Consider the following 140,241-nt stretch of genomic DNA (forward strand, 5'->3'; position numbering starts at 1 on the left):
ACCCCCACCCAGGAATCAGACATCCCCTGGCCTTGCTTTCAGATCTGTGAATCTAAAGTGATCAAAGTCTCACCCTGGGGGTCCTTGAGAGAGAATGTGCCCTTGGCTGGTTGCCTTGGCTCTGCTCTACTGGCCAGTGGACTGAGGCACATCCCTCTCCCTCTGAGTCTGGCACCATTGCCCTGCCCTATGAAACCAGAGCTGACTCAGAGGTTCCCAAGCCTAGGAGCTCAGGGTTAGCCCAGCTCTCCACCCCCAGGAAGGCCAGGCCAGGGGCGGGCCCTGCTGTGCCAGGTGGTAAATACTCCATCAATACCTCCCTGGGCTTCTCTTCTCATCCCCATCTTCCTGGTAGAGGACTGGCCGCCATCAGCCATGGTAAGTCTGTCTGGACCATGGCAGTCCCCCCTGTGAGTGCCGTTCCATGGTGACTGGGGAAAAATTCCCTGTGTCATAACCTCTCATTATGCGTTTCTCCCTCCTCCCCTGCCACCAGACGACCTACAGCAACAAAGGACCAAAGGTAAGCCGGAGAAGAAATGCAGGGCTCTTGGTTTAGGAGCGAGACAAGGTGTCAACAGAGGGAAAACATCGGTGGGTGTGCGACATCTATGCCTCCAACTGACTGAACTGGACTCAATCTTGGCTTCCCAAGGAAGCCTTTTTCTAAATACCTGCCGGTCACTCACAAACCTGGTCAGACTCTTCCTCTGCTCTTACACCTATGCTGTTCCCATGTAAGCTTTATTTCCTTCTGCGAACCCCAGATAGGCCTCTTGTGTGGATTTCCCAATTCCGGACCCTCGAGGAGCGCAAATCCTATAACGAGAAATGTCTTAGGAGGCTAGCCAAAGATAGGGGTGGGTGGGTAACATTGCCCTAGGTTCTGGGGGGTGGGGGTGGGGTTGAGGTGGCAAGGTAACCTACTTCCAAGGATTCAATCTCATCCCTCTTCCCTCCTGCAGCCTGAGAGAGGCCGGTTCCTCCACTTCCACTCTGTGACCTTCTGGGTTGGCAATGCCAAGCAGGTAGAAAGGCTGGAGGGGGCAGAGGACAAACCAGAGGGCCACCTTAAGGGGCCTGGTCCCAACCGGAGCTGGGATTGGCTACTGGGAGGGGAGGATCCAGGCCAGGCCAGGCCAGGGCCCTTTGGATCCCTGTTACACAACCAGGGCCACAGACCCCAGCAGGGACTTCGCAGAGGGCGGGGAGAGCTGCCTTTCTTCCTAGGAGGGTCTCTGAATGAGGACCAAGAGGGCAGATGGAAGATGGGGGGTGGTGTCCCTTCTAGGGATCTCCAGGTTGGTCCACACCCCGCCCTGAGCCCCTTGCCACTGTGTCACCCAGGCTGCCTCTTTCTACTGCAATAAGATGGGCTTCGAACCGCTGGCCTACAGGGGCCTGGAGACGGGCTCCCGGGAGGTGGTCAGCCACGTCATCAAGCAAGGGAAAGTGAGTATACACCCAAGTGTCTTGGTGGTTGGCGAAGGCTCCAGCGTGGCCTGGCTTGGGTTGGCTATTGTTTCAGGCTGGCTCCATAAGCTGTGTGGCTAAGCTGCCACAGACATGCCCCAGGCAATAGAGACCCTTCCTGGTTTCATGCCCTCCTCAAACTGGCCCAGCACTGGACCCACAGCAATCTAGAAACCTAGGCTGCTGAAGAAGGGAGTCTATGTGGTCTTTGGTCCATGGCGTAGCGGGGGTCCTACAGGCACTGACCACTGAGCACCTAGTGCATGCCTATCACAGGGGAAAGCCCCAGCTCTGAAGACCAGGAGTGGAAACTGAGGCAGAAAAGGAGCTGAAACACATGGTCCAGGGCTCGAACACATGGAGCCTTGTGTCCCACCAGGGGTGCCGTAGAGTAGGCAGGGAAGATGGAGGGTGTGCAATTTCCCATCCCTCTCCTGGCCACCAATCTCGCACCACCACTCCCCCCCATCCCATCCCACTTTTTAGATTGTGTTTGTCCTCTGTTCTGCTCTCAACCCCTGGAACAAAGGTGAGGGGCATCACAGAGTGGGGTGGGGGCGGCATGGCTCTGACGGGTGGGTTGGGGCAAAGGTGAGGCTGGCCCCCCCCACACACCCCCGGGACGTAGGGACTGGGAACTCCATAGCTTGCCTTCTCCCGCCGGCCGCAGAGATGGGCGACCACTTGGTGAAGCACGGTGATGGGGTGAAGGACATCGCCTTCGAGGTGGAAGACTGCGAGCACATTGTGCAGGTGAGAGGCGGCGCCTGGACCAACACAGTGCTGCTGCTTCTGCCACTAGGACCCCACCAGTCTAGGCTGGGTGCCGGTGGGACACACCCCTGAGATCCCAGTCACACGCGCCCCCAACCCTTTTCCTTGTGTCTGCTCTCTGAGCCCTTTGCCCACATCTCCAAAATTATCAGCCTCGCTGAAAGGTTGGAAAGGGAACGGATTGAAACTATCACACGCGGAGCACGAGGTCTAGCGCCTGGAGTCTCGAGGGGGGAAGATCAGGAGTTCAAAGCCAGCCTCAGCTACCGAGAGAGTTCAAGGCTAGCCTAAGCTACATGAGACCCTTACTTGAAAAAGCAGCGTTTCCTTGGTTTGGGGTTGGGCTCAGTGTTAGAGCAGGTACCTAATGTACATGCCTTGCAATTCATCAGAGAAAACAAAAGGGAAGCTCAGAGGTTCAGTGAGCGGCTGCGTGATTTTGAGCACATGGCTTTTCCATGTTTATTTCCTTGCCTATGTACTGGAGATGACAAAGCCACCTCTGTGTAATGTTGCTGTCAGGACTGGAGAGAGTAACCCCTAGGCTAGTGCCTGGCCTGTGATATGAGCACTTCCTGGAGAGAAGGGAGCCCCCCCGCTAAGAAAATGTGTGACCCCGGTGTTCAGATCACTCAGCACAGGGTCTGGCACACTAGGTGTTCAATTAATGGTGCTCAATTTTCCCGTGTGACCACTCCTTTCCTAGGAAGGGAAACTGAGGACTGGAGAGATGGGTGGTTCAAAAAGTTCAGGTAACACATGGTGGTTTGTCTCCTATAAGCACAGCTCTGAGCCTGGACCTGTTACATGGTTCCGAAGGACCCAGCTGAAGTCTTGTGTGTGTCAGGCTTACACCAAAGCCCACAGCAGGAGCAGTATGCATTGTGTCTAGGAGGCTCTAGCCTCACCATTCTCCCAACTTGGTCTCTCATGCAGAAAGCCCGGGAACGGGGTGCCAAAATTGTGAGGGAACCCTGGGTGGAGCAAGACAAGTTTGGGAAGGTGAAGTTCGCTGTGCTGCAGACGGTGAGTGAACTCGGGTGCCCCACCCCGACTGTTGGAGGAACCCACCTGGAGACACCAGGACCAACTCGCCCATTACATCACCCTACCCATGTGTCTCAGAGTGTGGCCTTCCTCGCGTCTGACTTCTGATAATGCTTGGCCTAAGAAGCTGCTGGGAGTTACCAGGCATCCTCCCCAGTGGAGGATATAAACTTCAATGGGGGCGGGGTCTTTAAAAGGGAGGGAAAGGCGGCATCTGAGGAAGCATACCCCACACTAGCTTAGTGTCTCTGAGCAAACCTTCTTCTCTGTGGCAATGAGCAAGAAGTGAGTGGGGCCTCCCAGGTGACCTGGCTACATACTGAGTCTCCCTGTGCCTCTGTCTCTTCTACTACGACCCCTCTTATATCTGGGAAGCATCTAGGAGGACACTGTCAACACAAGGATGGCAAGTCCGTGCAGCACCCATGTTACCTGGAAACTGAGAGAGCCACAAGTCCCACTTCCCTCAAAGTTATATTAAGTTGAAAGGTTGCTAAAACTGACCTGGTGAGGAAGGCCTACAATCTCAGCACCCAGGAGGCTGAGGCAGGAAGATCACAAGTGCAAGGTGCCTAGGCTCAAGAAGTCTAGCCTGAACAGCTCGGTGAGACTCTGTCTCAAAATCTAGAAAGTAAAAAGAGGGCGGGGGAGGAGGCAGCCCAGTGGGTAAGGTGCTCACTGTGCAAATGTGAGGACTTGAGGTCAGACCCCTGGTCCACATGGAAAAAGCCAGGTATGACAATGTATACCTGTTACCCCAACATTTGGGGCTAGGGGGGCAGACACAGGAAAAGCCCTGGAACTTAGAATCAACAGGCTGCAGGTTCAGGGAGAGACCCCACCTCAAAAATAATGAGGTGGAAAGAGATTAGGAAACACCAAGTGTTGACCTCTGGCCTCTACATGCAGGTGCACACACACACACACACACACACACACACACACACACACACACACACACCACACATTTACACATCCACATACAAATACATTTTTTTTTTGAGACAGGGTTTCTCTGTGTAGCATTGGCTGTCTTGGATTCCCTTTATAGACCAGGCTGGCATGGAATTCACAGAGAACCAACCACCTGCCTCTGCCTTCCCACGTGCTGCGATTACAGGCTACAGACGTGTGCTACCACGCCTGGCTACAAATAAATTTTTTTAAAAAGATAAAATGTTATTAAGAAATCAAAAGAGGGCTGTGGATACAAGTCAGTGGTAGAGGACTGGCCTAGCTCAATAGAAAAAAGAAAAAAGATTGAAAGAGCCTTCCACATCCAGTATAATTTAATCTAATGCCTTTACCTAGTTAGTTTTACTGGGCACTTACTATGTGCTGGGCACTGTGATAGATGCTAAGGATACCATGGAAAGCAAAAGCCAGGGGGGATAGACTACGCCTGCAAGCTCAGCACTTGGGAAGCTGAGGCAGGAGGAGCTCCATGAGTTCTAGACCATCTTCGGCTACACAGATTCAGCCTCAAACAGAAGTAAAGCCGTGGAGATGAAAACAGCACCCCTGCATCACAGTCTCTGGTCCTACAGGTAGACTGGCAAAGACACTCCCGAACAAAGGGCAGATAGTCGTGTATTCCAGAAAGGACTGTGCACAGAGTGAGGGTCATGTTCTGGGTGGAACTCAGGCCTGTGCTGGTGCTGAGAAAACAGTGGGACCTCGGTAGGGTGGGTAGGGTCAGTACGGTGAGGACCTCTCCCTGATCCCAGCTGCTTTCCAATCCCCAGTATGGAGATACCACCCACACCCTGGTGGAGAAGATCAACTACACTGGCCGTTTCTTGCCTGGATTCGAGGCCCCAACATACAAGGATACCCTACTTCCAAAACTGTGAGTGTCCCTTGGCGTGGGAGGGGTAGGAAGCCACGTCCCCTTTCCACTCTGTGGAATGGGCTTCTCTGGTGGGCCAGAACATCTGGAGGCATCTACTGGGGAACTTTTGAAGGTGGGACAGGCACCAAGATGAGGCAGAGAAGATGAAGGCCTAGGCCCTTGGTCAGACTGCCTGGGATCACAAGCCAGCGCTATCATTTCCAAACCATTTGACCTCAGGCAGGTGGCTCCACCCCTGCCTCAGTTTCTTCATCAAAAGACAGGGATGGTACCTAGGTGGTGGTTGTGGCGCACACCTCTAGTCCCAGGACTTGGAAGGCAGAGGCAGGCCGATCTCTGTGAGTTGGGGGCCAGCCTGGTCTACATAGTGAAACCCTGTCTTAAATTTAAAAGAAAAAACAACCAAGCAAACCAAACAAAAAAAAGACTGGGATGTTCGAGGCCAGCCTGGTCTACAGAGCAAGTTCCAGGACAGTCAGAGCTGTTAAACGGAGAAACCCTGTCTCGAAAAACAAAAACAAAAACAAAAAGACTAGGATGCTAACAACAGCTGTTCTGTTTGTGTTGTTGTTGTTTGGGTTTTGTTTTGTTTTTTCAAGATAGGGTTTCTCTGTGTAGACTTGGCTGTCCTGGACTCACTTTGTAGACCAGTCTGGCTTCGATGAACTCACAGCTGTCCACCTGCCTCTGCCTCCCAAGTGCTGGGATTAAAGGTGTACACCACCACACCCGGCAACAGCTGTTCTGTTAACTACACTGGCAGCACTGCAGGGCCCCACTACTACACCTGAGCGCCTCACCTTCCGGCCCCTCCTTCTTCTAGACCCAGCTGCAACCTCGAGATCATTGACCATATTGTAGGCAACCAACCGGACCAGGAAATGGAATCTGCCTCAGAATGGTGAGTCCCTGGCCACCCCCCCACTACTACTCCGCCCCCTCCAACCACACACACACCCCATAGCACATCCCATAGCACAGGTGTGGAGGCCAGAGAACAATTGGTAAGTGTGGGTTCTGTGTGTCTCCCACACAGGTCCTGGGGAGGAACCCAGGTCGTCAGGCTTGGTGGCAAACACCTTTAGCCACCTAACACTCTCACGAGGCCCCACCTCCCTAGTTCTTGAGCTAAAGTGGAAAATAGGTACCTTGTGGTGGGAGAGTACACTGAGATTACAGACTCATGCATTCACAGTGAAACTTACCTTCTTCAAGGAGTGCTGCACCTACCTGAATAAACAGATCTATGTGTGAGAAAGATACAGCCAAACACTTCTGTCTGTGTCTGTGTGTTTATGTGTCTGTCTGTCTGTCTCTGTGTAGCCCTGGCTGTCCTGGAACTCACTATGTAGACCTGACTGTCCTGGAACTCACTATGTAGACCTGGCTGTCCTGGAGTGCTGGGACTTGTGTGTGCCACCAAATAAGGTTTTATAGCAAACCCACTCCCATGAGAACAAACCTACTCCCCAAGAAGACTCTCTGGGAGTTATTCAACTATTGAGAACTAACCGCTTCCACATACCAAAGCCCACCTCTTGCATAATAGCGACCTAATTAATCTGGGATGTTAAATTGGCACAGCTGAGCCAGCTACAAAAGTTCTCTACTGGGGCCGGGCGTGGTGGTGCACGCCTTTAATCTCAGCACTCAGGAGGCAGAGGCAGGTGGATCGCTGTGAGCTCGAGGCCAGCCTGGTCTCGAAAAACCAAAATAAATAAATAAATACATAAATAAACCTAAAAATAAAAAACCAACAAAAACTCTCTACTACTGAGCTACATCCTAGCCCTAGCCCTTTAAAGCCTTTAATCCCAGTACTCGGAAAAACAAAAACAAGCTAGGCTGTGGTGGCACATGCCTTTAATCCTAGCACTCGGGAGGCAGAGGCAGGAGGATCTCTGTGCGTTTGAGGCCAGCCTGGTCTACAAAGTGAGTCCAGGACAGCCAGGGCTACACAGAGAAACCCTGTCTCGAAACAAAACAAAAACAAGAAACATCACAGTGGCATTTAAATGAGTTGGGGAGCTCACTGGAGCCGTAGGATTGCACCCACATCACCCTCATCTGAATCAGAAGCGCCTGACGCTCGGACGGGGCACTGGCTTCCTGTCTGTATTTGATACAAGGACGCTTTCCCTCTAAAAGAACATTGTCAAGAGTACAAATCTATGATGTGCGTGACGTTGCTTCTTGGGGATCCTGCTTAGCTCCACCCTGGGTCTCCTCAGGCACTCAGAGATGTGTCCCCTGGCCACTCGGCAGGTACCTGAAAAACCTGCAGTTCCACCGGTTCTGGTCAGTGGATGACACACAGGTGCACACGGAGTACAGCTCTCTGCGCTCCATCGTGGTAGCCAACTATGAGGAATCCATCAAGATGCCCATTAACGAGCCAGCACCAGGCAGGAAGAAGTCTCAGATCCAGGTGCGTAGGAAACAACAAGGAAGGAGGGTTTGAGGGCTCTTAGGAGGCGGAGAGGGGCGGGGTCTGATCTCCTTCCTTATTTCTCACCCCTAGGAATACGTGGACTACAATGGGGGTGCTGGGGTCCAGCACATCGCTCTCAAGACAGAAGACATCATCACAACGGTTAGAAGCCTGTTTCTGGCCCAAGCGCCTTCTGCATCGACTGCTGGGACAGTCTCACCCAAGTAGAGTAGGAGGGGGTGGTGGCAGTCTCCCTGGAAAGGTGACAGGGCTTCCCACGCGGCTACCTCCACCATGCTTGAGGAGAAGTCCCTTCTGCAGAACAACTCAGTCCCGAGTGTAAGCAAGCCCAGGCTCTCTTGGCCAGGCTCTGTGGGTACGACACTTTGTGCCCCAGTAGAGTCAGTGCCTTCTCCGGGCTTCAGTGTGCCTCACTCTAGAAGTAAGAATATTAGACTACAAGATGACGTATGTCCTTTTAGCTTTGCCTATGGATACAGTTCAAGGAGGCTAATTCAGTCCCGGTCCAAAGGACAGGTTGCGGGGGGGGGGGGGGGGGGGGGGGGGGGGGCAGGGGTAAGAGCTGTAGGGAGAGAGAGAGGGTGGAAGACCAGCTATGGCGCATCTAAACAGGGTAATCAAGGAGAGTGTCTCAGTCAGAGAAACCCTGTAAGAAAGGCAAGCACATAGTGCACATTCTAATTATTATTATTATTATTATTATTATTATTATTATTATTATTATTATTACTACGACTACTACTACTATTGGTTTTTCAAGACAGGGTTTCTCTGTGTAGCCTTGGCTGTCCTGAACTCACTTTGTAGACCAAGCTGGCCTCGAACTCATGTCAACTCATCCACCTCCGCCTCCTGAGTGCCAGGGTTAAAGGCGTGGGCCACGATGCCCAGCTTAGTGCACATTCTATCCATGAGAGCCATCACTGCCGTCCTGTGGAGCTTAGAGACAAATAGGGAGGTCACATGGCATCTGACACAGGAGCTTGAACAGGGACCCCCAGTTACCTCCTGCCCCCGGCAGCTCTTTCTGGCTATGGTAATTGAACAAACAGGCTGACCTTGGCCCTGCTCTGTGACAGATCCGACACTTGAGGGAGCGAGGCATGGAGTTCTTGGCTGTCCCGTCTTCTTACTACAAAATGCTTCGGGAGAATCTCAAGACAGCCAAGATCCGGGTCAAAGAGAGCATGGACATACTGGAGGTGAGGCCCTGCCCAGTGCTCAGCTGTAAGAACACGAACCCTCAGTCCACTGGGCCACGCATACAGTGAAAACCCAGACCAGACCCCAGCCAGCATGGGAGTTGTGTACTGGGGTTATGGGATCGCGGGGTGTGTGTGGGGGGGGAGCTGTCAGACACAAGCGACACAGTTGACACCACACAGCCACTTGAGGCTGCTTTGCTAAGTATAACTGAGGGAGACCTCTCTGACTTGGCGTCTTTAATTGAAACCTACCTCAGAAGGTCCTGGCCACGTAAGGGCTGGTTCGAAGAGCAGTCATAGCAAAGAGAACAGCACATGCGAAAGTCCTGAGTCCAAGTGTGCGAGGGACAGAAAGAAATCTGAAAGGCATTTGAAGTGTGAAGGGGGGCCAGTTGTTCGTACAGCTATTTATGATTTGGGGTTTTTCTCTTCTTTTACTAGAAACCATGGGAGGCTTCTTCATTTCTCCTCCTCCTCCTCCTTCTGGTCTTTTGAGACAGGGTTTCTCTGTATAATAGTCCTGGCTGTCCTGGACTTGCTTTGTAGACCAGGCTGGCCTCAAACTCACAGAGATCTGCCTGCCTCTGGCCAGAGAACACCTCCAACGCAGAGCGCATGGATGTGATCTCTGCAAGGGTTCCCAATCAAACCCAGAGCTCACTGATGTGACTAGTCTCTGCTTTCTTTTTCTTTCTGTTTGTTCTTTCGTCCCTGCATGTGGGTGTTTGCACATGTGTGAAGATGGCCATAGAGTCAGAGGCATCAGAGGATCAGAGTTAGAATTACAGGTGATTGTAAACTGCCTGATTTAGGTGTTGGGAACAGAATTTAGGACCTCTGGAAGAGCTACCAAGTGGGTTTCTCTTGTTGTTTGTTTGTTTTGTTTTGTTTTTCAAGACAGGGTTTCTCTGTGTAGCCTTGTCTGTCCTGGACTTGCTTTGTAGACCAGGCTGGCCTTGAACACACAGAGATTCACCTGCCTTTGCCTCCTGAGTGCTGGGATTAAAGGCGTGCGCCACCACACCCAGCTTGCCAAGTGTTCTTAACTTCTGGTCCATCTCTCCAGTGCCTCCCACTCCCACCCCATCTCTGCTTTCTGAGGCTAGAATCACAGGCAGGTCACCACCCCCACCTCACATTTACATGGGGTTCAGAACTCTGGTCCTCACACCTGCCCAGCAGTTGCTTCAACCTCTGAGCCATCTCCCAGACCCGGTTTTGTTTTTAACAGCTTTACTAGCATATAGAAGCCACATGAAATACATCAACTTTTTAATTTTTGAGACTGTGTAGCCCTGGCTGGCCAGGAATCACTTTGTAGACCAGGCTAGCCTGTGTAGGTATGCACCAGTGTGTGTCTCTCTGTGTGTGTATATATGTCATGTGCTTGAGGAGGCCAGAGGCGGGTACTGAATCCCTCCCAACTAGAGTAACAAATGGTTGTGAGCTGACGGGCGTGGGTGCTGGGGACCCGTATTCAAGCCCTCTGCAAGAGCAGCCAAGTGGGAGCCACTTCTGGGGCGGAAGATGCACGTCCAGCCTTCTGAGAAACTCCCAGGTCCTTTTTCTAAAGTAGATGCAGCACGTTTACGTTCTCCTCAACGACACAGAAGAGAGTCCCAGTTTCCACCTAATGATATCTGATAGGGGCTATGGGAGAGTGGAGAGAAAGGAGGCCAGACCCCCAAGCTGGAGTGGTCATGGTGGTGGCTTAGGCAGGGTAGGATGGAGACATATTCGGAGGAAGCTGGAACTCCTGGAGAAAGGCAACTTGGTGGTTGAGGGACTTTCGCGGGCCTTCCTTTAACGGAGCCTACTGTCTCTCCCCTAGGAGCTGAAAATCCTGGTAGACTACGACGAGAAAGGCTACCTCCTACAGATCTTCACCAAGCCCATGCAGGACCGACCCACACTCTTCCTAGAAGTCATCCAGCGCCACAACCACCAGGTAGACTTGCGCCCCCGCGGACGGCGCCGGCGGCTTGCTAGGTCCCCATCTCATACGTGCCTTTTATTGCCACAGGGCTTTGGAGCTGGCAACTTCAACTCTCTGTTCAAGGCTTTCGAGGAGGAGCAAGCCCTACGGGGTAACCTCACTGACCTGGAGACCAACGGAGTCAGGTCTGGAATGTAGGCCCCGCCCACACCCAGAGTGCTGGGCGCATCGACCATCTGGTGCGAGGCTCATCAACCATCTCCAGCTGACTGAGGGACAGACAATCCCAAGGCTCCACCCACATTATGGCCACGCCCCCTTTATTGCAAGGGTCCCTATTCACCTGCACCCTCCCGCCACAGAGTAAAGCAACCCTCCCAAGGTGCAAGACTGTTTTTCTTGTGTTTGCTCCCTCCCCAACCCCGGTGAGCAGTGACATCACTTCGCCGCCAGGGGGAGGCCAAGACCATTGCACGAAGACTCTATGTGGGTGTCTACAAGACCTTAGTGGGACCCAGCTGGTAGGACCAATTTATAGAACTAGGAACAAGGCACGTACATTATATATAACATTATAGAGACAAAGGAAAAAAATACCGTTTCAAAGAGCGGTAGACACCACTAAGACAATACATGGATCGTGGGTTTGAGTCGCAGTGAACATTTGATCCACAAGAGGAAAGAACAGACAAGGTCCTGAGGTGGGATGGAATGTGACTGCATTTTACCTGATGGCTTTAAAACCTTTAAAGATGGCCAGGTGGTGCTCCCAGCAGTAGGGAGGCAGAGGCAGGCGGGTATCTGCACTGGAGGACATCCTGGTCTACAAAGTGAGTCCAGGACAGCCAAGGCTACATGAGAAACCCTGTCCCGAAAAAAAAAAAAAAAATCAAACCAAAACAAAACCTTTAAGGATGAGCCCTCCTTTGTGTCGTCATTAGAACACACGGGGCAGATCAGGGCACTTCAGAGGCGGTGTCCTTCCTCAGCAACCGCAGGATACCTTTCCCGGTCCAAGGTTCTGAACCTTTCAGCTCCTGCCTTGCACCCTGATTGTGGCAGTCACTAGTGTCCCAAAACCCAGTGCAACTGCATTTTTTCTCATACGCACATACTCATGTGATACAATGAGGTGCCTGGGAGAAGAGCTAGGGGTCCAACAGCTGTTGGATTTTGTCCTAACCCTGGAGGTACAGCTCAACCACAGAGCACAGCCTACCTACCACACAGGGATGGACTTGGGAGTCTTTTCCTTTGCTTTAGTCTAACACTCTTTTCTTGAGCACCAATTGACTTAAAATTGGCTTCATTTTATTTTGAGAATGGGGGTCAGGGGTGTGTCTTACTATGTAGCCCAGGTTGACCTGGAACTTGCTATGTAGACCAGGCTGGCCTGTACTCAAGGTTGGCTTGCCTCTACACAGACTCTTATCTCCCAAAGGGCTGGAAATCAAAGGCGTGTGACACCATGACAAAACTAGGCACACTTTGATCTAAGGAAAAAAACAAAAGCTGGGCATGGTGGTGCATGCCCTTAATCACAGCACTCAGGAGGCAGAGGCAGGTGGATCGCTGTGAGTTCAAGGCCAGCCTGGTCTACAAAGTGAGTCCAGGACAGCCAAGGATACACAGAGAAACTATCTCCAAAAAGGAAGAAGAAGAAGAAGAAGAAGAAGAAGAAGAAGAAGAAGAAGAAGAAGAAGAGGAAGAGGAAGAGGAAGAGGAAGAGGAAGAGGAAGAGGAAGCAGCAGCAGCAGCAGCTATTGGTATCATGAGGGTAGAACTGGACTGAATGAATGTCTTCTATTTTGTTTTGTTTTTTCCAAACGGAGGAAAAATCAGGGCTTCTAAGATCAGGAACTAAGAAAAGGGAAGAATGAATAGGTGTGGCAGTACACACTTGTAATGCCAGCACTCCAGAGGATGAGGCAGGAGGATCAGACCTTTGAGGATAGTCTCCATGATGCACCGAGACTCACAAAACAAAAACAAAGAACTCGGGAGATGAGGATCAGGCTGCAGCCAATGCAAAAACCCTCCCTCCCTGTTTCCATGGCTCATGCAAAAGAGAAATCCTCCACCCCAGAAGGCCACAAGCCTGCAGCTTGTGGGCCACATCTGGACGCATTTTGTCCATGTGACTTCCAATGGCCGAGTATTTTTGTTGTTGTTTTGAGACAGTGGTGCAGCCCTGGTTGCCCTGGGAACTCTCTGCTGTAGACCAGGCTGCTCTGCTAACTCCCAGGATCCAGCTGGGTCTGCCTTGAAGATGCTGGGATTAAATGCATTTGCCACCCTGCCCTATTTGAGGCAACATTTTAGAAAGCTAGGCCATTTCACACACACATTTGGGGGTCCTGGTTCTTACAACAGATACCGTCGTCTTTGGCCTTGCCTTGATACTAAGCCACGGGCACCTTCACATACCTAGCACCCCTCAGACGTCTGGGACTGCCAAGGTCACATCCCACGTTACATGCTCACTAGAAAACCCTGGTCATACTGTTCACCTCTCAGCACGCTTATCTCCTAGCAGGGTCTTAGTTTGGAGCCCAGGTTGGCCGTGGACACAAAAATCCTCCTGGCTCCTCAGGTGCTAGGATCACAGGCAGGTCACCTTGCTTGGATTTATGCTCTGGCTTGTTTTGGTTTTTAATTGTTTTGTGTGTGACCTGCGCATTTGAGTGTAAGAAGGCACAACCGTAGCACCTATGAAGTCAAGAGGGAGCCTCTCAGGAGCCAGCTCTCCCCTTCCACTGTGGGCTCTGAGGAATGAGGCCAGGCTTACCTCCTGAGCTATCATCCGGCTAGCCCTGTTGGCCTAGAACTCTTGGCCATCCCTCTGCCTGCCTCCCAAGCGCAGGGATTACTGGGCATATGTGCCACTGTGCCCAGGCTTGTTCCGGGTTTGAGTCCTCTCAAAAACACCCCGGAGGCTCATCCCATTACCCAGAGCAAACCACAGCATGGGTGCGACACACACACACACACACACACACACACACACACACACACACACACACAGCGGAGGACAATTTGCAGGAGTCGGTTCTCTCCTTCTACCATGTCTGGGGAATCAAACTCAAGCCATCAGATTTGGCAGCAAGCCCCTTTGACTACTGAGCCATCTTGCCAACCTCTCAGCCCTTTTTTATACTGCTTTATCTTAAAGCAGGTTCTCACTAAGTTGTCTAAGCTGGGCTTGAACTTACTCCATAGCCCATGCTTTAAACCTGTGATCCCCTGCCTCAGCTTCTGAAGTAATGGAATGAAATGACTAGGGCATTGATTTTTGCTTAATTACAGATCATTAGCTACTCTAGATACCCAAAGGCTTAAAAAGAAAAAAAAAAAAGTAAACCAGGCATAGTGAGGCACACCTTTAATCCCAGCACTCGGTGGGAGAGGCAGGTGAATTGCTATGAGTTCGAGGCCAGCCTGGTCTACAAACCCTGTCTTGAAAAACGTTTAAAAAAAAAAAAAAAAAAAAAGGGAAGGTCAACAGGCTCAGAATTGACAACCAATCTCTATCCCTGAGCCTTAGCACTAAAATCAAGCAAAGAACACACGGGCAACCTGGCATGGCAGCTCCTGATTACAAGCCAGCATTTCAGGGGTCTTAAGCCAGCTGGAAATTCTAGACTAGCCTGGGCTACAGAGTCAAACAGTCTGAACCCACAGTGTTCAGAGTGGTCTATCACACCCTCCCACAGTTGCTGGGCTTGCCCGACCCACCCTCCTTGTGAACAGAATGCACTTTCAATGGGGAGAAAAGAGAAGGGGGAAGGGGTGGGAGAGCAAGAGAGACGGCGTATCTGTAAGAAAAGTCAGTATATTTATGGTTTGCTTTATAAAAGTTACTATAATACAATGGTACATAGTATTGAATTCACAAAAATATGAACAATTATTTACAGCAAGACACACCCACAACAGAAACACTTCTCCTCAAAAACAAGTTACATACGGATGACAGAGTCTATATGCACAGACAACCCTAAAATTTATTGGTTCTCTTCTTTGCAGGGGCAGAGAGAGGAAAAAAAAAAAAAAAAAAAAAATCAGAAACCCCTGACCCTTCAAAAGCAGAGATCTATTCAATGGTAACGAAAGCTTTCCAAAAAAAAAAAAAAAAAAAAAAAAACGGACCCAAGTATCAGGATTATTGCAAACCATTCCTGGGGGTGAGCCAGGGGTTTGGGGAGGGGGCAGCCTCAAAATCTCACCCTTCATCAAAGTCAGCCAAGGTTAGTGTAGATCCCATAATGGGGCTCAATGAGACAGAACCAGGGCGGGACCCAGCATCTCTTCCCTGGCTTCCGGGCATCTTCATCCTTACCCTTGTGTGGTGGGTGGAAGCAGGTAAGGTAAAGACAACCCCCAGTGGGATGGGCTGCACAAGTAACTCAAATTAGCCATCTCTACACACTGCACATTTCTTCATGTGAAAAATAAATATCTTTCTCATTTGCACAATTATGCAAAAACAAAAACAAAAAAAAAAAACCACAAATGGGAAGAGAAGGTTGTCGCTGTGCCCAGGTACCCCCTGTGTCTTAAAGCCACTGATCATCTTGACCTTCAGACCCGTGGGCACACACTCTCAAACACAGAGGGCCTGTGGAGGATTAAAAAGAAAGAAAACCACAACAAAACCACCAATGACTGAGAGAGAGAGAGAGAGAGAGAGAGAGAGAGAGAGAGAGAGAGAGAGAACAATTCTTTGTACAGAATTTACATGATAAGGAAGCTTGACACAAGCTGAGATACCAAGAGGCTCCGGGCCTGGTCCACGGGTGGGGTCAGCCCCACCCGGAGCACTTTCATCTTGGTGAGGACTCCGGGTCACAACAGTCACGGTCCAGAAGTATTTACATGCCTGCTCTGCTTTCCGGGGATGTGGGGATGGGGGGGAAATGGGACTGAACAGGATGGGACTTGCTGTTTGTGTGTGTCTTTTTGCTGTTGTTGGCTGATTTACTTTTTTTGGAAATACAGAGAAATAAGGGAAAGGGTGTGAGTCTTCCCATGAGTTTCCACAAGAAACAAAGTTCCCGAGGGGGAAAAAAAATCCGTTATGGCAGTTACAGGCTTGGTACTGAACACCAAAATAATCAACTTCCCTTCCTTTTGATTTTTTACATAGGCAAAAAAATTCATAGGAATTAACCCTGAAGAGGGATGGAGGCTACTAGGGGTGGGGTGGGGGCAGGAACCTGTCCAAAACTTAAGTTTTAAAATGACTTCCAAGACGACTTTCTTTTCTCTGGGAGAAATAACCTGCTCACTATGGAAATAAATACGCTCTGGCCTCCCAGGTGGGAGCCACCAGCAGGGTGATATGGGTGTGGGTTAGGGTAAAGGGGCAAAGCTTATCAACAACAAAAATGTCACATGCATACGGTCAGACAACCCGTAATCGCAGGGCTGGGGGGCCCTGAGGGCCCTGGCACCCCCTACACCCAGGCAAAGCCGAGGCAGCAGAGAGTGGAGACACCCTTTCCGGTGCCCCCACCGCACTGGGGACACCCTAGGTGGCTCCATCGTTGCTGGCATCCGAATGAAAAAGTAAACATTGAACCCAAGGATTTGAGGGTGGTAGGCAGCTGGGAGCACTCGGAGAGGAAGTTCCTGTCTGGGACCAGCTTGGCTCCCCCAGGGTCTACCTCAGGGGAAGGGACAGACTGGGAAACAACAGGTCAGGGGAAACTGTGGGGTCTGCTCACTGCATCCACAGGCAGAGAGGGGCCTTTCAGGTATGTAGTGTTCCGAGGTTGAGGCCGCTGGAGCCCCCTCCTCCTGCAGCACCTGGCCCAGAGCCAGCCTGGACCCTGGACCCACACACAGTTTCACTGGGCCTCCAGGCCCCCACAGGGTCCCTCCTCTGATTCTGCCTTCACATTTTCAGCGGTTAAAATGTCTTTTCTTAAGATAAGGAAGAAAATAAAGAGAAGACAACACGACAGAGCAGCATTCACGGGAAAAGACCGAGGCTGAAGACAGCGAGAGAAGACCAGGGGGAGGGAAAGCTGGACACAGAAGGACAGAAAGCCCGCAGGAGCATCTTTACAACAGAAAGACACGGGTGGAGAGAGACAGAGAAGCCCTTTCCCGCTGCGGGGCTGGGGCTGCAGGTGGGTCCTGGGGTAGTGTTGGGGGGCGCCAGGCCCTAGCGTGGCTGCTGGGGAACAGGGACAGCACCTGAAATGGGTGGGAGGCGGAGCCCGGCCCAGGGCAAGGGTCCTCCCGGGCTACAGCTGCCATCCTTGGCCTGCGGCGGCACCCGGGGACTAGTTGAGGGTCCCCCGGCAGTTCTCGGAGCCACAGAGGCAGGGAATCTTCACGTCCTCAATGGGGAACTTATAGTCATACGTGATCTCCTCGTTGACGTTGATGTGCTGCTTGGAGTAGATGACGATCTTCTTCTGTGACTCCACCGTGATCACCTTGGCGTAGCAGTTGGGCTGCAGGCAAGGTGGGGATGTGGTCAGCCAGGCACCCTACCCAGTCCTCACCCCACACCCAGATGAGCCTGACTCGAGGTCGCCCGCTCCAGGCTCAGCTCTCCAGTTAGCTTCTCCCATGCCTGATTATTAAATCAGAACGATGAGCAGTTAAGGCTTCTTTCTTTCGTTCTCTTTCTTTCTTTAATGTGCACTGTTGTGTGAGTGTCAGATCCCTTGGAACTAGAGTTACAGTTTGTGAGCTGCCATGTGGGTCCTTCTAAGCAGTTGTTACTTCTGAGCCCCAAATAAGGAGGTCTATAAACTACAGGCCCTCGTTGCCTACTTTTTAAATAAAGTTTTACTGACGCCATCTTGCCCCCTTTCATTTGTATATCACTTGGGGCTGCTTTTGTTTGGAGACCAAGCTAAATACTTACTACAGAAGCCATCAAGTTCACTGGGAGCCTGAAGCCAAAACTGTTTGCACCCTCCTCCCCAAGCCCTCTCTATCAGTGCTGGCTATAGTTCCTACCATTCCTGTCCCTACCTCTGAAGCTACCAGGCATGGTCAAGCCCTGTCATCACTCACCTGGGTAGCAGCAGTGCTACAACAGCGCCTCACTGGTCTGGGGCTCATCAAATTAGCTAGGCTGGCTGGCCAGTAAGCTCAGGGAATTCTCCTGTCTCCACCTCCCCCTACCCGCCTTTTTGGGTAGGTTCTGGGGACTGAACTCAGGTCTCTGTGCTTGCAAGGCAACCAATTTACCAACCAAAGAGACAAGGTCTTACTTGTGTAATCCTGGCTGGCCCAGAACTTACTATGTAGACCAGGCTACCCTCTTCACAGAAATTCACCTGCCTCTGCCTCCCGAATGCTAGGTTTAATATACAGTACCACATCTGGCCCCAGGCCACCTCTTGAGAACCTTCTGTCTTTTATATGAGTGCAGAATTCCCACTACATCCATTGTACAGGCTTCTTAGGCCCCTCCCCAACACCCCCCCACCGAGCACCTCTGGTCAAGGAGCCCGAGAAGGAGACAGAACATGACTGAGGAGCCTGGGTCCCTAGTACAGAGGTGGAGCCTGCTGGGCACTTACATTGCAGCTGTGGTTAATGAAGCGTGCAAAGTTGCCGCACTTGGTGGCGTCGATGATGGTGTCATGGTCTACCCTGAACATGTAGCTGCTACCGATGCCTTCATCCTCATACCGTTTCTCCCTCATGTCCGCAATCACCTGGTGGCAAAAAAAGTCTTAAGTCTGGGCCGGCACCATGCCCCCCACTACCCCCATTACAGGTCCCCCAGGCAGCACCTACCTGGCGGATGTTCTGGCCCACGTACTCAATGACCATCTCGTCAGCAGCAATGGGCTCCATGGCAAACAGGCCCCAGTCGTGAATGTGGCTCTTACAGAATTTGAGCTTCTTCTTCCGAAACTAGGGGAGGAAAGGCAGTGATGGGTGAGTGAGTCCTCTCAAGCCCCAAGGCTGCCCTGGCTGCCAGGGAGGAGGTCTGGCCTCACCTTGAGCTGGTTGAACTTGAGCAGGTCACTGTCACAGCTGCCGGTGAAGGACGACAGCAGGCGCCGCTGCTCAGACCGCCGCTCTGAGCCTGCCCGAGTAGAGGCGTGTGGCTGGGCAGGGATGCTCATACCCTGCTGGCACGATGGGATGACAGGTCAGAAAGTGACAGATGTGGCGCCCTGTCACAACCTCCCCAGCTCAGTCCCCACGGCCTCTCTTTTTGCTAGTGTTGGTTTTTCGAGGCAGGGTTTCCCTGTGTAGCCCTGGCTGTCCTGGAGCTCACTTTGTAGACCAGGCTGGCCTCGAACTCTCAGCAATCTGCCTGTCTCTGCCTCCTGAGTGCTGGGATTACAGGCCTGCACCACCACCCCGGGCTCATATCAGCATATTGAAATGCTTTTTCTTTCTCTCACAACTGAGCCTCTCCCTGCCTTTTCAAAATACTTTTTTCTATTCTCAGTAGTTTCTCTCTGTGGGTTTATGTGGCTTTCTCCCTCCTCACTCAGACACAACGTGACCTTCTCTGACCCCCTTGGACCTGCCAACCTTCCTCTTATCCACAGCATTTGCTCCTGATTGTCCGCTGGCTTGAATGTTCACCCCACACCATGAGGGAATAATTCTGTCTTATTCATTAATGCCTAGTACACCAAAGGTGTATACTGACTAGAGAAAGGTGGGGGAGGCCAACTTTTTGGAAATGCATTTACATCCAAGGTTAAAACCATTTGGGCCTCTCTGCTACCCATAGAATAAAAAGCAATACTTTTTCTTTTCTTTCTCAATTCTAAGACATTCTACCTACACAGCCCAGACTCTCTAGAGCTCATGTGCTTCAACCTCCCCCGCCCCCAGCTGCGCCTTCCACCTCCTCCTGCCTGGAGCCTCCTCAGGGCATGCTCACACTGGCTGTGCTCACGGTACCTGGGTGTCCATGGGTGGCTCATCGGTGCTGGCGCGGCTGCTGTTGAGGTATCTCAGCTTGTCCTTCTTGTCGATAGTGTAGAAGCCCTCGCTGCGGGCACAGCCTGTCACGTGCTCACGGATGCCGTCGTCCCGTTTCTTTTTCTTGGCCGAGGAGAGGCTGGTGGGTGGGTGTGGGTCAAGGGCAACGTGGACAACCTCAGAGACCACCACCATCCCCCCACCTCTTGGCCCCTCCGCGGGGTCTCCCCAGCCGCAGACCCGTGTGGAGGGATATGGACACTCGGGTCCACCACCCACTTTGAAGCCACTTCTGCTGATGGTCTGTACCTAGGTGAGTGACGCTGAGTGTGCAGATCACTACTTTCTGCCTGTCTCTGGCCTGAAAATAGGATTAACGATTACTCTAAGAAGAGTCAAATACAGAGTACTGTGGCGGAGCTCCTGAGACGGTAAATGCTCAGGGACAAGCTAATGCCATCCTTACAGCAGCACAGTACCAAACAGGCTAGCTTCAGGAGAGCATGACAGAAAGGAGGGGAAAAAAAAAAAAAGTTGGATTCTCGAGCAGCCTTTGTCTTCATACCCCAGGCCTGCCACTTGGTAGCTGTGTGACGTAGGGAAGATCACTTAGTTCTTGTTGTTTTGGTTTTTCAAGACAGGGTCTGTGTAGCCTTGGCTGTCCTAGACTTTGTAGACCAGGCTGGCCTCAAACTCACAGCGATTTCACCTGCCTCTGCCTCCCAAGTGCTGGGATTATAGGCTTGCGCCACCATGCCTGGCCCTATGTAGCCACTTTGTGTAGCCTTGGCTGTCCTAGACTCACTTCGTAGACCAGGCTGGCCTTGAACACAGAGATCTGCCTGCCTCTGCCTCCCGAGTGCTGGGATTACATAGCCACTGTGAACACCAGTTTCTGTCTGTGTAAAAATGACACAACTAACTATCCCGTATGTCACTGGGCCACTGGGGATTCAATTTAGCCAGGCAGAGCCTTGCTGAGGGAGCCTAGCTCAGTCTCCTCCACTGTTGGGAAGTTCTGCACGCCTAATCCTCATGTTTGGACCTGCGACCAGCTCGGCTACCTCTGGGAGTGAGACAGGCCTGGCGTCGTGACCACCAGTTGATGGGTGACAATGACTGTGCTATTGCTTCCCTGGCATTGTGATCGCTACAAGGCAAGGCGATATGCCTAGGGAGACTTCCTGCTCCTGAAGGATGTGGACACAGTCCGGCAGGATATAAGGATGATAGACCCAGAGTGTGTCGTTCAGCCAGTCCATGCCGTTGTCCTGCTGCAACAGGCGCTCGTAGGTGACACACAGGAAGCGGATGTCCTCCTCGTCAATGCCACCGTTCCAGATGTCATACAGGATGGTCATCTCCTCAAACTCTGAGCGGGGCCGGAAGAGAGGCTGGGGTGGTGAGGGTTCAGGTGAAGCCAATGGGGCCGCCAGGTCTTCATGGCGCTTCTTAGGTGGCCGCCGCCATGGTCCCCGCGCCTTGGCCAGGTCTATGTACTCCTCAGTGACGTCATCGCGGCGAGGTCCTGGGGGGATGGCCTCAGAGGGCCACTGGTTGTCCAGCTCCTTGAAGGGCAGCTTGGTGGGTTCGACAGGTGGTGGAGGTGGGGGTGGAGGGGGCTGGGGCGGGAGAGGCGGTGGGGGTGCTGGGATCCCTGCGTTCCGGAAGTCCAAGGTCACTGCTCGAGGGTCATGTGCACTGGGAAAAATGGGAGCCTGTGGCTGGCCTGGCAGGAGCAAAAGGTCCCTCCCAAGGGCAGGCCCTGGTGGTGGCCGGACCAAAGGCCCATCCAAGGACAGCATAGATGGTGGGGATCGCCGGGGCCGGCCTGGCTTCCTCTTGATGGGGGTTGGGCAAGGAGCTAGGGAAGCAGGCAGGAGGGGAGGCAGCTGGGTAGGTGGCCGAGGCTGGGCCCTCAGGACAGGGACAGGCAACGCCAGTGGCAAGGGCAGGGGCAGGGGGAGTGGGAGAGGCAGTCCGGTCTCCAGGAGCACAGGGGAAGCCAGGGGGCCAGAGCGCTCATCTCGTCGACCAGTTGGGAGGGGACAGACGGGCAGAAGCAAGGGTCCACTGGGCTCAGGGAAGGTGGGTGTGAAGGTGAAGTCCCGACCAGGTGTCCGTGGAAGACCCCCACTGCTCAAGCCCGGGGACGGAGAAGGGTAGGAGAAGGGGCTGCCAGGCACCTGTGGGGAGCTCAGTGACAAGCCACTGCTGCCCCCTGACAGCGGGGGCTCCCCGCCTGGGGTGGCTGGCACTGTCTCTGTGCTCTGTGACTTTCCCAGACTGCCACAGAGGCCTGGAGTACGTGGAGGCTGGTCTTCAGGGGGAGGCTCCAGAGGGACAGGAGGTTTGGGGGGCTCAGGGGTCTCGGGCTCAGGCGGTGGGCTGGGTGGCCGGGGTAGTCGAGGGGGCGGCAATGGTGGCTGCAAGGGCAGGGAGAGCATCGGTGGGGGCTCTGGCTCCACTTCCAGGTCTTCCTCTGTGGAGAGGTAGGCAAAAGGCAGGGCACTGTTATTTAATCAAACACCCCTCAGATACTATAGTCTCACTGGTCTGCTGTGCATTCAACATACAGACACCATTCAGTCAAGCCGTGCAAGGCTTTTCACTAACCAGCCCAGTGTCGGGCACCTAGAAGGGGCTTCGGGAGTGTCTGCGGCGTCCGGGTGCGGTACATCCTGGCAAGTGCAAGGTCCTGTGTCTGAACCACAGCACCGCGGAGAACAAACCACAGCTTGTTCCCCTGGTCCGAGAAGACCTGCTCCATGGTGGAGCAAGACTCAAGTCTCATCTTTGCAGTACTTGTCAGGCTTCATCAGCTTCTCCTGGCATCTATCTCTGCTCTCTTGGGACCTAATTTTTCTAGTGTGTTTGTTGTAGCCTGTCACTCTGACCTAGAGCATGTGCTTCCTGAGGACAGGTATCTTCCTCCATTTGATCTACTGTTGTACTGACAATGCCTAGAACAGTCCTGCAGACCACAGTTCACAGCTGAGTCCCTATTCAGAGGCCTGTGGTTTGTACTCAGAGAAACGAGCTACATTAAACAAAATCTACAGTTTGCCTTCCTTGGATTTCATAAAGGTACATATGAGCCTAGGCATCCAGGACCATGTTAAGTACTCCGTAATGTTAAAATGGATTATAATTAAGGAATAGTACCGATTTCCCCAGGGGAGGAGCTCAGTAGCAACACTGTGTCTGCCACCTGCAGGCATGCCCATCCAAGGTCCCAGCAATGAGCCTGTCACTTGCTTTGCCCTACTCGGTCAAGGTGGTGCAGAATGAAGAACCCACTGACCTGGCACTACACTGACTATGGGTTCCCCACTGAGTGTGTATATGGGGGCACCTCAGGGACTTCCTGAGATCCTGGCTGGCTCTGACAGCTCTCTGTACCATGCCGTACCCGCGTCCCACCCAGGAGGTAGCAGGATTACCTGAACCACGTTCAGGGGGAGACGGGGGCTGGGCCTCTGGCTCCCTGGCAGGGGGCTCTGGAGAGAGCAACATGTCCTCTTGTGTGTTTGGGCTTGGCTCTCCTGGGGGCTCTTTGCTCTCTTCCAGCTCCTGAGCTCCTGCAGGAAATGGAAGCTCCTCCAACACCGGAGCCTGCATCTCAGGGGCTTCGTCCTCAGCCTCAATGTCCACTTCCTCTTCTGTGCCCAGGGACTCCCCCACGAGGGTTCCCGGACCCAGAGGCACTTCTGCCCTGTCCTGCTCAAAGTCTCGGCCACTGGCCGGAGGCATGCTCTCATCGGCCATTGCCACCACCGTTGCTGTGGCCATTGCTGTTTCCTTCTCTTCCTCTTCCTCCTCCTCTTCCTCCCCAGGTACAGTCATCTCCTCTTCGTCCTCTGAGGATGAAGATGAGGATGAGGACTCAGAGCTGGATTCATACTCAGAAGATTCAGAACTCTCACTGGACGACGATGACTCAGCTGGGGCCTTTGAGGTGGCGATGCTCTCTGTCTCCTCTGGGTGGGGGACACAAGTTGGGGAAGGTTTATTTCATGGCCCATGGTGCTCCTGCCTAATGCTAGATATTTCCCCAAAGGCCTTGAACAGGATGCCCTCTGAACATACCCCTCAGACACTGAAGGGGAGGAAACGAGCCCTCAATATAAAAAGAGCAAGGGGAAATTAATGTAAGACTATTCCTTATTTATTTATTTGTTTGTTTTCAAGACAGGGTCTCTCTGTGTAGCCTTGGCTGTCCTGGACTCGCTTTGTAGACCAAGCTGGCCTCGAGCTCATGGCTATCCACCTGCCTCTGCCTCCTGACTGCTGGGATTACAGGCGTGCACGACCACGCCTGGTTTAGACTATTCCTTTTCAAGTGAACAGTTACTGTTTGGGTTCCCAATGTGGCGACCATTCCGTTCACTTAGTTCCTAAGCACTTCCATCAACACAGAAGGCACCCCATCAGTACTCCTCCCAGCACCTCCACCCCACCCTAAGTACCAGCTTAAGTATTTTCTGCGTCTATGGACTCACCCATTCTGCCTTCTGGTATAGCTACAATCACAGCACATGAGATATGTGCTTTAGTGAGCAAACCTCTCAAAAGCACCAATACTGGTCCCAAAATATCAGTGACTGACGCCCTACCTCTGCCCTGAGAGCACAGAGCAGGAGCAAAGCCAGGCTGCCCACCTCCTTGCTTACCTTCCTCAGAATATACACTGTTCTTTTCACTCGCCTCTGACAGGGCTATGTCTTGATCATCGTTGTCAGAATCAGTCTGGTCATCACTGTCATCAGCATCATTATTATCCTGGCAGGACAGTGACAGAGGGACACAGGTAAGCTGAAGGCCCACGTCCCACAACCCAGCACCCACAGCTTCTCTGACCCAGACCTTATCAGAGGTGGACGAGGATGAGGGTGAGGCTATGTGGCTTCTGGGGCCTTCTTCCTCCTCTTCCTCCTCCTCTGCTTCCTCTTCTTCCTCCTCAGTGCTCTCTCGGTCCTCCTCCTCCTCCTCCTTGTCCGAGGCTGAGGACGAGGGTGAGCTGGTAGAAGATCCAGAGGAGGACGCTGATGAAGACGAGGACACAGACATGGATTCTTTCTCATCCTCCTCCCCGCCACTGTCCAGCTCCAGTGGCCGCGCTGGCCGGCGCCGCACACCCACACTTTTGGGGTCCCGCTTGGCAAGTTCGCAGGGGGCATCGGTCATGTCCCGGTCTCGCTCCCGTTCTGACTCTGTGGGAACAGCAGGAGGCAGAGCTGGGAAGCAGAGCTGGGAAGCGGGGGAAAAAACAGCCAGCCAGCAAGCCGAGAGCAAGTGCAAACCTTCATCTTCCTCATCCACAGATGTTGAGGGCCGCAGCCGCTTCTGGTCACCAGAGGAGGCTGTGTCCGGTGGCTCCTTCCTCTTGACCTTGAAGGAGGGCAGGCGAATGGCACCACGAAGTCCAATGCCCAGGCCTAGGCCCTCATAGCCCAGGCCTTCACCCTTGCCCCATGACTCCAGCAGACATGAGGCGATCCGGTCTTTGGGCTTTGGCCTGTCCTCATCCTTGTGCTCACCAGACTTCACGGGGGTCAGTGAGGCCTAAGATGGGAGAGAAGGGGACAGTGACTACAGTGAGACGCATTGCTGCTAACCCCTGCAGGCAGCCTCGGGTAATGGCACACTTTCTTCCCACACACCTGGTGGCCACACCACACTCCCTTTTCTGGGGTCCTACAGCCCTGCACTGCCCCTCCATCATGTCCTCCTCACCAACAATACACCAGGACAGTCACAGTTCTTAGAGCAGTCGCCTCCTCTCATGTGGGAGGTGGAAACGAGAGCCTTGTGCTGTAAAGACATGTCTGCATCATTACCTTAGCACAGGGACCAAGGTCCTCACTCAGTCTATTTACAACACCTTATTTCCCAGCGCCCTGGGGTTCAGGTGTGTTACAAGCAGTCCATGGTAGCTACACAGCTGATTCAAAATACCCATAAGAGAAAGGGCAGGGCTTAAGGGGTTCTTGTTTCAGAAATTAACTGAAACCACGTTTACTACTTGAGCTAATGTTTTACAAAGAAAGAAAAAGAAAGAAAACAAACAAACAAACAAACAAACAAAACCAAAACAAAAAAACAAAATGGAAACAAAACAAAATCAAAACAAATTTTTAAAAGAAGAGTTGAGGGTGCTGGAGAGACGGCTCAGTGGTTAAGAGCTCTGGCTGCCTTTGCAGAGGACCTGGGTTACATTCCCAGCACCCACATGACAGCTCACAACCATCGGCAACTCGTTTTAGGGCTTCCGATGGCCTGTCCCTGCCTCTGTGGACCCCAGGCAAGCACTCATGCACTCACCCATACACATAAGAAACACCACCAAGCAAACAACAGCAACAGGAGAGGAAGGCTGTTGTCACATGCTTGTAATCCTTACGCTTGGGAGATGGGAGCACTTAAGGTCAACTTTGTTTGGGTTACATAGCAAGTTTGAGGCTCACTTGGGTTACATAAGACTATCTCCAACTAAAATAGATCAAGCCCAAGTGGGTGGCCTTTTGAAATTTGCTATGTAAGTTCTTTTAAAGTTTTTTTGTTGCTGTTTTGTTTGTTTGTTTGTTTGTTTGTTTTTGAAGACAGGGTCTTTCTTGTGCTAGCCTTGGCTGTCTTGGACTTGCTTTGTAGACCAGGCTGGCCTCAAACTCACAGCGATTCACCTGCCTCTGCCTCTCGAGTGCTGGGATTAAAGGCATGTGCCACGACACAGGGCCCCTTAAAGTTTATTTTTATTTTATGTGCATATGTGCTTTGTCTTCATGTATGTCTGGTGGCTATGGATGCCAGAAGAAAGAGGTGGGTGCCCTGGAACTGGATTTATGGATAGTTTTTAACGTGCCAAGTAGGTGTTGGCAACCAATCCTGGGTCCTCTACAAGAGCAGCCAGTTCTTCTAACTGCTGAGACATCTCTCTAAGCCATTTCTATTATGGGATAGCATGGAACTGCATAGCTGAGGCTCGCCTTAGACTCCTGATACTCTTGACCTCACCACCCACGTGCTGGGTGGGGTTACAGCTGTGCTTCACATCTGGCCCAGGCACTGCCTGCAGCTTTAAGGATGTATTCAGAGCTAGGGGTACAGCGGGGCTGGAAAAGTGCTTGCCTAGCAACCAGGAACCCTTGGGTCTCATTCCAGCATCTCCAAACTGGGTGTGATGTAGCACACTGGGACACACCTTGGGATCCCAAAACATGACAGGTGGAGCAGGGAAATTCTAAGTTCAAAAGCATTCTCTGTTACAAAGAGAATTCGAGGTTAGCCTGAGTTGGATTTTGTTTTCTGAGACAGGGTTTCTCTACTTAGCCCAACCTGTTCTGTAATTTGCTATATAGACCAGGCTGGCCTTGAACTCACAGAAATCAGCCTTCTTCTGCCTCTGGAGTGCTGGGATTAAAGGCGTGTGCCACCTGGCTTCAATAAGTATTTTATTTAAACCTAAGCTAGATTTAGCTTCAATAAAAACAAGACTCTACAATTTGTGTGATGGCCAGCTAAGGTATTACATGCCTTTAATCCCTGTACTCAGGGAGGCAGAGGCAGGTACATCTCTGTGAGTTTGAGCTCAGCCTGGTCTGCAAAGCAAGTCCAGGGCAGCCAGGGCTATATCACAGAGAAAGCCTGTCTTGAAAAACAAACAAACAAACAAACAAATGAAGAACAAAAGCCAGCCTGGTCTCAGGGGGCAGAGGCAAGCAGATCTCCAATGGGCTACATAGCAAGTACTAGAGAGCCAGGGCACAACATAATGAAATCTTGTCTCAAAAACAACAACCCTGAAAAAACAAACAAACAAAAAACCCCAACAAACAACAACCCTGTTTTTCAAGACTGAGTTTCTCTGGGTTAACAGAGCCCTGGCTGTTCTGGACTAGCTCTGTAGACCAGGCTGGCCTGACAGAGTTCCATCTGCCTCTGCCTCCTGAGTGCTGGGATTAAAGGTATGTGCCACCATGTCCTGCTGAAAAGTCCTTTCTTAAGCAGAGAAAAGGAAATTAGGGATCCTTTATGAAGGTCTGGATAGACAAAACCTCGGGGGCGGGGGGTGGGGGGGGAGAGGAGGAAAAATAGTCCTCACAAGGCCAGACTTCATGCCAACTCTATCAGAAGAGAAAAATGTCCCAGAAGTTTTGGCTGTGGGACCACATGGGATGGCAGCCACTGGTCAGGAAGCCACGGAGTGCCTCAAACTCAGTGTGGGCTCATGAGGAACTGCATTTCACCTGTACCTTTCCTTTCATCTTCTCTTATTTAAAGGGAAAGAACCATACACAGTGCTAGTGGCCATGGCACCAGCCTGTTCAGTTAGCTTCACCTTTTTGTTTGTTTGGGGGCTCTTTTTGGTTTTAGTCTTCGAGACAGGGTTTCTCTGTGTAGCCTTGGCTGTCCTGGACTCGCTTTATAGACCAGGCTGGCTTTGAACGCACAGTGATCCGCCCGCCTCTGCCTCCAGAGTGTTGGGATTAAAGGCGTGCGCTGCTATGCCCAGCTTCACTTTTTATTTTTATTTCTCTATTTTCCTATTTATTTACTTAGGCTTTTCAAGACAGGGGTTCTCTGTGTAGCCCGGGCTGGCCTTGAACTCAGAGATCCGCTTGCCTCTGCCTCCCAAGCGCTGGGATTAAAAGCGTGCACCACCACCATGTGATTTAGTGACAGACATCTTTGAAGAAAGGTACACCTGGTTCTTGCCCTGTCCTCTTGTCACCCTGGGATGCTTCCTGCGCATACCTTCAAGCTACATACCTTGGCCATCCGCTCCTTCTTGTCCCACCATTCGTCGAAGGCCCGGAAGGCCACCACCTCCACCATCTTGCGGTTGAGATCTCGTTTCATGATGGCCTTGAGCTCCTTGAGCACTACAAGGAGGACCCCGTCCACCGTGGCCTTGTGTGGGTCCTCCTGACGTGGCACATAGCCTGGTGGTGGCACGGAGGGGTCGAACTTGGGCAGGGGTGGCCAATGCTGCCCACGGCCTGGGCCGCTATTGCTCAGGGAGAACGGGCTCCGGTAGGGGGGAAGGTTGACAAACTGCAGCCCAGCTGAGGCAGCGGCAGCTGCAGCAGCCATGAAGGGGGGATAGGGACAAGCACCCTGGCCTGTCATGAGCCGGCTTAACATCTGTGTTTGCATCTGGAAGGACATGGGCATGCCACCCCACTGGCCACCCAGCACGTGGCTCATGTCCACCTGCATCACAGGAAACAGTCCCGGTGGGAAGGGTGGCAGCGGTGGCAGGATGGGTGGGGGTGGGACGCCAGGTGGCGCTGGCAAGGGTGGTGGGGGCACTGTCACTGCAGGGTGGGCTGGCGGTGGTGGCGGTGGCGGTGGGGGTAAAGGTGGGGGCATAGGGAACCCAGGCTGGGGTGGGGGTGGGGGTGGAGGTGGAGGTAACGGAGGGAATCCAGGGGGTGGGGGCAGGGGCAGGTTTGGAGCCAGCACATTGGGGGCTGCCACAGCCCCTGCCCCTGGGGTCACCACCATGGGCTTGGGGCAGTCAGCGCTGGTGATGGGGGCTGAGGGCATCTCATCATCTGAGATTTCCATGTCCTCTCCTGAGGACTGCTGGCCCTGGAAGAGAGCAGCGAGGGAAAGAGAAGAGCTCATAAGCAGCTTCCAAGTACCAAGAAGCTAGAGACTTGGGACCAGTGTTGGAGACTCCCAGTGACTCCCAGTGAGACGAAGCTCATGCAAATCAACCAACCATCCCAAATCATACTTTCCCTTTCGGTACAAGAGGCATCATGACAGCCATTCGCTCAACACCTGTGTGCTGGGTGCCGCTCTAGACGTTGAAATATGAAAGTGACAAAGACAGACAGACGCAAATCTTGCTCTGTAAGAAGCTGAACTTGTAAACCGTGGAGCTGAAGTGTAAGAGTGGCACAGAGGCAAACAGATCATGAGAAGAGCAGAAGGGTAGGAAGGGGAGGCCAACAGGGGAAGGGACCTTCAGCCTGAGAGTCCCCTGAGGTCACAGGAAAGAGTTAACAACTGCATGGCAGGGGGTGGGGGGTGGGGGGCACGTGTCAGGCACATTTACAAACATTAGCTAGTTCTCAGAACAGCTCTGCAAAGTCAGCTTTGTTATCTCCACTTTTGCTAATGAGGAAATTGGGAGGGAGGGGGAGGTTTAAGTAACTTCCGGGAGACCACACAACCAATAAGAGACACAGTCGGGATTTGAAACAGGAAGTGGCTCCCCAACCTGGGCTCCGACAGTGTGTGGACCTCACTGAGGCCAGGAGGGACTTGTGCAAAGGGCATGGGAGCAAGTGCTAGCTGGGGGGGGGGGGGGGGTTGGGGTGAGTGGGTGTGTGGGTTCGGAGGGGGAGTGTAGCAGCATCAAGGACTCAAACAAGAGGTGACTTTTACGTGTTTGTCTTTGAAATAAATGCTAGGGGCTGAGCCTAGGCCCTTTGAGCATCATAAGCGGTGGGCAAACGTTCTTTCACTGAACCCTTTTAATCTTTTCCCATCTCTCTTTTCACTTAAGTCCTCTTGGCTTTTGGAAGGGGCTGGCAAGGCTGAGAACTACAGACAAGTGTGGTTTTGCCCCTTCACTGCAGGGGCACACCATAAAGTGAGGTTCCATGTGGGTCCCTCTTGATTGATGAGGGAGGGAACCAGAGAGTCAGAACTGACAGTGAGAACTGGCGCGGGGACACATGCTCTGGACACCTGCCCCACAGAGAGCTGTTGTTAGAGAGAGCACAAGGAAACGGAGGGGACGGAGTCAAGGATAACTTGGGACAAAAATTAAAAAATAAAAACTAAAAAAATAAATTGACAGGGGAGGGCTCTTTCCTTTGAGAAGTGTGTCTTTGGGAATCAGACCCTGGGAACTGGAGGAAAAGATGAGAAAAGATGAGGTCCACTCCCACACCAGCCTCCTTTGCGGGTTGGACCCCATCCTGGGTGAATATGTGAAGAAAACAAGGCTTGACAGACAGCAGGTGCTTTCAAAGGCTGGGGGGGGGGCGCTTATGGGGTCACAGGTCATACCACCTGGTGAGGAGGGCCTCAGAAGGGAAGGACTATCTCCCCTGTACACAGCACACATCTACACACTCTGGCTCTCTCTCAAAGCTGGGCAGGAACAGAAAGAAAAGTTCTAACTTCAATCAGCTCTGGACAGCACCTAGCACTGTGTAGCAGCGCACAGAGGGTTAACCCCGCCCACTACAGTCAGCCAATCACGGGTGCACCAGGCAAGCTCTGGCTCTGCCCCCTCCCTCCCTGGGCACAGTGGGTGGGAACCAGCTGGCTGTGGGTCCAGTAGGTCTAGGTGAATGACTCCTGGGCTTCCCAGACACCACGTTTCCATGAAGATGGTGAGGCAGGACTCTCACTGACCCACTCAACAGATGATGAAACTGAGACTAGAGAGGGGAAATGCCTTCCTCTAGGTCACACAGCCCGTGTGACCAGACAGCTAAGGCTCTGGATCTGACGCTTGTTTTATTTTTAGTCGCCAGCCTCTTCCTATCCAGTCCCTCAACACCAGTCTCTTCTATACCGCTGCTCCCTCTCTACCTCAGCTTTGTGTGGGCAGAGCTCTTTATTTTACCGACAACACACAAGACAAGACACAGAACCTAGGTACAGCTCTCCTGGCCGCCAGCAGGGGGCACCCGAGGGCCGACCAGACTCTCAATTCTACTCGGAAGCATCCCTGGGCTTCTGTCTTGGGGCGTCCCAAGACTCCAGCCCGCCCTCCCAGCATTAGTTTCCTCATCGTTTCTTACATTTACAGGGAGCGAATGCTTGTGAGAACGGCCCATGCCCTCCAGCGTCTTAAACCTGGACCAGGTGGCTGGCATGATAAACATCCGCCAAACCTAGGCTGCTTAAAAGGGATGGGGGAGGGGCCTCCAGCCTCGTTAGTTGACACCTGTCAACTCCCTCCGCCTTGACCCTCGAAACCACTTCCCCAGGGCTGCTGCAGGCTCCCAGGAGCCTCAACCACCTGTGGCCCCCACCGCCTCTCCCAAAGCTCTCTGTTCCTTTCCAGGCAGGCAGAGGGGCTTAATCGAAGGGCTAGGGGAGGACACAGGAGCAGGGGCTGTATCTGAGCTTCTATTTGTTCATGCTGTTGGGCCCAGGGATGCCAGGCCCAGGATGAGGACTGAGCAGAGCCCAGGAGGACGCCATAACCCTCCCTCTGCCCAAAGAATGGAACCTGCACAGTGGGACCCTCACCTCCTCAGGTTTAGGAAATGAGATGGAGTGAGGAGAGCAGTGGGTAGGGGGCAGACAAGACACCTTTGCCTGATTTACGCTATTACGCTATGTTCCCTTCCAAAGCTAACCCGAAGACTGACTGCCCACTTGCCCACCTCCGCAGTGTACCAGACTCTGGGAGACACCACTTGGGAGTGAGTCCTTCCTGAGTCAGCCCCACACAGCACACCCTGGCCAATATGCCTGAGCAGCGACAGGCGAATCACTCATTTCCAAGCCACTCAGAGGACCTGGACCCATCTGCACAGGCCATACTCCTGGGGGTCTGCCAATTCCACTAGAGCTCCAAATCAGGACTTATCCAAAGTTGAAAAGTCTAGACTTTTCCAGGGAGGACAGGCGTCCTATTGCTCCTGTGCCTTAGCTAGTGAAATGTATCAAGGGGGAAGGAGTGGAACACAGACAGAGAATCAATCCCAGACAGACAGACAGACAGACATAGTGGTACCTCATCCATCCTCTCTGAGGTCGGAGTCCTGTCTCCTGTCAGGTCCAAAGCCGCCTCAGTTGTCTGGCCTAGCAGACCCATAGGGTCTGGGGGGCCCGGCTCAGGTGGGGGACGAGGCCCCAGACACAGGCCAAGGTCATCATCCTCATCAGAATCAGGCAGTGGCGTTGGGCTGATGTCCTCTAGGCCTGTGCTGGAGGGGCGCGAGGAGGGTGGCGAGGGACCACGGAAGCCAGGCTGTGAGTTAGTGCCAAAGTGGGTGAGTGGGGAGAGCTGGGAGGAGGAGGAGGAGATGGGGCTGCCCTCCATCTGGAGCTCAGTGTCCGAGTCCTGCTCACGCAGGAAGGGCAGCTTGGTGCGCTGTTCCTTCAGCAGCATCTCAATGCGGGAGTCCAGGCTGTCATGGGGTTTCTCTGGGCCTGCAGGAGATGACTCCAAAGTGGGTGTGCCAGGGCTGTCACAGGGTTCAGGACTCCAGCCGAAGGTAGGCCTACCACCCAGTTCCATGCTGTTGTTGTCAGGTGGAGGGGGACCGGGAGGTGTGCCTGGCTTCTCCTTGGCTGGAGGTTCAGAGGGTGGCAGAGGTGGGGGTGCAGGTGCCCTCCGGAACTCCCCACTGTCACGGCTCCCAAAGGCTGCTGTGGCGGTGGGCTCCTCAGGGGGTGGGGGAAATGGGGGTGCCGGAGTCTGGTATGGAGAGAAAGCTGACTTGAATCCAGAAACAGGGGCTGCTTGGGCAGGAGGTGGAGTATGGGCAAATGAAGTGGAATCCTGTGACTGGGTCTTGAAGGGAGGGCCACTGCTGCCAACTGTCCCAAAGGAGAGGTCTGAGGAACCTCGGAAAGCAGCTGTGGCTCCAGCCGCAGCAGCTGCTGCCACCACGGCCGAGCTATGGACATAATGGTGCTCGTGACGGCGATTGTAGGCATCTGTAAACTTGCTCTCATGCCGCCGAGCCTTGAAAGTGGCTGTGGGGTCCTGGCTGAAGAGGTAGGAGGGTGTGGGCTGACGACTGGAGTAGCTGGAATCCTGGGAGAAAGGGGTACCCAGGCGAGGCGTGAGCGGGGTGCCTTGTCCATAGGAGTTGGGTGTGTCTAGACGGCAGCTGGAGTAAGCTGTGTCCTGGGAGAAGGGGGTCCCACCACTATTGGGGGTAACAGAGGAGGAGCCAGAGCCACAGCCTGCAGACAGGCTGCCATCCTTGAGGCGTTTGAGAGCATCTGACAGCTAGAAAGAGACAGGGAAAAAGTCATGGAACCCTGTGCGGCGGCACACGCTGTAATCCTAGCACTCGGGAGGCAGAGGCAGGTGGATCTCTGTGAGTCTGATGCCAGCCTGGTCTACAAAGTGAATCCAGGACAGCCAGTGCTACACAGAGAGACCCTGTCTCGAAAAGCCAGAAAGAAATCATGGGAGCAGAGGGAGGACATATTTCTGCAACAGATCTTTGTTTCTCACTCGATCTCTGGTTGCTGGGGAGCAAGGAGCCCACAACTTCCCAGAGCAAGGAAAGAAGTGGAGTGTCAGGAAGTTCTCAGTTTTTTTTTTCCTACCCCTAGGTATAGGTGAATACCCTCTGGACACCCAGAGGACTTTCCCTAATCCCAGAGGCAGAAAGAGAAGCCCCTGACATCCCGGTATAGGCTGACATTTCCTTCCCGCCTCAGGCTATCTGACATTGAAGGGTGTAACACAGAGATGTGACCAACAAAATGTGGTCTTGGGTTTGATGGGCTGTCCTTACAAATTCTAGACATTTAAACAGTGTGACAAGAGCCTTCTTATCATCAGGTAAACAGATTTTAACTTTCTGAGGTGGTGTGTGTATGTGTGTGTGTGTGTGTGTGTGTGTGTGTGTGTAGAAGCAGTGTGTGGGTGGAAGCCCAGGTTGGAACTGTGGCTGAGAGGAATTGGCCAGATAAGTGTCCTGGTAGACATGGGCTGAGGAGCCAGTCTGTTCCTGAAGAGGGTCTGAACTCTGCATTCTGGAGACAGGAGTCCAGGGGTGCCCAGACACCAGACACTATGACGCCAATGTTTTGACATTCATATGGAAAAGCAGCCCCAGGTCCATGGGAATCCCAGCCTGGATGCGAGAGGGTAGGAATGGGAGGAGTGACTCCAGCTGGACTAAAGAGACAGGGAGCAGGACCAATCCCAAGGTAGACCTGCTGTAGCAGATTTTGGGGAGGCAAAGCTTTATAGTCCAACTCTGATTCTACAGCAGGTGTGGTCAGGGCTCAGGTGCTGAGGCAGAGGATTGACAGTGATAAACCTACCTGCAGAGTCTCACTCACAATCGGAGAAATAGCATCCAGCTCACCCACTGGGAGGGTCTGTGGGGTGTAACGGCCGGTGACCAACAGTTCATAAAAGCGCATGCGCGTTTCCCCTGTAACAGGCAAGGGAAAAGGTTATCATGGAGGCTCCGGCGTGAGGCACCCCCTGCCCCCCACCATGGGGATTCCAACTTGGTTATTAGCATCTTCGTGGATCCCTTGTGGCTGCGACCACAAGCCTGGGGACACTGCGAGTCCCCAACTAGGTTCCTACTGACCCTCTCTTGTACGCATTCAAGATTCTTGTTTGTCCAACAAAGCTACAACTTCTCTTGATGTTTCTGATGCTGCCTTTGTGGGGGCAGAGACTCCTCAAGACCCAAAAAGTGCCACCCTTAGTGCAAACTTCCCAAAGTTCTCGGAGCATGGTTCCCAAAGAGCAAGCTGCTACCACTCCCGTGCCCCCACAGCTTGTAGCAAAGACAGAGGAAGTCTGGTGACACAAACTTGTTAACTACCTGAGGCTAAAGGACCGGCAAAATTTGTCAAATATACGTTACTATGAAGCAACTGCGAGGTGCTTTCCACTAGGCTTAAGCCCCAAGAGGGCCCCACGGTCTGCCTGGGGACTACCTGGGGCCCACAGAGTGCCGTGAGCCCCATGCCTAACTCTATACCCATCGGAGATTTTTTTTTTTTTTTTCACCAACCAGGCCCCAGATTGTTGGTATATTTATAGAGCTTCAGAGGCGGCTGCTTACATATGCAAAGGAGGTGCATTCCTTGAGCTACCTTTACACTTTGCTGGTCTCTTTCTCTCTCGAAATACAATTTCAAACATAGGTGGTAGTATTTTTTTCTTCTTCTTTCTTTTTTTCAGAAATGAAATTGTGGTGAGACTTAGCTGCTTCGTAAGATGTGGGCAGGTGATGGGGGAGGGGGACTGCATGCTTCAGTCTTGAGGGAAATCAGACTTCAGCTTAGTGTAAGAACAGGTAGTAGATTTAAAAGTCTCTTTACACAGAGAGGGAGGGAGGGAGAAAAGGAGAGGGGAGGAGAGGGGGAGACAGAGGAGAGGAGGGGGGGAAAGAGGGGGAGGGAGAGGAGAAAGCGAGCAATCGTCCAAGAGCAAGCGTGCACTTTACTAGAGATTGAGGAGCTAGGGAAAAGAGGAGCAGGAGAAGTCTAGACTGGACAGAAACGACAAGCTTATCTCCCAAAGAGACACATGACTAGGCCCAGGCTCTGCAAGTGGGCTACCCAAATCCACTCAGAATTACCAAAACCCTCTGCGACACCCAACATGGTCTTATGATACCGTCAACTTGTACCCATCATTACAAGCAAAACAAAAATAGGCTTTCCTCTCTTGCCTTTGGGGGGCTCACAACACCCCTGGAGTTGCACAGGGGGGTTCTCTAGGGGAGGGCTCACCAGTGCCACCCAAATCTGGACCACACTGGACAGCCTGATCCCAGAGTGCCCTGCACTTTCCTTCCAACTGGCAGCTATTTTTTAGAAAAGTCACAGGTAAACTTAGGGGAAATCTTGTCAGGCCTCTCCACCTGAGTCTTAAGCCAGAACTCAGGGGAAAGAGTCAGCAGCCCTGGACTTGGGAGGTGTGGCTCCCCAAGCCCGACTGAGCAAACAAAGGTGCTGCTGTCTCTTTAAGAGAGAGGAGGGAAGACAAGTGTCAACCCTTGAGCACCCAGAGCAGCCCGCCCCCAAGATCCACTATCAGTGCTATCAGAACATTATCAATGAAACACTCTGGGGTTCAGATTGATTCAGGGAAGGGGCACCTGTAGCAGTGGGGGACGGGACAGCACCCTAGATCCTTAAGGAATGACTTTTATGAATTTAAAATCACACGGTTCTGCCTCTGCCCCCTACAAACAAACAAACTCTCCCTTCTCCCCTAACACAGGCAGCGACACTAGGGACTATCTAAACACAGGCTCAGAGAGAGGGGCCCACAGGGGTGTCATCGGCGGGGAAGCCTTTGGGTGGTCCCTAAGGGTGCAGTGGCCAAGGACTGGCACATTTGGTAAATTATAGCCTGTCTCCTAGCAACAGACAACACATTTGGCTCCATGTGACTCTGCCCTCCGGAGGGGACAAAAATAAATAAATAAACAGATAAATAAGGGAGGGGGGGATCCCCAAGGAAGAGGCTACAGTAGAGGGGTTCTCCTAACTCTGAAGGGAGGAGGGAAAGGGGTCGGACTGACAGGTGGCCCTCAAGCTCCTCCCTCTGGAGGAGGCCCCGAGGACTCCACTAACCTTTGGTGTCCAGTTCCACGTGGATGATGTTGCCCATCACAGAAGTACTATGCAAGTGTTGGACTGCCTCCTTGGCGCCCCTGACCGTGGCAAAGACCACCTTGGCAATGCCCAGGTGTTTCTTGGTCTTCGGGTTATACAAAATCTCCACCTCCTCCACCTCCCCATACTTTTTGCACATGTCCCTTAGGAAGTTTTCACGGATGTTGTCATTCAGCTTGGCAAATGTCACCTGCTTTGGAGGCACAGGGCCCACGTAGAACTCATCGATCTGGCAGGGGCCGCGGGGGGGGGGGGGGAGGGAGTTTGGAAAACATTAAAACCAAAGAGAAAACACAACACTCCTCACTTGCCCAGCAGTTAAAAACAATAAATGATGAGGTGGTTTTGTTGTTGGTTTTTTTTTTTTTTAATGTTTTGAAAAAGAAAAAACAAAACAAAAAGCATGCGGGCGGGCTTGGGAAGCAGAGGATTAAATCGGTTGGAACCTGGAAGTCCTCTGGGTTCGAAAGGAAAGGGGAAAAAGAAACAGTTTCTCTTTCCCCACCCCCTATTCTGGCCTCCGGTCTTTGCTGCTGGTTCCGGAACGACCCCCTGGTCTAGGAAGTTGTCCCCTTTAAAGCCAAAGGGCTGAAAAGGGGGGCGGGTCTCTGAGCCGAGCCCCTGGGTGCCCAGGACTCAGGTGGGGACCCGGAGCCCCTAGCTCCGCCCGCAGGACGCTGTATCAATGTCATCGGTACAGTTTCTCCGGGTGTTATTTTGTTTACAGTGGCCGGGAGGGGACACCCCTCTGTCCCTCCCCGCCAAAACTTCCCAGCCCTGCACGGCGGGAACTCAGAATCCGGCAGGGCTTGGTCAGGACTGGCGTTATTTTCGAACTCGGGGAAGCGGGGGGAGGGACCATAAAACAGAGAGGAGGGGTCCTACCTTGAATTTGGGCACCGACAGCTCCAGCTCCTTGTTTTTGGTCCAGATTCCGACCACCCGGGGATCTTCCACAATTTCCACCGGGCGGTTGCTGGACATCTGTGGGCAGGGATAGGAGGCTCTGTATGGAAGGGCTGGCAGCCTCCCCAGGGGCAGGGACAGATCCCCCCGTCTCCAGGCACCAGTCTTCAGGCTGAGAGAGGAGCCCTGGCTGACAGTTGGCCAGGTGGCTGGAAGAGGGTCCCCCTCCGTTCTCCTCTGTCTGGGGGCTCCACTGGGGGTTGGTGGGGGTGGCGGGAAGACGCGCCGGCTACTCACCGCCAGACTGAAATGCTGTCCATCGTAGCGGTACAGTTTATGGTGCCCCTTTTTCAAAGCCGGGTCAATCATCAACTTGTAACTTCTCCAATGGTGGTTCCTCCTCTCGCCCGAAGGGCCGGGCTGCGGCGGGGGCTGCTGGTGGTGGTGGTGGGGGTGACTGTTCTCCATGCCGTTAACCCAACCTGAAAACCAGCAAGTTGTTGTCCTCTCCGCCGCTTCTACACATTGACCAAAGAATCCAATCGGCTGGCCCCCCCCCCCTCCCACCTTACCAGCGCGCCCCGAAAGCTTGTCTCGCTGTCTCCCCCCCCCCCGAAAAAAATAAGAATGGAGCGAGAGAATAAACCCTTTCCGGAGGCTTTAAGCGCCCGCCCGCTCGGCCACCGTCTCTGGCTGGCAGTGAGGGGCTGCCCGGGGCCCCCACTGCGGGCTGGCGCGGTCCCGGGCGCACGGAGGACGCGGGCTCCGGCCCATGGTGCCGCCGGCCGCCCGGCGTGGCGCTCGGCCCGGCTCGGGCGCGGGGCGCGCGGCAGGCCTGGCGTCGCCCGCCGGGGCGGGGGCCGGGGGCTCGGGCCGTTCGGCTGTTCTGGCCTCGGCCTCTCTCCCTCCCCAGCCGCGCTTACATCCCCGCCGGGCGCCGGCCTCCCTGCGCCGCCAGCCAGTACATGGTGTCCCCCGCGGGAGCCGAGGCCGGGGCGGCCGGACCGGGGGCCGGGGTGGGGAGGACGCCGCCTTAGCGGCTGCCGGGCCCCGGGCTGCCGCTGCCCTTGCTGCTGCTGCCGCTGCTGCTGCTCCTGCTGCTGCCCGGGAGGCGGCTGGCGGCGGAGGCTCGGCTCCCAGTAGCCGCACATCCCACAATACACCGCTAAGGAGCCCGACCCGAGCGCTCACCCTCCTCCTCTTCCTCCTCCTCCTCCTCTTCCTCCTCCCCTCGCCTTCCTCGCCGCTTCCCCAGGCACTCTCCCGGCGGCGGCAGCTGCGCCGCCAAAGCCCCGGGCCCCAGCGGCCCCCCACCCCTCACTCGCGCGCTCCCACACTGCCTCTCCCCCCTCCCCGGGGGGAAGGCCTTTTAATTTATTTATTCTGCTGGGACTGAGGTGGGGGGCTTGACTGGCGGGGGAGAAGGGGTCTCCTCGGCTTCTACCTCCCGCGGTTGGGGCTACCCTTCCAGCTACGGAGCACTCCATGGCGAGCGCCCCCGGGGCCTCTCAAACTGTTTCCAAACTGCCCAGACCGGAGGTGGGCGCGTGGAGACTCGGCGAAAGGGCTGGGTTTCGAGTGGGGTGATTGTGTGTTTGAATACTAGGAGCGGGGCGGGGGGGGGGGGAGGCAGACGTCGACCCCAAACGAGTTGCAATCGAGGTATCTCGGCTCCTGCTTCCTCTTCGGCCCTCACACCCCCTCCCTCCCTGGAGCTGTACTGGGGAGGGGAAACCAAGATTTGGAACCACATTAGCCTTCACATTCCTGGGAGGATACAGCCCTCGCCTGGATATGGAAGATAGCTTTTTTTTCCCCTTTCTGTTTTTATTTTTGGAGGGGAGCGCCCAGTAATTGTCCTGAACACATGCTTCTTCCTCCCTCCTTCTCCAGCCACCAGCGACAGAGTCCCCTTTTTTGCATTTATCATTTTCCTTCCCCTTTCTTTATTAAAGGTCCGGGAGTGGCGGCGGCCAATCAGCGCTCGGCTTCCATTTTGTGAGTTCAACTCTGAGGCTTCCCCGGCTGTCGCGTGGATATGTTTGCAGACCCTTCGGTCTCTCTTCTCGGGCTGCCGAGGCGAAGAAGCCGCCTCGCTGGGGCTTCGTGGTGGTGTATTTCATATTGGGGCTCTTTTCGGGGTTTGTAATTTGGCCGTGGGTAGGTAATTGGCTGGAGCAGGGCGGCAGGGCGCGGCAGCCAATCAGCACGCGGCTTCTATAGGGCTTGAGTTATTAGACGCTGATCTCAAAACATCCTTCATCAGACTCCAAGGAGAGGCCAACAGATGAGGGGAGCCATTTTTCTGCAATGGAATTAAATGGCCAAGTGGGTTTTTCCTTTGTTGCAAATGGGGAATGCTTTTCCTTTGCCTCCACCATCCAGTTCAGGACGCCTGAATGTGTTTAACATTTGCCAAAGGACTCACACTTGGAAGAATGAAGAAGACCTTTTAAAAAGATCTGGATTTTTCCTTATGACTTGGAATCCATCTTTGTCTTGTATAACTAGGTCATAGCACACTATTAATGTCAGCAGTTAACAGTTTTGAATTCAAAAAACCTAAGTAAATGACATATTTATTTTTTTTCCTCTTTTTCTTGGGTGGGTGTGGGGGGGAGAGCTTGGCGCTGTCTTAAATCTGTATTCTCTTGATTGAACAATAAATTTTTAAATATAGTTTCCTCTATTAAACACTTAAGCCTGGCCATCTTATTAACTTTTTAATAAGGTAATGTTTTTAATGTATAGTTGTAAGAGTAGCGAAAGAGCAGCAACAACAACCAAAAAATGTGAGCTGTTGTTACTGTTAAATTTTCTAAAAACCTTTTACATTGTAAGTACCCAATCCATTCTGTCCTTACTGCACTGCAGTTTTCATGTTACTGTCGCCTGAGATGTCCTGACTTTTCGGAGCCTTGATCTGCATGTATGTCTTTGTCTCTGTCTGATGTAAGTCAGTTACAATGCTTTTAGACGGTTGCTTTTATAAAGCTACGGTTTTTTAGCTTCAAGCTTTTTGGAAATGTTTACAGCAATAGATGCTATTCAGATTTCTTCCCAATAACTCGTACACTTTGAGAAAAATCGATCAATTTGAAGAAAAACAGCTGTTTTTCTCGACTCGGGTGGGGGGGGGTTGAGAAAGGAAGACCTTTGTATAAAAAAAAGACTAAAAGCCGTCACTGAAAACGAGATTAAAACTGGAAAACAAGTCCTAGCTGGTTCAAGCCAAACACCTACGTTAACTCGGTGGTATTTTCTATGGTGGTTGGGATGGCTGGTGAGCTGTTTTTGCCTTTTGTTTGACTTGACTGTGTTTTCGCCTTTTGTTTCTTAATGACGATCACACCATTGCTAAATCCAGAGCAGTAAACAGCCCTCAGCGAAGCCGCCTTTTTGCCAGCCCAACCCTGGAAAGTTTGCAGTCGTGGAAGGAGCAGAAAATACCATGAGTGTAACTTACAAAAAGGTAACAACAAAAGAACACCATTACCCCAGATTTTTCCCCCAACTAAACAAAACAACAAAACCTGTTATTTCTATAACACCTCCAAAAACACCGCCCAGCTTTTTCTCCTAGACTCCATGGCACCGGGCTGAGCCGGTAAGTAAAAAACTAAAATAAAATTTAAAAAAAAAAATTTTTTTTTAAAGTGCCTTTTGCCCCCTTCGAGGAACTCTTGATTGAGCAGGGCCATGGACTGTAGGTGATTGGGAGCTGATGTTTCTGGAGCTTGAGTTTGGCAGTCGATTGCAGTGGGTGGGTGAGGGGACAAGGGCTCTCCAGACCCCTTTGCTTCTTCTGCTCCAAAGGCGAAGAGAGATCTTCCCCGTACCCTGGGCATCCATGGAGCTGCGTGCGCTAGATCTTTTGGCTCGCCTCAGGTCTGAACCTTGATGGCAGAGGAGAAATTGACGTGCTTTGGCGATGGAGGGGCTAAAAAAGCGAGGAAACCTTCCCTCCCATGCTAAGGTCTCGTTCCCATTTGATTGTGGGGTTTCTGCACCCCGAAACTGGCTTTTCGGGGCTCCGGGGCTCGTCTGCTTTTCCAAAGAGAAAAAGGACAAAAGGCCGGCGTCCATGTTGGCACCATGACGCAGCATCTCTCCCGCCTGCAGCCCGGCGCTGCCTGTCCTCCCGGCCGCGCTCGCTCCTCCCTCCCAAACACGAATTTTATTTTCAGGGCTTTGAGCCGGGCTTCGGGCTGGGCCGGGTTGGGGCCAAGGTTGGGGCCACCCGGCCGTTCAATACTGCGATGGTTAATGGCGGCCGGCTTTCCTCCTTCCTTCTGCCATTCTTCTTTGTCCCGGTTGTCGCTGAGAGCCGGGAGGCAGTCCCGCCCCTCTTAAGAGCCTGCAAGAAACGGCACCCGCGATCCGGGTGACCGGTCTCCCGGGCCCTTAGGCCTCCGGTGGGGGGCGTCGCAGACCTTAATACCGGCACTCGCCTTCCCCACCCCCACCCCGGGGTGCGGCTGGGGCAGTGGCGGTCGCAGGGAGGGGGGAGCGGAGGCCGGGCAGGGCGAGGCGCTGGAGGAAGACGGGTTGAAGACCCTGATCTCCGCAGCAGCCCCATACTCCCGAGGCCCACGGGGGCACGAGGCCTCGCTCTCTGGCTCCAGTGCCTGCCGTTCTGCCTCCGAACAGGAGCCAGTAGCCAAGGGCTAAGAGGCAGTCCAAACCTTCCTTCACTGCCCACTGGGCTACCAGGAGACCCACCACTGCCTCCCCCAGTCGTCCTTTGATAGCGGAGCCGGAGGGGCGGGTCTCCCCTTTTGTCCCACTTTGGGTTTGAGGCCTTCGCAGTGACTGGTCCCTTCACTTGGGATGCCAGAGGCACGGCCTCCAGGGGTTGGAGGTGTGTGCTGGAAAGGAGGGGGCTTGGGGCCTGGGAAAGCCGATTGGGGCCTCCCTCTCGGGATCCCCCCCCCAACCCCCGCCGCGATAGTGCCCGAGGGTAAAGTCTTAGATCTCAGCCTTCCTGGGGGAGGGGATGCGGACAGGGCGGGCCTTTGGAAATGCAGATGAGCTGTCTCCTGCTGCTTGTCGCCCGGGCTGAACTTTAGTGACTCAGCCACCCCCACCCCACCCCCACCCATTCCAGAGTGAGGGCCGCCTTGTCAGCTGGGAAAGGGGGGCAGCATTTCTGAGGCTCCCTTTCTATCTAGTAGACCCTGTTGGTTTGCTTTTTGGCCAATGCGTTCTCTGACCTACACACTATGGAACTGCCTTAACAGATCCTCCGAATTTACAGGTCTTGACCGGAGCAATGTCTGGGTTATCCCCACGGTAGACAATCCTTGCTTCCTCTGGACATTTGGAGCAGGCCTAGATTGGCTGACAGTCTTCCCACCAAAGTAGGTAAGACCCCTTTCCCAAGTTGAGAAAACTTGTTTCAGGGGGCTTCGGCCTGCGGCCTTCGAAGGGCGGCTTGGGATCCCCAAACCCGCTGGGCTGGTTCTGCAGCCCTTCCCCCACGCTGATGTGGCGTGTGTGTGTGTGTGTGTGTGTGTGTGTGTGTGTGAGAGAGAGAGAGAGAGAGAGAGAGAGAGAGAGAGAGAGAGAGAGAGAGAGAGAGAGAGATGGGCGGCCTGCTGGGTCCAGTGCAGCCCCGCCTGCCAGCCTCTGTTGGGCGTTTTGGGGCGGGCGGTTCTCTGCCGAATTTAGCAGCTTACTAGAGGACAGCTACGAAGTATTTCCCAGTGGTGTGCTTTATGGTGGGTAGGAGGGCCCTCTGGAAGCTTCTGAAGACACTGACTGCTGCCAGACTTGCCCGCGGTGCTTCAGCCATTCCTCTTGAGTCCCATTGGGGTGACCAAATGAGCCAGTGATGTCTGGCTTGCTGGGTAGACAAAGAACCAAAAGACCTGAGCGTTAGCCAACTTTCCGAGAGAAAAGGTTTTCTTGACTTCTTTTCCTGGTTTCTCACAGCGTCCTCCTGGCTCCTAGCAAGGCCAGGAGTGGTCAGCCTGGTTTCTAGGCCCTGATGAAGCCGGACATAAAAGTAGGCTGGCCCTTTACCTGTGGTGACCTTGCATAACCGACAAGTTCTGCCTTGTAGTCTCTACTCAGTCTCTCCATCTGCACAGGAATCAGAAGTTGAGAGGGGGAGAACCTACTAAGCCCGACTGTGCCTGTCTCTTGACTGTCTCATTAAGAAGTGCATCTAAGAATTTGCCCTTCTAACCGCCACTTTGCCGGACTCTCCCTGGTAGGTGACACCTGGCATATCCCCCAGTTTGGTGGCTAGCAGTTGGAATGCTCTCCTCCCAGGTGGGAAGTTTCACTGCTGAAGGTAGTGTGGCCCTTGATCTGACGGACCACTGCCTCCCTACCCCCAAGTGTGTTTCTAGTTGTTACTTTGATAAGCCATTTGGCCGCAGGTGCCAAGGACCATGCTGGCTGCTTCTCCTATTGGGGGTCTGAGCTTCCAGCAGCCTCCGGTCTTCCCTTTTCTCCTCACCCCTACAGCCAGTGCTGAAGTGTGGGTTAGGAAGCCTGGAAGGGCTCGCCCTGCTGTGGTTGGAGACACACTGTTGCCTAATCAAGGATGTTTCGTGTTTGGCTGCTGTGGGTTAGCTATGGCCGGCGCTAGTGACCTTGGACCAGTGCTTACCCCCCCCCCCCCCCCCCCATGTAAAATGATCCGATACCTGCTGAAAAAGGTTGGTGGGTGTGGATTAGGTGAGATTAAGAGGGCCTGACTCCCGGCTCTGACCTCACAACCAGTTGGCCTCCATTGTGATAGGTTTTGTTGCTGGGAGTGGCTGCAGGGGTGGGGGCTGGGCCGCCTCCTGGGCTCCTCCCTGCCAGCCCACTTCCTGAAGCACGTGCTGGAGCCTCCAGGCAAAGGAGAAAGAAAACTGGCCCTGCTTGGGAAGGCAGCCAGCCCTGTTTTTCTTCCCGTATAGTTTTGAGTCCAGGCTGTGTTCCCCGCTCCGCGGTGGGGGTCATGATTTAAGGGTCACCCACCAATGGCCCCAAGAGAAATGTTTCACCCAAGGTTATGAGGCCACCATGGGCAGAGCCTGGACAGGCTTCCAGGTGTCTTGATTTTCAGCCCAGAGCCTGGGCCCATGACACCCCCTTGCCCAGCTGTCTGGGTTATTTTAGGCTCCCTCCCGTGCCAGCTGTCTGGGAGCAAGGAGCCACAATGGTCCTGTGGCTCCTGCTGGTGCAGAGGGGCCAGGCGGCCAGGCATGGTTGAGCTATCTTTGTGCTGGGAGGATTGAACTCACTCCCAAAATGAGAAAAGCCCAGGAAAAGCGCTTTCCGAAGTTGATTTTCTCCATATTCTAGATACCCTATAAGGCTTTGAACCCAGTTGATTTTACCTAAGGGCGCTCTCTGCTTCTGGTTAGAGTCCCGTCCTTGGGTGTGTGGTCCTTATCTTCTCCAGCCTCAGACTAATTGATTGAAGTCGTGCTGTGTCAGCTGTACCCTGGAGGGCTACAGGCTTCAAGGGGCAATTAGGCGCTAAACTGTGGTATGGTGCTTGAAAGGGAAAGATGGAAGTGACAGGGCCAGCTTGTGACTGTCTCCACTTAAAGCTTTTTCGCCTCCCTTTCTCCTTTCTTTGGCCCCCTTTATCACCTCCTCGGGCAGCAGGGTGGGGCAGTTTGTCCCACTGTTGTTCCTGGCCCTGAGGGGGTGCCCCGCCCACTGGTCACCCACTGAGCTGGGGGCGGGGCTGCTTTGGCCTGCTGAGAGAGGGCCACGCCAGCGGAAGGCCTGCCTGAGCTGGGAGGTGACTAGACTAGCTTTACTACACAGATTCCAGTGTCCCCGCCCCTTCCGGCTCCTCCACCTGGCCAGGAGCCCAATACTAGAATATGACCTTTCAGACGCTGGGGTGGGAAACAGCAGCCAAGATGGGTCGGAGTACCCAGCCATCACCGCTACCCCGACCCTCGTGTCTTCTCCGATTTTCCCGTGCCCTCAGGCAAAATCTTCCCAATGGGAGCCAGGAGGGGAAAGTTGAACAGAAACCTTTTGTACTATTTATAAACTTTTGGTTTGCGAGAGGAAGGTCTTGCCATGTCCAGGCTAGTCCTTTTGACAAGCTGGGACCGTAAGTACACTCCTTAGCACCTAACATTGGCTGTTTTGTTTTGTTTTGGGTTTTTTGTTTCTTTGTTTCCTTTTCAGCCAGGCTTCCAGAAGTAACGTACCCATCCTCCACTTCTTGAGCTGTTAGGAAGGGAGACTAACTACCTAGCCAGGTCCATAAGATAGCCCAGCACCCCAGGCAGCCTGGCTGCACCCCCTCCCTCTCCCTTGCTTTATCTGTGGAGTCTCTAGCTGGAGTCTTTATCTCCCATCTGCATTTGGATAGCTAAATTACTGATTTATGGCACCTCTTAAGTAGGGGAGTGGAGCCCTCCGCCTCCCCCACCCAAACTTGTACTTAGGCCTGAAAGATTGAAGTTTAGCCTCTGCTCTCCTGGGCTCACCCATTGGCCTCTCTGTGTCCCAGTCTTCCCAGTGACCACCTGGCAGCTCCCTGAGGGGTTTTGATAGGCGAACCAACCAAGGCCTTTCTCGTTCTCCAGGAATTCCTAGAGAACCAGAGCGTGACCCTGCCCCCACCCCCACTCCCACCCCAGAACATCTTGCAGGTGAAGGAGTGAGCCGCCCATGGTGGCTGAGTGTGTGTGTGTGTGTGTCTCCCTTCCGCTGGGCCTAACCCCTGAGGAGGCTCTAAACAGCAGCTGGCTGGATTCCTGGATATTTTTAGCTACAGATCCAGCCCCACCATCACCATGAGAGGTGGGTCCTAATCCAACTCTCCGGGCCTAGTAGCTCTGGGGCTTACTGCCAGCCTCCTGTTGAGGAGTTGGTGAGGAGGCAGGCCGGAACCGGTGGCCGGCTCTCTGTGCTGCCCGGAAACACACCCAAGTCAGAGCTGTTCTTCGCTTTGGAGCCTCTCCTTTCTGCAGTTTCCTGCAGACTTGCTCTGGTCACCTAGGATGGAGACTCCCAACCCAGGTTTGGGGAAGTTTGTAGAAAGTCAAGAACCTTCTTTTGGTTATATGTAGTAGAACAAGTTCTTTCTCTTTTAAGTGAGTTCTCCCGTGGCACATGCAACCAGCCAGCCTCCTGGGTCAGGCACCAAGCCCTAAGGAGTGGGAGAAGAAACCTCAAGTCCTTGCAAAGGTGAGTGCGTCCCAGCTCACTGGAAACTTCCCTTTTGTGTAGTCTACGCCACTCTGGAGAGAGGCCTGCTCTACGCCTCTGAGGAATCTGTCTTCTAGCGTTCTTGTACATTGTCCCTCCTTTTTTACCATCCTCAGGGAGCCACTGAGAGTCCTAGCCCCCCCCTTGTTGGTCTTTTGGGGCCACCCCCTTCTCTTTCAACCAGCAGAAAGGCCTTCCCTGATGTAGCACGTTGCCTTGACAACCCCTTGGGCCTGTCTTCCTCCCCACCACTGTGAACCTAGAGGTTTTCCAGCCACAGTACATTTACCCAAGGTAGGTGCCCCTCCTGCTTACATGAGCTCAACCCTCTGCCCAACTGTACCCAATACAGCAAACACAACCTTCCTTGGTCCCTCAGTTGCACTCTCAAAATGGATCTCGCTGGCGCTGGACACCGGCAGGAACACGGCTGCTTCTCAATAAACAAGTTGCAAAAAAGGAATGAACGCGTTGCTGACCATTTGTCTCAGGGGCCCTTGATCCAGGGCAGGGATAAGACAGGATTTCTCCCTAACCCCTGGAGGTTGGTTCCAGGTTTTATTTTGAGTTTCCACGGGCGGTCGCTGCTGCCCTCTGGTGGTACAGCTTTGCATTGCGTCTCCTGGAGGAACGGGGAGGGGGCGGGGAAACAAGAACCAACCTAGCATTTATGGAACTCCCGGTTGGTAGTATCTTCCACAAAGTGAAATCTTGATGTTTGCTGACAACCCGAAAATCGGGAATCTTCAGGGTGGAGCCCAGGTCAAGAAGATCTCTGAGCTTTGCCAACTCTACCTTACTAGGAGGATACTTTAGCTAGGAGGATCATATTCGTACTAATTCTCAGGTTCCGCCTACTTCTGGCAGACTGTAGGGGTCCTACTACTTGACCACTGGCCTGGTTTTGGAAATGGACCCTCAGCTCATAATAACAGGAAAAGGATGGGTCACAGTGACATCAGCCAGCTAAACTTGCTTGTATTACACTCTTAGCCAAGAGCTATTTGAATGGTCATGGGAGTGGAATTCCTGAGATGAAAGACAGGGCCGGAGGACACCAGAACACTTTTTAGTAAGGGGGGTTATCAGTCTCAACTAGGTCTCTCGACCTGTCGCCCTCGCGACATGTCATGCTTCGGTTCACCCCTCTGAGCCTGGCTCAAATACTGCCCACGTATTTTGAGACAACTCTGGAAACTGGCTATTCCTCTGAAGTCAGTGCGGAAGGCATTCCCCGGCAGGGGGCGCCGTGGCTCCACTGTGTGGGTCAACAACGGGTCCGGAGGGTGGGTGAGCAGAATTCCTGCATTCGAACCCTGACGAGGGCCAGCGTCACCTATGTGGACACACACGACCCACGTTCTGGTGTCTTCCGTGGGACGACCGCGGCTACAACTTGAAAGAAAATAGGCCGCATCAGCCCAGTAGCAGCGAGGGCAGGATGCGAACCCAGGCTGCTGCGGTACAACCCGCCAATCAAGGAGTCTCTATGGGGGTGGGGCCGGCCAATCAAAGGGTCCTCGCCAGAAGGCGGAACCTGCCAATCAAGGGCTGTCCGCGTGAAGTCGCAGAAACCACGAATCTAACGAGCCGGGGGTGTGCAGGGACGTGCGGTGATGGGGATGCGCTGCGCTTGCTCTTCAGCATCCGGTTCCTCAAAGTTGCTTCATTTCCCCTGGGACTGAAAGATAAACCCCAGGTGTTTGTGGGACCATAGCAGAGGGGAATTGAGGCACGGAGGTGAGTCCGGGAGGCTGCCTGGCAGAAGTGGCGCCAGCCGCCCGAAGGTGGAGCCTTGTAGTCCCGCCCTGCAGCCCCGCCTCCACCCTGTCGCTCAACTGGGCTCTGGGCAGCGTACAGCATCCAGCGCTGCGGGCTCCGGGCTATGGACGCCCCGGGTGCTCCGGCCCCAGCTGCCGCCCCCAGCTCGGCGAGGAGGGAGCTGAAGATAGTAATTGTGGGTGACGGCGGCTGCGGCAAGACATCGCTGCTCATGGTGTACTGCCAAGGCTCATTTCCCGAGGTGAGGCCCACTAGGTGATTGGAGGGGTGAGGATGGGCTTGAGACTGCAGGGAACGAGGGGAGCCCCCCCCAGCCTGGACCCAGGCCCCAACCCTGGACCATAGATTCCAGGGTGTCTCCTCCGGGCAACCCTTCCAGAATTCTTGAGCCTAGTGGTTTGCCAGATTTGAGCTGGATGCAGTGAGGGTGTTAGACAGTTGTGGGGGAGGGATATGTCTGGGACTCTAGGTCTCCTTTGCACCCCTTAAAAGATCAACCCGACCCCCTCTCTCACAGCACTATGCCCCGTCGGTGTTTGAGAAGTACACGGCTAGTGTGACAGTGGGCAACAAGGAGGTGACCCTCAACCTCTACGACACAGCTGGTGAGTGCACCAGAGCCCAGGAGGTCCCCGTGGTGATCCCCAAGGGATTCCCCTGCTTGTTGGGGCATTTCCACCCTGACATCCTAACGTGCCTGGTCCCTGCAGGACGCTAGCTGGCTGAGAGGCTCTGGAAGCCAAAAGGACCTCAGCCATCTCAGCTTTAAGTGGAGGCAATAGGTTGAGGTGAATTCTGAGCTCCCGCCCCACCCCCAGCCCCCCATTCCTATGTTCTGTTAGCCACCCTTGTTTCTCTCCTGTGGTTCTTGAAAACGTGGGTTGTACTTCTGCCTCCCAAGGTTGCAGAATTCATTCCTTACTGTGGTTGCTGATTAGAGTCCCCTGGGGCTTGGATTCCAATGGGCTGTGTTTCTGGGCCCTATAATTTTGCGTTAGTGAGATACTGATCAGAGCTGTGACCCCAGCACTCTGCATATGGCTGGCAGGACTGGATGTTGAGACCCCCCCCCCCTCCCTGCCAAGGACCTGTGAGTGGACCTGTGTCCCTGGCTTCTGGGATCCTAGAGCTACAGTCCATACTGTGTTTTCTTGGTTTTTCACTGACGAAACAGACAACTTTAGAAAAGGAAATGGGTCAAAATAAGGTTCCATCTGCTACAGCTGGCCCCTCGAAGAGGGAACTTCTGCTCATAGTCCACCGACACTGGGATTCCCTTCGGGATGTCATCAACATTTTTGCAGGGTAAAGGTTGGACCAGGTGGTTCCTCACCCAGTTCTGCGACTCAGTGTTTGGTGACTTGGGTAGAACCACGTCACTGAGTGCCCCTTTCCTGGCTAGTCCATCCTTGTGTGCGTAAAAGCCTGTGGTCTTAGATGGAGCCCAAGTCCGGATAACCTCCCCACCTTTCCCGGAGAAGTTCAGGAGGGGGCTGTCCCCACAGCCTCTACCTTGCTCCTGTAGTGGGCAGGTTCTACTGGAGAGACTCCCACCCCTCTGGGTGGCTCACTGAGGCTCCCCGTCCATCCTCTCCTCCAACCCCAAGTGTGTGAGGAAGGAATTCCTGAGGTGTGTCCCAGAGAGCAGTTAAGAGTCTGTCTGGAGGACCTACTTTCACAGGTCTCTTATCTAGGAGCCAGGGAGGGGCAGGACCATTGACCACACTATGGGGGAAGTTCTGGTTGAGCAGAGGTATTGCATACCGCCCCACAGCTCCAGGAGAGGCCAGGAAGTCTATTTTTTCCTCCCTCTGCCATCAGCCTTTCCTGCCACATCCCAGAGTTCCCTGTTAAGGATCGTTTTCCCCACCAGACCAGAGCAGAGAGCATTTGGGACATTTTCTAGTAAAAGAAAGATGCCCAAAAGACATGCCAGGCAATTGTGTGTCATATGAGGGTTCAGAAAGCTGCTACTGGGTAGAAAGTTTGTCCCAAGAGGCTGTGGGAGTGAGGATGGGGGGCTGTGGGAGACCTCAGTGGCTGTCACTAGGTTGTCTATAACTTTCTGTTACCTGCTTGGAGTCAGACCAAGACTCCTGACTTAGTTCCACTAGCTGTGCCATTGGGGGCACCTGGGGCTCAATTTTTCTTATCTTTCATCAGAGCTAAAACAGTCAAGAGAGCCGGCTGTGGTGGTGCTCACCTTTAATCCCAGCACTTGGGAGGCAGAGGCAGGTGGATCACTGTGAGTTGGAGACCAGCCTGATCTACAAAGCGAGTCTAGGTCAGCCAAGGCTACACAGAGAAACTCTGTCTCGAAAAAAACCACACACACACACACACACACACACACACACACACAAAATAGTGAAGAGAATAAAACCAAATTCACATCCTCAGGTGGGGCTGGCTCCTGGACAGCTGGGCACATACTGGTCTTTAGACTTCTTTGTTTTGTGCTAGAGCTGAAAACCAGACCCCTGTGCGTACTCCACCACTGAGCTATAGCCCCAGTCCTCACTCTGAATTTGTTTGAGCCAGGGTCTCTGTTCCTCTGGCTGGCCTCAGACATGCTGAGTACCCAGTGCTCAAACACGCCCATGCTGCCCTCTAATTCTCCAGTCTCCTGCCTCAGCCTCCTGAGGCATGCACACTAACATGGCTCTGGCCCCAGCTCCTTCTGTAGGGGGTAGCGGATCTAGATGCCCCCTCAAGAGTGTCCACCATGACTGGGGAAGTCCTAATAAGTAGGAGGAAATTCCCTGGCCGGTGAGCAGTATACTTGTGAGGCTGGGTCACTCCTCTCATGGGTGTGTGTGTGTGTGTGTGTGTGTGTGTGTGTGTGTGTGTGTGTGTGTGTGTGTGTGTGTGTGTGTGTGTGTACAGTGTTTGTCAGAAGGAGGCTCCAGAAGTGACTGTGGAGTAAATGAATTCATCATCGGGGAGATGAGTCAGCTGTACCTTGTGGCCGGGTCTTGGGGTAATGTGGTAGAAAATGATGGCCAGTAACTGTCTAGACCAGAGAAAAGTGGAGGCTAAGGGGGCAAGGGCAATGACTGAGTTAGAGATGAGTCTAATAAATATCATAGAAAGCTCTAGAACTGGGGAGAGGGGCCTGCCTTCCTAGTCAGCAGTGATCAGAATTAGGAGACAAGAATAACCCCCACAAAAGTTGATATTTTCCCAGCCGGGCGTGGTGGCACACGCCTTTAATCCTAGCACTTGGGAGGCAGAGGCAGGCAGGTCGCTGTGAGTTCGAGGCCAGCCTGGTCTACAAAGTGAGTCCAGGATGGCCAAGGCTACACAGAGAGACCCTGTCTCAAAAAAACCAAAAAAAAAAAAAAAAAAAAAAAAAAGTTGATATTTTCCCAAACCCAATATGGAGCGATGGCCATAGGAAATGCTAGTTCTGTGCCCACAGGGCCCTCGCACAAGGCCTGCCTGCCTGCTTGTCTCCATCCTGCGGAAGCACTGGGTGCTCAAGAGGTAGACGGGGTGGGGCCCTAGCACCCATAGCCCCAGGAGCCTCCCCTGAACCCTGACATCTTCAGACAGGAAGCTGTGGTGAGGCCAGAAGGTTCCTGGGCAGAAGGGTGGTGTTATGGTGGCAGTAGGGGTGTTTAGACACCACCCAGAGACTCTCATCTAATCTTGGGGGGGACAGGCACAGAAGCATGGGGAACTGCTTAAGAATCAGTAGGGGGAAAAAAAGGAGGAAAACAGGAGCTGCTAAAGACAAGGGTCAGGATGAGAGGGGTTCCCGGGGAGGTAAGGGGGTGAGCAGGGAGAGCCCCAGCAGACCTAGTAAAAGTGGGTTCCTCCTTCAGCAGCTTCCCCATCTCATATGGCCCACCCCTTCTCTGACCAACACTTTGTCAAAACGGGTCACCTCCTGCAGTACAAATGGCCCTCCAGCAGATTCCGGGGAGCATTGTGGCCTGATGACATTGCCACTCTTCAACACAGTTTTACGACTTAGGGACCCTGTCCCGGAAAAGGAACATGGTCAAGGGAAAGCCCCGTTTCACGGAGGAAATACGTCAGGTGGGGTGACAACTTCACTTCCACCTGCCCCACACAGACTGCTAGCCGCAGGAAAACGGGCGAGGCTTCAGGGGAACTCTGGCCGGCAGCCCCATTTCTCACTAGAACCGAGGGCGTGCTCAAGGAGATGGCTTGTATGAATATGGGCAGGTGACCAGGCCTCTTCATGGGCAAAACAGGGTAACGGAGCAACCTGGGGGATGGGAGGTCCCCTAAACAGGTCAGAGACTCAGGGGTTAGAACTGAACCCAGGTAATTAACCTACCTTGGAAGTGGCTGGTTCCCATAAAAATTACAATAGCTGTGGTCACACCTCTACTCAGGCCCAAAGTCTTTTTGTTTCCCAATCAGGACAGAGCCAATCATCACTCTACCAGATAAAGGAATTAAGATTTAGAAAAGAGCCAGGCAGTGGTGGTGCATGCCTTTAAACTCAGCACTCACTCGGGAGGCAGAAGCAGGTTTTTTACTGTGAGTTCGAGGCCACCCTGGTCTACAAAGCGAGTGCAGGACAGCCAAGCTACACAGAGAAACCTGTCTTGATAAAACAAAAAATAAAAAAACAAAAAAGGATTTAGGAGAGAAAGTACTAAGGTCCCAGATGTATACGCAAGTCATGTCTGGTGAGCAGTGGGTATCTAGTACCCAACCTCGAGGGAAGCATGGGACAGCAGTACCTAAATTTGTCTCCCTCCCCACAAGACCCTGTGGGGTCTTGTATAGCCCTGGCTGTCCTGAAACTTGCTCTGTAGACCAAGCTGGCCTCGAACTCAGAGATCTGCCTGCCTCTGCCTTCCAAATGCTGGGACTAAAGGCGTGTGCCATCACAAACCAGCTCAAGTTTCCTTGTCCTAAGAAAAGTCAGGCTAGGTAGAATCAAGCCCAAGGAGGAACTAGGGTCTAAGCTGGCGCCCCATTCCCTCCCAGAGGCCCCCTTTCCCTCGAGACAGCTGTTTGTGCCACATGTCTTTCCTGTCAACCTTGTCAGAGCTGGGGTGTTGTCCTAATTTATTTATTTATTTATTTTGTGTTGTCCTAATTTAGTGTTCTGTTGTTGTAGTAAAACAGTGACCATAAACAACTTTGTGGGAAGAAAGTTTCTTTTTTCTAAAAAAAATATTTATTTATTTATTAAGTATACAGTGTTCTGTCTGCACATACACCTGCAGACCAGAAGAGAGCACCAGATCTCATTATGGATGGTTGTGAGCCACCATGTAGTTGCTGGGAATTGAACTTAGGACCTCTGGAAGAGTATTCAGTGCTCCTAACCTCTGAGCCATCTTTCTAGCCCCAAAAGGGCTTGTTTCATGTACAGTCCACCACTGAGGGAAGCCAGTGCAGAAACTCCACACAGAACCTAGACCAGTGGTTCTCCACCTTCCTAATGCTGTGACCCTCTAATACAGCTCCTCGCTGGGCACGGTGGCGCACGCCTTTAATCCCAGCACTTGGGAGGCAGAGGCAGGTGGGCCGCTGTGAGTTTGAGGCCAGCCTGGTCTACAAAGTGAGTCCAGGACAGCCAAGGCTAACACAGAGAAACCCTGTCTCAAAACAAACAAACAAACAACAACAAAAAAGTTCCTCATGTTGTAATGACCCCCCCAGTCATAAAATTATTTTGTTGCTACTTCCTAACTGTAATTTTGCTACCGTTATGAACCGCAGTGTAAATATTTGATATGCAGAATAGCAATATCAATATGAGACCCCTGTGAAAGGGTCATTTGACCTCCTCCTCAAAGGGGTCATGACCCACAGGTTGAAAAAAACGAGGCAGGACCCGACTCAGAGACCATGAAAGAATGCTGCTCACTGTCTTGCTCAGGGGTGGCACCGCCCACAGTGGGCTGAACCCTCCTCCATCAATTAGCAAACAAGATAATGCCCCAAAGACATGCCCACAGGCCAATCTGATGCAGGCAGTTGTCAACCGAGGGTCCCTTTTCTCAGATGTTTCAAGTTGACAACCAAGATTAGCCATCTCAGGTGTATAGAAGGAAGCTCTTTACCTGACTTCTGGCGTTGGCTGAAGGAAAAACACCTGAATACCCTTTTTCACTTACAGAGTGATTAGCTGTGTGGGGTGAGTCACCTGTCTGTAATTTGGTTTCTCTGACTAGAAAAGAAAGGCTACTAAAGCCTGCCTTGTTTTATGGAATGCGCTCGCGTGCGCATGCAGAGACAGCTCAGTGGTTTAGAGTGTGTTCTACAAACTTGGTGGCAGTGGGGGGGGGGGGGGGGCTGAGTTTATTCCCAGCACCCATGTCAGGCAGCTCATAAATGCCTGTTAAGTCCAGTTTTACCAGAACCAGACACAGGGCTAGAGAGATGGCTCAGCCACTAAGAGCACTCCGATGTTCTTTCAGAGGACCTGGGTTCAATACCCAGCACCCATATATGGCAGCTCACAACTGTCTGGAACTGCAGTTCCAGGGGATCTGACACCCTTACACAGATATACGTGCAGACAAAATACCGATGCACATAAAATAAAAATGTCATTAAAGAGAGAAAGAGAGAGAGATCCAGATTCCACGGGCACCCACGCTCTCAAGTGTGCAGATCCATTTACTGATGCACACACTTATACAAAATTAAATTTTATTTACATATTTATTTTGGTTTTGTGAGACAGGGTTTCTCTGTGTAGCGTTGGCTGTCCTGGACTTGTTTTGTAGAGCAGGCCAGCCTTGAACTCATAGCAATCCGCCTGCCTCTGCCTCCCCAGTGCTGGGATTACAGGCATGTGCCACCACACCCCACTCAAAATTAAGTTTTTTTTGTTTGTTTGTTTTTTGGTTTTTTCGAGACAGGGTTTCTCTGTGTAGCCTTGGCCATCCTGGACTCACTTTGTAGACCAGGCTGGCCTCGAACTCACAGCGATCCGCCTGCCTCTGCCTCCCCAGTGCTGGGATTACAGGCATGTGCCACCACGCCCCACTCAAAATTAAGTTTTAAAAAGCATCTTTTAGAGGGTAACATTCACAGGTAAATGTTACTATCATTACGCATCCTTGTAATTACTCTCATCAAGACCAACCTGGTTTTACAGCTCCATTTCACAAAGAAGAAAACTGAACGTGGGCTTCAATCCAAGGTGGGATCCTTTGAGGGGACACTTTTAGAGTGGCCTTGGCACCTTACCTTGGCAGTGAGGACTAAGATGTGTGGCACTGCAGTTTACAGAGTGCCCAACTGTGACCTTGACAGAGGTGCTCTCCTCAGCCACCTGCACTCTTAACAAGAAGAACTTTGCCTGGCTGGCTCACCTCCTGGGTGCTTCCTGGATTAGCACAGGTCTGGAAGTGACACACCCATAATGCCACAGGGCTGTGTGGGCACAGGGCTGGACTTAGCTTTCCCCCTTTGCTCACTCAACTTTTATTGTGCTCACCTGACTCCCAAGGCTTGCAATGGGCCCCCTACCCGGGGAGGGGGCAAAAGTCATAAAATATACTGTGACATCAGATAGTAAGATGTAGCCAAAAGAGAAAGGAAGAAAACCTTTGTCATGGGACAGACGGACAGAGGCCATTGCTTCAGGGTGGTCAAGAAGGGGTCCCTGGAGGAGATGTGACATTTCTCATTAGACCCAAAGGTAAAGAGAGAATACCAGCCAACTGCAACCTGTCAGGAGAACCTTCTGGAAGAGGGAACAACCAGAGCAGTGTATGTGAACACTTCAGCCCACTGTGGTTCCACTTCCTCCAACCTACAGCAACCTCACTCCACCCACTTTGACCCAGCCAGCAGGCTTCAATGTAATACTTTGAGTCCTTGTCACTCAGCCCCACACATCTCAGCCTTTGTCTCTGCTGCCACTTGAACCAAAACAAGCCAACAATTAGCCAGTATTTCATGAATATCTCCTGGAGCCAGGAATTCTTTTTGTTTGTTTTTGGGGTTTTTGGTGGGGGGTTTTGGAGACAGGGTCTCTCCACGTAGCCTTGGCTGTTCCAGACTCGCACTGTAGACCAGGCTGGCCTTGAACTCAACAGATATCCACCTGCCTCTGCCTCCCAAGTGCTGGGAGAAAAGCCATGTGCCACCATGCCCAGCTTGTTTTTGTTTTTGTTTTTGATACAGGGTTTCTCTGTGTAATAGCCCTGGTTGTCCTGGACTTGCTTTGTAGAACAGGCTGGCTTCAAACTCAATATCCACCTGCCTCTGCCTCCTGAGTACTGGGATTAAAGGCATGCACCACCATGCCCGGCAGCCAGAAGCGCCTTTTTTTTTTTTTTTTTTTTTGAGACAGGGTTTCTCTGTGTAGCCTTGGCTGTCCTGGACTCACTTTCTAGACCAGGCTGGCCTCGAACTCACAGCAATCTGTCTGCCTCTGCCTCCTGAGTGCTGGGATTAAAGGTGTGTGCCACCAGGCCCAGCAGCCAGAAACTCTTAAGGATAGACGTGGCGAATCTCTGTCCTGACAGTGTGCCCTGTCTACGGATGAGACAGTAAGCAGGTCTGTCTGTGTCTGTGGAACCTTGTCTGGGACACACTTGGAAGACATGCTAAGAGCAGGGAGGGCTTGTCGGAGGAGGAGATGGCTCAGTGGTTGAAGAGTTCAGTTCCCAGCATCCACATAGCAGCTCACAATTTTCCGTAACTCTAATTCCAGGGGGTCTAACATCCTCTGCAAGCGCTGCATGTACATGGCACACAGACATAGATGCGAGGAAAACATACACATAAAATAAATAAACCTTTTTTTTTTTCTTCTTAAAGCATACAGTGGGGCTGGAAAGAAGGTTCGTCAGTTTAGGTAGGGCACTGGTTGCTCTTGCAGAGAAAGCCAGACTAGGTTTTCAGTACCCACAGGATGGCTCATAACCATCTGTAACTCTACTCCCAGGTTATCCTGTATATGCCCCAGGAATACACATGATGCCCATCCAAATACACAGGCAAAACACTCACATTCAGTGTGGTGGTTTGAAGGAAAACAGTCCCCATAGCTCATCTGTTTGATGCTTGGTCCCCAGATAGTGGAACTATTTGGAAGAGATTAGGTACTGTGGTCTTGTTGGAGGCAGGCGTGTCACTGTTAGTGGGCTTTGAGGTTTCCAAAACACATCCCAGGCCCAGTTTCTCTCTCTGTAGCCTGCACATCAGATGTAGAACTCTTAGCTACTTCCTTAGCGCCATGCTTCCCACCGTGATGGTGATGGACCAAGCCTCTGAAAATGTAAGCAAGTGCCAATTAAATGCTTTCTTTTAAAAGTTGCCGTTGGAGCCAGGTGTGGGGGCCCGCGCCTGTAATCTCAGCCCCGGGGAGGCAGAGGCAGGCAGATCTCTGTGAGCTCGAGGCCAGCCTGGTCTACAGAGCAAGTCCAGGATAGCTAGGACTATCAGAGAAACCATGTCTGGAAAAACAAGAACAAAGCCGGGCAGTGGTGGCGCACGCCTTTAATCCCAGCACTCAGGAGGCAGAGGCAGGCGGATCCATGTGAGTTCGAGGCCAGCCTGGTCTACAAAGCGAGTCCAGGACAGCCAAGGCTACACAGAGAAACCCTGTCTTGAAAAACCAAGAAAAAAGAAAAACAAGAACAAATTGCCTTTGCTGGGGTTGGGGATTAGCTCAGTGGGGATTTAGCTAGGAAGCGCAAGCCCCTGGGATTGGTCCTCAGCTCTAGGGGGAAAAAGTTGCCTTGGTCATGGTGTCTCCTTACAGCAACAGAATATTAACAAGACATATTTAAAATGATGGCCATGGGCTGGAGAGTTGGCTCAGTGGTTAAGAGCACTGTCTGTTCTTCCAAAGGAACCAGGTTCAATTCCCAGCACCCACATGGCAGCTCACAACTGTCTGTAACTCCAAGATCTGACACCCTCACACCAATGCACATAAATTAAAATTAAATAAAAATATTTTTTAAAAAATGATGGCCATGCTACACAGAGAAACCCTGTCTCAAAAACAAAACAAAACAAAACAAAACCACAAAAAACTAAAAAACAAACAAACAATGGCGATGCAGTGGGGCGCACACCTGTAATCCCAGCACTCAGGAGGTGGATCTCTGTGAGTTTGAGGCCAGCCTGGTCTACAAAGCTAGTTCTAGGATAGCCAGGGCTACATGGTGAAACTCTGTCTTGAAAAACCAAACAAACAAACAAAAAAACAACATAAGATGAAATGAAGGTAAAAGTAGAAGATGTTTACTGTGAAAAAGGAAATAATATGGTGTGGGTGTTTACAAACAAAATACAAAGCTGGCTGGCATGGTAGACACCCTCAACCTGAGAACTAGGGAGGCTGAGGCAGGGGAATTGCCACAAATTCCAGGCCAGCATATGCTCTGTAGTAGGTAAAGCTGAGTGTTTCAGCTCAATCTGATATTGTTTTAAGATCTGTCCAGCTGTGCCTGGCCTGGTGGCACACATTTTAATCCTAGCACTCAGGAGGCAAGAGACATGTGGATTACTGTGAGTTCGAGGCCAGCCTGGTCTACAAAGCGATTCCAGGACAGCCAAGTCTAACACAGAGAGACCCTGTCTCAAAAAAAAAAAAAAAAGGGGGGTGGGGGGGGGTGGAGGCTGGAGAGGTGGCTCAGTGGTTAAGAGTACTGACTGCTCTTCAGAGGACCCAGGTTCAATTCCCAGCACCCACAATGGCAGCTCACAACTGTCTATAACTCTAAGACATGACATCTTCACACAGACATACATGTAGGCAAAACACCAATGCACTAAAAATAAATTATTAAAAAAAAAAAAAAATCTATTCAGCAGCCAGATGTTGAATGGTTTCTCCTTCAGGAGATGGAGAAGAGGAAAGAGCTGGCACAGGAAGCCATTGGTAGCTGGCCACAGTGATGGTACTCAGGAGGCAGAGGCAGGCAGACCTGAGTCTAAATAGATCCAGGACAGCCAAGGCTAGATATTGAGACCTTGTCTCCAAAAAAAAAAAAAAAAAAAAAAAAAAAAAAAAAAAAAAAAAAAGAAAGAAAAGAAAGAAAGAAAGAAAAGAAAGGAAGAAAGAAGCCATTGGTGATTTGGAGAGGATGGCCTGGGGGCAGGGCCACTAGCAAGCAATAGACAGATGCAAGCTGTGCACAGGCTCTGCATTGACAGCCACCAGCCTGGTGTGGTAATTAATCAGTTAAAATGTAGCTAGCCAAGTGCAGCCAAGGAACTCAGTTTCTTTTCTCTTGTTAATTAGTTGACATTTGAACAGTGACACCAGGCTGGAAGCTATCCTGTTGGACACACATGAAGATTGCTTAGTGGGATAACATCCTGACCCAGTGCCCCACCATCCCACAAAGGGTGTCTCCTGGTTGTAGTGAGGAGGGGACCCTGCCTCAGCTGTCATCACGATGGCTGTGCATACTCTAATAAACCATGCACATTAGAGAGCTACTGGCTGGTGGCAGCCCATAGAGCAGGTTTTATTATTTGTCTATGTCCCAAGTTGGGTGGGCTGGAATATGCCAGCACTCGGAAATTGGAGGCAGGTGGGTCAGTAGTTCAGGACCAGCGTGGGATACATAAAACCTATCTCAAAAAAAAAAAAAAAAAAAAAAAAAAAAAAAAAACACACAACAACAACAGGGCTGGGCGTGGTGGTGCACGCCTTTAATCCTAGCACTTGGGAGGCAGAGGCAGAGGCAGGTGGATCACTGTGTGAGTTCCAGGCCAGCCAGGTCTACAAAGAAAGTCCAGGACAGCCAAGGCTACAAAGAGAAACCCTGTCTCAAAAAATAAAAAACCACAGCTGGGCAGTGGTGGTACACCCCTTTAGTCCCAGCACTCAGGAGGCAGAGATAGGTAGATCTGTGTGTTTGAGGCCAGCCAGAGCAAGTTCCAGGACAACCAGGGATACACAAAGAAATCCTGTGTGAACTCCCCCAAAATACACACACGTACATATGCAGGAGTCAGACTTCCCTGATGGTGCACACCTTTAATCTCAGCACTTTGGAGGTAGAGGGAGGAGATTTTGTGAGTTAGCAGCCAGCCAAGGCTTACCATCTTAAAAACAAACAGAAAGGGATGGGCTGGAGAGATGGCTCACTGATTGAGAACACCAGCTGCTCTTCCAGAAGCCATGGGTTCTATTCCCAGCACCGCTCACAACTGTCTGAAATTCCAATCCCAGGAGATCTGGTGTCTTCCTCTGGACTCTGATGGCATGTGGTACAGAGACAGCCAGTAATTCAAAACACTCATTCCTACATATAAAATATGTTAATTTTAGCCGGGCGTGGTGGCGCACGCCTTTAATCCCAGCACTTGGGAGGCAGAGGTAGGTGGATCCCTGTGAGTTCGAGGCCAGCCTGGTCTACAAAGTGAGTCCAGGATGGCCAAGGCTACACAGAGAAACCTTGTCTGGGGGGGGGGAGAATAAAAATATGTTAATTTTTAAAAGTTGGGTGCCGGGCAGAAGTCCTTTCTGCTCTTAAATGCTCAGCCATCCCTTTAGCCTCCAAAATAAGTCAATGTAAAAAATTGTGTATACACCAGGCGTAAGCACACACCTTTAATCCCAGCACTTGGGAGGCAGAGGCCGGCCTGGTGTACAAAGTGAGTCCAGGACAGCCAAGGCTAACACAGAGAGACTCTGTCGCCAAAAAAAAAAAAAAAAAAAAAAATGTGTATATTCTTTATCAGTGTTTTGCCTGCACATATGAGCACCATATGTGCCTGGTACCCCAGGACATCGGAATAGGGTTTCAGATCCCTTGAAACTGGAAACTGGAGTAATGGATGGTTGTGAGCCATCTTGGGAACGGAACTTAGGTCCTCTGGGAGAGCAGCAAATGCTCTAGCCCCAATAAAACAATTAAAACAAGAGAGAGAGAGAGAGAGAGAGAGAGAGAGAGAGAGAGAGAGAGAGAGAGAGAGAAAATGAATGAAAACCTAGTCACTAGGGTAAAGGTTAACTACTGACCTGTCACTTATGCCTGCTGGGAGAGGGAAAATCTACAACAGAGTAACACTGGATATGTCAACCACTCCAACAGGCCTCATGTTGACAATCTGTATAATGGACTCCACAGGGGGTTTTATGTGCTTTTATTTGGTTACAGTTAGGTGTTTTGTTTTGTTTTTGGAGAGTGTTTCTCTGTGTAGACAGACTTAGCTGCACTCATTTTGTAGACCAGGCTGGTCTCGAATTCACAGCCTCCAGATGGTGGTTTTGTTTTGTTTTATTGGAGCGTGTTTATGGCTTTATTTTGTTTTCTTGATTTTGGGGGTGTTGTATTAGATTTAAAAAAAATTTTTTTTTTTTTTTTGGTTTTTGGAGTCATCCCTGGCTGTCCTGGACTCACTTTGTAGACCAGGCTGGCCTCGAACTCAGAGATCTGCCTGCCTCTGCCTCCGTGTGCTGGGATTAAAGGCATGAGCAACCAAGTCCTGTTTAGATTTTTTTTTTTTACATCTGCCCACCAGAAGAGGGCACTAGATCTCCTTAGAGATGACTGTCAGCCACTATGTGGTTGCTGGGAATTGAACTCAGGACCTTTGGAAGAACAGACAGTGCTCTGAGCCATCTCTCCAGCCTTTGTATTAGTTTTTTGTTTTTGGGACACAAAGTTGTGAGTAGGAAGGAGAGACAGAATTTTTTAATTTAAAAATTGTTTTAACTAACAAAAAATAAAAAAGAAATTCTTATTCTTACCTAATTAGCACTTGCAAGAATGGGCTGGAGGAATCCATGCAGCAGCCCCGAAACCATGGAGCCCAGCACCCGCTTCCGGGCCTTGGGGATATCTGAATGGGCAAGACCCCCCCCCACCCATGTGAGTCGCAGGCTTGCCGGGCAGAGGGGCATGCCCATCCTCGTCATAATGGCTGGGGTTTGCCGGTCTTCTCAATTGCCAGCCCAGCTGAGCGCTGCATGGGTTTGATGGTGTAGAGTCTGTCACCCCTTTCCCTGTCCCGCCCATTTTATAAATGAGGAAAGCAGGCCCCGAGGTCATCCCCCCACCCCACACCCCGCGCTGCAATCAAAGCCTAGACAGGGACCCCAGGCAGTCAGAAACTCATGCCTCCGATGCGCTCTGGTTTCAGGGCAGGAAGACTATGATCGGCTGCGGCCTCTGTCCTACCAGAACACACACCTCGTCCTCATCTGCTATGATGTCATGAACCCCACCAGTTATGACAACGTACTCATCAAGGTAATGTCCCGCCTGCCTCTGAGGGAGGGGGATAGGGCCCCCAGCGTGGTCTCTGCCCTAAACTACCTTCTTCCTCCTTAGTGGTTCCCCGAGGTCACACATTTCTGCCGAGGGACCCCCATGGTGCTCATCGGCTGCAAGACAGACCTGAGGAAGGACAAGGAGCAGTTGCGCAAGCTCCGGGCAGCTCAGCTGGAGCCCATCACCTACACACAGGTGGGCCAGGGCTCCACACAGGTGGGCCAGGGTCCCCGCTACCGTGCAAATCCATGATCCCTCAACACCGAGAGCCAGAAACCACCCAGCCCTTTGTCTTCTCAACTGGAGTGCCTGAGCAGGCTTTTGGAGAGCTGAAACAAACAAGGGTCTAAGGGTCACCTAAAAGGGCTGGAGAGAGGGCTCAGAGTTAAGAGCACTGGACTGTTCATCCAAAGGTCCTGAGTTCAATTTCCAGCAACCATCTGGTGGCTCACAACCATCTGTAATGTGATCTGATGCCCTCTTCTGCCTTGCAGGTGTACATGCAGGTAGAACACTGTATATGTAATAATAAGTAAAAAAATTTTTTTTCGCGACAGGGTCTCTGTGTAGCCTTGGCTGTCCTGGACTTGCTTTGTAGCCCAGGCTGGCCTCGAACCCACAGCAATCCACCTGCCTTTGCCTCCCGAGTGCTGGATTAAAGGCATGTGCCACCATGCCCGGCTAAATAAGTAAATCTTAAAAAAAAAAAAAAAAGTCATCTAAAAAAATAGAGAGCAAAGTGGTGTACACTTTTAATCCTCAGGAAGCAGATGCAGAGATGGATCTCTGTGAGTTCGAGGCCAGCCTCTTCTACATAGCACGTTCCAGGCCAGCTAGAGGTACCTAGTAAGACCCTGTCTCAAATAACTAGAAAGAAATAAGCACTAATAATAGTAAAAGCAAGATTTTTATTTTTATTTTTTTCACTCCAAGATGGCACTGACAAGGAATAGCCTGAGACGCAGCTGACCTGAGCCCCAAGTCTCTGCTCCCATCTCTGCTGAAAGCTGAGGAGAGGAGGGGACAGATGGGGGCCAGCAAAGGGCGTCTTCCATCCAGCCATGCAAACACCAAACTGGCCAGGGCTGGAACAGAGACAGGGGTTCCCACCAAGGTTGCGTTTCCAACTCTGGAGGACCTCCAAAGCCAACTCCAAACTCCTAAGACTCTGTGGGGGTGCCGGGAGGCCCCAGGCCCCTCTTCTAATTAGTACTGCTTCTTCCTATGCCCTCCCAGGGCCTGAATGCCTGTGAACAGATGCGAGCTGCACTCTATCTGGAATGTTCCGCCAAGTTCCGGGAGAACGTGGAAGATGTCTTCAGGGAAGCGGCCAAGGTAGCCCTCAGCGCCCTGAAGAAAGCACAGAGGCAGAAAAAACGAAGAATCTGCCTACTGCTGTGACCCTGGCATGGACGGCCTTGGAGTGGAACTGTTGCAGCAAGGGACCCAGGCCCAGGCTCCTGCTGAGATTCTGCCCCATCACAGCCCTGCAGTGCCTGGCATCTGGGGCTAGACTCTCAGAACAGTCTGCAGCTGTCCCCTTTGGGTTCACACTGTAGTTCAGTGGAGGAGGAGGAGGATGTCAGACCCACCAGTGTTCCTCTACCATGCGACTGGCACTTGTCCCCAGGCCGCAGGAGGGTCCCTGTCACAGCTCCTCCTTGCCCCAGCCATGTGTGTTTCCCTTTCCAGACCCAATTCATGCTTGAACCTCAGAACGGCATGGAGAGTGTGGGTATAAATGTGGACGCACAGTGCTGTTCCCAGAGTCCCAAGCCTGCTGTCCCTCTGCCACTGCGTCCCTGAGCTTCTGAGATAGTCGTAGCTACATCTTCCAGCCCTTTCCTGTTTCCCCTCAGGAACCTGGGGGCCACAGCCTATCAGGAGAACACAGGCCTCCAGCCGGACACGGGGCTGGTTTCAGCCTCTCCCTACATACCACACTGAGGACTTGTGCCTCAGTCTTGGTCACAGCCTGAGACACATGTTAAAGGGGAGAAGAAACAAGCTCTCAAAAGGTCAAAATGGCCAGGCGGCGGTGGCGCACACCTTTAATCCCGGCACTCGAGAGGCAGAGGCAGGCGGATCGCTGTGAGTTCGAGGCCAGCCTGGTCTACAAAGTGAGTCCAGGACAGCCAAGGCTATACACAAAAAGAAAACAAACAAACAAACAAAAAGGTCAAAATATTTTTGGGCCACCCATCTGATCGCTGCTTACAGCTGACTTCTACTGGAGACTCCTGATGGACAATGCTGTGTCCCTGTTGGGGGCCTCGGGCCAATGAGTTCTCTCCTTAAACTATGTCCCATCTGTAAATAGCCAGGGTTGGGTCATTTACATGGTCAGGCCGTGCATCACCCCACTCAGTCTCTAATTCAGCCATGATGTGGAGCTCAGGAGAGGACTACCACTGCCTCACTCTAGAACTGACATGGCCACCCCCTGCTCACGCTGGACATTTGCTCAGAACTGGTCTGCAGACCACCGGTGTCTCTGACCCTGAGATCCTTGAGTCCTGACACTCCTTCCAGAAGGCTGAGAGTCTGCGGTTTTAGAACTTTATAAAGCCAAGTATCCCAGGTAGCTTTAGTGACTCCAGGAGGAAGCAAGCAACATGGCCTTGGCTGGCATGACTGTCCCAGTCCCTCTCGACTCAGTCCCCAAAGTCAAGTTGCCAAGAGACTTCTGACCCCCTCCCCCAAAGTGTTCCAAGGCCCTGCTTGCTGTCCCCTGCAGAGCCAACCAAGGACCTCTTGTTCTCTCTGAATCCAAGACCTTGTGAATAGATTACAGTCAGTAAACCATAGCCTGTGGGCCATATGTGGCCCCTGCCTTTTTTTTTTTTTTTTTTTTTGGTAAATAAAGTTTTATTGAAAAGCCACAATTATGTAAAGGCAGTTTCTTTGCAACTGCAGGCTGAATTACCACAGGACTAGGCCACAAAGCCTAAAATATTCATCCTCTGGGCTTTAATGGGAAAAGTTTGCAATCCCAGGTACCTGCAAAGGACAGGCCAGGTGATCCAAGGACAATTGTAGGGCAGGGTGAAGGGAGGGGCGGGCTGTGGCAAACAGGAGCAGGTGCCTGATCTTGCCCTTTGGGAATGCAGCCAGGTTTTTCCATTTTAGTGAAGTAAACAGAACATGGCATTTCAGCATGGGGGAGGTGAGATCTAATTTTTATCACATAACTAAAGAATTTTAAACTTCTGTGAGGGCCAAATGATGCATGTCTGAGGACGCCAGCTGTGATGTCAGGTCTGAGCAGGCAGCTGAGGCCCGTGGGTGGAAGGGGCGGAACACTCAAGTGAACCTTGAGTTTCTCCTCTGCTGCTGCCTGGATCTCACAGGGTGGCACCTTAGGTTGAGGCCGCCCAGACCCCACCCCTCCCCTCCCCACACAAACAAGAACCTCTTGAGATGGAGAGAGGCACGAATGGGTGACCTTCAAATGGCTTAAGTTCCAGCCACACTGTGGGTCTGGACTAAGTCAAGAACTCACAGCGGGTTTACGAAGGCTGAAGGGCACAAACTCCCAAGAGCCCACTGGGACTCAAAACAACCCAGAGGCTGGGCGCCCTCTGGTGGAGCCTGTCCTTAAAACCCTACCACCTAACTTTCCCCCAAGTGGCAAGCAGAAAAAGCGGTTCAGGAGACACAAGGTAAGAAAGAGACAAGACAGGTAGATTCGCTGAGAACTTAAATATTCCACCACCACAGAGGGTGGGGGCTGTGGGCGGCTTACAGCACAGGTGGTGGCCCAGGGCAAGGGGGCGGGGGCGCTCCACAGGATGTTTAAAGTTTCGTCCCGCCCCGTGTGCCTGGGACACTCGGTAAATAGCAGGTCAGCTAAAGCCAACCCCGGTGAGGCACATCCAAACCCCAGTAAGGGGTTCAAATGATAAGAGTAGGAAGAGAGGGGTTCCCTGAGGCTTTTTGCCCCTCCCTGGAAGACAGACGCAGACCTGGCCACTGTCATTACCCAGAGCTTTGGGGAAGGCCTCAGAGTGCAAGGAGGTGGGGGAAGATCCGGCATTAAATACATTATAAATAGGGAGTTGGGGCAGGTTAATACTGTGCTCACAGGTGGCCTTCACATTCCTAATGTCTGGCCAGGGACCAGGGCTTTGGCCTTGCTCCGAGTGACACTGCTGACCCCTGAGATGCTGCTGCCCGTGGCTACCGGTGACCGGCAGCCAGGGTGCTGACCGGAATCCCCAGCAGTCTTAAGTCCCAAGACCTCCAAGCACAAGAGTCCGGAGGAGGCTCATGGCCTCTTTGTCTTGTCTCTGTTCTTCTGGAGTTTGGCGTGCACGACTTTGAGTGTGGTCAGGAAATTGCCAAGGAAGAGGATGAGGAAGGTGAGAGCCAGCACAAACACCTAGTCCATCCAGATGTGCAGCACCCCACAACCCCGGGGGAGGGGGGCGGTGGGGCAAAAGAGGAAGGAGAAGGAGTCAGGCCCCCTGCACGAGGACCTGGCTCTAACCGCAACCCCAGACTCTCAGCAAAGCGACAGGAGTGAATCTCCAAGGTTACTTGGGATTCAGGAAGAGCGTTTAATGGGATACCTAATCCTCCTTCGTTCAGCCACACTGAGGAGGCCCCCTGACCTCTTGAGTCCCTACCCACAGCAGAGAACTCTGGACAGCAGGAACCCAGAGCAGAGAAACAAGGGACTGACCGTATCCTCCCCCATGGCAGCCCAGCTCTCTCCAAGCCCCCCATTCCCTACTGCCAGCCAGCCAGACAGACAGACGGATAGACTTAGGCATGATACCTGCCATTCTTTGCATTCATCGTGGCTGGAGAGCTCAAACAAGGTGACGGCATTGTAGAGCTGCCAGAACTGGAGACAGGGAGACAGGCACCACTCACCCATCAGTTTCCCTGCAGATCCATGCGGAAAGCCAGGGAGATGGACCAGGCCTCCCAGCATCAAAGACCAGCTACCCAAGACACGGACACCCCCACCCCATGAAACTGCAAGTGTCTCAGACACAGCGAGTCTGAAGGGCCAACTCTCTCTACCTTTAGTGTCCCTAGAACCTGAGGAGATGGGCACAGGGAGTGCTAGCTGAGGCTTTCCACCTCTCTTTCACAGAGACTGGGCCCATCCTGCGATGTGGCGGTATGCAGTGGGGGAGCCCTCAGATGCCCAGGAACCTGCGCGCCTCGGGCATTAAATGTTAGAACAGGGAGCTAGGTTGGGGTGGGTGTTTGTATGGCCTGGCATCTAGTCCCAGATACACGGGGACAAACAACTTGTGAGGGAAGGGGAGCCCCAAAGATCTGTTCCCAGGGGTCATTCCTGGCAGGGGTACCCACAAACGGAGGGACTCACATGGCCGCAGAAGAGGAAAGGCAGGAGGAAGGTGAGACCCCTCCACATCCAGGACTGGAACCCCTCTGTGGGGGAGAGTTAAGAGGGTAAGTGTGTGTGACTGTTTAAAAAACAGCAGGGTTGCCAGGCGGTGGTGGCGCACGCCTTTAATCCCAGCGCTTGGGAGGCAGAGGCAGGCGGATCTCTGTGAGATCGAGGCTAGCCTGGTCTACAAAGTAAGTCCAGGAGATCCAGGACTATAAAGAGAAATGCTATCTCAAAAAATCAAAACAAAACAAAACAACAAAACCCAGCAGGGGTCCCTCTGTCTCTGTTGCCCAGGCTGACCTCAAACTTCTGGGCTCAAGTGATTCTCCCATTTCAGCCTCCCAAGTAGCTGGGACTTCAGATGTGTCCTAACACACCCAGTCTAACATTGTACATATTATAAAGTTCAAACAAAAGAAAAGAAAAGAAACACAGGCATTTCAAAAGATAAGGCCGAGGCCCAGCACTGAGGGGCCTGGTACTCTGGTGCTACCACGCCCACTGCCTGAAACAGGAACCCTGAGGAATTATGAACAGCACGGGCGTAAAGAATGGCCGCCCCAGACTTGAGGCATGGGGGTCTTATGCACCTCCAGAGGGAGGCGGACTGGCCTCCCCACCTCTGCTGCTTCCCCGAGCTACTCACCCACTGTGAGGTCCAGGTGGTTCCTCTCCCCCAGGGCCCGCAGTCTGTAGAGACAGCCCCTCTGGTAATAGTACTGTAGGAATTGGACACAGCCTGTAGGGGGAGCACAGGGCCCGGGCTCAAGGGAAACAGACCCACAGCCTCTTCCCCCAAATCCGATGTCCCAATAAAAGGCAGGCTACTGGATGGGCTGAGCAGAAGGGCAGGGAGAGGAACCCGGTGAGCTCCTTTAATTTTAAGAATTTACCACAGCTATGCTTCTATGTCACGACCTCTTTTCCGAGACAGGGTCTCTCTGTGTCACCTTGGCTGTCCTAGACTCACTTTGTAGACCAGGCTGGCTTCGAACCCACAGCGATCTGCCTGCCTCTGCCTCCCGAATTCTGGGATTACGGGTGGGCGCCACCACACCTAGTCACAGCCTCATTTTCAGCAGCCGTGTTTCCCTCCGCACGCAGGTACTTCTTCTGAGCCTCAACTTTCCCTATCACCCCTAGCAAACTCCCACACAGCTTACATTCCAACAAAGCATTCATTGGGTGCCTACTGCAAGCCTAGGAAAGTTCCCTAGGCTTCTAACCTGGCTGGTGCTTTGCTGGGTCACTGTGTGTCTGAGCTGTCTGTACTCTAAGCATGTTTGGACCAGTATGAAAAAGACTGTGTTGGGGAGGGAGGTTGATCTAAATTTCTGGCCAAGACCCTCTCTGTCCCCTCTGCACAGGCCAGGACAGATCATCTGGAGACCTCCTCAGGAGTAAAAGCCCTCAGCAAACCAGGCTCCTCCCCCTAAGCTGGGCTTGAGCACTCACTCTGAAAAATGGAGAAGGCTAGAAACTGGTTTCGAAACTTCTGATAAATTAATCCATTAGGCCTGGAAAAAAAAAAAAAAACACAAAGGTGGGACACGCTGTAACACCAGGCATTCATCCGTACCCCGTTTCTTGTTTTTTTTTTTTTTTTTTTCATTCCCACTGGAAGGAAGGAAACATTTCAAAAGTAGAATAAAGCCCCGGATTTCTGTCCTCTGCCCTGGAGCTAACAGGTCACACCCATCACCTTTTCTGGAATGAAGGGACATTATGGTCACTCTCATTCCTCGTGTTGCTCTGTCACCTCTGCCCCAGCCAACAGAAACTATGAAATAGTCCCCGCAAAACTTCCAGCTGGCTCGGCGGGGCCCTGGCGGCTGGGTCTCTAGGCCAGTGTTCAGTCCACACTTGCTTTCACGACCTGCAAATCAGTTTTGAGAACCCCACCCCACCCCGCCCCCTTGCATACCAGCCCTAGCTCCGGCTCCATGAGGAGAGAGGTCAAAGGGCCCAGTGAGGAAGGACTCACCAAGTCAGCATCACTCCAGACAGGAACGTAGAGACATAATGGTGAGACACCCACCAGCCTTTGATTCTTGGGGAGACAAAAGAAAGGAGTTCGGATGGGGCAGTACAGATAGCTCTCTGCTTCTTGCCCTCCGCGAACAGGGTCTGCCCTGCAGCTAAGAAACGTTTCTTCCTGCAGAGGTACGTGAACCCAGACTACTTGCAGACTACGCCAGGGATCTGTTCTGGCACCCAGGAGGTTCTGTGACCTACACAGCCTTATCCTCACAGGGCTCTGAAGTTCATCCACCTCCCCAGCCCAAGCCTGAGGCTACCCAGAGCCTATGGCGAGTGAACTATGCTGCAGTCTGATCCCTTCGTCCCTTCCGGCATGACTGTATCTGGAGAGGTGACTGGGGTTAAAGGGACACGAGGGCGAAGCCTTCACCGAGGATCTTTGACCTAGTGTCTGTGTAAGAAGAACAGAGCACAGAGGGAGGGCCGCACAGGACACAGGGTGGGAAGGCAGCCATCTGCTGGGCAGGAGAGAGGCCCCAAACTGGCACCGATGACACTTGGATGGAGGACTTCCAGCCCCCAGAACCATAGGAAAGAAACATCTGTCGGTCATGATGACAAGTGTGTGTTATATTGTGGTAGCCCCACAGACGGATAGAGGCCTTCGTACATGCTGTCCCTGAGGCTCCTATCTTTGCCCTGCTAGGCTCTGGGGTCCCAACTTGAGTTTCAGACCCAGTGTCAGGTCCACCCACAGCCCTTCCCTGACTACACTGCCAAACACAGCTCTACAATCCCCTTAGAGATATGAATCTGGTTTTCATTCATTCTTTCTTTCTTTCTTCCTTCTGAGAAGGGTCTCACTATATAGTCCTGGCTGTCCTGGAACTCACTAAGTAGGCCACGCAGGCCTCAAACTCACAGAGATACACTGTGTCACGCTCCCTGCCACCACCACCACCCCCAAATGCTGGGATTAAAGGCATGTGCCATCATGCCTGGCATGGCTTCATTTTTTTTTTTAATGTATGAGTGTTTTGTCTGCATAATGTCTGTGTAGTGTGTGTAAGTGTGTGCTGCCAGTGGGAGCTAGAAAGGGATTGGTTCCTATGGAACTAGAGTTAAAGATTGTTGTGAGCTGGCATGTGGGTGCTGGGATTTGAACCCAGGTCCTCTGAAAGAACAGGTAGTGCTCTTAACTGCTGAGCCATCTCTCCAGCCCTGGCTTCATTTTCTTTATGGTACTTATTACACGTGACTGTTTCTCAGCTGTAACCTGAGCCCTCTGTCCTGTGCAGATAAAGGCCCAGAGGAGCAGCTGCTTAGTAAATATGCTGAATAAACACACGTGCGTATGTGTGTACGTGCACGTACACACACACACACACACACACACACACACACACACACACACACACACACACACAGCCAAGGCTCAATGTTACTCCATACAGGCACAGATATGACACCACAGCGGCTTCCCCCATATAGCTCAACTTTATCTACCATTATCCATCAAAGACCCAGCCTGGCCTGCTCCCCAGCCTTGCAGACAGTCCACAGGTGTGAGAATCTTTTTTTGTTTTGTTTTGTTTTTGTTTTTGTTTTCAAGACAGGGTTTCTCTGTGTAGCCTTGGCTGTCCTGGACTCACTCTGTAGTCTAGGCTGGTCTTGAACTCACAGAGATCCGCCTGCCTCTGCCTCCCGAGCGTTGGGATTAGAGGTGTGCGCCACCACATCCAGCATGCTGTGACAATCTTATCATGAGAAGCTGGAGCTCCTTCAGCTTGGAGCTCTTGAATCTAGTTCTATCCCCTCCTCACCATGAGAGTAAATCTAAGGAAGAGGAGCTGGATCCTCACACTTCCACAGGCCCAGGCCTGGTTCAGGCCTCCCTGACTCTCCAGCCTGCCTCTGGGAACTGCTCTCCAGCACACCACAGCAGCCTGCTTTGTTGTTGTTGGTTTGTTTTTTGTTTTTCTTTTTGGTTTTGGGTTTTTGGTTTTTTTTTTTTTTTTTTTGGAGACAAGATTTCTCTATGTAGCTTTGGTTGTCTTGGACTCACTCTGTAGACCAGGCTGGCCTGGAACTCACAGAAATCCACTTGCCTCTGCCTCGCAAGTGCTATGATTAAAGGCATGTGTCACTACGCCCGGCCAGCCTGCTTTGTTGAAAGCACCCAGGAGCTGTGGGCTCCTTAGAGACCCACTCGCGAGAACAGGAGGCCTCAGTCTTCTCTTCAGAACCCTCTTCAGAGAAGACTAGGGAGATGGGTCCAAGGTGCTATCTCTCCCAAGAAAGGCTGGTGGTGCACACCTTTAATCCCAGCACTCAGGAGACAGAGGCAGGTAGATCTCTGTGAGTTCAAGACCAGCCTAGTATACAAAATGAGACTCTGTCTCAACAAAAAAAAAAAAAGAGGGAACCTTGAGGATCTGCCACTGGGGAAGGGGATGCTAAGATTTTCTTCTCAACAGGAAGAAGGTCAACTGAGTGCAGCTGACGTGGCTCTATGTTGCCACCACTCTGACACCAGGCAAGCAACACAAATGGGATAACGTCCAGGACCTATGGCTGTTGAGAGAAGTAGCTGAAGCCAAACACGGAGGCACACGCCTGTGATCCTAACACACAGGCTGAGACAGGAGGACCCTGAGTTTAAGGCCAGCCTGGGCAACCTTGTCTCAAATATAAAGAAAGAGGAGCCGGAGAGACAGTTCAGCGGTTAACAGCCTTTGCTGCTCTTCTTTATAAAGGACGCGAGTTCCGTTATCGTATCCAGACTGCTACAACTTAAATTCCAGGGGCTCTGACACCTTTGGCCTCCATAGGTACCTGCACTCACGTGCTCATATCCACACAACCCTCCACGTGGCTAAAAACTACAAAAGAGGCCAGGCGTGGTGGCGCACGCCTTTAATCTCAGCACTCAGGGAGGCAGAGGCAGGCAGACTGCTGTCAGTTCGAGGCCAGCCTGGTCCACACCACAGAGCGAGTCTAGGACAGCCAAGGCTACAGCGAGAAACCCTGTCTCAAAAAAAAAAAAAAAAATTACCAAAAAAAAAAAAAAAAAAAAAGGTGAAAAGCTGTTGCGTCTACATTCATGTCACCCACACAGATACGACAGAGGCGTCAGGAGAAGATGTTTACTTCTTTGTCCCCAGCAGCCCCAATGTATCTTCTTGCTTTTCAGTATTTAAAGGACCCTGGCCCCAGTTTCCTAACAGTAAAGGCAGCTGGCCAGATTTTAGACTTTCTGCTTAACAAGCAAGCAAGGTCTCACTGCATCCTCCCCAGAGCTTTGCAAGGCCACGCCACAGTCCTTAGACCTGGCCACCCTCAGGCTCCTTTGTCCTACTCCCCCCCCAAAACCTCCCCTAAGAAATGCCCTCTCCTGGTGTGGGAGCGTCTCGGGCTTGATTCAGACGCTGGGCAACAAGCCTGAGTGAGCAGCAGCTTTTAATTTCACACCTCGGTGTGCGCACAGCCTAGCTCTGACAGATGCCACCAATAAACACAGCTCGGCGACACCGGGTGAAACTAGCAATTCACCCTCTTCCCCAGCCCCGCACTGCTGAGTGCCACCACCATCGTCTGCACACCCCAAGGCTCTCTCTGCCCGCTCTGTGCATGTGTGTTTATGTAACAGTTTTCACTGTAATGGAATTCAGGTACTATACAATTCAGTGGCTTTGAGTGTTTTCACAGAGCTGTGCAAACCATCACCACAATCAATTTGAGACCTTTGTCTCACCCCTACTGGACTTGGACCGCTTAGTCGTCACTTTCTGGCCCTTTTTTTTTTTTTTTTTTTTTTTTTTTTTTTGCTAATAGAAATGCAGCTTGCAGGGGGCACCTGCATCTAGAATGTAGGGACAGAGTGTACTAGTTTCTGGGCACTGTGCAGGGGTGGGGAGGAGGAGCTCACTGCTTCCCCCTGAAGGACACATTAGCCTGCACATATGCAGAGAGGTGCATGGGGCACTCACTGCTCTATACCAGGCAGCTTCTCACTTTGTGCTTTGGATTTCCAGGAGAGCTGTGGGATGACTTCTGCACTGCAGGCTCCCTCCTTGCCTGCTCCCTTCTGGCTACCTTTGTTCTAAGTGTAGCCCCTAAAAAAGCCAGAGGGAGCTGGGGGGTAGGGGGTGGGGGTGAGGGGCTCGGAGGGACTGTGGCTGGCTTCATTAGTCATTCTGACCCAGAAGAAAAAGCTCTTGCCATCTGTCAATCACCAGCCATCAGCTCCCAGGCCTCTGCTTCCTTATGGGGCAGCACCTCAGCCAGTCAGGGGTCTGAACAGAGATAAGGAATATATCTGGACACACAGCTCAGAGCTAGCCCTCTGGGTTCTGCAGCCCTCCAGGCACAGTGATTGGCTCAGAAGTCAGCAAGTGACTCAAGTGTAGCCAATCAGAAGTCTGTCTCAAGGCTCTCACTGGCTCTGTGGGAGTCACCTGGAGGCTTCCCAGCTCCAGCATTGTTGATGAGATAGGAAGGTGGGCTCGGCTGTGGGGGGTGAAGCAGGGGAAAGAAAGCAGGTAGCCAATGGGGCTACTACACTGCTGGATCCCTTCTTGCTTCCTTGAATTTCCCACTTAAAAGAGCAGCTAAGGGGCTGGATAGATGGCTCAGTGGTTAAGAGTGCTGCCTGCTCTTCCAAAGGTCCTGAGTTCAATTCCCAGAAACCACATGGTGGTTCACAACCATCTGTAATGTGATCTGATGCCCTCTTCTGGGGTACATGCAGGCAGAACACTGTATACATAATAATAAATAAATAAATCTTTAAAAAAAAATAAAGAGCAGCTAAGTGCCCTTCAGATCAGTTCCCTGTTAGGTAGGTTTCTAACATTTACAGACTGCAAGAGTGTAAACGTATCCTTTATTTGCCTAATTGTTGTCTCTGAGGCTCACTGCCTCCATCTGCTAGCCTAGGGCTAGTCCTGGAAGCCTCTATAGCCTCCATACAATCTAATCTAGGCCTAGAATATTTTCAGCAAACTCTGAGACTGCTTGAATAAGCTCACCCTCACTTGTTCTTTCTCAACTCTGGCTGTCTGGTTCAACTCAGTTGCTCTGGCTTAAACGCCTCTCCAAGCTGATTGATACAAACTGGCTTCTCGCGGCTTCTGACCGAATTGCTGTGCTTGGCCTCAAACTAACTCTAGCAATCTGTTCTAATCTTCTGGCTCCTTCTCATTCTCTGGCTCATCTGTCTTCTCCTGTGTCTAGCAACCTCTCTCTGCAAACTCTCTCTGTAAAACTCTCCTGGTAAGGCCTGGCGTGGTGGCGCATGGCTTTAATCCCAGCACTCAGAAGGTAGAGACAGGTGGATCACTGTGAGTTTGAAGCCAGCCTGGTCTAAAAATCCAGTCCAGAATAGTCAAAGCTACACAGAGAAACCCTGTCTCGAAAAATCAATCAAACAAACAAAAACTCTCCTAGTAAAATTGCCTCCTCCTCTTTCCCACACTGCTCTCTCTCTCTCTTTTTTAAAAAGATTTGCTTATTTATTACACACACACACACACACACACACACACACACACACACACACACACACACACACACACAATGTTTTGCCTGAATGTACACCTTCAGGCCAGAAGAGGGAACCAGATTTTATTATAGATGGTTGTGAGCCATCATGTGGTTGCTGGGAATTGAACTCAGGACCTCTGGAAAAGCAGTCAGTGCTTTTAACCTATGAGCCATCTCTCTTTCTCCAGCCTGGCGCCCCCACCCCTTAAATTGCCCCTCTTTGCTGTCTGCTCTGAGAGTTGGGCATATCCTACCTCTGACTCCTTTATGTCAAATATTTCTCTGATTTGTCACTTTGTTTGCCCATCAATTAGAAGTAAGGGTTGGAAGAGATGGCTCAGAGGTTGTTAAGAGCACTGTTCTTCCAAAGATCCTGAGTTCAATTCCTAGCAACCACATGGTAGCTCATAACCATCTATAATGAGATCTGGTGCCCTGTTCTGGTGTGCAGACAGAACACTGTAAACTAATAAATCTTTAAAAAAAAAAAAAAAAATCAGCTGAGTGATGGTGGCACATGCCTTTAATCCCAGCACTCAGGAGGCAGAGGCAGGTGGATTGCTGTGAGTTCGAAGCCAACCTGGTCTACAAAATTAGTTCAGGAGAGCCAAGGCTACACAGAGAAACCTTGTCTCAAAAACAAACAAACAAACAAACAAAAAAAACCCAAAAAAACAAAAGAAAGAAAGAAAGAAAAGAAAGAAGAAAAAAAGGGGGGGGGGGGGGTTAAGAGCACTGTCTGCTCTTCCAAAAGACCTGGGTTCAATTCCCAGCACCCACATGGCAGCTTACACCTGTCTGTAACTGCAGTTCCAAAGGAACTGATGCCTTCACATTGATATAAAATAAAAGTAAATTATTATTTGCTGCGTCTAGTGGCACATACCTTTAATCCCAGCACTTGGGAGGCAGAGGCAGGCGGATCCATGTGAGTTCGAGGCCAGCCTGGTCTACAAAGTGAGTCCAGGACAGCCAAGGCTACACAGAGAAACCCTGTCTTGAAAAACCAAAAAAGAAAAACAAAAAGAAAAAACAAGCAAAAAAATTAAGATGAACAGAGCTGCCCAATCTCCCCGCTGACTGGACTCAGCTCCTTCAGTCATTCTACAAGCTAGGGGCCACTGGGTCTATTCCGGGCTCTCCTCCCCCCGGCCCCCAGCCTTGAGAAATAGTTACACTACTGCATGAGATTGTGCAGGAAAACTTCTTTAAAAAAAAAAAAAAAAAGTCTGTGGGTCATCCTTAGAGGCATAGAGTGAGTTGTCTCAAAATCTCTAGCCCAGTGCCTGGCGCTTAGGGAAAAAACCAGTGTGTAGTAAATGGTACGCAGGGGCGTGGACAGGGCAGGGCCACACACAGAGCTTGACCTTACAAGTGCAGGCAACTATCCCTGCTCCAAAGAACCCAGAAAAGCTCCTGCAGAACTTGGGCAAGTGAGGCGTGGCTCCGCATCTTTACACACCTGACACCTTTAGTGCCCCTGGTGAGCCCCATCCTTCCAGGGGACCTCCTCTCTTGTAATTCTGTTCCTTTCTCTCTGGTAATGGACCATCCACAGCTAAACACACTAAAGCAAACACAACAGCAGATTAACTATGAGCAACATTTAGTACCAACTCCTAACAATAAAGTAATCCTATATTATTTGTGTCCGTCTGCCTGTCATCTATCTATCTATCTATCTATCTATCTATCTATCTATCTATCTATGTGTGCATGTGTGTGGCTGTGTATATGCATTTGCCCAACTGTTGGACGCCCTGGAGGTGGAGTTACAGGCACTTGTGAGCTGCCTGATGAGGGTACTGGGAATCCAACTCGAGGTCTCTGCAAGAATAATTCAGGCTCTTAATCAGAAACAATGAGATGGACAGCAAGGCCACGGGGAAAGGAGAGAGCAGACAACGGGAAAGTTAAAAGGGGGTGGTGGAGGAACCAGGTGTGGTGGTGCGTGCATTTAATCCCAGCATTTCGGAGCCAGAAGAAGAGGTATCTCTGTGAGTAACAACACTAGCCTACTCTACACAGCAAGTCCCAGGCCAGCCAGGGCTACACAGTGAGACCCTGTTTCAACACGAAGCACCAGAAAAAAGTGGGAGAACTGTTGCCAGACATGGGAGTACACCTCTGTAATTAGCAGTAGGAACCTAGTCTGGGCTACCAGTGAAGACTGTCTCAAAAGAATAAACAAATAGGGCTGGAGAGTTGGCATAGTGGTTAAGAGCACTGTCTGGTCTTCCAAAGGACCCGGGTTCAATTCCTAGCACCCACATGGCAGCTCACAACTGTCTGTAACTCCAAGATCTGACACCCTCACACCAACACACATAAATTATAAAAATTAAATAAAATATTTTTTAAAAAGAATAAACAAACAATCAGATAAGTAAATGGGTTGATTTACTAAGTGAGGAACTCATGGGCTGCAGTAAAGACTATCTCAAAAGAACAGATAGATAGATACATAAACAGACAGATAGATTAGTGAGGGGTTTGATTTATGATGTGAGGAACTCATGGCCAGGTGGTACATGGTGATGGCAACAGTGGCACGGATAGGATAAGGATGAGGACAGGTCCTAAAGGTGACAAGTCTTAGATTTGCTGTTGTTACTGTTATTGAGACAGGAGCTCACTACATAGCCCTAGCAGGCCTTGAACTTACAGAGAGATCCACCTGCCTCTGCCTCCTGAGTGCTGGGAGGCACCACCACTCCTAGCATATAATGATTTAAAAAAATATTTTAGTTACATTTATTTATTTATTATGGGTGGGAGTGTGTGGAGGTCAGAAAATAACTTGATAGTTGGTTCTCTGCTTCTACTGTGTAGGTCCCAGGAACTGAAGTCAAGTCGGCAGGCTTTGTAGTAAGAGCCTTTACCACCTAGCAATCTTGCCAACCCCAAATCATGGGTCTTTTAAAAAAAATTTTATGTGCATGGCTGTGTTACCTGCATCTATGTATGTGCTCCACATGTGTGCCCTGTGTCCTCAGAGGCCAGAAAAGGGTATTGGATACCTTTGGATCTCCCAGATCTTGGATCTAAACTAGGTCCCAAGACTCTGCAGAGGCAGGCAGAGCAGACAGAAGAAAAAGAAAAAACAGCGGGTCTTCCTCACTTCAGAACCACTGGAAACCTCCTTATGCCTAGATTCATAACACTGACATTGAGACACAGCGACTCTTCCAGAGGCCACTGAAACAGTCCAAAGAGGGGCCATGGCTGGCTCAGTGCTCCAGAGCTTCTCAGAGATGCCCCAGAATCTCCTGGCATGAGGGAAGTTTTCCACAAGACCCTCATCACTGGTTCACTCCCTTCCTTACCCCTGCTCTCTTTTTAAGATTTATTATGTATACTGTGCTCTGCCTGCTGTACCCCTGCACGCCAGAAGAGGGCACCAGATCTCATTATAGATGGTTCTAAACCACCATGTGGTTTTTGGGAATTGAACTCAGGACCTCTGGAAGAACAGTCAGTGCTCTAAGCCTCTGAGCCATCTCTCTAGGCCATCCTCCTTACCTCTCTTGTGGAAGACATTCCACTCTTTACACCAAACCCCACTCATCCTCCCAGTAACAGCGGTCCTCTGGGGATCCACTACACTCCTGGCACTTCCATCTTAGGCTGCTGATGGATCTAAGGGAAGGTGAGGCTCAGTGTGGGGAGCAGAGGAAGCCATGAGTGTGTGCTGTTGACATGAGCAGGGCCATGTCAAAGACCTGCAAGCCTCAGACCCAGGAGGAAATGGCAAAAGCTTTCCCACCTGGTCCAAGCACGAACGATGACATCATGTGCAGGAAATGTCCGCTGTAGCTCTCTTCCCCAAGGCATTTATAGGATGAGGATTGCTCCCCTGAAAGAACTGTTCCTATTGAGATGAGCTAAACCTGTCTCCTAGGTCCAGCTGTATACCATAATCCTGTCTTTATCTGTATGTAATAGCCCTACCTCCCTGCTCAGCTGTACACAATAGCCCCGCCTCCCTGCTCAGCTGTATAATAGCCCCGCCTCCCCGCTCAGCTGTACACAATAGCCCCGCCTCCCCGCTCAGCTGAACACAATAGCCCCTCCTCCCTGCTCAGCTGTACACAATAGCCCCTCCTCCCTGCTCAGCTGTACACAATAGCCCCGCCTCCCTGCTCAGCTGAACACAATAGCCCCGCCTCCCTGCTCAGCTGAACACAATAGCCCCTCCTCCCTGCTCAGCTGTACACAATAGCCCCGCCTCCCTGCTCAGCTGTATAATAGCCCCTCCTCCCCGCTCGACTGTATACAATAGCCCCTCCTCCCTGCTCAACTGTATACAATAGTCCCGCCTCCCTGCTCAGCTGTATACAATAGCTCCACCTCCCTGCTCAGCTGTGTGCAATAACCACACCTCACTGTTCAACTCTATATTATAAACACAGTGAGCTTATGGGGCACTGCAGTTTCTCCATCAGAGAGCCCAGTCATTTTTGTGTGTCCACATGTCTGTGTGTGTTGGTCTTTTCATCCCTGCAATGTCCCAGTCAGGTCTGTCCCAGTCAGGTCTGTCCCTGGCGCTGTGATAGACACAGCACTCAAGTCTGACCAATCACAGCCTTGCATTCTCCAGTGACAGTAACTGGTTCAGAAGTAGGCATATGGCAGCCAGTGTCTGCACTCAGCCGATGGAACAAGGCTGGTGAGACTCCTGGAAGAAAGGAAACGTGCCCTATTTGCTAGGAGTGATGACGTAAGCCAAGGTCTGTTGGAGCACTCTATATGGAGCCCCAAGAACAGACAGCACAGAATGGGAGGGCAAGAGATGAAGGCAACCTGAGCCTTGCTCAGTGTCTGAGACTTTGAATGAAACCTTACCTGAAGTTAGCCCCAGCGAACCTATTGCTTTGTTTTGTTTTTTTATGAGAGGACAGATTTCTCATGACGGGAAGCCAGTCTTAGGAGTTTCCATTGCTTGTCACCGAAAGATTGACCATAAAGTGAGTGGCATGACACCAACAGCATCACGCACCCGCTGCCCCCACCCTGGGTGTGTCAACATTTCTCTTTGGCTCCCTGTTCCTCCAACCGACCCTCCCCACAAGTGGGCGTCTGGTTACCTGGAACCGTTGCTGATGAGAATGCTCTCCCGAATGGTCAAGGTGCAGTAATACCACACGAGCAGGAAGTTGAAGACTTCATCTGTCACCCTGGTTGGAGGAAACACACACACACAGCGTGAGCTCTCCCCTTGCCCAGTGTTCACACCAGTCCCTGGGTGCCTCCTCTTGCTCACGCCCAGATTCTGGGCCCCCTCTCTCACCATCCAGCCCACACAGCAACTGGAGTGCAACAGGTTCAAGCTAAACACCAATGGCTGATGAAAGCAAAGGGAGACACGGAAGAGCCTTCTGGGACCTCAGAGCCAGCCCAGTCCTGCAGCATCCTGACCTCTGACTTCCAGGCTCCAGAGTGGTAACAAAATGTGTTTCTGCTGTGTTAAATTCTCTAGTTGGTAAAACTTCGCTAGAGAGATTGTAGGAGTCTTGTGGATACAAGAAGGGGAAGAAAGGGAATGCCAAGGCTCTCTGGGAAAGCTGATACACCACAGGCGGCCCCAGGAGGAACCCAGAGGCCCCAGTGTAAGGGCCTATGAGAGCATTCCAAGAACTCCCCTCTCTTCCAGAGGGGCCGATGAGCAGGCATTACTCAGGTGTACACTCTTTGCCCTCGGGGGCACCAGCCAGCCACTGGCAGTAGGCGGGCACGGACTAAGAGCCTGCAAGGGCCTTTGTTGGGAAATCCAAGTAGCCAGGCCAGCAAAGTGCACGCCAGAAAACAGACCCTTGACACTTAGGCCAAATGCCTAAACCACACTTGGCTGCCTCCCTCCTAACAGCAGAAAGCCCGGGCGGAGTGGAATAGACCAGATCCCAGGGGCAGCATGGCTCTTTTCACTACCCTCAGCTCGGCACTGTCTGCCCTGCCGCCTTCCCCTCCCCTACTCTGCTCAGTCAGTGAAGGGCAGACACTGATCGTGCACTGTCACAACGCACAGTGCACGGTGAATGGCTATGAGGCACAGCCTGCTGCACTGGAGAGACTGAGGACTCCATAGGGAATATGCCCATAGATAAACACAGCCAGTCTCAAAGCCAGGACTTAAATCCAGATGGCCTGGGCTGGCTTTTTTTGTTCTTCAGGCATCTATCTGTCTTTATTTTATTAAAAAATAATCCATTTATTTATTTTTTTATTTCATGCACATTGATATTTTGCCTGCATGTATGTCTCTGCGAGGGTGTCAGATCTTGGAGTTTGAGACAGTTGTGAGCTGCCATGTGGGTGCTGGGAATTGAACCTCCGTCCTCGGGAAGAACAGTCGTGAGTGCCCTTAACCACTGAGCCATCTCTCCAGCCCACGCATCCATCTTTCTATGTACCAATTGTCTCAGATGTGCTACGCTGGCCTCCAACTCTCCTGTGGCCAACGATACCTTGAACTTCTGATCCTCCTGCCTCCGCTCTCTGAATGCTGGGATTACAGGGGTGTACCACCACACCTCGTTCACTAAGTACTGGAGATTGAGCAAGGCCTTTTTGCACACCGAGCGAACACTCTCCCAACTGAGCTACATCCTCAGCCCTACTGAGCTATTTATTTTGAAACTGAGACATAATTCACATACCAGAAAATTTTCCCTTTTAAAGTATGTAATTTGAAGGCCGGGTTAGCACAGGCCTTTAATCCCAGCACTTGGGAGGCAGTTGCAGGCAGATCTCTGTGAGTTCCAGGCCAGCCAGGGGTACAAAGAGACCGTGTATCAAAGCAAAAACTAAGTAAGTGATTAAAAAAAAATGTTTTAAAAGCATGTAATGTGTCTTTTGTTTGTTTTGTTATTCCATTGACTAATTCCAGAACATTCCATCACTCTTAAAAGGAAATGCTGGTGCCCAAGAATTGCCACTCCCCATTCCTGCTTCCCCTGGCAAGTTCTGCTACACCAAGTTCTGTCTCTGAGGCTGTCCCTTCTGGACATTTCACATGGGTGGACATGTACAATCTGTGCCTTTTTGCATCTGGCTTCTTTCACTTAGCAGGATGTGGTTGAAGCTCATCCATGCTGCAGCCTGTCGCTGTGGTGCTCCATGCTAAGGCTTTGTCACATCCCAGTGCATACGCAAACCACACTAGACTCTGCTAACTACTGTATCACGATGCCCCGCCTGCTGGAAGCTATTTCCATGAAGCTTGCTAGATGGAGATGGGGTGGACAGGAATGCTACTTCCGGTCAGAACTGGTCCTGCGCAACCCTATACTAGCCCTAGGCTAGGGAAACGGAAGACTGCCTTCCCTGAGGACCCCCTCCTCATGTCCCCACGCCCTCACACACACACACCTCCAGGCCCCATTACCTGTAGTGAAGGACAAAGCGACATGCCACAGCACCCAGAAGCAGGATTATGGTCAGGTAGAGCTTAAACTTTTCATACTCGTCTTTGTAAGCAAACCTGCCGGAACAGACATCACAGGAAAGATATCACATTACTACCGCCCCACTCTGCCCCGGCATCCCCTGGCCCTGCATCCACTGCCATATCCTGCCCATCAATTTACAGCAGAACCTGACCTTCAACTAATAATGTCTAGAGAGGGAAAAAGGACCAACTACAAAAGGGCCCTGTCCCTGGGCTTTGGGGCTACGTTGGGGACAGGCACCGGTCACATGGGTCACAGACAAGTTCTCTACCTAAAGACTGCAGCAGAAACAAGGGCTAATGATATCTGGAAATGCCACCTAGATTTGGTTAGACAGCACTCTCGGTTCCCCAGGACAAATGCTGTGATAAGATGTAGGATAGAGTGGACTCACTTGGCCTGATTGCTCAGGAGGGTCACGTTCACATTGCCAAGAACCAGATTCAAGTAGAGCCTGGAAGGAAAGACCTGTGAGGGCGCAACCAACACTTTTCAAGCTTAACGAGCGCACACTGAACACGTCGCACTAGAAAACAGGGTGCTAAGCTAGTGGTCACACGGGCCCCACGATGGCCAAAAACAATGGGTAACCAGACAGCATGACAGTGTGAGCATCTGTTTCCCCGCTGAAGCTGACTTACAGGCCACATCTCCCAGCCTCCTTTGTAGCCAGATGTAAGCATGTGACCAGCTGGTAGACCAAGTATAACTAACTTACAGCCAAAGAGTCAAAGACATTTACCCCAACATCTAGGTCAATTTAAAAAAAGATTCTAGGCCAGTTAGGGTTAGTGGATAGAAGTACATGCTTGAAGTCTGATGACTTAACCCCACACAACAGGAGGCGGGAACAGACTCACGCAAGGTGTCTTTGTGTAAAGTGTCCTTTGTCCTCTACACACACACCAAGGTGTGTGTGCGCCCACAAACACGCCCACATGTAGGACCGCGAGCATTCATTTCCACCGGGTAAACATGCCCGAAGGATATGTTATCTGTTCAGCTTACAAGACAAGGAAACTGGGGCTGGAGAGATGGCTCAGTGGTTAAGAGCACTGACTGCTCTTCCAGAGGTCCTGAGTTCAATTCCCAGCAACCACATGGTGGCTCACAACCATCTACAATGAGATCTGGTGCCCTCTTCTGGGGCACAGGCACACATGTGGGCAGAATACTGTATAAATAAATCTTAAAAAAAGACAAGGAAACTAACTGTTCTTTGTGAAAGGGGGTCATTTTCTTTCCTTCCTCTCTTTTCCCGTTTTGAACTACAAATCCCTTATTTCTTCTTAAGTAGCTCTGAGTTGTCTATCCTGTGTGACATAGACTCTGACCTGATATAAAATGCCCCAAAGGGCTGCAGAGAGAAAAGCTGAGGAAAAAAGAAGTTGAGCAACACACTGCTAGAGGAGAGGGTCTTGAAAGACAGGGGGATGCTGTGAAAAGGACTGACAACTAGAGGGGGAAAAGGAGGGATGGGCTACATGTCCCGCGGCTACCGTGTCAACACCCCCCTGGCTGAGGCTTAAAAGGCATCTTCTTCCCTCATGAGAAATCTGACTCCGTGCTAGGCTAAACCTTGCTTCAAAACCAGGAAGTAAGTAAGGGCGGAGTGTGACACACACTTGCAATTCCAGCACTCAGGGGGCAGAGGCAGGAGGGTGAACCAGCCAGAGCAATATAGTGAGGCCCTGCCTTAAAAGATTAAAAAGTGGGGCCGGAGAGATGGCTCAGAGGTTAAGAGCACTGTGTGCGCTTCCAAAGGTCCTGAGTTCAATTCCCAGCAACCACATGGTGGCTCACAACCATCTATAATGAGATCTGGTGCCCTCTTCTGGTATTCACACACACATGGGGGCAGAGTGCTGTATAAATAATAAACAAATAAAATCTTTTTTTTTTTTTTTTAAAGATTAAAAAGCAAAACAAAACCAGCTGGGGATATAGCTGAGTCTAGAACCCCACTTAGCATGCCAAGGTGCCCTGGTTTCAGTCCCTGAGGGAAACAAAACGGTGGAACACTTCAATCTAATACAGCAAGCTGTTGAGGATAAGATGACCGCTGCCGCGGGCGCGTCCAGTGCAATACCGGGCATGCAAAATGCACTCACTACCTGTTGGGTCTCTTGAGAGAGAATGCTTTTCTTCAACCCAGGTGGCCCACACAGATATCAGGTGTCGCCCAGGGACCTCACTCCCTGCCACAGGGGACGGACTGCAGCCCCTCCTGGATAGTTCAGAAGTGCCTTCTCCCCTTTCTCATTCTGTTCTCCCCTTTCCTTCGAACCTCACGCCCCAGCAGAGACTGGAGGCCTGAAACAAGAAATCAGAGCCTCCCCCCGTCCCCCGCCCCCTCTCCTACCCATTCTTCTTCGGCAGGTAGGCCTCCATGTCGAAGAAGACGTTCTGCCGCTCCTTAATGTTGGCGCCCATCTGCTGGATGAGCTCCACCTCCTGCTGACTGCAATGGCGCTTGTACCTGTAACGGGAGAGATGCTGAGCTTGTGGGGTCTCGAGGCCTATGGCGGTGTCCCTGACTCTCTGTCTCACTTCCCATCTCCAACACGTAAGGATGGCGTCAGGGCACTTCACGTGGGTAGATGCGGTGAAGCACTCAGCACATGGCGGCTGAGGGGCTCCAGCTGGCTAAGCTGTTTTCTTCTGTTGGAACAGAACTCGAAGGTTCCTTAAGAGGGCTGGCTGAGAGGCAGGAGCCGGCCAAGGTCTTCCTGTTGCTTTTTGAAGAGATGCACCTCTCAAAATGAGAGAAGCAGGCAGTGGGTATGGTGGCACGTGCTTGCTAACCCAACACTCAGGAGGCAGAAATGAGGCCAGTGTGCTGACCCAGGCCTTCAATCCTAGCACTCAGGAGGCAGAGGCAGGTGGACCTGTGAGCTGGAAATCAGCCTGGTCTACAGAGCAAGTTCCAAGACAGCCAAGGACAGCCAAGGCTACACAGAGAAACCGGCTGGGGGCTGGGGTGGAGGAGGGGGGGAAGAAGAAGAAGAGGACGATGAAGCAGCAGCAGTGGCACTAGAGAGGTGGAGGCAGGACTGAAAGTTCAGTCATCCTTGGATATAGCCACTGTGGGGCCGGCTTGGACTATATGAGACCCTGTCTTTTAAAATCAAGAGCCAGGGCTGGAGAGATGGTTCAGTGGTTAAGAGCACCGCCTGCTCTTTCAAAGGACCAGGGTTCAATCCCCAGCAACCACATGGCAGCTCACAACTGTCTGTAACTCCAAGATCTGACACCCTAACACCAACGCACATACATTAAAAACTTAAATAAAATATTAAAAAAAAAAAAAAAAAATCAAGAGCCAGAGGCAGGTGCAGTGGCAAAAGCCTGTAGTCCCGGCATTCAAGGAGGCAGAGGCAAGAGCATCTCTGTGAGTTCGAAGCCAGCCTGGTCTACAGAGAAAGTCCAGGACAGCCAAGGCTACACTGAGGAACCTTGTCTCTGTCTTGAAAAGCAAAAGAATAAAAAGAAAGGAAAGAAAGAGATCAACGTCAGGCATTAGGAGACAGCACCCCTAGAATGGGAGGGTTCCTTTTTCTAGGACCCCAAGTCTCCGGCCAGCCTTCCTCAGCTTCTCTTGTAGTAATGGCGGCCAGTGCAGATACTCCAGCTGTCACAGCAGGGCTGGAAGCTCTGCTGGTGTCTACTGGGGTTCTGATGAGTACCCAGAAAGACCAAACAGTCGGACCAACAGACAATTATTAATAAGACTGAGACCGAAAGCCCCAGACTCCTCTGTCAGGAAGACGGGCGGGTCCAAGCTCAGCACACAGGCCGCCACCTCAGTGACTGAGAGAGCAAAGCCAATCTAGAGAAAAGCGGGCTTCAGAGGAAAAAACCAGATTCCTACAAACACACTTTGACCCCTGGATCCAGTGGTGCCTGAAGCTAGCCCTGGGTTTTTTTCCATTAAAATTTCCATCTTCCTCTTAAGCCAGTTTTGAGTTGGGTTTCCTAGAGGAGGGCTGGGGGTGTGGCTCAGCTGGTAGAGCGCTTGCCTCACATATGCAAAGCCCTGTGCTCCATCCCAGGGAACCCAGCACCATGGGTAAGCCTATGAGGTGGCTGGTACCTGTAACCCCAACTCAGGAAGGGAGGAAGGGCGGTCAGAAGCTCAAGGCCACCCTCAGCTACCTATAGCGCAAGACCGGTCTTGGCTACAGGAGGCCCTGGGGGCCCCTCTTACCTCTGGAGTGTGTACCTCAGGTCCTTGAGGTGTCTCTTCTGCTTGCTGATGGACGTGCTGCACAGCGTCTGCAGTGCTGTCAGCTCCTCCAGCTTCTGCCTGTAGATCCTGTGCGTCTCCTGGAGGACAGAGCAGAGTGGAAGGAGGCGGCAACATGGACACGGCTAGAGAGGTCTCGGGTGGTAGATATAAAGGTACAACTAACAAGGACGTGGCTTTGAAAATTAGGACTGCAACTGACCGAGGAAGGCGGCAGGACACAGCAGCTGTGGAATAAGTGTCTGCTTTCTCCAGGTGCTGTTCTGGATTTGATTGATTGATTGATTGATTGATGATTGATTGATTGATTGATATGAGTCTCTCTGTATTACCCTGGCTGTCCCAGAACTCACTGTGTAGGCTGAGCAATGGTAGTGCACGCCTTTAATCCTGACACTCAGGAGGCAAGGGCAGGCAAACCTCTGAGTTCAAAGCCAGCTTGGTCTACAGAGAGAATTCCAGGACAGCCAGTGCTACACAGAGAAACTCTGTCTGAAAAAACAAAAAACAAAAATAAAAAAAGCCACTGTATACACCAGGCTGGCCTTGAACACACAGAGGTCCCACTGCCTCTGCCTCCCAAATACTGGGATTAACAGCATGTGCCCATCTCATTCTTCCTGAGGTTAACAACCAAACATGGCACACATTAGGGGTGTGTGTCTGTCTGTCTGTGCATTGAGACCGGTACCTTGTCCATCCTAGGCACATTTTCTACATCCTCAGCCTCCCTGCCAATTCTTTCTTCTTGGCTTTGTGAGACCGGGTTTCCTGCATCCCAGGATAGTGTTGAGCTCACTATGCAGCTGAGGATTGGACTTACACTCCTGATTCTTCTGCCTCCCAACCGTAAGGATTGCCGGCCTGTGCCAGCACACCCAGTCTGTGTGGTCCACCCCGGGGCTTTGTGCATGCCAGGCATACACGGTACCAACTGAGCTACATCTCCAGCCTAGCCCTTGCCAATTCTTAGTCTCTATGGCTTGGAAGAGGATAAAGTGTCCAGTTCTGGTGGTCACATATCCAGTCCCAGCCAGTCATTGTCATCTAGTCTCCTGATTGGTTCAGAGTTAAACAAATGGTTGCTACTGGTCCAATGAGAGCTAGTCTGGGGACTTTGGATGGAAGGATTATCTGAGAGATGCTTTTGTCCCCTGGGTATGCTCACTGGGTGGAAGTCAGACCTCTGGTCTGAAAGGGCAAGTCTTCCTAAGAATGAAGCCAAACAGGAAAAGAGATTCCAGAGATGACAGGATGAGATTCTTACAGCATCTGCTATGGCGAGGCTTTGTTGTCCAAAGGTGCCATGTGCTGGGCCCTCAATGCCACAGTATTGAGCTGGTAACAATGGAAAGGCCACTAGGTCAAAGCAGCATGCCCTTCGTTGTTGAGTGGGTTAGCTGAGTCTCCTGGGGCTAGATCAGTCCTCACAGGACCGGACTGTGACACGTGAGTCTGGTCACATGCTCTTCCACACGCGCCCCACTCTCTCAGTCCTCCCTTTGTGCTCCATGGCATTATCTACCACATGATGCTCAGTGACGTGGCCCTTGAGCTTGGACTCAGCCTCCAAAACTGTGAGCCAAAGCAGACCTCTTCTCCTTAGAAAGCATCCATTCTCAAATGTTTTATGGCAACAATTCAACACGGATTTCAGCTCTTGGGTTTGGGTAGGTTGCACAGAGCCGTAAGCTCTTTTCTACTTGCTGCTCGCTGGGTTTCTGATCCTCACTGTGAAGAGAGCTCTTGCTAAGTGAACTAAGCAAAGCGCCCCGTCTCCTCCCTTAAAGCCATCTTCCCTTTCCCAGAGATCACCACTCAGTGAACTTGATGCGTCATTCTTGGAATATAACCATTCTCTCTCTCTCTCTCTCTCTCTCTCTCTCTCTCTCTCTCATATTTATTTATTTATATGAGTGTTCTATTTGCATGTGTGACAGAAGAGGGCATCGAATCCCATTATAGATGGTTGTGAGCCACCATGTGATTGCTGGGAATTGAACTCAGGACCTCTGGAAGAGCAGCCAGTGCTCTTAACCTCTGAGTCATCTCCCCAGCGCCTTGAAAGTACCTTTCTTTCTTTCTTTCTTTTTCTTCCTTCCTCTCCCCCCCCCCCCCCCCAGAGCCTCACTGTGCAACCCTGGCTGACTTGCAACTCTAAGCGGACAGGAATGGCCTTGAACTCAGTGATGTGACTATCTCTGTGTCCCAGGTGTTGAAATGAAAGGTATGTGCCACCATGCCTGGCTTAAGCAGTCATTTTCTTAGCTGACACAGAAGCATATTTAGCAGAGAGGAAAAGGAGGAGACACTGAGTACAGAGTCTAAACTATTATGTCTGCCAAGCAAGGGAAGAAGTTAAAGCAGAAAATTAAGAAGAAGTAAAGGAAGAAGAGTAGAAAACAGCAGCCGGACATGGTGGCACACGCCTTTAATCCCAGCACTCGGGAGGCAGAGGCAGGTGGATTGCTGTGAGTTCAAGGCCAGGATGGTCTACAAAGTGAGTCCAGAATGGTCAGTGCTACACAGAGAAACCCTGTCTTGAAAAACAACAACAACAACAACAACAAAAAAAAGAGTAGAAAACAGACCTCTGTAACAGAAACTTTTATTCGCCTGTTTCAGTTGTTGTCTGGGAGACTTACTGCCTCTGTCTGCTAACCTAGGCCTAGTCCTGGAAGCTTCTAGCCTCTGTACAATCTAACCTAGGCCTAGAACATTTTCAGCCTCTGAAACTTATTGCTTAATAAGCTCACCCTTTCTTCTTCTGAGGTCAGAGCCGGCTGGTTCTGGCTCAAACTCTTCTCCCAGCTGACTTACTCAATCTGGCTTCTCTCTCAGCCTCTGAACTGCTCTGCCTGACTTCAAGCTAACTGCGGCAAGCTGCTCTAATCTTCTGGCTCCTTCTGTCTCCACAAATTCATGTCTAGCTTGTTCTCTCACCCGCTGCCACCTCCATCCTCGGTCTCTGTGTTGCTCCCTTAAGTAGCTTCCTTTTCCTCTCCTTGTGAGAGTTGGGCGTATCCTGGTCTGTCAGATCTTTCTCTGATTTGTTACTTTTTCTGTCACTCAACTAGACATCACTTTGTTTTTCTTTTCTTTCTTTCTTTCTATTTTTGGTTTTGGTTTTTTGAAACAGGGTTTCTCTGTGTAGCAGCTCTGACTGTCCTGGAACTCTATAGACCAGGCTGGCCTTGAACTCACAGAGATCCTCCTGCCTCTGCCTCCCAAGGGCTGGGATTAAAGGCCACCACTGCCTGGCTAGACATGGGTGCTTTCTTCTACAAACTGACTTTACCTTCATTGTTTAGGATTAAAGGCACGCACCACAACACTTGGACCTATGCTTTTCTTTACCTGAAACTTCCTCTATAACAGGCTGGCCTTGAACTCAGATCTGCTTGCCTCTGTGTCCTGGATTAAAGGCGCATTTGTACTCCAGCTGGACCACACAGACCTAGACACACACAGACCTTTGGATGTGATCTCTGCTAGAGCAGCCAGCCAGGTTCTAAATTAGAATTCCTCTAAAGAGCATGAATGAAGGTGCCCACTTTCAATGCCAGCTTTTAGGGTGCAGAGGCAGGCAGAGCACCTCTAGTTCAAGCCAAGCTTGGTCTATATAGCAAGTTCTAGGTCAGACCAGACTCCATTGTGAAACCACGCCTCAAAAAAAAAAAAAAAAAAGAACAATTAGCAATGGGGGCCATTCATTTGGGGATTATCTGGGGATGGGAGACATAACCAGCAGCCTCTTCTCCTTCCAGGGCCTCGAGAGAAGAAAGTCAAGTTTTCCTAATATGCTTATCCTAAAACGATTTCAAGCTTGCAGACTTTGAAGAGCCATATGAAGCGTGCCCCCGTCTGGAGCCTCCCGCAGTTGCAGGCAGCTCTCAGGATGCGCTCATCTCCTGTGTGTGTGCTTCAGGAACCTCCAGGCAAAACCTGCCCTCTACGTCTGTGGAGGCTGTAAGCCAGAAGTGGGCGTTAAAGGGCTTCAGGCCAGGCAGTGGCGGCGCACGCCTTTAATCCCAGCAACTGTGAGGCAGAGGCAGGCTGACCTCTGTGAGTTAGAGAGTCCAGCTTGGTCTACGTGGTGAATTCTAGGACAGCCTGTCCCGGAAAAACAAATAAACAAAAACGACAACAGAAAGAGAACCATACCAAGGAGGGCTGTGGTGGCACACGCCCAATATCCCAGCCTGGTCTACAGAACGAGCGCCAGGACAGACAAGGAGACAAGGAGAAATCCTGTCTTGGGGGGGGGGGGGGCCAAAAATAAATAAATAATAAAAGTTTTTAAAGATCCCATGCTCTGCTAGTGTCACAGGCCACTGGCATCGTGGCAGCCACATGCACTCCTGCTGTGTCACACCTATCACACATGGCCTGTGTGCTGCTTTGGCACTGCAACACCTGAGGGAGTGACAGTGACAGAGACCATATGGTCTCCAAGGCTAAAAAAAAAAAAAAAAAAGACAAAACAAAACAGGAACTCCTTTATCAGGCCCTCTGCCAAAGACGTTTGAGCTTGCCCACCCCCCTGCGCCGACCCACTGGGGACTTAGCTTCTCACTGAGCTTCAGCGTGTGTCAGCTGGGATCAGCGGTATCTGCTGTGTCCAGACGCAATTACTAAAACCTCGATCTAATACAAGGCTTTCATCTCAGACCCCAACAGCTCACATTGTGCCAACTGGCCTTTAAAATTGTTTTAGATTACGTTTGTTTATTTATTCCGTGCGTGGTTGCCACAGGGCGAAAGAGGACAATCTGCAGGAGGGGTCGCAGCGACAGAACTCGGGTCGTCAGGCTTGGCGGCAAGCACCTTCACCATGCCGAGCCATCTCGCAGCCCCCACTGTCCTCTGTCCTCCAGACACCTTGCATTCCGCTCAGTTTTACACTGAGTATTCATGCATGAATTTTCATCTCTTTAACCTAGGACAGAGCTTCAACCTCTATCTCTTTTGAACTCCTCTGCCCCCCCAAGGCACGCGCCACCAGGGCCGGACATGAACTGACACCTTGAGAGTCCAGCTCCATCATTTAGGAAATGTCTGTCAACGTGTGAGTTCACCCTGATGCTTCCTGTCAGGAGGAGCACCGTGTCCGTGATGTCAGTTCAGAGCGCTTGGTAGCCGTGTCCCTCGGGGATGCTACCGTAGAGTGAACAACTTTTGCTATTAATTAATAAGTTATCCCGGGGCCAGTGTGTAGCAGAGATAAGTGCCTGCCTCATGCACGTGAGGCCCCAGCAACAGAAATGTATAAATAAACACAACGAAATAACTTCTTGGGTGAAAAGAGACCATGTGTGAGCGAGTTTCTGAAGCTCTGGTGCAGCGCCTGTCAGTAACAAAGAGGGAGGGCGGGCCTGAGGAGCACTACTAGGAGGTGGGGCCTTTGCAGGAGAGGCTCCGGTGTGACAAAGGGCTGCTGCACAGGCTCCTGGCCCTCTTAGCATTAGGTTCTACCTTGGAGAGATAAGACAAAGGCCAGATGCTGGCCAGGCCCCTTTTCAGTATGAATTAATATTTAATTTCACAAGCCAAACATGAAGACACTATCCTTGTTAAAAATTAAAACGCCATCCATGGCTGAAGTCAGCTCTAAATGTTTCCCTCCTCCAGCGGTTATCAATTCACGGCCTGCCACCATTTTGGGGTCGCATATAGCAGATATCCTGCATATCAGATATTTACATGAAGGTTCATAACAGGAGCAAAGTTACAGTTATGAGATGGCAATGAAACAACCATAGGATAAGGGGAGTTCTGGCTGACGTCACCCTCATTATATAGCCTTCAACTGGCCTTGAACTCAAACAGGGCTCCTCCTCTGCCTCCTGTGGGCTGGGATTACAGGTGTGCACTATGCGCCCAGCTACGGTTTTCATCTTGTAGACATTCTGCCCCATGGTCTTCCAGGTTGAAGTCTGTCTATCTGTACGTCTATAGCTTTCCTTTAAAAAAAAAAGAAAAAACAAAAAAACAAACATCATATGAGCCGAGTGCAGTGGCCCACGCCTTTAATCCCAGCACTTGAGAGGCAGAGGCAGGCGGATTGCTGTGAGTTCAAGACCAGCCTGGTCTACAAAGGGAGTCCAGGACAGCCAAGGCTACACCGAGACATACAAAGGAAAACAGTAAGCAAATGTAATGTCGAGGGTGAGACGAGAGTGTAGCTGAGTGTACAGCCATGAGACGACACCATAGTCTACGCTAAGAACCTACCTGTTCCTCCAAAGCTCTCCCTTCGTCCCCTCTTATTATTTATTTCTGTGTAAAAGAACATTCAAGGCAGGCGTGGTGGCGGGCCTGCGTGGTCCAGCACTTAGAAGGCAGAGGCAATAGGATTACCGAAAGTTCAAGGTCCTGCCTGGTCCATTTGACAAGTTCTGGGCCAACCAGGGCTGCAGAGGGGTTAGGCAGGGAGAGAAAATGAGTAGTTGAAATAAAAGCTACACTCTTGGTAACATATATATATCTCAACCCGTAGCCCTAACTGGCCTACAACTCCCTAGGGAAAACAAGACTACCTTTCAACTCAGAAGGATCCTTGTGCCTCTGCCTTCCATGTGCTGGTATTAAATGCGTGCACCACCACATCTGGCCTAGTGCTCTGTAGTGGGCCTCCTCCAGGACTTAGCCATCTTGGTTCCTTCCCGCCCTTCCCACCCTCCTTTTCTGAATGCTAAAGTTGGAACCCAGGAAGCAGGATTTCTGCTACGCAGACCTCTACCACTGTGCTATGCCCATTCTGTACAACTGAAATCTGGTACGCTTTGAGTAAAATACCTTCCTGCTCTTCCTTCCCTTTACCTGCCTGTGTATTCAAGATAGAGCTTTTTCTAAATACACACAGGAAAACCTATACTGTTGCAAAAAGTAATTGCCCCCTAGCAGTTGTGGTTGTTTTGTCTTGAGACAATGCCTCATTATGAGGACCAGGCTGGCCTAGAACTCACGGAGATTCACTTGCCTCTGCCTCCCAAGTGCTAGAATTAGGGCCTGCATCACCATATTTAGCTAAAATTATTTTAAAAGACAGAAGTGACAACCAGGCTCCCTCCACCTCAATCTGAGTAGCATTGCAATGGTGGCCCAGCAGAACGGGGCACAGGGACACCGCACAGCATCTGAGACAAGGTCACAGAGGCCCACATAGCTTCTACCTTATTCACTGGACCATTTGCTCTTGGAACAAAGAGCCCAACTACCCTGAGGCCCTACTTATACAGAGAAGCCAGAAGTCAGAATGTGCACTGACAGAAAGACAAGCTACTGCAGCCACATACCTGCACAAAAGAAAACTCCATATGGTTCTGGTCCTGGCCACATTAGTCATTAAACACTTCCGGCTGAGACCTCAGACACAGCCAGGCCTCGAAACTGTCTAAACTCCTAACCCCCACAACCCAGGTCCATGAGCTTGAAGTAGTTACTAATATTCTATTCAGTAATATAATTAAAAGCCAAGGAATGGCCAGGTGTGGTGGCACACGCCTTTAATCCCAGCACTCGGGAGGCAGAGGCAGGCGGGTCTTCATGAGTTCAAGGCCAGCGTGGTCTACAAAGCGAGTCCAGGACAGGCAAGGCTACACAGAGAAACCCTGTCTCAAAACAAACAAACAAACAAGAAGCCAAGGAACGGTGGCACACAACTCTAATAACAACAGCTGCAAAATGGGAGTCTGAAGAACGCACTTAACTGAATCCTCAATTCACCTCCCTACCTGGGGCCACCTCAGTCACGTGGGGAAGGAAGCGAAGGAGGAGGCTCCTCGAATCTCGTTTCACTTGAGGGACCTCTGTTACAACAGCACGGCCTTCATGCAGGGACTCCCCTGCCACCCAGCCTAACCTGAGGGGCTCCCTGACGTGACGGAAGAAGAATCCACACTCCCTCACGCCTCTGAAGCCAGCACCACGTGAGTGACCACCCAAGTACCACCGCAGCACACTTGGGATGCGTCCTGGCCCGCCTGGAGCCTTGAGCAGCTTGTACCGAGTTGCTTGTGGGAGCAGACAGCCGGGGCCCTCCACTGAGAGCAGGAGGCCTCCCCTTAATGGCCGTAATCTCATCTGTTTCAGCACAAGCCTTGGCTGCAACACTGAGCCTCCTCTGCAAACGGTACCTTCTGTGCTTCTTCCCGCCCCACTTCATTGTAGACCTGCGTATGAATTAGTTATTACTAACAACCGTGCCACAGAGGCAACATTATGCTGCCCTGAAAACTGCCCCAGCCAAGGAAATCAGCCTATTGCTTTTCAATTTATCCTCAGGCAAATTCTTAAGACGTGGGCAGAAGGCTGCCAGATTCTTCACCAAAATGTCACAGGAATTGCCCCTAGCCCAGTGGCTAATATTGTCCCCCTCTGAAACCTCTTGAGCTGGGTCTCCACAGTCCCCGATGGCCCCGGCGCTCCTGCCTGGGAAGCCCCTGACTTACAGCGCTCAGCTGTTCCTCTAAGTCTCACCCAAAAACCAGGGTCCGGTTCTTCGGAGCAACAGCCCACCCCGCTCCCTGGTCCCAACGTCTGTATTATTAGTTACTCTCCTGTTGCTGGGAAAAAACCCAAGGACCAAAGCAACTTACAGAAAAACATTTGTTGGGCTGATGGTCCCAAAGGGATAGGAATCAGCCCGGTGGGGACGCATGCAGGGCGCTGAGAGCGCCCACCTCAACTGCAAGCACGCAGCAGAGAGAGGGGAGTGGAGGCTTTTCAACCCAACGCCCACCCCCAAGTGGATGCCCTTCCTCCAGCAAGGCCGTGCCTCCTAAACCTTCCCAAAACAGCGCCACCAACCAGGGACTATGTTGTGGGGTGGGGACACACACACACACACACACACACACACACACACACACAATCTCACTGAGTCACCGCACTAGGCAAGCACTCTACCAACTGAGCCACGCCCTCAGGCCCGCAGCTCTCAACTGACACACCCACTGCCCGTCTTCCTTCTGCACACCAGTGTTCCGTGGCCCTTCGTCTTACCATGCTGTGAGCTGCGTCTCCCAGGAGCCAAGACAACCCGAAGAGAGGCTATCTGTCCTTCTCTGTCTTTAATCCAAACAGAAACAACTTGAGGAAGGAAGAACTTTTTGGCTCACAGCTTTGGAGGATTCTATTTATCATGGCAGAGAAGGCATGGTGGAGCTCATGATGGCCTAGACGTGTGACACAGGCCTCTCATATCACAAAGGATCTCAAGGCACAGGGGGCCGACAGGAAAAAAGGGTGGTGTGATGATTTGCATGAAAATGGCCCCCCAGGAAGCGGCACTATTTGGAGGTGTGGCCTTGTTGGAGGAAGTGTGTGTGGAGGATTGAATAGGTTTGCCCCTCACAGACTCACGTGTTTGAATGCTTGGCCCACGGGAGAGGCACTATTAGGAGGTGTGGCCTTGTGAAGTAGGTGTGGCCTTGTGAAGTAGGTGTGGCCTTGTTGGAGGAAGTGTGTCACTGTAGGGGCGGGCTCTGAGATCTCCTATGCTCAAGCTCCGCCCAGTATGGAACACAGTGCCCTGTCTGCTGCCTTCAGAGCAAAATGTAGCACTCTCTGCTCCTCCAGCACCATGTCCACTTGCATGCTGCCATGCTCCCCGCCATGGACTAAACCTCTGAAACTGTAAATCAGCCCCAATTAAATGTTTTCCTTTATAAGAGTTGCCTTGGTCATGGTGTCTCTTCACAGCAATAAAACCATAAGAAGTGTGTCACTGGGGGTGGGCATTGAGGTTTCAGATGCTTAAGCCAGGCCCATCGTCTCACTCTCCTCCTGTTGCCTGAGAGATGTGGATCTCTCAGCTACCTCTCTCACGCCATTACCGCCGGAACGCCTCCACACTTCTGGCCATGACCCCTATTGGACTAAACTTCTGAATTTTAAATCAGCTCCGAATTAACTGTTTTCCTTTACAAGGGTTGCAGTGGGGATGGTGTCTCTTCACAGAAATAGAAATGCGAACTAAGTCAGTGGGTATAACCTTCCAAAGTCTCACTTTTAGTTACCTACTTCCTACCAGGTAGGCCCCAGCTCCTAAAGGCTTTACAGCCTTGGAAACAGCGTGTCTAACTACAGCTCAAGTGTTCAGAGCAGAGCCTATGAGCTAGGCTTCAGCGTCAAGGGACAACATTGTCTGTAACTTCCTTTCCTCCAAGCAGTCTTGGCCTCCTCCAGTGGAGGCCGCTGGCCAGACGGAACCCTCCTGTTGTTTAGACAGCTTCCTACTTCTGTAGATTTCTTTGGAGACCAATCTCTCCCCACATTCAACCTATGAGACCTGGCTAGGGGTGGGAATGGCCCTACCTAAGTAAGACTCAAGGGCATATAGCCTGGGCCTGGCCAACTAGATCCTCAACACCCACCTCCGACAACCCAGCTGGCTGATGCAAGGATGGGCGGGTAGGACTAAGGACAGTTAGCATGAGGTAAGGCTCGTGAGAGAACTGTTAGAGCAGAGCGGCCCTGCCCCCCAACTAGCTCGGAAGGTAGTAAGATGGAAGTCCGGACTACCAGTGTCCGTAAACCTGGGAATGAGCCCAACTGAGGAGAGGAAAACAGAGAGGTGGTGGCCAAGCGCCCCAGCTGCATAAGCAAACACAGCCCATCCTCTGAGGCCTGTGGAGCGTTACTGGTTCTGAGCATCTTCACCTCAGGAGACCGAGTGCCAGGACCCACGCTGACGGGACAAGGAACGGAACTTCACTTCTGGCCAGGGTTAGCCACGTTGGGAAAGAGGAGAAGCCATGGACCTTGGTCTAACGATCAGTCTCTTGCCCAGAGCACTGTCCTCTTAAAAAACCGCCACAGGTGAGGGCTTGAAAGCCAGTTGAGTGGTTCCTTTATCGGGCCAGTAGCTAGCACGCGGATCCCTAAATGTTCAGGCGGGGTGGTGTTTCCACCAACCTCAGAAACCAAAGCATTCCTTTAAAAAAAAAAATTTTTTTTTTTTGGCTAAGGCTGACAAATGTCTATACATCATAGACCCCCATACATGTACAAACTCACAAAAGTGGGTACATTTTACATGGACAGTTCAGTTACATCCGTTAACTTTAAGAGTGGGGGGGGGGGAGAACCGGTGCTGGTGGGGGACCGGCCACAGCTTGCATCTGGAGGTCAGAGGACAACTTTATGGGGGCAGTCCTTCCTCCTTTTTGTGGGTTCAGAAGATCACTCTGTACCTGCTAAGACATCTCCCTGGACCAGTTCAGTGACTTTCAGGCACTTACCAAGGTATAATCTAGATTCAGACATCCAATGACCCAGTAAGATTCCTACGCTCTCAGCGGCCACTGCCCATTTCCCTTACCGCAGCCCCTGGCTAGCACGCTTGCCTCTGTAGAATGTGTCTTTTGGTATGGGATACAGCTTAGTTGGTAGTGTTTGCCCAGCAAGCAAGAGACCCTCGATTTTATCCTCAGCGCTACTAGTGGCCGGACGAAATGAGGCCATGACCGCTCTAAGCGATGGTCGCGAGGAAGGGTTTTATTGTAGATTTGAGGGAGAGTACAGCCGGAGGCATCGGACAGAGTCCAGAGCAGAGAGGAAAAAAAAGTAGATTAAACATGGCCAGCAGGCTGAACCGGGCCATGACAGAAGTTGGGGGGTGGCAAGAGAGGAGAGAGGGGGCTGAAGAGAACTAAGAGAACAAGCAGGGGCGTGGCTAAACCGGCAGGAGAAGCTGGGAGCCAGGGGGAGGGGCCAGGAGCTGGAGTTTAGGGCAGCGGCTCTCGTTAGAAGAGCTGAGAGGCCAGCCTGGTCTACAAAGTGAGTCCAGGACAGCCAAGGCTACACAGAGAAACCCTGTCTCGAAAAACCAAAAAAAAAAAAAAAAAAAAAAAAAGAAGAGCTGAGAGAGCCCAGCTTGGACTTTATGCTAGTAGGCACCACGGTTTGCTGGGGACCTGACCGTGGCACACTTCTCTAAGACAGCCTCAGGACTCCAGAGATGGAGGCAGGAGGACCAGAACTTCAAGACCATCTATCCGGCTGTGGTGTGCCTTTGGGTGGATGCTTAGTAAAGGATCCGTGGGTTGTGGAATAAATCCCGCCCCCACTCCCGCCCCCGCCCGACCTCTTTTAGGACAGGGTCTCACCCTATGACTTTCGCTGGCTTGGAAATTGCTATGTAGACCAGGCTAGCCTTAAAATTTGCCTGCCTTGGCTCCCGAGCTCTGGGATTAAAGATTTGTGCTACTATGACCATCTTTTTCTTTCTTTCTTATTAAGTAAATTTGTAACTTTGTTTGTTTGTTTTGGACAGGGTTTCTCTCTGTAGCCTTAGCTGTCCTGGACTCACTTTGTAGATGAAGCTGGCCTCGAACTCACAGAGATCCACCTGCCTCAGCCTCCTGAGTGCTGGGATTAAAGTCATACACCACCACACCTGGCTGTAAATTTCTAACTTTTAAAGAATATGCCAAGCCACTGAACTTCACTTTTACTTCTAACTGTAACAGAGGGTCAGGCCACAGGCGGTAACTCATCCCTAATCTGGGACCTGGCTCTGGCAGACATAACCATTTGCTTCTTAAAGCAGCTTATTAAACATGACTGACTCCCACATCAAGTTGCTACTTCCAAAACTAACCCAGAGTACTGGGAATAGCATGGTAGATTCAAGGCAAGCCCAGGTCTCCAATTGTCCACTTCAAGAGTAATCCATACACAGGGCTAGAGAGATGGCTCAGGGGTTAAGAGCACTGCCTGTTCTTCCAAAGGTCCTGAGTTCAATTCCCAGCAACCACATGGTGGCTCACAACCACAACCGCATACACAAAACCATATAACCTATTATAGAATACCTAAAGATGGAGGTGCTGGGAGGAGGTAAATAAAGGAAACACTGCCAGTGAAGAATCAAATGCTAAGACACGTATTCGTTAATTGCAAAAGCTACAGGGGCTGGAGAGATGGCTCAGAGGTTAAGAGTAGTGGCTGCTCTTGCAGAGGACCTGGGTTTGATTCCCAGAACTCACATGGTGGCTCACAGCCATCTGTACCTCCATTTCCAAGAGATCTTATGCTCTCTTCTGATTTTGGAGAGCACCGGGCACACACTCGGTACACATACATACACACATACATACATACATACATACACGCGCACACGTGCAAAACACTCAGACACACTAAACAAATGAATGAGTCTAAAATTAATTGTTCACTGGGCACAGTGATACACGCCTATAATCCCAGCACTAGGGAGGCAGAGGCAGGTGGATCACTGTGAGTTCGAGGCCAGCCTGGTCTACAAAGTGAGTCCAGAACAGCCAAGAGTACACAGAGAAACCCTGTCTCGAAAAACCAAAATAAAAAAACAAAAATAATTGTTCAAAATACAATTACTGACAATCCTGTAACTACCAACCACCTTCCACCCTCGGCGTGAGAACTATTGTGCCAGGGTTAGTGCCCTGCCTGGGCGGAAGCGAGGGGATTAGGAATTGAAATCCATTCTGGGTTATATATCAAGTTTCAAGATGTACTGGGCTATGTGAGATCCTGCCCCCAAAACAAAAGCCTCTTACAGTGCACAAGGAAAGGAGAAGTTTCACATCCCTCCTGGAGGAGGATGTGTGTCCTCCCGACACACAGAGGTGACTCACTTTTGCTGGTTATTTTTCTGCCTCATTCCTATCCCAGGTCAGTTCTACTTTTCTTCGACCCCCACCCCACCCCACCCCACCCTGTGTGGTGCCCACCCCTGGGCTCCCCTGCTCTGTACCCTCGCTGGCCTTGGTCAGTGGGCCTGAGCAAGAGGACTGGAGGACAGGAGCAAAGATAAGATGGGATGTTGCCACCTCCTGTTTCCTTCTTGCTTCAAAGCATCCTTCAGCTAGGGCTGCTCCTGGCTCCTGGCTGACAGCTCTTGAGCGCAGCTGCAGCCAGCATCAGACAGGCCCTTCCCAACCTCCACTGTTCGTTACAGTTCAAATTAGACTTGCCCTCCAATGGGGAGGGGGCCCCATCTAATCTATACACACCTAGAAGCCAACCCTCCCCACGTCCAATTACTGGTGTGTGTGTGTGTGTTGGTTTTGTTTTGTTTTTGGGGGTTTTTTTGGGGTGTGTGTGTGGGGGTTGGTTTTGTTTTTTGAGACAAGAGTTTCTCTGTATAATCCCAGCTCTTCTGGACTCACTCCGTAGACCAGGCTGACCTCAAACTCTCAGGGACCCGCCTGCCTCTGCCTCTGCCTCTTGAGTGCTGGGATTGAAGGTGTGTGCTGCCACTGCCCAGCAATCACTGATATTCTTAACAGACTCCTTTGCTTTTTTTCTAGGGCCCTCTACACTAAATTTGGTACTTCTGTTTTTGAGGCAGGGTCTCATGTAGCCCAGGCTAGCTGATACTGCTGCGGATGACCTTGAACTCCTGACACCTGCTTCTACTTCCCAAGTGCTGGGATTTTAGGTAGGTGCTAGATACCAAGCTGAATTAGGTCTCTGCCATCTCTTGCAAGTCCTTTACTCGAGCGACATATATAGTATCATTAAGCAACACAGTGTATTGTTTTGAATGACTTTAGCTCTATTATAAATGCCACTTTCAGGGCCCAAAAGACAGCGCTATGATGACGCTGTGGCTCAGTAATAAAGGTGCTTGTCACCAACCCTGACAACCTGAATTCAATTCCCAGAACACACATGGTAGAAGGAAAGAACCTACTCTCACAAGCTGTACATGCACTACGGCACACAGGTGCGTGCGCACACACACACACACACACACACACACACACACGCCCACACATTGCCCTCTGGCCTCCACAAGTACACTGTACCACAGGAGTAGCACAAGCCCCCTACCCCACAATAAATAAATTTAACAAAACAAACAAAACAATCCACGTAACAGCAACAACACATAGAAAAGATTGCATTTGGATTAAGGAAAAAAGCAAAAAAACAAGGACTAACTAACACCTAGCTCCAGGACCCAGGGTGCCCCTAGCATTTCTCCTTCCTGCCTAATTACCACCTGCCACAGGTAGAAGACACAAACAAGTGAGTTTCCGATGGAGGCACAAATCCAGGCCACCTCTCTCATCCTCTGAGGGCCCCAGCTCTGCCCCAGTGGGAAGGTGAGGCTAATGACTCTAGGTCCCAGCAGATGCAAAACATCTGGAAATGCCTTCTTAACACAACAACACATCCCAAGAGCCAGAACAGAGAGTCAGATGATGAATCTCATGGCACCTACAGACAAGCTCTGGCCCAGAGGCACTAGAGGTTGGTGGCAATCCAGCAGACTGCAACAGAGCCAGGGCCACCGTCAGATCACAGACTGCCTTATAGCTATGCCAGTTGCACACCTGTAATCCCAGCACTCAGGGAGGCAGAGGCCGGCGGATCTCTGGGAGGTCACTGCCAGCCTAGTCTAAAAGAAGAGTCCAGGGGCGCTGGAGAGATGGCTCAGAGGTTAGGAGGCCACCTACTCTTCCAACAGTCCTGAGTTCAATTCCCAGCAACCACATGGTGGCTCACAATCATCTATAATGGGATCTGATGCTCTCCTCTGTCCTGCAGGTATATATGGAGGCAGAACACTGTATAATAATAAAAAATAAATAAATCTAAAAAAATTAAGAGAGAGGGAGAGAGAGAGAATGTCCAGGACAGCCAGGGTTACACAGAGAAACCTTATCTCAAAAAAAAAAGGGGGGGCTGGGTGTAGTGGCACATGCCTTTAATCCCAGCACTCGGGAGGCAGAGACAGGTAAATCACTTTGAGTTCAAGGCCAGCCTGGTCTACAAAGCGAGTCCAGACCAACCAAGGCTACACAGATACACAGAGAACCCTTGTCTCAAAAAACCAAAAAAACAAAACAAAACAAAACAAAAACCAAACAAACAAAAACAAAAAAAGAAAAACAAAACAAAACAAAAAAGGCTAGGCATGGTGGTGCACACCTTTAATCCCAGCACTCAGGAGGCAGAGGCAGGTGGATCGCTAGGAGTTCAAATCCAGCCTGGTCTACAAAGTGAGTCTAGGACAGCCAAAGCTACACAGAGAAACTCTGTCTCAAAAAACAAAACAAAACAAAAATAATAATAATAAAGCTTTTAAGAGACTACTTTCATATAGCATGCTGTCCAAGATAGCACTTCCAAGGAGTTTCTCATACTGACTAGCCCTAAAGAGGACCCAACACCATGGAAACACAACCAAACATGGCAAGTTCCCACCACCTCAAAACATGTCACTCTGAGTCTTGTGCCACAGCTGACAGGTGATATGAGAAGGACCGCATGCATGGTGCTCAGGCAAGGAGGCAAGGTAAGGGTTAAGTGACCGCATTCTGCAACCAGTGGGGCTGAGTTCAGATCTGAGTCTGCCACTTACCAGCTGAGTTATGTAATTGCTCTTGCCTCAGTACCCTCAGCTGGGGAAACGCTGAAGGGTGAGGTCTGTGCAAAATGGTCCAGTGCTGCTACCAAGATATGACATCATCAAAAAGAATGACGGGTTACCCGGGATCTGACATTTCACTGTTTCCCTTGATGTTTTTAATTATCTTTGTTGGGTGGGGGGGCGTGGTTGGAGGGGTGCCATTGCCACAACATGGAGCTTAAGAATCACAGAAAAAGACAATTTCTATTACATGGCTTTAGCAAAAAAAAAATTTTTTTTTTTTGTTTTTGTTTTATTTCCGAGACAGGGTTTCTCTGTGTAGCCCTGGCTGTCCTGGACTCACTTTGTAGACCAGGCTGGCCTCGAATTCACAGCAATCTGCCTACCTCTGCCTCCCGAGTGCTGGGATTAAAGGCGTGAGCCACCACGCCCGGCCTGCAAAAAATTAAAAAAAAAAAAAAAAAAGGCTTGTCCATCATCCCTCTTTTTGTTTTTTTTTTTTTTAACTTGTGCTGTTTTGGTTTCCCTCCATGGCAGCAACCCTCCCTCTTGGTCCACTACTCCCCTCCAAGGCTCCAGAAGCAGACTATAGTGACTGGCTAGTCACTACAGTGGCTGGCTGAATATGGGATAATCACATGAACCAACCTACATCTCTCTCCCTCTCCCCAACCCCCGCCCACCTCTCTCCCAAGACAGGGTTTTTGTGTGTGTGCAATGGCTGGCCTAGAATCACTCTGTTGGCCAGGCTGGCCTCGAACTCACAGTGATCCACTTGCCTCTACCTCCCAACTGCGGGGATTAAAGGCGTGTGCCACCACCGCCCTTTTAATTTTTTAGTAGACCCGAATTTTCTATGTATCTGTGTAGCACTAGCTTTCCTGGAACTCGCCATGTAGACCAGGCTAGCCTCTAACTCACAGCAGTCCTCCTGCCTCTGCTTCCCAGTTGCTGGGATTAAAGGCGTGCGCCACCACGCCCTACCAATTTGACGCTTTTCAAATTCCTCAGTTTTGCTCTCCTTAACAGAGGGAGCTGTTGCTCAGATTAAACAAGGTATCCAAGTGTCAGCTAGTTTGCTGCGGCATGGGTAACAGTACTGTCACTCTTGGTCAAGCTGGGAGTGATGGCTTGCTGCAGGCCAGATACCAGGCAGCAACAGAGCAAAGACCTGAGCTGGAATCCAGTCTCCCCAGCCAGCGTGCTTTCTACTTAGAACTCTCCACATGAATCTGTCTTGTGTGGTGATTAGGGGCATATATAGACTTGGTGGTGGCGCATACCACTAGGGAGGCAGAGTCAGGTGGATTGCTGTGAGTTTGAGGCCAGCCTGATCTACAAAGTGAGTCCAGGACAGCCAAGGCTACACAGAGAGACCCTGTCTCGAAAAACAAAAAACAAAAACAAAGAGTGTATAGACTTGGCAGCCAGGCACACTGTCGCATGCTTTTAACCTCAGCACTCAGAAGGCAGAGGAAGGAGACCCAGGTCACATAGAGAGAACTTGCCAGAAAGGAAGAAAGAGAAAAAGAAAGAAAAGAAAAGAAAAAGAGAGAGAGAAGGGGGGAGGGAGGGAAAGATGGAAGGAAGGAAGGAAACTCCAAGGCTAGCCAGACAGCTGAGGAGGGAAAGGCTTGCCACCAAGCCTGGTGACCTGGATTCAAACCCCAGGACCTTAAATGTGGCCAGAAAGACTCAAGTCCCACAAGCTGTCGTCCTCTGACCTCTACTCATATCCTATGGGACCCACACACACTCACACATACAAATAACTGTACACTTTTATAATTAAATGGGGAGTGGGGTGTGGAGAGGTGTTTCAGACCCCAGTTCAGGTCCTAGTATCTGTATTGGGCAGGTCACAACTCTAGCTCTGGTAGACCCAACACTCTGTCTTGGAGTCTATGGATTCCTGCATCCACGTGTGTTCACACACATACACATACATGCGTACACGCATATATACACACATAATTAAACATAAATCCTTTAGGGGAGGAGAATATACTGGTACAGTCTATGTTCAAATCCTGGCACTAGCATTTATAAGCCATGAGACCGTAGATAACTGACTTAACCCTGGCTCTATTTCATGGGGTCCTAATGAGATAACACTGACTTTGCTTCTCAGCTCATCCCTCGTTTTTATTTTTTGTGGTGCTGGAGCCGGAGACACGACATTTTATTGGCAGGAAAAACTTCCAACGCTTTACAGTGGTATACAAGGGCCCAGTGATCCGTGACGCTGGGCATTGAAAAGGGCTGCTTCCTATGCTAGGAAGGATGGAGTCAGGTTTCCAGTGACGCAAGGCAGGAACTGATCATTAAATCAGCCCCAGTGTCTGTGAGTGACCTTCTGTGATCATATCACAGGCCAGGGGGCCAGGTACACACTGATCTCAAGTCACGAGCGTGGGCAAAACTTCACCTAAACACCAAGTCCTCACGGAAACTCAGCTTCCCCCAGAGTCCAATAAGGCCCCAGGAAAGGACAATCACAGTGCAAAGAAAACAGACCCTCCCTAAGACAGCTCCAGCATGATGCTAGGGCTCTTTGTAGGTGAAGGGGGATTCCCAAGACCTGTTAAATGTTCCAGGGTCTGAGACGCAGGCTTCCTTTTTCTTCCACTCCAAAAAAGGGAAGGAGAGGTAAAACAAAGACGCAGCATGTCCCCCCAGAAGTGGCGACGTGAGAGAGGCCAAGTTGAAACCCACAATCCCAGATTCTTAGGCAGCTGGAGGAAAACTGGCTAACTGGGATTTCCTGATGACAAAAAAAGAAGTCCCTTCTATTGTTAACTTTTCCAGTTTCAGTCAGACCGCACCACCACCACACCACACATACACACACCAGACCACACACACCATGCATACACGCACACCACACACCACATGTACACGCACCACATACGACACACACACCACACAAACATATGCACACACCACACATACACCACACCACACACACACACACACCACACAAACATACATACACACATATACCACACACACACACACGCACACCACACACATACACACACATACATACACATGCCACACCGCACACACACCACACTGCACACACACCACACACACACACCACACACGCGTGCACGCGCGCACACACACGCACAGAGCTGTATCACCTCCTTATTTTCCCACAAAGGCTCTCATCAGAATCTCTGTCCAACATAAGCACAACATACCCCCAGAACCTGGACACTTTCTTCCCAAGAGTTCAGAATTCCCACATGTGCAAAAAACAAGCAGACTCTAGACATTTCCAGAATAAAACCTATCACTAACTTTCTGCGTGGACTAGCCGTCAGATGCCAGCTTGAACAGTCGCATGTCCAAGCTTCAGTCTCCTCATCTTAGAATACGGTGCCCGCCTTCAAACCCAGCACTTAGAGCTGGAGAGATGGCTCAGTGGTTAAGAGCACTGACTGCTGTTCCAGAGGTCCTGAGTTCAATTCCCAGCAACCACATGGTGGCTTACAGACATCTATAATGTGCTCTGATGCCCTCTTCTGGCCTGCAGGGGTACAACCAGGCAGAACGTTATATACATAATAAATAAGAAAAAAAAACCCAGCACGATCTCTGTGAATTTGAGCCCAGCCTGGTTTACACAGCCAGCCAGGGCTACAATGAGACACTGTCTGAAAAACAAAACCGTTAAATGGTGCCACTCCAGTTCTAGGGGACCTAACACTTTTTTCCACGCACAGAGACACATAAATAAAATTAGTAAGTAAATAAATCAATGGGCTGGAGAGATGGTTAAGGGCACTGGCTAGTCTTGCAGTGGACCTGGGTTTGGACCCCAGAACCCACATGTTGGCTTACAACTGTCTGTAACTCCAATTCCAGAAGATTCAGTGACCCTCTGTTCCTGAATTTCTCTGCACTAGGCACAAATGTGGTGCTCAGATATACATGCGGGCAAAATACCCAAACACATAAATAAAACAATAAACCTTTAAATAGATATGTATACTTATATACTTGTGTGTTAATATATATGGGGAGAGAGAGAGAGAGAGAGAGAGTTTTCCCCCCCAGGCAGAGTTTCTCTGTGAAGCAGAGCCCTGGCTATCCTACACTTGCTTTGTAGACCAGGCTGGCCTTGAACTCACAGAAACCCATCTGCCTCTGCCTCCCGAGTGCTTCAGTCTGACTCTGATGCCCAAAAAGCCATCCACTATAAACTCAGACCCAGCAGCTGGCCATGAGTCTACACCAGTTTGGTCCCTGTTCCTCAGGATGTCCTATCTCTCTGAGGATCCAGGTCAGGGACTTCGCCATCTCCAATCAGCAGGCCCTTCCACCACCGCAGGATGAAATCCACACCCACCCATCCCTTTTCTGTCCCTGACCATCCCGCATCTGACACATCGTGACATCTCTCTGTCTACACGGGAACAAAACAAATCAAAGGACTCCTCTGCAACATCTACCTGCCAAGACTTGCTATCTAATTGTTGCTAATTGCATTAATTGCATAGTTCTGCAGGGTCAGGCTCCTCCTCCTAGTTTAAAGGCAAGCCAAAAGGAAGCAACCATGAACGAAAACCCCCGTGTGGGGAAACCTCTTCTCACACTCCCAACACCAGTTCACCGGCTCTGTGGCTAAGCATGGCCTCACAGCCCAGAGGGACAAACTGTTAAGAGCTGGCTGAGTGTTAGCCGGCTGTGGTGGCACACGCCTGTAGACCCAGCACTCGGGAGGCAGAGGCAAGAGGATCTTTGGGAGTTCGAGGCCAGCCTGGTCTACAAATCGAGTCCAGGACAGCCAAGGCTACAAGGAGAAATCCTGTCTTGAAAAACAAAACAAAAAACAAAACAGAAAACAAACAAACAAAAAATAAAGAAATAAAGAAAAAAAAAAGAATGAAAGAGAAAAAAGAACTGGCTAAGTCTTTTCCCTGAGGGTGGAACTAAAAGTGTCCCCTGGGAACTATGAGGTACCCAAGGCCTAGATCTGAAAGAGAGGGCACCAATTCATCCATGTACGCTGGAGGGACCACGAAGGGATGACAGCGATGGCTACCTCAGTCTTTGTACATGCCTCCCTGCCCAGGCTCACCAGCATCCCTCTGCCAACTACATCAGGATCTACAGACTCACTTTCGAAAGACCCATCACAGACAGCCCTTGCCGACATCGCCCTCGGGACACAGCAGGAAAAGATAAGGTGTCTAAGGAGGGGAGCAGGGTGTGAAGGGTGTCAAGCAATCCAGAGGCATGAGAGAAACATGTGTTGTTCCTCTTGGACATCCCCAAGGTTTCCTAAGCCTCCCGTCCCCAGAGCATACAGCTGAGGCCTCTCTGGACCTATAATGAAGGTCTTGCTAGAACTGAACCTGGTGACAGCGCTGTTCTCTCCATAGCCTGCTCTTACAAACTCCTCGGACGCACCAGGTGGAAAACTGAACCAAAAGGGCGAGGGTTGGGTGCAGCCCTCTATCACTGGGTGAGGCAGCCAGCTGTCAGACCGACAGATGCCTGCCATTCACAATGTCAAACTCGGCTTGCAGCAGCCGAGGAGCAGAACCACATCAGAGCCCCCTCAGACAGGGCTACGACTGGGGTCGCCGCCGGTACTTAACTAAGGAATCAAGGTGAAATCTGCTAAGTACATCCCTCAAAACGCCTCAAAACGCAGCTGCAGAAGAGTGCTGCCCGGCCAGCACACAGAGAGTAGTTGAGCTGCCAACAGCAGCTGAAGAGTAGAGGAGTTGGGGGACACCCCTGCGTTGGGGGGGGGGGGGAACTGGTGGCCTTTGAGTGCCACTGTTTGCTCATGAACACACATGGAACTTGTCGTCAGGGGGCCAGAGACGAATTTTCTGCAGGGAAGGGGGAGCGTGGAGCAAAGAGAGGGTGAGAGCGATGGAGAATGGGGGCTTCCACTGGGCGCCCCACGAGGCTGAGGAGCCAAAGAGCTGGCAGATAGGAAGGGGCTGTGCCAGGCCACCCACCAGCCCATCGGACGCACAGCCTGGGCCACCCTCTGGGTCCTATCGCCCCACCTCCGCTGCTGGGGTGGCCAGACCGGGAAGGCACAGCACCGCAGGTAGCAAGAGTTGCGGGACCAGGTGGCCCGGTCCTACCTGCAGCTCCTGAAATTCTCCCTCCAGCTCATGCCACTCGCGCTCGCAACGCTCCAGCTGGCCGGACATGGTGCAATGGTGCAAGGCGGCGGCGGCTCCCGCAGCGTGGCCCGGCCGGCCACTAGCACCCCACGCCCGCCCGCCCGCTCACTAGCCGCCTCCCGAGGCACCAGCTGTTCCTGCGCAGCCGGAGCCACGCGCGCACCTGACGTCACGGGCCCCGCCCCAGCGCCAGCCCCACCCCTCACCCAAGGGGGGCAGCGCGTGCGCATGCGCTCCCCCAGTCCTGGCCGCGTGGACGGCGCAGCTTCACAGTCTTTCCTAGGTCTGCCTCCTCTCTTCTTCTTAGTACAGTTCTCCTCAGAATGGATGAAGGGCTTGTCCGTAAACTGCATTCATGCCCTATGATACTTAGATTGTGTTCGGGGGAGATTGAAGTGGGAAAAATTGGGAGGAGGTGAAAGAAAATCCGTGTACCCAATAACATGGCTTGATCTAGGCCAGAGCCATGCCCTGGAAATGCCAGAATTGTCAGTGACCATGTAGTAAGGTCAAGGGTGGGGTGGGAAAAATGCAGATTTGGCTCTGTCATTCTCTTGCTGGCATTGATATTTCTTGTAACCAATACAGCCTAGATTCCTGCCCTCCAAGACACCGGGTGACTCTTGACAGCTGCCACCGCCACTCAAAAGACACAACCAACCTCCGAGTTGATTGAATTCAGTTCCCTCCCATTCCTTGCAGAGTCTGACAAGACCTGCACCAGCCTGGCTTTCCAGTCACACCTGCTATCTCACGTCACTGCCCTGGATCCAGCTCTCCAGCCATTTTTTCTCATCCTGACTTGGCATTCCCTCTACAACTTCCGGTACTGCCTTCTGCTCAACCCAGGAGCCTCATTCAGATGATACCTGCAGCTGGGTGTGGTATCCTACGGCAGCCGTGACAACGTAGTAAGACTTGCCTCGAAAAGCAAGTAAGCCTGAACTGGGGTGGCACACGCCTTTATTCCCAGCACCCGGGAGACAGAGGCAGGCAGAACTCTGAGTTGGAGACAAGCCTGGTCTACAGATTGACTTCCAGGACAGCCAGGGACGCAGAGAAACCCTGTCTCAGAAAGCAACAAACAAATACAATGCCTGTGGAGGCTGGAGAAAATGTTTAATAGCTAAAGACACATTCTACAGGCTGAGCTTGGGTAGTACGTGCCTTTAACTTCAGCACTCAGGAGGCAGAGGCAGATAGATCTCTGTAAATTCAATATCAGCCTGGTCTACATAGTGAGTTCCAGGCCAGCTACACCATAAGGACCTGGAAAATTATTTTTTTTTCGAGACAGGGTTTCTCTGTATAGCCATAGCTGCTCTGGAACTCGCTCTGTAGACCAGACTGGCTTCAGACTCACAGAGATCTACCTGCCTCTGCCTCCTGAGTGCTGGGATTAAAGGCGTGCACCACCACTGCATGGCCATTAATTACATTTTTAAAAAGACATCTGCATTAGTTTCATAGGGCTTCAGTAGCTACAAGAGAGTAGCCTAAACAATAGAAGTGCATTTATCTCAATTTTAGAGGCTACAATTCTGAAGTCAGTGTCACTAAAGCCTTGTGCCTCCTGAGACCCTGAGTAGAGGCTTTCCTTGCTGCCTAGCGAGCAGCTCGTGGCAGTGGCTGTCAGTCCTAGGTGTCCCTTGGCTTTCAGCTGTACTACTCCAATCTGTGACCTGTTTTGCACTGAAATTTTAAGTGTCTTGATTTATGACTTCCTTCGTTCAGTTACTAAAAAAATGTCATGAAACCGTTACCACACTGGAATATGGACTTTGAGGCACTAAAATCTGTGTTCCTGTGCCATGGGTGTTCATGTTTGGGTCCAGAATAATACATCCCCCCACCCCTTTTTTTTTTTTTTTTTTTTTTTTTTTTTTGGTTTTTCGAGACAGGGTTTCTCTGCGTAGCCTTGGCCATCCTGGACTTGCTTTGTAGACGAGGCTGGCCTCGAACTCACAGCAATCCGCCTGCCTCTGTCTCCCGAGTGCTGGGATTAAAGGCGTGCGCCACCACGCCCCGCTCCCCCCCCCCCCCCCACTCTCTCCTTAGTTTTTTTAGTTTTTGAGACAGGGTTTCTCTGTATAACAAGTCTAGCTGTCCTGGAACTTGCTCTGTAGACCAGGCTGCTCTCAAACTTACAGAGATCTGCCTGCCTCTGTCTCCCAAGTGCTGGGATTAAATGCATGTATTACCGCCGACCAGCTCCATTATCTCTCTCTTAAAAGCTGTTTACAGGGCTAGAGAGATGGCTCAGAGGGTAAGGGCACTGACTACTCCTCCAGAGGTCCTGAGTTCAATTCCCAGCAACTATATGGTGGCTCATAACCATTTATAATGAGATCTGGTGCCCTCTTCTGGCCTGTAGGTGTATATGCAAGCAGAGCACTATATATTTATCTTCGTATAAATAAATGGTTTTTGATTTTTCAAGACAGGGTTTCTCTGTGTAGCCTTGGCTGTCCCAGACTCACTTTGTAGCCCAGGCTGGCCTCAAACTCACAGCGATCCGCCTGCTTCTGCCTCCAGAGTGCTGGTAAAATAAATAAAATTTATTTATTTATTGTATATGAGTGCTTTATCTGCAGAAGAGGACATCAGATCACATTATAGATGGTGGTGAACCACCATGTGGTTGCTGGGAATTGAACTCAGGACCTCTGGAAGAGCAGGCAGCTCTCTTAACCGCTAAGCCATCTCTCCAGCCCCAAATAAATAAATCTTTTTTTTTTTAAGTGATTTATTTTCTATTATGTGAGTGCCTTGTCTGTTTGTCTGTGCACCACATGCATGACTGACACTCAAGGCATCCAGAAGCGGGTGTAGAACACAGGACCCCAGAACCGGAGCAGATTGTAACCCACCATGTGGGTGCTAGGAGCCAAACCCGGGTCCTCTGCAAGAGCATCCATCACCCTTAACTGCTAACCCGCCTCCCCAGCACAGAATAAATTCTTTCCTCTCCTTCAAGGTGTGAGCTGTGTTTATGTGGACCATACCATCTGCAAATACCCTATTTCTACACAACGTCTTACAGTCATATTATGAGGGGTGGGGTATTCACATGTCAACACATGTTGCTCTGTGCAGTAATGATCATCCAAAAATAGTCAGAAACCAGGCAGAAGAGACAGCTCTCCCCTGAAAAGCACTGGCTGCTCTTCCAGGGGGCCCAGGTTCAATTCCCAGCATTTACCTGGCAGCTCACAACTATAACTCATGTTCCAGGGGATCCAATGCCCTCTTCTGAATCTTCAGGTACCAGACGAACAGAGGCAAATACTCATAAACTTAAATTAATTTTAAAATAAAAGTATAGTCAAAGCTGTCTAGTGGTGGCACCTGCCTCTTTTTTTTTTTTTTTTTTTTAAAGATCTGTGAATTCATTATGTATACAGTGTTCTACCTGCATGTACACCTGCAGGCCAGAAGAGGACATCAGATCACATTATAGATGGTTGTGAGCCATCATGTGGCTGCTGGGAGTTGAACTCAGGACCTTTGGAAGAGCAGACAGTGCTCTTAACCTCTGAGCCATCTCTCCAGCCCCAGCACATGCCTTTAATCTCAGCATTCGGGAGGCAGAGGCACGAGGATCTCTTTAAGTTTGAGACCAGCTTGATATACAAGTTTCAGGACAGCCAGGGCTACACAGAGAAACTCTGTTTCAAAAAAACAAAAACAAAAGAGCCCGGGAATAATCATCTACTCACAATGTTTGGGGTTCCCGGACTGAGCACTCAGAACTCACATAAGTGCAAAGGAACATACTTGCCTTGCGATTATTTTTAGGAAGTGAAAGGGGATTGAGGCAGGGGCTCGTATAGCCCAGGCTAGCCTCAAACTTGCATGACTTTGAACTCCTGGTCCTCCTGCCTCTACCTCCCACTGTAACTACTAGTGTGCTCCAGTCTTTCTGTAGCCATTTCATGTAGCTTGAAACGTGATTTCTAAGGCATTTACAGACCTCAGGAGGCTCCTGAAACTTACAAGATTCAGGAGACAACACCCCTGCCCCTGGTGTTGAACAGCAGAACACTGCTGAAAGAGGCGGCCTGCCATGCAGCCTCGCTGCCTGCCAGTCTTGCAGCAGCTCAGGAGTGCATCTGAGTCTTCACCTGTGCTGGGATGGACCTTTCAGAGATGCAGCTGCCTCTAAGTCATCTATGCTCTTTTTTTGTTTGGTTTGGTTGTTTTTGCTTTTTCAGGTTTCTCTGTGTAGTCCTGCCTGTCCTGGACTCACTCTGTAGTCCAGGCTGGACTCGAACTCACAGAGCCTCTGCCTCCCGAGTACTGGGATTAAAGGCGTGCACCACCACGCCTGGCTCATATTTCAGTTCTTGAGACCAGAAGAGGACTGTGCTCTGTTCAAGATGTAAATTCATGACCCACTTTGAATTCGGGTTCTCATCCCTGACTCCTAACCTGGTGTACTATTAGTAAGTGAAAGGTCCCTAAAACCCAGTGGTGGGCTGTGAGCAAACTCAGAGACTGTCTGTTGCACTGCGAGTGCGTGTGAGTCCCTTCCTTGGGGGTATGGAGGCACTGAGGACATGAATATTGGGTTTTTTTTTTCCTTCAGATAAATGCTTTCCATAGTCTAATGATGGAAATAAAAAGCTTAAAAGGAAATGGTTATGGTGAGACACACCTGTTGTTTTTAGCAAAATCTCAATTGTTTGATTTTACAAATAAAGACTCAGGAGCCAGATGCTGAGGTAGAAGCCTGCTGTCTCAGAGAGGCAGAGAAAGCACCCAGCTGGCCTTCCTCCTCAGCCGAAGGATGTCACAGGAGGAATCTCCCTCCCTCAGTCTCAAGCATCCTCCTTCAAATGGAATGCCCTTCTCTTCTACTTCCTGTGTCTCTCTGTCCCTCCTCCTGACTTCCTCTTCTTCTGTTTCTTCTCCTTCTCCTTCTTCTTCTTCTTCTTCTTCTTCTTCTTCTTCTTCTCTTCTTTTCCCAAGACAGGATTTCTCTGTGTAGCTTTGGCTGTCTTGCACTCACTTTGTAGACCAGGCTGGCCTCGAACTCACAGAGATCCGCTGCCTCTGCCTCCCAAGTGCTGGGATTGATTAAAGGCGTGCGCCACCACACCCAGCTCTGTTTTTCTTCTTAATAATCCTATGTTCCCTTTCTGTCAACTGGTGGCTTGATCTGCCTCTTGACCTGTTTGACTTTATTCAATCCTGTTTACAATACTCATGTAGAAAGCTCTTGGATGAAAGGTGTGTGCGAGGGCTGAGCCACACCACAACTAAAAACAGGTTTTTCCAGTAAATAACACAATCTTGGGGTTCACAGTGTGATTAAGCATCCTACAACACACACCTGTAATTCTGAGGTTGAGACTGGGGGAGGGGGATCTCAAATTAAAGAGCAACCTGGGTATATCATGAGTCTTGCATAGAGACGGACAGACAGACAGGTGGACAGATGGATAAAGGGGATGGCTCAGGAGATAAAAGTGCTCACATTAAAGCCTGATGGAGTGTCGGCATCCTGCTGTAATCCATCATTCTTAGGACGATGAGATGGGAAGCAGAGAAATAGGCTGGAAACCCTTAGGCCACACAGCCTGGAACACTCACAGGGAGGGGCAGAATAAAGAGGGACCCTGCCTCAACGCAAAGTGGAAGAGAACTGACCCCTACATGTGGGTGGTAACAGGCGCACACACTAAATAAATCAAAAACAAGTAACTGAAAAGCAATAATCCTCGGGCCGCAGATATAGCTCAGTGGTTAAGAGCACTGACTGTTTTTCCAGAGGTCCTGAGTTCAATTTCCAGCAGCCACATGGTGGCTCTCAACCATCTATAATGAGATCTGGTGCCCTCTTCTGGCCTGCAGGTGTACATGCAGGCACAGCACTGTATGCATAATAATAAATAAGTAAAAATTTTACAAAGATATAAAAAAGGAATAATCCTTTATTTAATAAAAAATAAATTGTCAAGGGGCTAGAGAAATAGCTCATCAGTTAAGAGCACTTGCAGTTCTTGCAGAGGAATTGTTTGGTTCTCATGGGCTCACAACCATCCATAACTCCAGTTGCAGGATCCAAAGCCCTCTTCTGGCCTCTAAGGGTACCAGGCACACACATGGTGCATATTCATACATGTAAGCAAAATGCTCATACACAAAATTTGATTTATTTACTTTTATGTTATATGCATTGGTGTTTTGCTTGCATGTATGTCTGTGTGATCTCTTCTGGTGTGCAGATCTTGGAGTTTCGTTTTGAGCTTCCATGTAGTTGCTGGAAATCGAACTTGGGTCCTTTGGAAGAGCAATCAGTGCTCATAACCACTGAGCCATCTCTCCAGCCCCCATATTGACTTAAAAAAAAAAAAACACTGGTTCTCACTGTGTAGCTTTGGCTGGCCTAGAACTCACATAGATCTGCTTACTTTGATACCCTAGGTGCTGGGATTAAAGGGGTGCACCATTACACTTGGCTGATTTTTTTGTTTGGTTATTTGTCTATTTTTTGTTTTTTTAAGACAGCGTTTCTCTGCATAACAGCCTTAGCTGACCTGGACTCTCTTTGTAGACCAGGCTGGCCTGGAACTCACAGAGATCCACCTGCCTCTGCCTCCCAACTTGTGTAACATCGTCTGTCAAGTATAACCCCTGTCTGGTTGAACTTTTGGAATCAAGAAGAGGTGTTGAAGCCAGGCAGGCTATTTTTTGTAATCCTCTTGTGTTGGGGAAAAAAAAGGTATGTAGACCAGGATGACCTTGAACTTGTGGTAGTCCCCTGCTATAGCCTCCTAAGAGCTAGGATCACAAATCCATGGCTCCCCTAACTTTTACTGCACCCTGGAGCCCCCAGGTGAGAATCATGTTAACGTGGAGATTCTGTCTCAACGCTGTCCAGGGAGGGCTTAAAATCCTATCATCCTATAGGCTCCCAAGTAGTGCTTCCCAAATACGCATAGCTGGGTGACAAACCATCCCCTGTCCGTCACATTGCAGAACACCCGGAGTCCTTTCTGAACAAGCACAGCTGTCCAAGGTCAAGTTAAAATTCCAAGGACTCTTCCTCTGTCACTTTCCACAAGCGTGCTTGCTCAAAAATAGTCCTGAAGATGACACCAAGCCATTTTGCAAAGATATTCATAGCAGCACAAACTAGGACCATCCCAAATACCCCATGCTAAGGAAACAGTTAAAAAAGAATAGCCTGGGCACTGGAGAGCTGGATCAGTGGTTAAGGACATTGGCTGCGAGCCGGGCTTGGTGGTGCACGCCTTTAATCCCAGCACTCGGGAGGCAGAGGCAGGCGGAATCAATGTGAGTTCAAGACTAGTCTGGTCTACAAGAGTCCAGGACAGCCAAGGCTACACAGAGAAACCCTGTCTCAAAAACCAAAATAACAACAACAACAAAAATCTTTTAGGCAAGTTTGCTGTCACAGACATGTAATCCTAGCTATCTAGAAGGCAGAGGCAGGATTAGAAATTCAAGACGTGGGCTGGAGAGATGGCTCAGTGGTTAAGAGCACTGAGTGCTCTTCCAGAGGTCATGAGTTCAATTCCCAGCAACCACATGGTGGCTCACAACCATCTTTAATATGATCTGATTCCCTCCTCTAGCCTGCAGATGTACATGTAGGCAGAACACTGTATACATAATAATAAATAAATCTTAAAAAAGAGAGAAAGAAAGAAAGAAAGAAATTCAAGATGTGCCGGTATAGAAGGTATAGGTGAGGTTAGGGAGAGCGACGGTGAATTCAAGGCCATCCTTTGGCAACTGAGTAAGACTCTGTCCAAAAGTAAAAAGCAAGATAAGAGGCTTGGTGTTGTGGCCCAAAACTAGCCACGCAAACCACTCAGTGTCTGGGCTTAGTCAGACATGGATAGTTTATTGAACTCACGCCGCAAGGCTGACCATGGTCAGGGACACGGTAGACTCGGGAGCTAAACTGTGACATTGGCCTGCTTTTAGGGAAGCCTTTTTTTACAGAAAAACCAAATGTAGAAGATGTGGGGAGGGCAGCAACACATTTTGGCTAACTGTACAAAGCAATGTTAACATTTTTGGCTAACTAGACAAAGTGTTATCAACTAACCTTTAAGCTAATTGGTCCCAAGTGAGGTAAGTGAGGCAGTGGCTAGGGTCTTCCAGAGCACAACCTGAGTGTAACCAAGTGAGACCCAAGGAAGATGGAGAGATGGCTCAGAGGTTAAGAGCACTGGCTGCTCTTCCAAAGGTCCTGAGTTCAATTCTCAGCAACCACATGGTGGCTCACAACCATCTATGATGAGATCTGGTATAGTCTTCGACCTTTTCCAAACCTACTTTATTTGGGGTTCTATAATGCTTATATCTCCCTTCCAACCCACCTACCCTACATAGGAGAGAAAAGAGGTTTATGGGAACAGGAGAGGTAGACCTGCTTGGACTCCTTTCCCGGGAGCGATTCCCCTGGCATAGTCGGCAGGATTTCAGCAGACCAGCAATTCCACCCAAGTTGCTGTTGGAACCTGGAACAGCAGCCAGAACCCACAACAGCAGCTGAAGCCTGGAGCCATTATCGCTAGGAGCATCTCAAAGTGGAGCAATGACTAGCCAAACAATACCGAGACTCAAAAAGCACCACCTCCTGTTTTGGGCTCGTACATGTATCTCCTCTCAGAGTCTGTACTAAGATGTTTCAGCTGGCAAAAACCAAGCCCCCCACAAGAGGTGGTTCATCTTCTAGTGGATAAATATCTCCTGATCTCTCACAAGTCTGTTCCCCATCCCACACTTGGGATCAAAACAAAAACATGTTTACATCCATTACATATCCCACACTTGGGATCAAAACAAAAACATGTTTATATCCACTACAATCTGGTGCCCTCTTCTGGTTTGTGGATGTACCTGCAGGCAGAAACCCTGTATACATAATAAATAAAGAAATCTTTAAAAAAAAAAAAGAGAAGAAGAAGAAGAAAAAGAAAAAAAAAAAAAAAAAGAGTACAACCCGAGTGTAGCCAAGTGTGTAGATAACAAGTGTATGAATTATGACACCATTGAATCACAGTAAAATGTAAGGTCATAGTGTCTTCTCTCCCGTGGCTCAACGCTGACCCCAGCCGACCTACAGACTTTCAGACCGTGGCCAGCCTTGATGGCGTGCAAGACCATCAAGTGCATTGAGCAGAAGGGGTTCCGCCTGGTGTTCCATGAAGTTCCTTCAGGCTTCTGAAGAGCACTTGAAGCCACACTACGTTAACCTGAAGGACCGTCCTTTCTTCCCGGGCCTGGTGAAGTACATGAACTCAGGGCATGTGGTGGCCGTGGTCTGGGAGGGGCTCAATGTGGTGAAAACAGGCCGAGTGGTGCTGGGAGAGACCTAGCCAGCCGATTCTAAGCCATTCGAGGGGTGCGGGGGATTCCATTCAGGTTGGGAGGAACACTATTCACGGCAGCGATTCAGTGGAAAGTGCTGAGAAAGAGATCGGTCTATGGTTTAAGCCTGAATAACTGGTTGACTACAAGTCTTGCGCCCATGACTGGGTGTATGAGTCAAGGTGGGTCACCGAGGGCCCTTCTCAGCACTACTGACGGGACCCTGGAGACAGCTCTTCATCCCACTGAGTGGATGGATGCTCTTTTCTAAAACAATAAAGGCTTTAGAACTGGGAGGAAAAAAAAAATATATATATATATATGGTCAACTTGACCCTCTGGCAGAGTCGTTAGTGTAGGTTAACTCCACTTTCTGGCAGGCTTTGTTAGTGTCAGCTATGAATAACTATTTCTAGGAAGGAGAGTTTAAAATTTTTTAAACTTGGGGCTAGAGATGGCTCAGAGGTTAAGAGCACTGTCTGCTCTTCCAGAGGTCCTGAGTTCAATTCCCAGTAACCACTCAGTGGGCTCACAACCATTTATAAATGAGATCTGGTGCCCTCTTCTGGAGTTCAAGTGTACATGCAGGTAAGTGTTTTAAAACATTGTTTGAACTTAATTTCATCTTATGAGCCAAGACGGATTAATGAATGGCTTTCTGCTATGTTACAAAGACCAGGGCCTAACACTTGGAACATAGCTCAGTGCTATAGCACTTGTCATAGCAAGGGCACTACTACAAAATAAAATAAAGCCCTTGTTTTCTGAGCGGTGTTCAGAAGCTCATAAACAGCAGGTTCTGTGATAATTGTCTTTTGGTATTGAACATGGTTCCTGCAGCCCTTACCGCCTTCCCCAGGCTGACCACAGAAACTTCAGCCCTCCTTGCCTTTCCTCTTTCCCTCTGTGTTTTGGAGAAGGGTTTTCTTTTTTCTAAAAAGGATGTGTTTATTTATTATTATGTATACGTGTTTACAGTGTTCTATCTGTATGTACACTTGCAGGTCAGAAGAGGGCATCAGAACACATTATAGATGGTTGTGAGCCGCCATGTGGTTGCTGGGAATTGAACTCATGACCTCTGGAAGAGCAGTCAGTGCTCTCAATCGCTGAGCCATCTCTCCAGCCCTGGAGAAGGGTTTTCATGCAGCCCAGGCTGACCCAAACTCATTATTTAGCCAAGAATGACCTTGAAATCTTTTTTTAATTACTGCTTTAATTTATGTACATAGGTGTTTTGCTGCATGTATGTCTGTGCACCCACCATCTGTGGGTCTAGTGCCCAGAGAAGCCAGAAAAGGGTCTCCCATGCCCTAGGACTGGCATTACAGATGCGTATGAACTGCCCTGTGGGTACTGGGAACCAAACCCAGGTCCTCAGCAACTGTTGAGCCATCTCCTCTAGCTCCCTGCCCCCTTTTCTTTTAAGACAAGGTCTCTCACTAAGTAGTCCCAGCTGACATGGAATTTGCACTATAGGCCAAGCTATCATTAAACTCGGAGATCCGCCTGCCTCTGCCTCCCGAGTGCTGGGATTAAAGGCGTGCACCACCACGCCTGGCTTAGGGTAGTTTTTAAAGGCAGTTTCACTGCTTTTTTTGAACATTCACATTGCTGTCCAGCTCTAGAACATTTCTATCACTCCTCCAAACAAACTCACACCTATTAATACTCCACTAAAAACAAAAGCCCAACCTCTTGGCTGTGCGCATGGTGTGTGAGTGCTGAGGACCCATACGGCATCATAGAACCATGTAATTCCAGTCCCAGGGGAGCCAGTGCCCTCTTCTGGCCTCCAGTGGGCACTGATGTGGTGGGTGCCGAGAGATGTCCATGCAGATAAAATGCCCACACACATAACTTTTTACAAATGTAAGCACAACTTGGGAGAGAAAGGGTTGACTTCATTTTATAGGCTACGGACCATCGTTGAGAGGTGCAGCATAAACTCAGCTGAAACCGAGGCCGTGGAGGAACAGTGCTTCCTCCTGGACAGGTCAACTTGCTTCTTGTTTCTTTTTCTTTATTTCTCGAGACAGGGTTTCTCTGTGTAGCCTTGGCCATCCTGGACTCCCTTTGTAGACCAGGCTGGCCTCGAACTAACAGCGATCCGCCTGCCTCTGCCTCCCGAGTGCTGGGATTAAAGGCGTGCGCCACCACCGCCTGGCTCAACTTGCTTTATTGTACAACCCAGGACCACCTGCCCAGGTGTGGCACCGCCCACAGTGGGCGGGGCCCTCCACGTCAATTAATCAAGAAAATGCCTCTAGTCCAGGACAGTCAAGGCTACACAGAGAAACCCTGTCTCAAAAAATTAAAAAAAAAGAAAGAAAGAAAGAAAAGAAAAGAGAATGCCTCACAATCCCACCTACAGGCCAGTCACATGCGAGCAATTCTTCAGTTGAGGTTCCCTCTTCCCAGGTGACTCTAGTTCAAATTGACAAAAACAAAACCCTAAGCAGCCTAGAGCCAGAGAGATGGCTCGGTGGGTAAAGGTACTTGCCTCTAAGCTGCCGGACCTGACTTCGATCCCCAGAATGCACGTGAGCCAACTTCCGCAAGCAAGCTGTCTTCTGACCTTGCATGCGCGCATAACAAAAAAAAATTTAATATTAACTCAGTGGTAGAGAGCTTGCTTAGATGTAGGAAGCCATGGGTTTCCCCCACCCAGGACTACAAAAAGAAGGCAGGGAAGGAGAGAGAGAGCACAGCTCTGTGTTTACAGATAACCAGGACCTTTACTCTCCTCATTGGCTACAGACACAAGAAGCCTGGACCCCAGCCAATCCCATTATTTTGAAGCAAAATTCAAGCAGCAGAGAAAACACCAAATGTCTATGGGTTTCCCCTTGTTGCAGAATTAAGAGGAAGTGTCCTCTGCTTAAACCATAGGTAGCAGTGTTTCTTTGGTACAGTGGCAGATTCCTCTGGGAAATACAAGAGAAATGTTTTCCAAACACAAGATAAAGGGCTAAGGCTTGGGGGTTATGGTCCACATCAGTAATTCTAGCACTGGGAACAGGGAGTCAGGAAGATCAGGAGTGGTCCCTGCCCAACGTGGGTCAGGCTACAGGAAACCTTACATTGAGAACAAACAAACAGAAAACAGAAAGGCAAACAAAAAACAAGGTACAGTGTTGGCTGAGCTCATTTGCTTTTTTTCTTTCTTTCTTTTCTTCTTTTTTATAAGGATACAAGCTTAAATCTTGATTCATTGCGCCCCCTGCTGTCAATTTTGTAGAATTTAATTCCTTCCAACAAAAAGCAGAAGCGTTAATAAAAATTGATACCTGAATACTCTATAAGGCCAAGTTTGAGACCCAGCAACAGAAAAAAGAAATGATTTCATCTCAACTAAACATCTACCACTCACAGAAAAGTGAACTTTGAAGTTCATTTATCCTTAATAAGGCAAAACATTGATTTTCAAATTTTCTTATTCATTCAAAAATTACTTCAGTTAGTATAAAACATAATGGGTTTATTATGATATTTTCTTACATGTACACAGTGCATAGACCAAGTGCATACCTCAAACATTCTTTTGTGTGTGTGTGTGTGTGTGTGTGTGTGTGTGTGTGTGTGTGTGTGTGGTTTTTCGAGACAGGGCTTCTCTGTGTAGCCTTAGCTGTCCTGGACTGGTTTTGTAGACCAGGCTGGCCTCAAACTCAGGGTGATCCACGTGCCTCTGCCTGCCAAGTGCTGGGATTAAAGGTGTATGCCACCACACCCAGCCTGTATTTGTTAAATAGAGGAATAATTAGGAGTTTATAAATTAGATAGCTACATTAATTAGTTTAAGGCCAGCCTGGTCTACAGAGTGAGACTCCAACTGAGTTAGACTGAACTAAACAGACACGAATGTGTCCTGAATTCAGCATCAACAGCCATTTGGGGAAAACCCATAAGCAATGTGAACGGCAACATCAACATGTGAAGGACACAGAGAGGGGCTGGGAAGGAGCCTCTGGGGTGAAGAGCGACGCTGCTCTTCTAAAGGACCTGAGTTCAATTCCCAGTAACCACAGGGTAGCTCACAACGGCCCACAACTTCAGTTCCAGGAGATCTGACACCCTCCTCCGGCCTTAGGCACCAGGCATGCAGTTAATGCACAGGTAAAATACCCATACATAATTAAAAAAAAATTTTTTTTTTTGAGACAGGATTTCTCTGTGTAGCCTTGGCTGTCCTGGACTCACTTTGTAGACCAGGCTGGCCTCGAACTCACAGAGATCCACCTCTGCCTCCCAAGTGCTGGGATTAAAGGCCTGTGCCAACAGTGCCCTACAAAAGCTCTTTCATGATAGCCAGACAGAGGAAACAACCCATGGGATGCAGAGATGGCGCTGTAGTCAAAAGCACTTGCTGCTCAAGCAAGGAAAGTCAGAAGGCACAAAGCTGCCTGTAACATCAGCTCCAGGGGATCCAACACCCTCTTCTGGCCTCTGGGAGCACCCATTGTTTTTTGTTTGTTTGTTTGTTTGTTTGGCTAGTTGGTTGGTTTTTTGATACAGCATTTCTTTGTGTAGCCTTGGCTGTCCTGGAACTCACTCTAGACCAGGCTGGCCTCGAACTCACAGAGGTTCTCCTGCCTCTGCCTCCCGAACACTAGGATTAAAGGTGTGCGCCACCTCCGCCCAGCTTAGCACCTACTCTTATGTGCACATACCCATACACAGACACAAACACATAAATAAATAAATAAATGGCTTAGAGGTTAAGAGTACTGACCGCTCTTCAAAGGGTCATGAGTTCAATTCCCAGCAACCACATGGTGGCTCACAAATATCTATAACAAAATCTGGTACTCTCTTCTAGCCTACGGGCAGAATGCTGTACACATAATAAATAAATAAATAAATCTTAAAAAACTAAAAAAAAGAATAAAAAATAAATAATCTAGAGCCAGGTGTGGTGGCACATGCCTTTAATCCCAGCACCAAGAAGGCAGAGGCAGGCAGATGTCTATGGGTTCCAGGCCAGCATGGTCTGCAAAGAATCCAGGACAAGCTGGGTGGTGGCGGCGCACACCTTTAATCCCAGCACTCAGGAGGCAGAGGCAGGTGATCGCTATGAGTTCAAGGCCAGCCTGGTCTACAAAGTGAGTTCAGGATAGCCAAGGCTACACAGAGAAACCCTGTCTCAAAAAAAAAACAAAAAAACAAAAAAACAAAACAAAACAAAAAAACGAGTCCAGGACAGGCAGCAAGGCTAACACAGAGAAATCGTGTCTTGAAAAACCAAAATAAATAAATAAACAAACAAATAAATAATCAATCTAGCAGGGCATGGTGGCACATACCTTTAATCCCAGCACTTGGGAGGCAGAGGCAGGCAGATCTCTGTGAATTTGACACCAGCCCAGTCTACAAAGGGAGTCCAGAACAGCCAAGACTACACAGAAACCCTGTCTCAAAAAACTGAAAAATGAATAAATAATCTAAATGACCATCAATTTGTGAAAGGAATAAAATGTGACATAAGATACAATGGAATAGCATCCAGCCATAAAATGGAACGATGTGATATACACACTGTCCCATGGGAAGACCTTGATAGTGTCACAGTAAGTCAAAGCCAGGCTGTGTGCAAGTGCCCTACACAACTGAGCCCTTGGGACCTCCCCGTGCAGCTCAAGCATTTTCCATATAGCTGAGTCTTTCTGTCTTTCTTTTCCTTTTTCTTTTTTGAATAATATGACTTTAAAATTTTTTTATTTATTACATATACAGTATTCTGCCTGCATGTACTCCTACATGACAGAAGAGGACACCAGATCCCATTATAGATGGTTATGAGCCATCATGTGGTTGCTGGGAATTGAACTCATGACTCTGAAAGAGCAGACAGTGCTCTTAAGCATTCAGCCCTCTCTCCAGCCCCGCCTTTTTTTTTTTTTTTTTTTTTAATTTCAAGACAGGGTTTCTCTGTGTAGCCCTGGCTGTTCTTGACTCACTTTGTAGAGCAGGCTGGTCTTGAGCTCACAGCGATCTGCCTGCACCTGCCTCCTGAGTGCTGGGATTACAGGTGTGTGTCACCCTACCAGGCATAGTTGAGTCTTTCTAAAGCTTCTTTTTATTTATGTGAGGGAAGATTGTATGCCACATATGTGTAAATGCCATCAGAGAGTGTTGGATACCCTGGAGTTGAAGCTCCGGGCAGTTGTGAGTTGCCCCGTATGGGTTTTAGAAACAGAACTTGGGTGCTCTGCAAATGCAGCATGCGCTTTAAACCGCTGAGCCAGCGCTCCAGTTCGCCTGCTTGAGTCTTGTGCCACCATACCTGGCCCACCAACTCCTGCGTACGACCACAGATGTCACCCCAGTGGTGATATATTCATTCTCCAGCCGGACCACAGAAACACAATAGGGTGGTTTCCACTTAAGGATTTGGAGAAAGCTGCAATGGCCACGCTTGTTCCTTCCACCTGGTCCCTAATTGGATACAGGCTTCTTTCTGTTCCCAACCTTTTGACACTAAACTGCCTTCCGTGGTGATTCACAATCCCCAGAGGATGCCGGCCTTCTGCTTTCTCTAATTACCTTTCAAAAGCACATTACATTTGGTTAGTGGTTTTCAAAAACATCCGAGCACTGAGCACCGAAGTACCACTTGCCAGAAGAAAGCACTTGAAAGACTTGAGCGAACCCAGGCCTCTTAGCTCCCCACTGTGTTTGACAACAGAGCAAACACCACCGAGGGAACATTTCCCACACACCTTCGTGTGAATAGCCGCTAGCTGTTTACAATATGCTGCACAAACACCTCTTTGCTTAATCCTTGTAGCCGTCCCAACAGGTCCAGCCCAATCACTGCAGATTTTCAGGATGATGAACACGAACATCAAAGCATAGCAGCTGTCAATGGCTGCCCCGCGATGTTAAGGTTACTTTCTTTTTACCTTCTTTCCCCCACCCTCACCCCCACCCCCTTTCTGGTTGTAGGTTATTTCCCTTTATCACACTGTGGCTAGGAACCTGAGATACAGTCTTCTGGCCTAGGATTTTTTTTTTTTTTTAATGAGACAGGCCTGTGTGGATGACTGTATAGACCAGAAGAGGGCACTAGATCCCCTGAAACAGGAGTTACAGAAAGTTGTGACCAGCCTGATGTGAGTGCTGGGACATGACCCAGGGCTTATGCAAGAGCAAAAAATGGGGTGGCTGCTGAACCATCTCTCCAGGCCCTCACTTAGGTATCCTTTGCTATGATCTGAATGTTTGTGTCCCCCCAACATTTTAAGACTCTAATTCCTCAGGGTGGTGGTGGTATAATATGGATGGCCTTTTGGAAGATAAACAATATCTGTTGGGCATGGTGGTATATGCCTTTTTGTTTGTTTGTTTGTTTTTCTGAGACAGGGTTTCTCTGTGTAGCCTTGGCTGTCCTGGACTCACTTTGTAGACCAGGCTGGCCTCGGACTCACAGAGATGCTCCTGCCTGGCTCATAGTGGATTTTTTGGATACATTTAAGAGTTTCTTTTTAACTATTTTTCTGTGCTTTTTTTTTTTTTTTTTTTTTTTTTTAATGTATACAGTGCTTTGCCTGCATGTACACCTGCAGGCCAGAAGAGGACATCAGATCTCAGTATAAATGGTTGTGAGTCACCATGTGGTTGCTGGGAATTGAACTCAGGACTTCTGGAAGTCAGTGCCCTTAACCTCTGAGCCATCTCTCCAGCCCTTTTTTTTTTTTTTTAAGTACTAAAAAAGTTTATTCATGCCGGGCGAGGTGGCGCACGCCTTTAATCCCAGCAGTCGGGAGGCAGAGGCAGGCCGATCACTGTGAGTTTGAGGCCAGCCTGGTCTACAAAGGGAGTCCAGGACAGTCAGGGATATACAGAGAAATCTGTCTAAAAAAAAAAAAAAGTTTATTCACTGGCCTGGCACGCTTCTAAACCCCTTTTCCTCAAGGCGATAGAAGCTATACAAAGAAAAAAATCTTTTCTCTCACAAAAGGCTCGAGCAACTCCCTCAAGGGCACACAAGAATCCCTAACCTTCCAGTTTTTAAAAACAGTGATTAGGATTCACAGGTGGTGGTTAGGGGTGGGCGTGGGGAGTGCGGTGGCTTGTTGCCTTTAATCCCAGCAATTGGGAAGCAGAGGCAGGCAGATCTCTGAGTTCGAGGCTAGCCTTGTCTACATAGAGAGCTCCAGGACAGGCAAGGCTACACAGAGGAACCCTTGGGGGGTGGGGCGATTCATGGGTCCCATCAGCCTAAGAGGTTTGGCCCAAGTATGTTTTTTTGTTTGTCCTGCCTGTCCTGGACTTGCCTTGTAGACCAGGCTGGCCTCGAACTCACAATGCTGGGATTAGAAGCGTGTGCCACCATGCCTGGTCCTAAGTATGTATTAATTCAAGACTTTCTTAGGGGTAGTAGGGAGATGGCTCAACGGTTCAAAGAGGGGCTGCCACCTGAGGATCAAATCCTGAGACTCAAAGGGTACAAGACAGGTAGCTCGGCAAGCTGTCTTCTGACCTCCGTGCTCACATCACATCATGGGGGAGTTCTGCTTTGAGACACCGCCTCATGGAACAAAGCTGGCCTCTCAGCCCCCTGTGTAGCTGGAACTCCTGAGTGACCCGCCTGCCTCTACCTCCAGGTGTTGCGATTACTGACCTGAGCTACCGTGCATGTTGCGCAATCATTAGGGGTAAACACAAAACTAAAACCTTCCCGGCTGTGATGGGTCCGGTCTTCACAGGATGTGGAAAGGACCCAGGTACCGTCAGGAACCTTCACCACGCTTTCTGCAGTACGATTTCGCCGCCTCCCCCTTCACTTCCGGGAAGGGCGTCCAGAGCGCAGGCGCAACTCCGGCCTGCCTTTCAGAAGCTTACCAGGCTCATGTTGGCTGATGCGCATGTGCAAGAAGGCTAGGCCGGCCAGTAATTGCGCGGGAGCAAGTGGGTCTCGAGAACTCACGCGACTGACTCCTCCCACCTAAAGAAGCAGAAGGAGCAGGGAGCCAAGCTGGCTTTACCATGCACAGGCGCACTGAGTGCAGGAACGAGGCGAGCTTTACGCATGCTCATTTAAAAGGAGCGAAAAGCCTTTGACGTCATCCACACAAGCTGTCTGTCGGTATCCCGTTCGTTCCCCACAAACCCCTGTAGGTAGACCTATAATCTAGTTCTACTTAGTTGTGGTTTGATTTATAATTTTATCTTATTGTGATTAAAAACTCAATATGCGAGCCGGGCGTGGTGGCGCACGCCTTTAATCCCAGCACTCGGAAGGCAGAGGCAGGTGGATCGCTGTTAGTTCGAGGCCAGCCTGGTCTACAAAGTGAGTCCAGGATGGGCAAGGCTACACAGAGAAACCCTGTCTCGCAAAACAAAAACAAACAAACAAACAAAACTCACTATGCAGCACTCGGGAGGCAGAGGCAGGCAGATCGCTGTGAGTTCGAGGCCAGCCTGGTCTACAAAGCGAGTCCAGGATAGTCAAGGCTACACAGAGAAACCCTGTCTTGAAAACTCAAAAAAACAAACAAAAAAATTAAAAAATAAAAACTCGGCGCTGGAGAGATGGCTCAGAGGTTAAGAGCACTGACTGCTCTTCCAGAAGTCTTGAGTTCAATTCCCAGCAACCACATGGTGGCTCACAACCATTTATACTGAGATCTGATGCCCTCTTCTGGCCTGCAGATGTACATGCAGACAGACCATTGTATACATACTAAAAAAAAAAAATAAATAAATCTTTAATAAGTAAATAAATAAAATAAAAACTCACTATAGGGAACTGGAGAGATCACTCAGAGGTTGAGCATTGGCTGCTCTTCCAGAGGTCCTGAGTTCAATTCCCAGCAACTACATGGTGGCTCACACCCATCTATAATGAGATCTGGTGCCTTTCTCTGGCATGCAGGTGTACATGCAGGCAGAACATTGTGTACACAATAATAAACAAATCTTAAAACAAAAAACAAAAACCCTCGGGCCAGGTGTGGTGGCGCATGCCTTTAATCCCAGCACTTGGGAGGCAGAGGCAGGAGGATCGCTGTGAGTTCCAGGCCAGCTTGGTCTATAAAACAAGTCCAGGACAGTCAAGGCTACACAGAGAAACCTTGTCTCAAAAAAACAAAACAAAAACCAGAAAACAAAACAAAACAAAAAACCTCACTATGATTCTTGGAAAAATTTTAAATTCACATTTATAGTGCGGGTTGGCTAAGTACAACTAAATGCTTTAATAATTTATTTTTATCTTGTGTGTTTGGCTATTTTGCCTGCATGTATTATGAACCATGTGTTTTCCTTGTGCCAGAGGAGGCTAGAAGAGGGTGTAAGAGCCCCTGGATGGACCTGGAGTAGCAGACGGTTGTGAACTCCTGTGTGGGTGCTAGAAACAGAACCCAGGGCCTCTCCAAGTGCAGCCAGTGTTCTTAAGCACAGAGTTGTCTCCTCAGCTTTTGGTTTCTGTCTTTTGAGACAGGGTCTCCCTTTGTAGGCCCAGGCTGTCCTTGAATACTCCTGCCTTGGTTTCCCAAGTGCTAGAGTTACCACCATGCTTGGCTTAAAATGCTTGTTTTGTTTGTTTGAGACAGGGTTTCTCTGTGTTGCCTTGGCTTTCCTGGACTCGATTTGTAGACCAGGCTGGCCTTGAATTCACCAGGATCCACCAGCCTCTGCCTCTGCTGGGATTAAAGGCCTGCGCCACTATGCCCAGCAAAATGCTTTTTTTTTTTTTTTTTTTTTTTTTTTTAATAATTTTCTGCCTGCATGTACACCTGCACACCAGAAGAGGGCATCAGATCATGTTATAGATAGCTGTGAGGGAGAATGCGGTTGCTGGGAATTAAACTCAGGACCTTTGGAAGAGCAGACAGAGCTCTTAACCTCTGAGCCATCTCTCCAGCCCCAGAAGTGTTTTTCCTTTTGTTTTTGTTTGTTGTTTTTCCGAGACAGGGCCTCTCTGTGTTAGCCTTGGCTGTCCTGGACTTGCTTTGTAGACCAGGCTGGCCTTGAACTCACAGCGATCCGCCTGCCTCTGCCTCCTGAGTGCTGGGATTAAAGGCGTGTGCCACCATGCCTGGCCAGAAGTGATTTTTTAAAAGTATGTAAGTGCACTGTATTATGCCTCAGTCTAATTATATGTTGAATAAATAGTGGTCCATAAGTGGCACTCTTCACCCAGAAGACAGCAGTAGTATTCCAGCTGCAGAGTTCCAGAAAGTTCCTCAGAGGTGTTTACCTAACTGCAAGAATGGCCAGGTGTAATGGACTCTCAGACCGTAGGGCAGCCAACATTACAGCCCATTCTTTTTATGTACTTTCCCTAGGCTAGACAGTATGTAATAGTATGGCAGGCTTGCTTTAATTTTCGTTTCTTTAATTGCTAGTGAGGCCACACATTTTCCCCCTTGGGATAATTTATTAGTTTTAGTGCTTTGCCTAACAACTATTTTTGGATACAGTAATTTCCACTGGGTTATCCCTGTAGATATTACACTTGGCTTCCACAGGGCATTTTGCTGCCTTTTTTTTTTTTTTTTAAAGAATGTCAGAGAGGCCAGGCATGGTAGCAGTCACCTTTACAATCCCATCACTTTGGAGTCAAGAGAACCCAGAAGTTCAAATTCATCCTTGGTTACATAGTGAGTTCAAGGAAAGCCTAGGCTACATGAGATCCTGAGTTGGGGAGAGAGAGAGAGAGAGAGAGAGAGAGAGAGAGAGAGAGAGAGAGAGAGAGAGAGAGAGAGAGAAAGAAGAAGAAGAAGAAGAAGAAGAAGAAGAAGAAGAAGAAGAAGAAGAAGAAGAAGAAGGGGAGGAGGGGGAGGAGGAGGAGGCGGCTAGCAGACAAGCCCATCCCTCTAAAGCAGTTTTGCCCAATAGAACTTTCTAGAATAAGGGAGTGTTCTCAGCCCACCCTGTCCCATACAGCCAGCGCCATAGAGATGAGGAACAAAGAAAGAAGCGAGGGAAGAAGAGGGAATCTGTAGATTTACTAGGAGGTGGCCCGCATAGCTGCAAAGGAACAAAAAAAGAAAGGAAGGAAGAAAAAGAAGAGAAAAGAAAAAAGAAAAAGAAAAAACAGGACTCCTGACACTGTTCCTGAAGGAGAAAGTCCCCGAGGGAGTCTGTTTGCACAAGATACATTGCACTTCATCGCATAAGGCGCACACCTGCGATCCAAACACTTGGGAGGTGGAGACAGGAGGGGGAGGAGCTTAAGAGCATCCTCACGTACAAGTTCAAGGCTACTGTGGGCTACCTGAGACCTTGTCAGAAAAAACAAACAACAACAACAAAAATCCTACTCTCCTATTGTTACACTTCAGTAAAATGTGAAACAAGGCTTGGGCTGGAATTTAGTGGTAGAACATGGACTTAGCATGCCCAAGGTCCTGGATTCCCTCAGCTAAAAGAGAAAAGGTTACAGAGTGGCAGCACACACCTGTAACCCTAGCATTCAGGAAGCTCCTGAGTTTCAGGCTAGCCTAGCTACAAAGTGAGAGTCTTGAAAACAAAACCAAAACTACATTGTACCCCCCACACTTCTCACAGATGGGCTTTTTTCTGTGTAGCCTTGGTTGTCTTGGACTTGCTTTGTAGACCAGGCTGGCCTCGAACTCACAAAGATCCGCCTGCCTCTGCCTCTGGAGTGCTGGGATTAAAAACCTGTGTTACCACACTTGGCTGCAGGTACTGCGTTAACCTGTGCAAGGCTCTGGGGTCTATGTTTAGCAACATAAAAAATATTTACAGGACATAGTGATGTTCACCTTAAAAAAAAAAAGATTTATTTATTTATTATGTATGCAGTGTTCTGCCTGCATGTAACACCTGCAGGCCAGAAGAGGGCACCAGATTTCACTGTAGATGGTTGTGAGCCACCATGTGGTTGCTGGGACTTGAACTCAGGACCTTTAGAAGAGCAGTCAGTGCTCTTAAACTCTGAGCCATCTCTCCAACCCCCATGACACTGACCTTTAATCTCAGAACTCAAGAGGCAAAGAAAGTCAAAGCTATTTTCATTTAAAATCAGCCTGGTCTACACAGAGTTCCAGGCCAGCTCCAGCTACATAGGGAGCTCCTGCCTGAAAAACAAAGCAACAAACAAATTGGCTTGACTTAATCTAAACTCCCCTAGAGGGCGACCCTTCTGCACGGAAGACTTGATAGTTTTATTGAGATATAATTCATATGTAGCTCCTATATGTAGCTCCTGCCGCATACAGTTCGAGGCTTGGTGCACTGGCCCATGCTTTTAATTCCTGCACTCACAGGGTAGATGTAGGCTGATCTCATGAGACTGAGGATAGCCTGGTCTGCACAGCAAGTTCCAGGCCCTCCAGGGCTGCACTGTGTAACTGTGTCTAAACAAAAGAAAACAAACAACACCTCTTGCTCCTTATGTGTTACTGCCGGACACCCACTAATCTATTTTCTGTAGAGATCAATTGGCCTGCTCTGGGCACTCCAAAAGAATGGGATGATAGGGCCCCGGCGGTCGTGGCGCACACCTTTAACCTCAGCACTAGGGAGGCAGAGGCAGGCTGATCGCTGTGAGTTCGAGGCCAGCCTGGTCTACAAAGCGAGTCTAGGACAGCCAAGGCTACACAAAGAAACCCTGTCTCGAAAAACAACAACAACAACCAAACAAACAAAAGGATGATATAATTGGTGTCGTTGGGTGTCCAGCGGTTTTCTCCCAGCATCCTGTTTTCAAGCACCATCCATGTTGCAGGACATGTCGTGACTTCGTTCGTTTTATAGCCAAATAATATTCCATTGTGCGTAGAGACTTCATTTTGTTTATTCGTTTGCTCATTGATGGATACTTGGGCTGTTTCCACCTTCTGTCCATTGTATTCAACGAGACTCGCTGGTCCAGACAGGTTGGTCTTTCCTGGTACTTCTGGGAAGACTGAGACCCAGGCTGTTCTGATCAAGGACATCCCACTCTCAGTGTCATTTTGGGCTGCACTCTCAGTAAGAATGGTACTCACTGAGTCTCGACAATTCTGCATGAGGTCCTGGGTTTCTCTGCTAACCTTAAGCCAAAGCTTTGGAGCCTGTTAATGTCTACAGGACCACGCCTCCCCAAGGAAATATTTACATGTGTTATGCGTGGGAGCCTCTCTCACTTCACATTACATGGGAACGCCCTTCTCTTAAGCTGTTAATGAAGTCCTTGAGAAGAGTCAAAGCCGAGCCTGGTGGCACACGCCTTTAACCCCAGCACTTGTGAGGCAGAGGCAAGTGGATCGCTGTGAGTTCGAGGCCAGCCTGGTCTACAAAGTGGGTCTAGGACTGCCAAGGCTAACATAGAGAGACCCTGTTTCAAAAAACAAAAAAACAACAACAACAAAAAAAAGAAGAGTCAAATCCTGACCTTGCAGATCTGTGATATAAAGGTATTTGAGAAGCCAGGTGGCGGTGGCGCACACCTTTAATCCCAGCTCTTGGGAGGCAGAGGCAGGCAGGTCTCTGGGAGTTCGAGGCCAGCCTGGTCTACAGAGCGACTTCCAGGACAGCCAGGACTACACACAGAAACCCTACCTCGAAAAAACAAAAACAGAAACAAACAAACAAAAGGTATTTGAGGGCTGGAGAGAGGGCTTAGAGGTGAAGAATGTTTGCAGCTCTTACAGGGGACTGGTGTTAGTCCCCAGCACTAATATGGATATTTGCAAGTAGGCATAACTCCAGTTTTAGGGCATTGACCACCCTCTTCTGGTCTCTGCTGTCTGCAGGCAGGAACGCAATGCGTGCATTTTACAGTGCAGGCAAAGCATTCAAACACATAAAAAATCTTTAACAATCGGGGCTGGAGCTTCTCCAGAGGTCCTGAGTTCAATTCCCAGCCACCACATGGTGGCTCACAACCATCTATAATGAGCTCTGATGCCCTCTTCTGGCCTGCAGGTGTGTGTGCAGGCAGAGCACTGTGTACATAATAAATCTTAAAAAACAAAACAAAAAACTTCAACAACAACAAAAGGGCATTTTAAATGAAAGCTCCCAAAAGTCATATACTAAGACTTGCCAGTCCAAGCAACTTACTTATAGGATTGTGAAAAATTCCTCCACGAGCTGGGCGTGGTGGCGCACGCCTTTAATCCCAGCACTCAGGAGGCAGAGGCAGGCGGATTGCTGTGAATTTGAGGCCAGCCTAGTCTACAAAGTGAGTCCAGGATGGCCAAGGCTACACAGAGAAACCCTGTCTCGAAAAACCAAAAAAAAAAAAAAAGAAAAAGAAAAAGAAAAAAGAAAAGAAAAAGAAAAATTCCACCAGGGCTAGGTAGGTCAATGGCTCACTGGTTAAGAACACCAGCTGCTCTTCCAGAGGACTAAGGTTCCATTCCCAGCATGGTGGCTTATAACTATCTGTCCCTCCAGTTCCAGAGGATCCAACACCCGCTTCTGGCTTCTATGGACACTTCATTCACGTGGTACACAGATGTACATGCAGGCAAAACACTCATACATGTAAAATAAAAGTGAATAAGTCTTTTAAAACTGTCATCCAATTCTGACCCCATATGGACAGCAGTCTCATAGGCTTACAACCTGCTCCCTTGGCCAGACTGTGATACAGATAAACTGTAGCCCAGATCTTTCTCTGCAAGGCAGACCTTGCTTCATCTAAATTTTATTAAAAACTGTAAAAAAATAAAAAATAAAAATAAATTAAAAAAAAAAAGAAAGAAAAAGAAAAGGACCGCTCATAGTGAGGAACTGAGATGCAGCACGTTGGATTGGAGTCTGGCCTAGAAAGAATGAGTGCCTGGAGCTGAAGGTGTCGCTCAGCAGGTGGCAAGGTGGCAAGGAGGCTGGAGACAGGGCCACCAGCCAAAGGACAGTTTGTACCAGGGTAAGGGCTGGCTGTAGCTACTGGCTGAGTGCCTGAGGGGAAAAGGAGAAAGGTGAACCACAGTCAGCCAGGGCAGGCTCTCCAACCTACCTGGACCAACTGAATACTTGAGATAGGAATTTGGAAAAAGCGTGGTGGTGCACACCTTTAATCCCAGCACTCGGGAGGCAGAGGCAGGCAGATCGCTGTGAGTTTGAGGTCAGCCTGGTCTACAGAGCGAGTCTAGGACAGCCAAGGCTACACTGAGGGGGAAAAAAAAAGGAAAAGAAAAGAAAGAAAAAAGAAAAACAGAAATTTGGAAACAGTTAATTTCTGTAAGGAATTAAAATCAGGTGGTGGTGGCACACACCAGTAGTCCCAGCACTTGGGAGGCAGAGGCAGGTGGATCTTTGTGAGTTAGAGACCAACCTGGTCTACAGAGCATGTTCCAGGGCAGCCAGGGCTACAAAGAAAAACCCTGTCTTGAAAAACAAAACAATGAGTTGGGCGATGGCGTACGCCTTTAAGCACTCGGGAGGCAGAGGCAGGCGGATCGCTGTGAGTTCAAGACCAGCCTAGTCTACAAAGTGAGTCCAGGATGGGCTACACAGAGAAACCCTGTCTCGAAAAACCCAAAAAAACAAAACAAAAAAACCAAGCCGGGCGTGGTGGCGCACGCCTTTAGTCCCAGCACTCAGGAGGCAGAGGCAGGTGGATCACTGTGAGTTCAAGGCCAACCTGGTCTACAAAGCAAGTCCAGGACACCCAAGGCTAACACAGAGAGACCCAGTCTTGAAAAACCAAAAAAAGAAAAAAACAAAACAAAACAACAACAACAAAAAAATCACAGTGATACAAGGAGCAGCTCATTTTTCACCAACAACATAAGAAGGCTGATTCATGGTGGAGGGGGAAAGTCTTGGTGGCTCACACCTTTATTCCCAGCACTTGGGGAGGCGGAGGCAAATGGGTCTCTGTGAGTTCCAACAGTAAAAATCTACAAAACCTCCTCTGTTTTCAGATCTGGCAGAACAGCAGAGCACGTTGAGTGCAGGAAGAGGAAGCAGCAGGTGTTTGTTACAGCTGTTCTCCTGTGTGTTTCAAAGTTTAATTTGGTGTGTGTGTCACAGTGTGCACATGTGGATATCAGAGGCAACCTGCAGGCATCAGCTCTGTCCTGCCACCATGTGTGCTGGGACCTAACTCAGGTTACAAGGCTTGGCAGCAGGTGCCATTATCCACTGAGCCATCTCACTGGCCTCCCCGACCCCACCCCACTTTTTTTTTTTTTTTTTTTCTTTTTATGTTTTAGGGTTTTGTTGGTGGTGGTTTTTTTTTTTTTAAGATTTATTTATTTATTATTATGTATACAGTGCTCTGCCTGCATGTACACCTGCAGACCAGAAGAGAGCATCAGATAACATAATTGTGAGCCACCGTGTGGTTCCTGGGAATTGAACTCAGGACCTCTGGAAGAACAGTCAGTGCCCTTAACCTCTGAGCTATCTCTGCAGCCCTGTTGTTATTGTTATTTCTTTACTTTTACACATAAAAAAGGAAGTGAGAATGCAAGCCGAGCTTAGTTGTACATGCCTTTAACACCAACACCTGGGAGGCAGAGGCTGGTGCACCTCTTGTAAGGCCGGCCTAGTCTACATACTGAGTTCCAGGACAGCCTGGGCTAAATAGTTTAACCATGTCTTGAAACAAAACAAACAAACAAACAAACAAACAAAAAACAACAACAAGACAAGACAAAACAACTGAGAATTAAAACAAAACAAAAGACAAAACTTTATTGTCTTTAGAGACAGACAATAAGCATAGGGGGCCGGGAGCTGGGGTGTGTGTTGATAGGGATGCTTACACAGAATAAACCGGAGCCGGCGTGGTGGCGCACACCTTTAATCCCAGGACCCAGGAGGCAGAGGCAGGCGGATCTCTGTAAGTTCAAAGCCAGCCTGGTCCTACAAAAGTGAGTTCAGGAAAGCCAAGGCTAAATAGGGAAAACCCTGTCTTGAAAAAAACAACAAACAAACAACAACAAACCCAGAATAAACAGGAATGACACATATGGAGATCCCAATTTTATTTTATTTCTTTTACTTCTTTATTTTTTGGTTTTTCGAGACAGGGTTTCTCTGTGTAGCCTTGGCCATCCTGGACTCACTTTGTAGACCAGGCTGGCCTCGAACTCACAGCGATCCGCCTGCCTCTGCCTCCTGAGTGCTGGGATTAAAGGCGTGCGCTACCACGCCCGGCTAAAAGGGAGATCCCAATTTTAAACAGGATGCTTCTGAGAACTCCTGGGTGAAGAAGAGCTGATGTTTAATCAAACCTTTGAAGGAGAGGGAAGCAAGGTCCATGCTCTCAATTGGGAGGGAGAGATGTCTTGGCAACTGTCCCAAGAGAGCCCTTAGGCCTGAGGCAGGAATGTGGCACACTTTGCAGGAACAGCAGGGAAGCAAGTGTGTAGTGGCTCCGGCAGAGGCTGAGTGAGAGGGGACGGGAGGAAGAAAAGAGTGGAGGGTCTAGGCAGGTCTTCCAGAATCTTCAAGGCTACGTAAGATAACGAGCGAGCGTAGTGAGCATATTAGGAACTCTTATCTGTAGTCGGTACGCCATGCAACGTCCATGGCGACAGTCTCCAGAGCTTCCGGAAAACACTCAAAGTAGTCTCACACGACTAAGAACAAATGTGACTTTCCTTGTCCTTATAATTTCCTCCGCTACCCTGCCCCTGCAGGAAGAGGCGGGCACTGCCAGCTCGCTTTGCTGTTGCTATAACGACCGGGGGGGGGGGGGCAGACTGCAGCGCAACTCTGCTGGCTGAGGGGTGAAGCCCAAGGCTGCTGTTACAGGTAAGCCAGGAGGACACAGCGGGTGGCCTGAGCTCAGAAATGACCCCCCAGCTCTCTGCGCCCTGCTCCTCCAGAGTCCACAGTACTCTGCTCTGCTCTTTAGAAACAAAACCCGGACAGGCTTGCAGATGTCTCTTTTGCTGGTCCACTTCAACCTCTCCTTAAGTTCTGAAGTGTGGGGGACAGGAATGGAATCTGTGATGACAGAGATGAAGCCGTAATACCGATCGACGCCATAGCGTCCCTGGAGTCTATGCTGTGTTCTCTTACAGTTTCTAAGTCCAGAACACTCTGTCACTTTTGCGCTAATACGGCACCAATACACGTCCCTTAGCTTTTGTTCACCCCTCACTTATTTTACGTGTATGGGTGTTTTGCTTACTTGTATTTCTGTGCACAGTTCGTCGTGTACCGCCATTGGATTTCCTAGAACTGGAGTTACAGAGGTTGTGAGCTGCTCTCTGGGTGCTGGGAACTGAAACGGTCCGCTGCAAGAGTGGTAAATGCTCGTAACCACTGGGCCATCCTCTCCTGCCCTGGTTTCTGCTTTTCGGGGGTGGGGTGGGGGTTTAGGGGGCGGGGTCTCACTCTATAGCCCAAGCTGACCTCAAAGTCATGGCGTTTCTTCTGCCTCAACTTTCCAGCAGTTGCACTACTACTCCCAGCATCCCCTTTGTTCTTAGTTCAGGACCTCTACTATGTGCAGGTACTTGGGGCATCGAGAGACAGCAAAACACATGGTCCCTGTCATGTCTACTGAGAATGGTGGCTAGAACAGGGGTACTTGCGGAAGGAAAAGGTACTACCAAGATTGGTCTTGAAACACACAGAGATATTGCAATGCAGATTGGTAACCCCAGTATTCTGCCAGCACCAAAATCCTTCCATACCACTGCCCTCCACCCCCCACCAAGGCTCCCACTCCCCATCCAGGCCCTGCCAGGAGTCTGGATTTCTACACAATGATTCAATTAAAGGGCGTGTGGAGAACTGACTGGGGAGGGGCTGGAGAGATGGCTCAGCAGTTAAGAACACTGCCTGGCTGGGCGGTGGTGTGGTGGCGTACCATCTTTAATCCCAGCACTCGGGAGGCAGAGGCAAGTGGATCTCTGTGAGTTCGAGGCCAGCCTGGTCTACAAAGCCTGTCCAGGACAGCCAAGGCTGCACAGAGAAACCCCTGTCTTGAAAAACAAACAAGCAAACAAACAAAAACACTGCCTGCTCAAGCAGAGGACCATTGAGTTGGTTGTTCAGCTTACTCGAAGCCCTGGCTTTGATCACCAATTCAAGGCAGTGTGAGACCCTGGCTCAGAGAAGAAAAGTCATTATCAGCCACACTGTGAGTTTGAGTCTAACCTGTGCTACGTGAAAACCCTATCAGAAACAGAGAGAGGCAGAGAGAATGAATGGATAAATGAAGGAACGGGTGAACTTGAGTGTGGTGGGGAATGTCTGTTATCTCAGCACGCAGGAGGCAAGAAGAAGAATGCAATCCATGGAGACAGATGTAAGGACATGAATGGCCGGGCGTGGTGGCACAGCCTTTGGTCTCAGCACCCCGGAGGCAGAGGCAGGTGGATCTCTGTGAGTTCAAGGCCAGCCTGGTCTACAAAGCGAGTCCAGGACAGGCAGGGCTACACAGAGAAACCCTGTTTGGAAAAACCAAAGAAGAGAGAGAGAAGAGAGAGAGAGAGAGAGAGAGAGAGAGAGAGAGAGAGAGGCTGGAATCAGTCTCTTCAGTTTGTGGGGGGGATCTCCCCAGCTGAAAGGCAACCCCTGAGAGTCATCAGCCCCATCTACCTGGTAAGTAGGGCCAAGGGGTAACAGTGCAGGCGCTGGACCAGGGATGTTTCTGCAGTTTGGGTAGAAGGCAGCTGTCTGCCTGACACCCTCTGACGGCCCTGGATCTGTCCCAGCACTTGCCACCATCCGACCCTTCCCACAGCACTCCTCTTCCACCAAAGCCCATTTTGATGGGTCCTTCTAGTCACTAAGTGACCGTCATTTTTTCCCCAGGGGCAGCTTCTCCCTGGTGTCATCCCAAACCCTGAGTTCCTATTGG

The 140,241-nt window shown here is 50.5% G+C and overlaps 5 protein-coding genes and 1 long non-coding RNA gene across 7 annotated transcripts in view; 4 read left to right on the forward strand and 2 right to left on the reverse strand.

The window, feature by feature from the left end:
• The first annotated feature begins 309 nt into the window (after positions 1–309).
• On the forward strand, positions 310–11,127 carry Hpd (4-hydroxyphenylpyruvate dioxygenase). The gene is made up of 14 exons (XM_051161531.1): positions 310–378; positions 497–523; positions 966–1,028; positions 1,348–1,452; positions 1,960–2,002; positions 2,144–2,226; positions 3,184–3,273; positions 5,040–5,143; positions 5,970–6,047; positions 7,412–7,574; positions 7,668–7,739; positions 8,678–8,800; positions 10,635–10,751; positions 10,827–11,127. The coding sequence occupies exons 1-14, from the start codon at positions 376–378 to the stop codon at positions 10,935–10,937; spliced, it is 1,182 nt and encodes a 393-aa protein (XP_051017488.1). The 5' UTR covers positions 310–375; the 3' UTR covers positions 10,938–11,127.
• Positions 11,128–15,667: 4,540 nt separating this feature from the next.
• Positions 15,668–39,012, reverse strand: Setd1b (SET domain containing 1B, histone lysine methyltransferase). Its single transcript, XM_051161540.1, has 17 exons — positions 38,807–39,012; positions 38,181–38,365; positions 37,863–37,961; positions 36,936–37,206; positions 34,653–34,765; positions 32,374–33,600; positions 28,428–29,252; positions 24,962–25,223; positions 24,525–24,871; positions 24,332–24,440; positions 23,102–23,638; positions 20,881–22,140; positions 19,638–19,804; positions 18,713–18,844; positions 18,507–18,626; positions 18,287–18,424; positions 15,668–17,203 (listed from the first exon to the last, which is right to left on the reverse strand). Exons 2-17 carry the CDS (start codon positions 38,349–38,351, stop codon positions 17,030–17,032), a joined length of 5,952 nt encoding a protein of 1,983 aa, XP_051017497.1. The 5' UTR covers positions 38,352–38,365; positions 38,807–39,012; the 3' UTR covers positions 15,668–17,029.
• Positions 39,013–39,100: 88 nt separating this feature from the next.
• On the forward strand, positions 39,101–42,299 carry LOC127202766 (uncharacterized). The gene is made up of 3 exons (XR_007832356.1): positions 39,101–39,422; positions 39,839–40,449; positions 41,251–42,299. It is a non-coding gene; the product is annotated as an uncharacterized LOC127202766 (long non-coding RNA).
• Positions 42,300–48,543: 6,244 nt separating this feature from the next.
• Rhof (ras homolog family member F, filopodia associated) lies at positions 48,544–64,800 on the forward strand. Its single transcript, XM_051161539.1, has 5 exons — positions 48,544–49,086; positions 49,363–49,450; positions 62,910–63,019; positions 63,101–63,235; positions 64,277–64,800. Exons 1-5 carry the CDS (start codon positions 48,949–48,951, stop codon positions 64,439–64,441), a joined length of 636 nt encoding a protein of 211 aa, XP_051017496.1. The 5' UTR covers positions 48,544–48,948; the 3' UTR covers positions 64,442–64,800.
• A 2,020-nt stretch (positions 64,801–66,820) lies between these two features.
• Tmem120b (transmembrane protein 120B) lies at positions 66,821–110,268 on the reverse strand. 2 transcript variants are annotated; one of them, XM_051161536.1, is made up of 12 exons: positions 110,118–110,268; positions 87,591–87,709; positions 85,746–85,862; positions 83,778–83,837; positions 83,320–83,415; positions 81,023–81,112; positions 70,396–70,461; positions 69,867–69,928; positions 69,058–69,150; positions 68,385–68,449; positions 67,821–67,889; positions 66,821–67,421 (listed from the first exon to the last, which is right to left on the reverse strand). In XM_051161536.1, the coding sequence occupies exons 1-12, from the start codon at positions 110,184–110,186 to the stop codon at positions 67,308–67,310; spliced, it is 1,020 nt and encodes a 339-aa protein (XP_051017493.1). In that variant the 5' UTR covers positions 110,187–110,268; the 3' UTR covers positions 66,821–67,307. The 2 variants fall into 2 exon arrangements, 1 of the variants encoding a protein (XP_051017493.1); XR_007832355.1 differs by having other exon boundaries at positions 67,391–67,421; positions 67,821–67,930.
• A 29,215-nt stretch (positions 110,269–139,483) lies between these two features.
• Positions 139,484–140,241, forward strand: part of Morn3 (MORN repeat containing 3) — a 10,235-nt gene continuing 9,477 nt past the window's right edge. The window contains exon 1 of the mRNA XM_051161542.1: positions 139,484–139,686. The gene's annotated coding sequence lies outside the window, so the exon portion shown is untranslated. The remainder of the gene's footprint in view (positions 139,687–140,241) is intronic.

This window comes from Acomys russatus, chromosome 19, assembly GCF_903995435.1.
Source record: "Acomys russatus chromosome 19, mAcoRus1.1, whole genome shotgun sequence".
Classification (NCBI taxonomy): domain Eukaryota; kingdom Metazoa; phylum Chordata; class Mammalia; order Rodentia; family Muridae; genus Acomys; species Acomys russatus.

What these genes read in the sequence shown, in the direction of transcription:
- Hpd (XM_051161531.1), top strand. An exon ending in GATACCCTACTTCCAAAACT is followed by an intron (nt 5,144 to 5,969) that starts GTGAGTGTCCCT and finishes TCCTTCTTCTAG; the next exon opens with ACCCAGCTGCAACCTCGAGA. An exon ending in CAGAAGACATCATCACAACG is followed by an intron (nt 7,740 to 8,677) that starts GTTAGAAGCCTG and finishes GCTCTGTGACAG; the next exon opens with ATCCGACACTTGAGGGAGCG.
- Rhof (XM_051161539.1), top strand. Translation starts at nt 48,949, where the DNA reads ATGGACGCCCCGGGTGCTCCGGCCCCAGCTGCCGCCCCCAGCTCGGCG. An exon ending in CAACCTCTACGACACAGCTG is followed by an intron (nt 49,451 to 62,909) that starts GTGAGTGCACCA and finishes CTCTGGTTTCAG; the next exon opens with GGCAGGAAGACTATGATCGG. An exon ending in ATGACAACGTACTCATCAAG is followed by an intron (nt 63,020 to 63,100) that starts GTAATGTCCCGC and finishes CTTCCTCCTTAG; the next exon opens with TGGTTCCCCGAGGTCACACA.
- Tmem120b (XM_051161536.1), bottom strand. Translation starts at nt 110,186, where the DNA reads ATGTCCGGCCAGCTGGAGCGTTGCGAGCGCGAGTGGCATGAGCTGGAG. An exon ending in CGCTTTGTCCTTCACTACAG is followed by an intron (nt 81,113 to 83,319) that starts GTAATGGGGCCT and finishes TCCTCCAACCAG; the next exon opens with GGTGACAGATGAAGTCTTCA. An exon ending in ATGAATGCAAAGAATGGCAG is followed by an intron (nt 67,422 to 67,820) that starts GTATCATGCCTA and finishes TGGATGGACTAG; the next exon opens with GTGTTTGTGCTGGCTCTCAC.
- Setd1b (XM_051161540.1), bottom strand. Translation starts at nt 38,351, where the DNA reads ATGGAGAACAGTCACCCCCACCACCACCACCAGCAGCCCCCGCCGCAG. An exon ending in TGTCGGTGCCCAAATTCAAG is followed by an intron (nt 37,207 to 37,862) that starts GTAGGACCCCTC and finishes GGCCCCTGCCAG; the next exon opens with ATCGATGAGTTCTACGTGGG. An exon ending in AGAAGGAGCGGATGGCCAAG is followed by an intron (nt 25,224 to 28,427) that starts GTATGTAGCTTG and finishes CTCCCATCTTAG; the next exon opens with GCCTCACTGACCCCCGTGAA.